The sequence below is a fragment of the Stegostoma tigrinum genome, chromosome 29 (assembly GCF_030684315.1).
Source record: "Stegostoma tigrinum isolate sSteTig4 chromosome 29, sSteTig4.hap1, whole genome shotgun sequence".
NCBI classification, from domain to species: Eukaryota; Metazoa; Chordata; class Chondrichthyes; order Orectolobiformes; family Stegostomatidae; genus Stegostoma; species Stegostoma tigrinum.
Genome location: NC_081382.1, coordinates 21,969,066 through 22,113,244, shown reverse-complemented (window position 1 = coordinate 22,113,244; position 144,179 = coordinate 21,969,066). Strand labels below are relative to the sequence as shown.

The window sequence follows — 144,179 nt, the reverse complement described above, 5'->3', positions numbered from 1 at the left end:
CATCATTCTTGAGCCACGAAATCTAATCCAAATTCAGAGTCGTCCAATGGGAACAACAAAGCAAGTTTGACTATTCACCACAGAGCTTTCAAAACAAAGATTACAAAAATTTGAAATGTGAAACTTAAAGGTCACGACAAACAAGGCAGATAGCCTATAACATGACTTAATTATCTGAAACTGTGAGAACATGATCTTATAAACATGAACACAACATAAAATAACTATCAAAAAGAGTGAAGAAATTTAGTATGTGTACCGATATGTACTACACATGTATCATATATCTAGAATACATCAGGAAAATGGGATTAGGATTTCAATAGGAGCAGACACAATGGGCAGAGTGGCTTCTTTCTGGGCTGTAATCTTTTCTGCATTCTCGAATGTTCTAAATATTCAAAGAGGAAGAATGAGCAGGTTTGTGGGAAATGACAGGGGAGGTGCAGTACATGAATTGCTCCTTAGGGAGCTAGCGCTGACATATCAGGCTAAATGGTGCCTTCTGTGCTACAACGAATCTGTGATTCCATTCTATGTAAATTCTCAAACCTGAAAGTTAGATATGAATATTTCATTCGACATAAGCGCAACCAATTTGACTGGGGATTAGACAGATGGAGAGACCTAGCTTCATAAACTATGAATGTGATGTTTGATCCTCTGGATCCAGGGACCACAGGTTGTTTGCAAGATTCTTGATAAACATACAGCTATGAAGTTGAAAGCACTAAGATACATTATCACTATTTGTTTGAACTCCTTCCTTTTGGAAAGTAGATGGCTGCTAATCATTCCTTTGTAATTTTGTAGTTTAAACATTGAAGATTTGTTGAAAAGATTTTCTAATGAGAAGGAGAGACTCCACTTGCACAAAGGCAGTAAGGGATGGCCAATAAATGGCATCTTTGGCAGTAACACCCGCATCCCAAAGAACAAATTATAGAAGCTAGTTTGATAACGCAAACAACATTTTCTTTCAGATATTGCTTTTCTGTTCCACCATAGTTTTATAATCAAAAAGCATCCCCCAGTTTCCATTTCACTCACTAACCCTGGCTGTGCATTCCTTGCAGTTGTGCTAAAACACATAAACATTAATGCTACTGGCTATGATAATTTCTTGTTTAAAGATAAAGACTTTGTTGGACAGTTCTAATTGCCAATCTCGTTTTAATTCAGTTCAGAGCAGAAATGAATAAATGTTATTCATTTTGACGTTACTTCTAAGGAATTTCATGTTTTGTTACACCGTTGAATATCTACTGTATGTTGAGATGTTTGTAACATACTGTAAACTTTAGAATCAAAAATATAGAGAAAATAACTTTTCAAATCCCATGAACGTTTGATATAGTATATGAATTATGCTCTTTCATCCAACCTCAGAAAACTCTATCCTTCCCAAACTCTCTCCTGAATAAAGAGTTGCCTGAAAGACGCTAATATTTTCATTGGATAGCATGGTGGCTCAGTGGCTAGCATTGGTGGCAGGGACCCAGGTTTGATTCCAGCCTTGGGGGTTTGTTGTGGAGTTTGCATATTTGCCCTATTTCTGCTGGGTGCTCTAGTTTCCTTCTACAAACCAAATATGTGCAGGTTGGGTGGACTGGATGTGCTAAATTGCCAATGATGTGCAGCCTAAGTAGGTTAGCCGTGGAAATTGTGGGCTTATGGGGATAGGGTGGATGCTCCTCAGAAAGTTGATGCAGACCTAATGGGCCAAATGACCTCGTTTTACACTGTAGAGACTCTGCGATTTAGGGATTGCTGTACACTGCAGTCATTTATCATGTGACCTTCATACACGGTATTGTGAAGAAAGGGTAGCTTGGTCCACGTAAAAACATTTCTACAGGACATATTCTGTCCCTTCAGAAGTTACATAAAATTGGCAGGATTAAAATTTGACTTGCTAACATTTTACTAAATTGATAAGATATTTTTGAATACAGTTTTTGAACTGTAACCATTCTTCATTTCATATATAAAGCTGGTATTTCTATGTTACTGTGCATATGGGGGAGCGTAATTCATGCAGGAGACTCTGTATACTTTTGAAGAAGACCTAGACTTCCTCAGTCTTATCAGATATTTGGGATTTGAAATGTTGCTGTTCCTTCATTGTTCAGTTTCATTAAGCAAAATCTGGAGTATGTGTGATGCTGAAATCACTGAATTGTGTTTACAAGTTAAAACAGACCCAATAGGGTAGATACAGAGAAACTATTCCTCTTGGTTGGGAGAATCAAGAATGAGGGGGCATAAAATTCAAACTGGGCCATTTGGGAGGAGAAGAAGGAAGCACGCTTTCATTCAAAGGGTAACATATCCAGACAACTATGGATTCTGAGGCAATCAAAGAAATCAGGACTGAGATGGAGAGATCGCTAGGCAATGGTATTAAGTAATTTTGCAACAACTGAGGTTGAGCAATTGATCGGCTATGAATCCAGTTGAATGGTGGTGCAGGCTATGGGATCTGCTGCAATGATCCTTCATTTATAGTTGGAGAAAATGATAATTATGGAGGTATGTTTGGTCACCAATCAAAATAATTTAAACAGGAATTGCAAGTGTAAAAATTGGTCATCTGTGTTTCAATTTTTCCTATCACTTCAACACTACGGTTATATTTACTACTCTGTAAAGTCGAACAGCTAGCTGTGTGACTCTAGTGTTATTTATTGATTTATTTTCAATGTCTATACTTTCCCCCCTTTTTCATTTAATTTTACAGATGTATTATCACCACAAGTGATGCCTTTGAGAGAAGATCTGGAAACAATGGTGGTGCAAAATGGTGACTGTTTCCTCACTATTTACAAGATGGTTTGCTGCGGATCTTTATCAGAAGCCCCTCGCTTAGGTTCCAGTTATGTGTGATCTGACCTTACTGATGATGCATTCTCACTATTAGAATTACAGTTATTAACTGCTTATACCACATCAGAAACCTGTCAACTTGCATCATCCTCCCTAGCAGTGGGCCTCTGAATGAAACAGAATCCTGCCCTTTCTCGGACAAGTCATTATCCATACAAGTTGGTCAAATTGTCAGAGGCCTTGAATCATTGCAGTGAAATAGTGAGCAACTTACTGGAAGATATCGGAAGTGTAACAATAAATGTGCTGGACTCTGGCATAATTGCACTATTAATGGAACCGTCTCTAGATATGGTTCTCATTGGAAGCGAGAGTGCTTTTAGGACAGTGGCACTGTTCCTGCCTATGGAACAGGAAGCCTGGGTTCATGTCATCTGCTCCAGAGGTGTGTAATAACATCTCCAAACAGACTGATGGAAGATACCTTCTCACTGGAAATACTGTGCATGTGAATAGTTCCATGGTTGCCAATGCTGTTACTGACCCTTTGCTATTGGAGTACTGCAACCTCAGTTTACACAAATCACTTGTTATCATAATGATAATGTAGAACTTCCCAAATCCTTCAAAATACATGACCATACCATCCCGATAACAAGTATGTTCAGGCAATGTGGTCTCTTTCACCTCCAAAACAACTGAAGCAACTGCCAGCTAAACCACTTAATCTAATCTGAAAGCACCCAGACAGTGCAGCAATGTTTGGGGGGGTGGGGGGAGAAAAGACCTCAAAAACTATTCAGTAAGCAGTAATTTGCACACAGGATGCCATCAGGGTGTGCTGCAGATGAACACAACTTTATAACCCAAACAGGTACCTCCTACTGGACAGTAACTTAAAATCAGAAACTTTCGATATAGCCTACTTTGTCATAAACATTGTTCTAGTCCTTTAAACATGAAGAGTAAATCCAGATCTGAAACCAGCTGATATCAGATGGAGGTGTTCAGATGTATTAAATTAAAATTTCCCATAAGAACAGGTTTAGAAGTCTCTTTGAATATTCTGAGCACAATACCCAGCAATTGTGTTCAATTACATTCCCAGGACCAAGGCATCTTTGGTTTACAAAGGTTTTATCCAAGACATTGCTGGTTTGTGAATCATTTCAATATCAGCTGATGGGAAGCAAGTCCGAGGAGTAGCACCGCAATCAGAGCTCTTTAACAACATCTGGTCATGTACTCATCAGATACCCCTTCTTAAAGCCGCCCCGTCCCCATATCTAATTAATGTGCAGCAATCTGAATATTGTGACTGTTATTCTGCCCATGATTCATACAGAAAACAATAATAAATTTCAAAACATTGTTAATACCATTCATGGAAAATAATCTCATTATCAATTAGCATGCGTTAAAGGTTTTGATTTCTCTCCTTTAACCACTTTTCAAGTGTGAAATTTACACACAAATTTCAGCTGTTTCATTCATGAATTAGGTATTTTTTTTGAGGCCGGTGAAGACTTGATTCCCCACAGAATATGTTAGTTCACGTTTCACAAATTTAAGCTGCCCTGCAGCCTAATCAGCTTGCTAGATTTCGACGTTCAAGCATAAGAATTATGTGAAAGTAAGGAATAAAATGCGTTTGAGATTTCTCTTGTCTGGTTGGTCAGGCTGACCAAAGGAATGGTTTAGTGAAGGTGGATTTCAGATGTGTTCATAACCTCATTATCGTAGATAGCACAGAATTCATTCAGGTACAGAAGTCACATATCAGTACAACAAATGATATATGACATTTTAACTCCATGCCAGGTTATTTTGTAATATGTAATGTAGTTAGTTAGAATACTACTATAATGCTTTGAGGTCAAAATGTGCTGAGACAGGTCTGCAGCTGGCAAGAGCTAAGTTATACCATCAGTTCTTCACCCTGTGGGCAGGATGGAAGGAAGGAGTGTATGTTTATATATTTGTGTTTGTCATCACATACCTGGTTAAACCTCTATGTTAATGAGGAGATGATTGGTCTGGAAACATTTTGTTCATCTCTCTCCTTCACATCAGGTGACTTTCCCTTTCAGGTTGCTCTGCACAGCTTGAGTGAGGGCAGATCCCAAATTGCTTCTCATTGCTCTAACCTGTAGAATGAATGAATTCTTAACTCTAATTTCAGAATATTATGTAAGGCACTGCAGATAGTTACTGTATACACCAGCCAGATACAGCAGTAATGTTCAGAGAGTTCCACTGTCCTCCTAATGTGATTGACAGACAATCAGTCCCATTCCGTTTTACTTCTATGATACCTATGGTACAGATATCAGGCCTGTACAGTAATTGTGACCACTTAGATCTCACTACTGTAGTCCAGTGACTAAAGCAATCAGAGCAAAGTGAAAAAAACTGACATTTTTTGATATCTGAAATTGAGAACAGGCTTGTGAACTATCACAGAATATTTTTAAAAGGGTCATTTAAATGTTATACATTCCCTGTATTCTAATAAACGTGGAAAACTTCAAAAGAAGCCTTTACATATGCTAATACTTAGAAATAGAGCTCTAATCTAAATGGCAGATACTGATTTTATCAACCACATGGGGACCTGAGCTGAAGGAGGTTATGCTGTTCTCCTTTTCTGTATTGTTTGGGGGAAAGTGTTGAGAGAGTGGGGGCTGGGGGGAAGGAGAAGGGAAGCTTTTTTGTGATACTGCTGAGATGTTTCTAAGGGAAACTGGGTTAGCTGGACTGCTCTGAGCTTATCTTAGGTTCATGACGGTCCTCATCTTATCCTCTACTGATCTTTAGGGGACACAACGATACAACAGGAGGACAGAATGGACAACCAAAAACTGCTGAATTGCCCTTTCTTTCCAGGCACCTTCTTTGGAAGATCTTAATCACTCCATTCATGGAATTTAATCAACTGAGGATCATCCTGGAAACAAAATCCAGTCAAACCTGTGAATTATGCTGATCTGGCTTTCATTGTACACTTCAAAACTCCAGCATGGCCTGTCTGCTTATCTACAAGTAGTACTGATTTTTCAGTGACATTTCCCCCTAGGGTCAGCCCCTGTTAGTTAAGCTAAGCATTTCATTGTACAACGAGATGAGAATTTCTTGTTGTGTTTTTTCAAAGACTATTTCAAATCAGAAAAGCATTCATCACAGAACATTACTTTATCATTTTGATATTTAAATGCTGTTCACAAGAGCCAATGCTCAAGATTGATTAGATGTTTATGTCGAGATACTTGCAGAGTATGGAATAATTTTCCATACCAATGTGCCAATTGGATGACCATTCCCACTACAATTATATTGTAAAAGTCACGGCTGCCCATTTTAACCAGGCTGTGTCCCAGACAATGATGGGACAGGGATTTAGTTGACAGCACTGAATGCCCTACCTGTGCACCACCACCCCCCCACCCCCCCCCCCCCCCAAGTCCTGGTTTCCCAATGACGTTATGCCGCCCTCATTTTAACAAACACGCTTTGGCCACTTTGTGACGTCCTCACACATGCTGGTGATGGCCTTATTAAAGTTCGAAGGCGAACACTTAATGACCACCAACCCCCAACCCCCTTCCTCCCCCAGGTCAGATAGAACATCAGCAACTTGAAACATTCCTGTGTACCAAGGGTCTACACACAGCTTCATGCAACAGTGCAAAACAAGAGACATTCCCAATCCTCACCAGCTCAAAAATCAAAGTTGCTGGAAAAGCTCAGCAGGTCTGGCAGCATCGGCGAAGAAAAAAAAATCAGTTACTGAAATGTTAACTCTGATTTTTTTCTTCACAGATGCTGCCAGACCTGTTGAGCTTTTCCAGCAACTTCGGTTTTTGTTCCTGATTTACAGCATCTGCAGTTCTTTCAGTTTTCTTTACCAGATCAACTCTTCTTGGACAACTGAAGTACGGTGAGTCCTATGAGTCAGCATCCTTGCATGAGCCTTGATGTTTAATTATTCATTTTGACTGAAATCAATTCACTTGTAAACAAAAAGCTAAATTCTGAAATGTGCTTCTATCATCAAGTATAATGACATCCTGCTTGAGCAACTGTGGTTCCCAGTCCTTTCTGACCTCTCAATCACCTTCAACCCTATTGACCCTTCCACCCTCACCCGTAACAGTATTTTGTGTCCATCTTCTGAGGAAATGGTTCTTTCCTCTATCTGCCTTAATGCAGAAACAACGTTGCTTCCCATCCTCTGTTCACATTCTCACCCCTGGTTAACCTCCATGTCCCTTCCTGTCTCACTTCATTGCGGTATTGATCAGATGTTCTATAGTGACCTTATTTGGTAGTATGGAGGCAGCATCTAGCTCACGGTTTCCTTTATCAGCCCAGAGGTCACTGCTGCATTCTGAACTAACCAAACCTTTCCAATCTGATTTGATAAGCTGAAAGAGCCGAGTCTTCCTGCAAGTAAATGTCAGTTGAGTTAAATGGGCAACATTTATGCACTTCAGGTTTTAATTATATTCCAAGTAGACTATTGCTATCTTAGCATGAGTTAACTCTTGGTCATTGGCCCTAAAGGAAATCAAGGGGTGTGGGGATCAGGTGGAGAATTTGAGTTGAAAAACCGATCATTAAATGGCAAAAGACATTAAAAAAGATGATTTAGCTGAAGCCAATTTCTTGGGAATGTTGTGTTCTCGCTTTCACCAAGGTGCTTTCCCTATCCCCCTGTGCCTGCTGACCTACCTCGGCTCCAATCAATGTCTTGATTTTAAAGCTCCCACCTTGTATGCAAATCCCTTGACAGCCTAAAAGTAAACAAAGAACTGCTGATGCTAGAGATCTGAAACAAACTAAACCAGAAATTGCTGGAGGGGCGTAGCAGCTATGGAGAGAAAGTGGAGTTAACGCTTCAAGTGCAGCGACCCTTCTTCAGAACATTCTGACCCATGCTGGAAGAGGGTTACTGGACCCAAAACATTAGCTCTGTTTCTTTCCCCACAGCTGCTGCCAGACTTGCAGAGATTCTCCAGCAACTCCTGTTTGCTTCCTTCATAGCGTCCCCTATTGTAGCCTCAAAGCACACAACCCTTGAAGAAATCTGTGCTCCACTAACTTCGATCTCTTTCACATTTGTGATCTTAATCGCTCCACCATTGGAAATCTTTACTAAATGGTAAAAAAATTTATATGATCTGAGGAGAAACTAGTTAAGAGGCTGTGCCATCAATTGCCTTGACACAAGCTCAGGAATTCCCTTCACCTCCTGCCACACACACACACACACACACACACACACACACACACACACACACACGTACGTGCACACCTTGTTAGGCCCTCTGCAAAACCTACCTTTTTGCCCAAGCTTTCAGTCCTTTGATTTAGTGTGTCTTTTTGTGGCTGAGTTCGTTGGGACAGTTTGTTACATTAAAGTTAATATAGAAATATAAGTTGTTGCTCGTGATTACAGTATTGCACACTTTAATTCAGCTGTCTTCTCCTGCTGTTTAAAACCCTCCTTCCATCTCAATCCTTCATGAGCCTCACATATGCCAAAGCACCAAAATCTGAGCAACAGCAGCAGTAAGTGCCTGCTGCTTCTATGAGTAGGAATCTCCAAACTGACACGATATTTAAACTTCTCAAGACACCCTCACATTGTCTACTGCGTGATATCCTCTCACCTTAAGAACTTAGATGCGCCATTCACTCTGTGACTACTGGAATCTTTATTGCCTTTTACTGATCCTTTCGCTGCACTACGGACAGCCAGTCGTTCAGTTACTGGGCTGCTTCCCTCCTGCAGTTTTCTGCCCAGTTCCCTTTATATTACCATCAACCCCTGATTTAGGAAACAGTGTATCTGTGTCTAAACCTCTGTTCTTTACTCTTTCTCCATGGTGTTCCTTTTCATTGTAAAATGCTCTCAGGGGTCACCCTTCACCTAGGGGAACACTATAGGTCCAAGTTGCTACGGAGGCCATCAATGATGTAATTTTTCTTAGCTCCCACGAGTCTCAATGTGACTTCCTTCATCAGAATTAAGCTAGTTTGAGTTTGAATATTTCTCCTAACCTGGATATCTGAAATGGAACTGAATAGCCATATTTGAACCTTTAGCAGAACACCAAACGGTGTCTGTCTCCCTCTCATGACACTTCATAATATTACAACCTGATAAACGAAAACAAGGAATAAACTTGATCGTTGTTTTTTTTAAGTGTTGCCTTTTGGCCTTTTCCAAAAATAACCACATCTTATATTATTCACACCTGAAGGTACTAAACAGTTAGGAACCCAGCCTGTCACCCCCTGCCCTGACTTATGCTCATGTTGTAAAGATTAATTCTGAGACACATGCTGTGTTATTAATTTGGCTGATATAGACTTTATAGAGATCATAGTAGTTGTTGTAATTCAGAAAGAATATGTACCCAAGAAACGTACTGAAGGTGACCTACACAAAATTATAAATGAACAAAGATATCACAGGTAGCCTGAGAATTTTATCTCTTAAGGAGAGAAGGGGCAGACAGAAATCAGGTCAGTTTTACTTTCACGTATAATGTAAGCATCATTATCAGGGCCATGTGTACTGCCTCTTAGCTGGTGCTCTGAAATGGTCATGGTAATTAGTCTCTTAAATGATGATAGTAAATGTGCTCCACTCATGATGGTATGAGTCGGGATATTTCTGGATTATGATCCAGTGATGATAAAAGGATTATGCTATATGACCAAGTCAGGTTGCTTATCTGAGGAATAATAAGGAGTACAGGGAGTGTAGGAGTACACTGAAGAGGGAAATCAGGAGGGCAGAAAGGGGACATATGATGGCTTTTGCTGATAGCATAAAAGAGTATTGAAAGAGATTCTACAAGGATATTAAGGCAAAAGAGTAACTAAGGAGAGAATAGGGGCCCTTAAAGATTAATGACTATATGTGGAAGCACAGAAGATGGGTAAGATCCTAAACAAATATTCTGAATCAGTACGCACTGTGGAGAAAGACATGGAAGATAAGGAACTCAGGGAAATAAATGGCAATGACTTGAAAAGAGACCACATTTACAGAAGAGGAGGAGCTGGAGATCTTAAACTGCACAAAGATAGATAAAACCCCAGGGCCTGAGTAGGTGTTTCCCAGAAGTTTGTGGGAAGCTAGGGAAGAGATTGTTGGACCCCTTCCTGGGAGATTAGTATTGCCAATTGTCATGGGTGAGGTGCTGGTAGAATGGAGGTTGGTTAATGTGGTGGCACTATTTAAGAGATGCTGAAAGTAAAACCCTGGGAATTGTAGACTGGTGAATCTTACGTCAATGGTAGATAAGTTGTTGGCAGGATTCTGAGGGACAGGATTCACATGCATTTGGAAAGGCAAGGACTGTTTAGGAATAGTCAGCATAACTTTGTGTGTGAGAAATCATGTCTTTCAAATTTGATTGGGTTTCTTGAAGAGGTGGTCAAGGAGATTGAAGCAGGTAGAATGATAGACGCTGTCCACATAGATTTTAGCAAGGCCTTTGATGAGGGAGCTGCCAGTGCAAGTGGTAGGGGCGGGTACAATTACAACATTTAAAAGACATTTGGACAGGTACATGTACAGGAAAGGTTTAAAGGGATATGAGCCAAATGTAAGGAAATGAGATTAGTTCAGTTTAGGAAATCTGGTCGGCATGTACGAGTTGGGCCGAAGGGCCTGTTTCCATGCTATCTGACTTTATAACATCCTGAGATATTGATTCTCTTGTTCTTCTTTGGGGTGGGCATTGAGAGGCAGGCAGCTATTGTTATAGGTTCGATGGATAGATGCTACAGTAGATCCAGTAAGTTAACAAATTCTACAGCTACAGTAAACTGCTGGTGAATGGGTAACTATTTAGAGGTGCTCTGACCACCAACCCCCCACCCCCCCCTCACCCCCCCACCCCGCCCCACACCAAGGCTATTTAGGGACTGGCAACAAATCTTGGCCTCACCAGCACTGGGATGAATGGATTTTCAAAAAAGTACATTTGCAGACAGTGGAAGCATTAAGGGACCAGGGGTGAGCTACTCATCCCAGAGCTTCCAGCCCCTGATCCGCCTTAATGTCAGTATAAGTACTCCATTTACATTTCTTGACTCTCATGACATTCACTGTGAATGATGGTCGTATACTTGGAGATCCAGGGATCTTAATCGGTCTTTCATCCCTGGTGATGGTGATTGCTTGTCGCTTGTGTATGTAGCACAAAATAAGGACTATCTGCAACTCCTCAACTGAGACAGAATAATCTTCCAGGTCCTATTGTAGACTTGAACACGCTACTTCATTGTCAGAGTTGTTGTGAATGAAGCCAAACACTGCAGAATCATCAGGAACAGATGTCAGCATTGCAGATGTCTGGGCGCTGCTGGGGTGGGGTGGATTTTTTGTTGCCTTTCCCTGTGGAGACAGGTACAACCAGTCTCATCAGAAACCCATCTCATGAACACTTGGAGCTCTCTAGCTGATATGTACAGATCTGAATTAATGCCCATAAATACAGGAGATTATGGAATTCTTATCTGTCGTTTGGGACTGTGATTCTGACAGTTTCTAGTTCTAGAGAAAGGTACAACAAATGACTTTGATTGCAATGCATCTTTTAATAGAACCAAGGGAAACATACTTGATAAGGAAGCTTATAATAGTGAAGTGACCATGATAGAATCAACTTGGTGATGATTTCTAATGGGAAGGCACATTTTAAGAACACATTTTAAAAATAACATCGAAAGAGTCTGGTGAAAACTTGCAAAGAATGTTTACATTGCTCTGCTTATCCAATAACGTATTCCACAGAGGGTGAAATAATCCTTGTATTTGCACAAACTCTAATAACGCTCAAATTCCTGTGGTCTGTAGACAGGATAACAGGACTGTCTGTGAACTTCTGTTAACTTGTGTACTGATCGCCTGTTCTGCAGGTCTTTACCTTCAAAGTGCTTGATTGCTTGGCCTGATAAAGTTGCTGTCTTCACTTCTTTGTCTGTAACCACTTCCTACAATTCATTGACCCATTATCTTCTGTGGGATACCGAGCACTGAAAACAAGAAGAAATTCAACAGGTGTCAAAGGTATGTATTATTTCAGAATTCACAAAAATCCTTTTAGTCAAGGCTGGGGCACAGGAACCAGTATTGCTACAAAAAAGCATAGTTGTGATAATAATCATGCTTAACTTTTTAATTCCTCAGTCTGTATAAATTGGAGATATCCAACAATGATAACTCGGCTATTGTAACTCTATCTGTTCTCAGATGGTTCATGCTGGTGGTGGGCCATACATAGTTCACAGGGCAAATACGGACAGTGAAAACATACTGCTCAACCAAACTTATCTGCACCAGAACCACCCACCCATCACACTACCTAGCTTTTTCTTAAGCCAGTGATCAGCATTTGTCTCGATGACCAATTGAAGTATCACCTGAAACAATGCTTCCCCAACTTATTCCCATAGGGATTACATTTTAATGCCTTCAAACACTCCATGGCCCTAGAATGAGATTCCTAGATATAAAGAGCCTAAATAGATTAAATGGGGGAAGCCTACTAACATTGGTGGAATAGTCAAGAACTAGGACACATGCATTTATAAGAATTGGTAGAAGGATTAGAAGGAGAGATGGACCTGAAATGCGTTGTCTGAAAGATTGTAGGAGGCAGAAATTCTCACTGTATTTCAAAAATATTTGGGTGTGTCCTTGAAGAGCTGAAATCTGCAGGACTATTCAGAGAGATGGGGTTACACTGGCTAGCTCTCTGTTTACCAGTATGGATATCATGGGTTGAATGGCATCCTTCTGTGCTGTATATTTTTGTAAGTCAATCAATTCATCAAATAGTGAAGCCCTAACCACAGACAAACTGGGCCATTGAGGGTAGAATCAATGAAGGAAAGTCACATATCACTCTGGTAAACTTTATGTTTTCTTCTTAGAATAACCAGTCTTCGATAGCTAAAAATCTGAGGACCTTTATTAAGAAGCAGTGACAGTTACATTCTGGTTGCCAAAAATAAGCGTGTAACTGCACTGATTTTAAGTTCAGCTTACATTTTTAAGCATTAAGATGCTGATAGCTTTATCTAATTACATTGCATTTTCAAGCCTTAGCAACGCAATAAGTCAATTACAACATGGCATGCCATCAGTAAACCATAACCCTATTAGCAGCAGAAACAAATTTAACTGTTGTACAATATTAATTCAATCAGATAAGCTGTTCAACACTGTTTGTCACATAACCCTATCAACAACAGAAACAAATTTAAATGTTATAAGACATTGGCTCTATCACACTGTTTTCTTATATCCCCACAACCACAAGTAGTAGATTTTGTGGAGGCCTGTGAATAATCCATCTCCCACCCTCTTAGAATCAGAAATGGCATGTGGCATAAAGTAAACTAATAAAACAAAAGATACCTTTTCACCTCCACCATCTTTTCTTTTCTTCCCCTGTCCCAAGCTGAATTTCTCCACAACTGCTGGATCTTATGGTGGCTTGAGTTTTCCACCATCTTTTTGGCCTGTAACTGATTCTGAACAGTTCCCCGAGTGTCTCTTGATCATCCTCCACTATTTCTGCCATCTCCAAAATGAAGTTGCCACCAAACACATCTTTGCTGTCTTCTATTGCTAGCATTCCTCAGGGAGCGTTCATTCTTTGACACTCTAGTCTGGTCTTCCCTCACTCCTAACACTTCCTTGCTACCCCCTGCACCCATGCAATCACAGAAGGTGTACTACTGCCCTGTTCGGTCCTCACTGCCCAAAGCACTTACGGACCTCCAAGGTGAAGCAACTTTCATATGAATCAATAGCATCTGCTGATCACAAAATAGTCTCCTTTACATTGGTAAGATCAAACCCACACTGGGCAAATACTTTGTGCAACACTCCACTCTCTTCCTAAGGTTGACTCTGGTCTTCCAGTTATTTGCCATTTCAATGCACCATCTTACACTCATGCTAACATTTCTGTCCTAGGCATGCTATTCCAGAAAGCCCAATGTAAGCTGGAGCAACAGGGTCTTATTTTCTATCGAGGCACTTTATAACCTTCAGGGCTCATGTTGCCTGTGAAATATTCAATACAGACATTCGACCGGTTTGTTACTTATGAGACAGACACAGGAATGCAGGTCAAACTTGGTTATATTAGAACACTTGTAAGTCAAAGAAACAACTCTTACACAAATTAAGTTAACATTTCCCCAAACTAGGCTGCCTGCCTGAAAAACACATTTACTACCCACTCTGGTGAACTTGATTGGGCTGCTGGATCCAATTCACCAAATTCCATCTACACGGCACTTAGGGTCTTCATGGTGTGAAGGTAGGTCTGTCATGGAATCTTCATCAACTGAGTCTTTGCTAAGGGAATGGCCACCGGATGTCCCTTCTCACTCCCCCCCCCCCCCCCCTTTCTGAGCCATCTCTTAACTTCAACCAATGGGATCACCGGGCAAGGATTACAGTGTGAATGACATTTGGTCAGGTCATTCCTTGGCATACCCATTTCCTTTCCAAGACACAGTTGCTCCATAGTTCCAAGGGTTTTGGCTGAAACTGGGGATTACACAAACATAAATCTTCTCTCCATTGTTCTGGTTGAGTACTTCTTAGCAAGCTTTGGACCATAATGACCCTCCCACTGTTCAGTATACAATACAGGTGTGGGCTGGTCCTTGTTTGCTTTGACCTGTGGTAACCTTGGCCTCTTTGCATTCCACCATGCCTTGTTTGCAGAAACTGTTCAGCCAATTTTAGGTTGAGCCTAGTTGCTTAGTTCAACAAATTCAGATCATGAACACTGTCCTCCATTTTGGTTACAGTCTTTTTTCACCTCAACCCCCACCATGTCTCATTTGCATGGGTTTGTTCTCAGCAGACTTGAGTTATTTTCTACTATCTACAATCATCATTAACACCAGTAGCAATTGTAACAATATCAACCAGGTGGACCTCATAGAATACGAGTTCCCTAATTGGGGCTGTTAATCTGGTCCAATCAGGGAGCCCTGACTGACAGGTAAACAAAGACAGGAGTTATGGTAATAACGTTATTTGCACACCTGATGTTTTTTACTGTGTTTCACACCACACGTACAACAAGGGGGCTGGGGAAGATAAGCATTACTGCTGTACGGCGGTAGCGTAGGGTTTTTAAAAAGTAAAAAAAAAAGAAAAGAATATATAAACAGGGTGTTTAGAATCTCCTTGGTTGAGGGGGCCGTCTTCGAGCTGGCTGGCCACAGCCAGTGTTCCTGGAGGAGGAAAAAGTTGGTTTGCTTCATAAAGTAAGATCAGGAATGTCAGGCATCCTGTCACTCTGAGAGTTGGCTCTGAGGGAGCTGGATCAGTGTCAAGGACTTTCCACACCTAAATAAAGGGCGAGTGGGGGACAGGATACCAGTGTCTGTGGGGTTATGACAAGAGTAAAGCACGTTCTTGAAGAAATTCACTCTCAACTGTTGTCTTTGAGTTGGGGTAAGCACTTACGGTATCACACAATTATTTGGGAATCATTTGATCCTGCCATCAAAGACTGGGCCCAGTACATAGAATGATTCTCTGAGCAAATGACATTGAGACAGATGAAAAGAAACAACTTGTGGGCCTATAGCTTTTTTGACAGCTTGTGGGACTGTAGCTTTTATGGTTATTAGGAGCCTAATTTCCATGAGGCTGCAGATACTAAAACCTTTCAAGAGTTGATGGGTGAACTTCAGAAACATTTCAACAGACACTATCTGTTTTAACTGACAATTTGGGAACCAGGGGAATCTGTATAAAGATTTTTGACTAGGTTAAGGTGACTTGCAGAGGAATGTGACTTTGGTTTAACCCTTAATGAGATGCTGAGAGTACTTTTGGGATGTGGGATTAATGGTGTAACCAACCAAAAATGTCTAATAACTGAAGCCCAATTGGAGTTCAAACAGGCACTACAACTGGCTTTGTCACTGGAAAATACAGCAAATGTATCATATGATTTGAGGGCTTTCCAATGGAAGTAGACACTCTCACCAGTCTGTCTGAGCTCGGGGAACACTGCATGAGTGAAGGTAATTGCATAGCCTCGATCAGGATGTATCCTGAACAGAGGGACTCTATATCAGCCCACAGCAAAACCCCAAAACAAAGCCAAGCCTCAGCCAAACAGTTAACATTTTCTTCAGTATCCAGGACATTGGAGTTGCTGCTATGCAGACTCAGGATAGCAAAAGACTCCCACGAGACCTAAACTGAGTAAACAAACTCATTGGCTGATACCCAGGAGTGTGCACACCCTGGGGAAGTAGTCCATTTATACCTGGTTTGGAACTGCCTAGTTCGAATTTGTTTAGCAACATTTAAATCAGAACCAATCAAAATAAACATCTTGTTAAATGGTCACCTGATCCTAATGGAGATTGATACTGTTACGGCCATTTCAGTGATTGCAGAGCCAGTCTTTAACAAAATTCTCTCAGGACACGAATCCTTAATTTTGTGCAAGACCTTGGCTAGACAGAGAACCTATACAAGGGAGCCTTTACAGATTAAGGGCACAACTACTATGAGAAGCAGCTGGTTCGGTTGCTATTGATAGTAATTAAGGGCTCAAACCCAAGCTTGATGGGGTGAAATTGGTCGTTGGAGATTCACCTAGATTGGCTCAACATTTTTCCGTTAGAAAAGGGCTGCCCGAGGTGAAGTCCCAATTAAATACACAGAAGTCTTTCAGGAAGGTCTAGGGACTATTAAGAGTGCCAAGACCACCTTGCACGTTGACCAGGAAGCAATTCCACAATTCTGCCAGGCTTGTCCGGTGCCATTTCCCTCACAGGCAAAAGTAAAGGCAGAAATCAGGAAGCTGGAAAGCGAAGAACCATCAAAGCAGTCCAGTTTGCGGAATGGGCAGCACCGGTCGTACTGATTGTGAAACCCGATGGGTCGGATCGCCTTTGTGGGGATTTTAAGTAAATGGGTAAACTGCTTTTCCTGGCTGGATAATGACCCGATCCCTCACGTAGAGGATTAATATGCAAAGCTGGTGGTTGGCGAGACGGAGGCAGGATGTTGTCCTTCACAAAGCTTAAAAAAGGGTCAGCTTTGGAAATGGTCACACAGCCAAGCCATAGCTTTCAGGGAAGTGAAGAACAATTATCATCCTCTTAAGATATTGGCACACAGTGATCCCAAGCAAGATCTGATATTAACATGCAATGCCTCCCTGTACGGCAACAGGGTAGTATTAGCTTAAAGGTGGCCCACTGCAGAGGAATGCTCAATAGTGTATGCCTCCAGGACTTTGGCTAATGCAGACCATAGATGGAGAAGAAAGGTTTGGTCAGATGCATTGAGCCACCTCCTGCTGGCAGATACACCATCCATGGTATCACCACCGCAATAGTCCATAATGACTTTCAATTTTCAGGACACATTTTTAGTCACAAAATTTGCTTTTCCTACCCCTTTGTCAACAGCATAAAAACTATCATTTTCCAGCGCCAGAGATAGTAGGAGCTGCAGATGCTGGAGAATCTGAGATAACAAGTTGTAGAGCTAAATGAACACATGCTTGGCCTGCTGTGTTCATCCAGCACTACACCTTGTTATCTCATTTTCCAGCCCCCTTCACTTCTGAAGAAGAGTCATTGTACTCAGAATGTTAACTATATTTCTATGTTAATGGATATTGCCAGACCTGGTGAGTTTCTTTCACTTTATTTCACGTTTATTTCAGACCTCCAGCATATAGACTTCAGTAAAGCCTAGGCTATTGGAGACAATATGGAGGCATGGGATTGAGGGAGATTTAGCAGTTTGGATGAGAAACTGGCTTTCTGTAAGAAGGCAATGAGTGGTGGTTGATGGAAAATATTCAGCCTGGAGTCAGGTCACTAGTGGTGTGCCTCAAGGATCTGTTTTGGGACCGCTGCTGTTTGTCATTTTTATTAATGACTTGAATGCAGGCATAGGTAGATGGGTTAGTAAGTTTGCAGATGACACTAAAGTCGGTGGAGTGGGGGACAGTGTGGAAGAATGTTGCAGGTCGCAGAGAGACTTGGAAAAATGGCAGAATTGGGCTGAAAGGTGGCAAATGGAGTTCAATGCAGATAAATGTGAGGTGATTCACTTTGGGAAGAATAATAGGAAGGCAGAATGCCGGGTCAATGGAAAGATTCTTGGTAGTGTGGATGTGCAGAGGGATCTTGGTATCCATGTGCATAGGTCCCTGAAAGTTGCCACCCAGGTTGATAGTGCTGTTAAGAAAGCATACGGTGTGTTAGATTTTATTGGTAGAGGCAGTGAGTTCCGGAGCCGTGATGTCATGCTGCAACTGTACAAAACGCTAGTGCGGTCTCATTTGGAATATTGCGTACAGTTCTGGTCGCCCCGTTACAGGAAGAATGTGGAAGCATTGGAAAAGGTGCAGAGGAGATTTACCAGGATGTTGCCTGGTCTGGAGCGAAGGCCTTATGAAGAAAGGCTAAGGGACTTGGGTCTGTTCTCATTGAGAGAAGGAGGCTAAGAGGGGATTTAATAGAGACTTAGAAGATGATCAGAGGATTAGAGAGGGTGGACAGTGAGAGTCTTTTTCCGAGGATGATGACGTCAGGTTGTAAGAGGGGGCATAGCTACAAATTGAGGGGTGATAGATTTAAGTCAGATGTCAGAGGCAGGTTCTTTACTGAGAGAGTGTTAAGGGCGTGGAACGCCCTGCCTCCCAATGTAGTTAACTCAGCCACATTAGGGCCATTTAAGCAGTCCTTGGATAAGCAAATGGATGATGATGGGATAGTGTCGGGGTAGGGGCTTAGATTAGTTAACAGGTCGGCGCAACATCAAGGGCCGAAGGGACTGTTCTGCGCCATATTGTTCTACATTCTATGTTCTCTATATGCAGTTTCTTGGCTTTTATTTGGTTTGCGGAACTGCCTGCAATTTTCCTGGGCTCCTCGTGATGGCGCCAAAGTGTTAGTTAAACCACAAAAATGGACGGCTACAATTTGAGGTTGAAATGGAGAATGCTGGAATGAACAACAAACAAAAACGCATTTTAAAAAAGCAGCAAAACTTGGAAATGATTGTACTGGTTGCACTGGACCTCCATGTTGAGTATACAAGGTGTATCGCATTTCTCAGATGAAAGTGGAATACTGTAAATGCAACAAACAGAGAGTGCTGGAGAAACTCAGCACGAGTGGCAGCCCCTTTGGAGAGAGAAACAAAGTTAATATTTCAAGTCTGGTAAGACTCTTCTGCAGAACTGAAGTTTCTCCAGCATTCTCAGAGTTTCATAGAATCATAGAATTGCAAAATACAGAAGACACCCTTTGATCCATCAAGCCTGTACTGCCACTCTTCTGAACACAGAAGAAGAGCCAGGATCCTGTCTGGAATGTAACAGTCCACTTTGAGGCTCAAGAGATATGACTCAATGATTATTCATGTACAAGAAAAGTATCAAGCAACAGCAGATACATTGTTGAGGGTACCACTGAATGGAAGCAAACAAATAGATTTGGACTTCATTGACAATATTGAAGCCTACATATCAGAAGTCACAAAGTATTCACAAACTATGGACAGGAAGTGGCAAGTGACTTGAAAAGCACAAGAACAAAATGAAAAATGTATCCAAATCTGGTAAGATGACCCAGACTATATACCTAGCAATCAAATACTGTGCAGGTACTTTGGACACTACAGCCACCTCACTTATTTTCATTCATTTACAGGATGAGGTTGTCTCTGGCGAGGCAGCATTTATTGCCCATCCCAAATTGCCCAGAAGGCAGTTATGAGTCAACCACATTGCTGTGGGTCTGGAGTCACATGTAGGCCAGGCCAGGTGATGATGGCAGTTTCCTTTCCTAAAGGACATTAATGTACCAGATGGGTTTTTTTTCCTGACAATCGCCAATGGATTCACATTCGACTCTTAATTCCAGATAATTTATTGAATTCAAATTCCACCATCTGCTGTGATGGGATTCAAACCCAGCACCCCAGAACATTATCTGGATCTCTGGTTTAACAGTCCAGTGATCATACCACTGGCCATTGCCTCCCCATCTCTGTCCCCATCACTGTCATTGATGGCTTGCTAGTCTTCAATGACGGAGATTAGTAATACCATCATGAGATCTTCAATTCATCATTCTTCAGAAAAATCATCAGGATCATTGAACCATGACATTATGTTGCGCACAAAGATAACAGTCTGTGCGGTGGCCTAGGATTTCACATTCAAAGTGGAAATGATTGATACTTGTATTTTGTGTACAGTGAACAGCCAAGAGAGGATGTGTAGGTTAGATGGATTGGCCATGCTAAGTTGCCCTGTGGTGTCCAAGGATATGCAGATTAAGTGGGTTAGCCATGAGAAATGCAGGATCATGGGAATAAGGTAGGATGCTCTTTGGAGGGTTGGTACAGACTTCATGGGACTAATGGCCTGTCTCTGCATTGTAGGGATCCTATAATTCTAAGAAAATGAAATCACAATGAACATCATCTTTTCTATCAAGGCCGTGGGATTGCATGGGAATGGATTTATTTCAAAGGCAAGTTCTTCATCACCATTATCACAGACTCAAGATGGACTGAAGTATCTTGTATACACTGTCTCGTGGCAGAGGTAGAATCCATGCAACACATGACATTCTGGGCATTATAATCTCAAACAATAATTTCATTCATGATACAAATTCACCCATGATTCTCAAGTGAATGGAAAAGCTGAAAGAGGAGATAAAGCAGTTCAAAGATTAATGAAGATAACCAAAGATTTAAATCTCACACTGTTAAATTATGACCCTCACCACTACAGAACAAGTTATCACCATCTGAGTTATTAATGGGCAGAATTTAGAGAACACAGTCTCTGGTTCTGTCCCAGGAATTACAGCCTAACATCACCCAGTGTAACCACAACAGAGGGAAATGGTGCACAGAGGAGCAAAGTGTCTACTAGGCTCGAAATCTTAACAAAAGGAACAGCATGCAAGAATTATGTGAGCTGTAGCCTGAAGCAGGGATAAGGTCACAGCAGCTGAGGTCATATTGGGATGAAGGAGTTAATGGAATAAAAAGGATAAATTGAAATGCATTAACATCATTTGCACAAAAATGGAAAATTGCAACTATTTCTGAGATGAAGGGGAAGAAGAAAGCTCCAAATTTACTGTGAAAAGGAAAATTTACAATGACAGAGCATTCTGACTTCAGAATGAAACCAGAACTAGGCCAGGGAAATGGACCCAGGAACTAAGGCAGTGGAACCTAGATTTTGTGGGGAGATGCTCATAGAGTGTATATAAGAGGGATAACACTGGCGGTGGTGGGACAGCAGATGTACAGTAATAGGATTAAAATCAGAAGCAAATGTCGCGATGATGTAATGGTGATGTCAGAGTCACGTGATGAACTAGAGTGAGCTGGAAAGGTGCAGAAGCTTGAATCTCATCTGTCGAGAATGCATGTATGGAGCAAGCTGTAACTGTAATGTTCTTGCAAAAATATCCGTGGCATCAAACAAGATTACTTTTGGAGACTAAACAGAGTTTGATTCCAAACACACAATAAACCATTTCAACTAAAACAGAGCATTGATTCCACATTTCAGAATGGGTGCAAACTGAATGACCTCTGTTCCTCAATGTAAGTCTTGAAGGTCTACAGAGGAATGAAAACATGCAGGAGTTGTTTGAACTTGTTACAAAGTGGAATCTGCCATTGCAATGTAGATTGATATCACAACAGATCTACTGAATCCCGAGGGCAAGGCCAAAAATCAACACAAGCTTTGTTAATTTACGTACGATTCTGGAGATGTTTTAAGGCCCAGTTGAACACCCAAGATGTTCATTTCTTAATGAACTGCAATAAATTGCTACTGATATGCAACGCAAGCAAGATCTTCTGAAACTTGCCTTTTAACCTTGATTTGATAAAAGTGAGAGATAGCAGAGCCAAACATTTTCATCTTCCCTCTGACAGCTAAAGATAACATCAGATTTTCTTGGCCCAAGTAGAATACAGCCCAAAGCTAAAGCTTCTGCTGCTCTGGCTCAAGGTCAGAAAAGAAAACCCTCCTTTGACTTCATGTAACCTTTTGGCAATGCAGCTTCACTCCAAATTAGTGGCAATTTTGGGTTTTGGCCAAATCTCTCATTACTAGAATGATATTTTGTTTTTCCTACTTTGAAGACTTATATTCTAATCAGTCCATACTTCATTTTAACATTGATACATGAGACCAGTAAATGTTGTCTTAAACCACTGTGTCAGTCTTTCTTTTTAACAGCAATATTGGCGTGAGAACGTTTAAAAAGTAGGCTGACATTTTAAAAAATATTAATGGCAAGATTGAATATTGGAATCTTCTTCTTAAAACTGGAAAGGCAACAGGAGAGTAAGTTATAGTGCGATCTTCCTGCAGAGGACTCGAATCTTTTTTCAAAGCGGCCAATAAGTGGACAAAACCACATTCCCATATCACAATAATTTGGCACAAACTGGCATTCTCACTCAAAATGGAAATATCCCATCGAGGTGCTTCGTGGCCTGAGCTGAGACATATGTTTGGATCCTTGCTTTGCACCAAACAATGATCGCCATCATTGTTGGGAAGGCATGAAGTTTCAGTGGTTGGTGTTTCAGGGAGAGCCCAATTCCAAAACAACATCAGCTGCGTCATCAATAATCTTTTCCCTCCATCAAAAGGTTGGAAGTTTGTATTGACAATTGCATGATGTTCAGCACCATTTCCAATTCCTTGGAGACTAAAGTAGTCCATGTCTAGAAATGGTAAGACTTGAGCAACTTCCAGACTTGGGTTGAAGTCAATCAGTAACTTTATTGCCAAACAAAGCGTGACCACCTCAAACAAGAGAGCATTAATACTTCTCACCTTGACACTCAATGGCCTGATCATTACTGATTCCCGTATCAATATACTGGTAAGTGCCATTGACCGAAGGCTGTGCTGGACCAGTCATATAAATAATGTCATGATTAGAGCAGCCCAGAGGCTGGGAATTCTGCAATGACTGACTCACTTCCCATATCCCAAATGGTGGCCCACTGTGAGTCACAAGCGATGAATGTGATGGAATATCTTATCTGAAGGAGTACAACTCTAATATCATGAAGCTTGACAGAATCCAGGGCAAAGTAGCACAGTGGATTGGTTCCCAAGCAAGCTGGAGTGGCATGGCGGCTCAGTGGTTGGCACTGCTGCCTCTTAGTGCCAGAGATTCAGATTCAATTCCACCCCTCGGGAGACTGTTTGTGTGGAGTTTGCACATTCTCCCCATGTCTGTGCGGGTTTCTGCTGGGTGCTCTGGTTTCCTCTCACAGTCCAGAGATATGCAGGCTAGGTGGATTGGCTATGCTAAATAGCCAGTAGTGTAGATTAGCTGGGTTATAGGGGGATAGGTCTGGGTGGGATGCTCTGAGGATTGGTGTGGACTTGTTGGGCCAAAAGGCCTGTTTCCACATTGTAGGGACTCTATAATGATTTATTCCCTTCACCACCAATGAGTTGTAGCAGTGGTGTGTGATATCCACAAGAGGCGCTGCAACAACTCACTCAGCTTCCTTAACAATGACTTTCAAACCAGTGACTACTTTTATTCAGAAGGACAAGGACAGCAGGTACATGGGAACACCACCAGCTGCAAGATCCCTATCCAAACCACTTACCATTCCTTCACCATCACTGGTTCAAAACCCTGAAACCCCCTCCCTAACAGCACTGGGGACTGTAATGGTTCAAGAATGCAGCTCACCACCATCTTCTCAAGGGGTGTCAGTGATAACCAATAAATGCTGGTCCAACCAGTACGGCCCACTTTCCACAAACACAGAGAACACTGGAGAAGCTCAGCAAGTCTGAGTGGGGAGAGAAACAGAGTTAAAGATGACGCAAGCCCAGTAAAATGCTACTTCAGACGGCCAAAGGAAAAATCAGATTTGGTTTAAAATAGTGACACATATTTGTGTGATCCTGGAAATTAAAAAGTCAAAATGCAGGAATTCTGATGACATTCACTACTTATGAGTTAATATTGCCATCTCACATAATTTCACCCACTTTCTTTTGCTTCATTGTGAGAATTCAAATTTTAATGGGTTGAAAATAATTGACAAATAGAAAGCAGGCCAGTGAATACAAGAAAAATTAATCCCAGTGCAATGTGGTAATGAGTATGGGAATAGAAAGACAAAGCAGACAAATGCATCACTGGAGAGATGTTGTAGGAGTAGGGCTACAGATTGCCCAGGCATTCAGACCATTTCCGGAGGAGCTGAGCCGTGTGCAGTTGGGAAGGTTACATTTGAATGGAATGGGGCTAACATTTTCATTCAGGAGTTTTCTAGATTGGCAGAGGGCTGGCAGCCAGTTAGTTCAGTTGGCTGGATGGCAGGTTTGCAATGCAGAGGATGCCAACGGCATGAGTTTAATTCCTATCTCAGCTGAGGCTGTCATAAAGGACTCTTCTTCTCAAGTTCTACCCCTGCCTGAGACAGTAGCCCTATGATCTGGTAGGGCTATGGGAGTTTGCTTTACCTAATATATTAAATCACTGACCGTGCATTTATTATAATTAGCTTGAAAAGAGCATTTTCAATGTGCAATTAAATAATTTTTTCGTACATCCTTCGCTAAGACCTGTAGCAGGAGGAATATTATTAACAGTTTAATCAGAATTGACACAACTGCAGATTAAGCGGCGGAAAGGGATATAAGATGATATTGCACCCAGTACTGGGGAACGGCGAAATCAGAGACATTTATTAAGGATACCATGAACTCTGACATGGAGAAACATCGGTCAGTGAATGCTGTCCCATGTAGAAGATGTTGCTAATTTATTCCAACTGGGTAAGGAGAATAGACTTAGCACCCCTTTTCGAAGCACCCACCCCAATTTGGTTGGCTTCAACAAAGACTTTTAAACATGGTTAGACACATCCATATCACATTTCAATTAAAACACAATCACTGAAGATTAAGGAGATGTGCAAGGTTTTCCTGGGTGAACCAAAAGGAATTTTACTACAAGCCCCACGAGAAATAGATAAATACGATATCCAACAAACACTCAAGCATACACATGAAGGTAACAAAAAGGATAAGATCGCATACACTAGAAAGATGAAGAAAATGCAGTTTAAAGAAGTTCTTCAAGCCATCGCCTGTTTGGAGTTGGAGCTGGAACAATGCTGTTTAGTTGATATGTTGTATCCACAGCAGTAGCGAGTTTCTCAGAATCCTTTATTCTCAATGAACGGATGTTTCTCTTATCTGTTTTGTTTCTGGTGCTGGCTTCCAAAATGATGATAAGGAAATGGGGAGAGACAGTCTTCTAGTTCTTGTTGTTACCAATCCATTTTCTTTGTCTCTGTCTGCAGTTCTGCCAAGTAGTTATTGAAATGTGGTCAATACACTGTGGAGCTGGAGGAACACAGCAGGTCAGGCAGCATCAAAGGAGCAGGAAAGTTGACGCTTTGGGCCTAGACCAGTCCTAATGAAGGGTCTAGGCCCAAGATGTCAACTTTCCTGCTCCTTTGATGGTGCCTGGCCTGCCGTGTTCCTCCAGCCCCACAGTGTATTGACTCTGACTCCAGCATCAGCAGTTCTTGCTATCTCCAAGCCACTCAAATTTGCTTCATTTGTGTATTCTTGAGTTATTGTATTTCCAAGCTGAATAGTTGCAAGCAACCTTTCACATCCAACACATACAACTTGTCATAAAAGTATAAATTAAAACAGGAAATGTGGCTTTTTGAATGCTTGGCTCAGTTGATTCATTTCAATGTCATTATATAAAACGTTAATTTCAATTCAGCTGAGTTCATCAATCCTACATTGCTTTCCTGAATTTACCTTAATTTGTGATTACTGCAACTATTTTTGGTCTGCATTTCTTCTTCCTTAAAACAATATTTATCTCTGGACATCTCAGATGGTGGAATATGGACATTGGTAGGCCATGTTTTAATACATGAGAAAATGTTATTTCAAAATTCAAATAAAATATCAAGTAACAGAAATCGGAACCAGATAGGAGTCAGAGGATAATGGTAAATAGATGCTTCTGTTACTGAAAAGAATGCATTTGCGTCGTCTAGCATCAGTACTAGGACCATAGTTTTTCTTGTGATGTATCAATGACATAGACGTCAGGTACAATTTTCAAGTTTGTTGACCATATTTGATAACTTAGTAAAAAATCAACAGGATTATAGCAGATTTCAAAAGAGCATTAATAGAACTACAAAATGGTCAGAAATATGGTAGATGTAATGAGAATATGTGTGAACACACTACTTTTATGATAATGCATCATAACATCTAGACAAATCAAACTTTTAAATACAACAATAAAAAAACCCTTGTGTGGCTTACACTGAGTCCTGAGAGGCAGCATGGAATGTTACAACTGAAGAATGTCAACAAAACCTCAAACAACAACACTTCAAAGTGAGAAAACCTATTTTAAAAATCAAAGCAACTCCTACTGATGTACAGAAGATGAGAGGCTGAATACTGTTCTCAGTAAGAAACTATTTCCTGTGGTTTGTTTCTCAGGCTATGGACATGATCTGACTTCTAAACAACCTGTTCTGGACAAAATATATGTTTATGCTATACCCTTTCAGAAAGACACAGGAAAGAGAGTTAAAAAAAAGTGCATTCCAAGATCTCATGTATTCTAGATTACTGGTCTTCTTGATTTCTGGTGTGGTAGAGGGCTAGCCTGAGGTTTGAATTCCATTATTCTAAAGGATGATGTGAAGAGACGCAGCAGAGAATTTCTACGAGACATCCAGTGTGTACAGTTAAAAAGAAATGAAGTCTCTTGCTCTGATTGTTAAGGACACGTTTGCAGTTGCTGTCAGAGGAAACTGGACAAACTCCTATCAGCTAGTAGGAGAACTGCTTAAACTGTCAAAGCTAGCAGGAGAACAGAATTAATACCTACAGAATTTTGCAATCTATTTGACACATAGGAATAAAAGACTGATTAATACATTTTTTTTCATTTTTCATGATGGGTCATCTCTCATTTCTAATCTAGTGGCATAGTTTATTATCTCTTTTTATATTTTAATAATATATTCATTCTTTCTTTAACTCAACAAAGCCTGGTAGAATTAGCTCCTGCTAATGAATAAAAATACATCCACAAGGGAGGGGATCCTATATAAATTAACCTTGTTGTGATCAACCAATCGAGAGGTTGAATGAAGAATGGGGGTCAGTTTGTCAGTCCTTACCAAGGAGCTTAATCATTTGCAGGTATTCCATGCAGAATGGCAATGAAATGGGAATTATGTTTGGATACCTGACATAACACTGCTTACAATACTTTAAATCGTACTATTTTAAGGGATTCCAAGAGCAGAGGGATGTGGGGCATTTTTACCCAAAAATTTCTAAAGGTATCCAGCAAGCTATTAAAACAGGTAAGGCAGTAGATGGAATAATTGGAGTTGTAAATTTTGCTACGTAGAAAGAGTGGGAGGATAAAGGATCAACAAAGGTTACATATTTAACCAGAGTGACAACAGGATATTAGTACTTACTTCATTGTTCTCTGCTGGGAGGAAAGTGTAAAAGCCTTGTTCAAACATGTAGATGTGGTGCTCAGTCAAGTTCTGTTGCATCTATAATGTGCAGGATAGTGAAAGAATAAAAGGAGCATTGAGTCAGATTCTGTAGGAACTGCCAAACAGTATTTGCATATTTATTTAAGTGTGCTATTTTATACAGTTACAGAGACAAACCTGGGCTGGTGAACTAAGTTGGGCAGTTCTTTGAAATCATTGGTTCAGTCATGATTGGCAAAATGACCCCTTTCTGTACAAGAAGGGTTTCTGTGGCTGGGGAGAATGGCTTCTTGTGGGGCAGATGGTTTCTGACAAGGGAAAGAGTGGAAAGAAGCACTATTGCTCTTCCTCACTCCAAAGTGTACGCAATTGACCTTCTGCTCAAAGCTGTCCCAGGAGTCCTGATAGCCACCAGAAAACCTGATAGCCAACCTGCTCCTTGGAAAAGGGTTGGCTGGTATTTTGTTTTGATCGGTCTTCATTAAGTCTCAAAGAAGGATGCACTGGGGACATGTTTGAGTTTTAAAGAACAAAATTACCCTCTGATCTGACTACAGGCATCCATTTCTGGATATTTAAAACCAAATTAAGATTGTAACCACACCCTCGTAATCATAGACTCAGAGAAGAGAATGGTGCTCAGCCCCCACAACTGAGACTCGTCCTGTTTTGCTTCCACCTCAATAAACAAGATAATGGCCTATTTATAATATTTTATGAAGTGATTCTTGAGCAAAAGACCTTACCCAATTCTTAGAGCGTCATTGGGTCCTGTCTTACATTTTCGATGCAACAGAAAGAGCAGCTTCTATTCTAAATGCTTTCAGATAACTGAAGACAGGTGGTCAAGTGCCTAATCATAAGAATGATGCAAAATTTTATTAGGTTTCTCCCAAAGTGAAAACATTTTATCTGGTCATAGTGTGCTAGCAACATCATGTACATAATGAGGAGATCCTGTGTGTTCATTTTCATCTTTGAAACTAATATAAAGAATGACTTGATGACATGTTAATGATTTTGGTTTATTGTATTTTCTACTGCATAACAATCTGGCAAATTCTTCATTAGAATTGATCACCTTTTAGGTCACAATTTTCTCTAACTCCAACTTTTAGCAGGGACCCTGCTTATTATATGTTTCGTAGAGATTTGGGAATCGTAAGAATGGTGCTAAAGTGTGAATATAAATTATCTTCATGTATTTGTGCATCCAACTAGGGTGAAATCAATTAAAACCAAAGTTCAAATGGACTTATTTTGCTAGGTTTACTGTGTCAGCTTCAATGACAGAATGTAGGTGATGTCCCACATTATCTGAATTAAATTGTGAGATTACCATGGATGGCTCAGCAGAAAGAGAAATTGCAGACAAAAATGTTAGAATTTCTGCAGTAAGTGATGGACAAAATTGAAGAGTTGCCCTCTTGAATACTATGAGCAACTATGTTTCTCCAACTCTGGCCCGTTGCACATCCTTTACTCTAAATATTCTATTGCCAGTTGTACTTCAGATGGCTAGGCCCTGAGTTCTGGAATTCCCCCTGTAAATTCATCAACCACTTCTCCCCTTTAAGATGCGCCTTAAAATATTTACAGAGATAGTAGGAACGATTGATGCTGGAGAATCCTAGATAACAAGGTGTAGAGCTGGATGAACACAGCAGGCCAAGCAGAATCAGAGGAGCAGGAAGGCTGATGTTTGGGTAAGACCCGAAACGTCAGCTTTCCTGCTCCTCTGATGCTGCTTGGTCTGCTGTGTTCATCCAGCTCTACACCTTGTTATCTCCTTTAAAATATGTTTCTTTTGAACAGGCTATTGGCCATCTGAACTGACAGTTTGTGTCTTGGTGACCTAATCTGTTTGATAATGCTCCTATAACTTGCCTGGAATGGTTTTGTATTTTACAGGTACTATATACAGGTAGGAGTAACCGGAAGGCAAAGTACTGGGCTAATCGTAAGATTCTTAGTAGGGTAGATGAGCAGAGCGATCTCGGTGTCCGTGTACACAGATCCTTGAAAGTTGCCACCCAGGTTGACAGGGCTGTTAAGAAGGCATACAGTGTTTTAGTTTTTATTAATAGAGGGATCGAGTTCCGGAACCAAGAGGTTATGCTACAGCTGTACAAAACTCTGGTGCGGCCGCACTGAGAGTATTGCGTACAGTTCTGGTCACTGCATTATAAGAAGGATTTGGAAGCTTTGGAAAGGGTGCAGAGGAGATTTACTAGGATGTTGCCTGGTATGGAGGGAAGGTCTTACGAAGAAAGGCTGAGGGACTTGAGGCTGTTTTCCTTAGAGAGAAGAAGGTTGAGAGGTGGCTTAATTGAAACATATAAAATAATCAGAGGGTGGACAGGGAGAGCCTTTTTCCTAGGATGGTGACGGCGAGCACGAGGGGACGTACCTTTAAATTGAGGGGTGAAAGATATAGGACAGATGTCAGAGGTAGTTTCTTTACTCAGAGAGTAGTAAGGGAATGGAACGCTTTGCCTGCAATGGTAGTAGATTCGCCAACTTTAGGTACATTTAAGTCATCATTGGATAAGCATATGGACGTACATGGAATAGTGTAGGTTAGATGGGCTTCAGATTGGTATGACAGGTCGGCACAACATCGAGGGCCGAAGGGCCTGTACTGTGCTGTAATGTTCTATGTTCTACATAAAAGCTGATGTGGCAGTACACAGATAATTGTAACGGGGGCTCCTTTGTTTTGGAATGCTTCAACATGAAAGTTACACTCCGATACTCCCAGTTAGGGTTGAGAATTAGCACCAGTACTCTGATGCAGCTAATTCATGAGGAACATGCTAAAACCTATTTTAATTCAGCTGCATGAGCTATAACATGCTGCCATTGCTTTGCTGAGCCCTGCGTCGTTGTAGAATTTGATCACTTAATGAAAGGATCCAATTTAGCCAATGTAGAGCAGGAGGAACACAGCAGGCCAGGCAGCATCTGATGAGCAGGAAAGCTGATTTTTCAGGTCAGGACCCTTCTCCCAAAACATCAGCTTTCCTGCTGTTCTGATGCTGCCTGGCGTACTGTGTTCCTCCAGCTCCACATTGTTATCTCAGACTCCAGCATTGGCAGTTCTTACTATCTCCAATTTAGTCAGCTGGTTTAATTTAAGATTACCTATTCAGTGCAAGAAGCAGGTTAAATTGAATTCAGTAATGACACAGCAAGGCTATATTTTGAGAAGATGATGTTATATTTTTCACTTTTAAACTAAAATGTTTTGCAATTGTAATATCAACCATTTTGGAGCAAAGAAACTCGGAACTTCTTTATCACTAGTACAGAACAAAATGCTATAAGCACATAACATGTCAGAGCTAAATGGTTACTCTTTTAAAAGTCAGATGAAGAATCAATGAAACAAGCACCAATCCCAAAAAGAACAACACTGACAGCTGGCAACCATGGCAATAGTGACTTCTCTCAGAGAGATCACACAGGTTGACATGACAGTGAATGATGAGATAGGAGTACTAAAGTCCTGAAAGGGCTTGACCAAATAACTTAATCAAACTCAAACTGGATAAAACTATTGGCTATTTAGTCCCTTGAGCCTTTTCCAACGTTCATGGCTGACTTGTAGTCTGTCTCAATATGCTTACCTTTGATCCATATTCCTTATATCTTTGTTTAAAAAGATGATCTATCTCAGATTTAAAATTTGCAACTAATTTGCTGCCACTTGAGGACGAAAATTCCAAACATGTACCACCTTCAGTGTGTGGAAGTGCTTCCTAACATCTCTCCTAAATGATCTGGCCCTAATTCTCAGACTATGCTTTAATTACATCCGCATATTTTAAAAGAATTGAAGGAAGAGTTGGCAAAGGCTTTATTGCAAATATTTAATGATTTATTTCTAAATACGCAGTATTAGAAGTTTGACAAATAGCTTGCGTGATTGCTATTATTGAGAGGGTGGACAGACATGTCCAGACAATTATAGACCAGTCAGTTTATGGATTCATAGATTCTTTCAGCGCAGAAAAGGCCAAACTGACCATCGAGTCTGCACTGACGTAACTACCACTAAAGGTGCGCTAATCCCAATTTCCTGCATTTGTCCCATATTCTTGAATGTTATGATATGATGAAGTGCTCATCCAAATATCTTTTAAAGCTTGTAAGTTTTCCGACCTCGACAACCATCCCGTGCAGTGCATTCTAGATTCCCACCACCCACTGAGCGAGAAGGTTTTATTCCCATATCCCCTCTGAACCTGCTGTCCCTTACCCTAAAACAATGTCCTCTTGTGAGTAACCATTTAACCAAGGGAAACAGCTGCTCTCTATTCACCCTGTCCATACCCTTCAAGATTATTGTCACGGTGCTTTGTTCACATGTCTTTTCTATCTCCTGATTTGTTTTCTTACCCACATTCTGACTAGTGCTAGAAGGCCTGTACACAACACCCAACAGGGTCTTTTTCCCTTTTACATTTCCTCAACTGTACCCATACAGACTCAACAACTTTCAACTCTACATCACTTCTTGCTATTGATTTAATTTCATTTCTTACCAATGAGGCAACTCTGCCTCTTCTGCTCATCTGCCTGTCCTTTTGACAGGATACGAATCCTTGGATGTTTGGTTCCAAGTCTTGATCCTCTTGCAGCCATGTCTCTGTGATACACACAGTATCACATCTGCCAATTTCAATCTGCACTGCAAGCTCATTTACATTGTTTCGTATATTGCATGCATTTAAATACAACACCATCACTCCTGCATTGACTGTCCCCCATCTCGTAGTTGTCTCCCACTTCCGCTGTGCCTGAAGGTAGATTCCTGACCCTGTTCATACTCTCTGTCTGTCTCTTACTTATGCTGGAAACTTCAATAACCTCTGCTGAACCCTACCTCCCTCTTTAACTCTTGCCATAAATTTCAATGCAACTGAACCCACTATTTAACTTAAAGCCCTATCCACAGCCCAGAGAACCACCAGGACTCTGGTCCCAGCATGATTCAGGTAGAGCCCGTCGCATTGGAACAGCTCCCTCCTTCCCCAGTTCTGGTGCTAATGTCCCATGAATCTGGACCCATTTCTCCCACACCAATCTTTGAGCCACGTGTCTGCTTCTTTAACCTTGTTGACCCTGTGCCACTGTGCTTGTGGATCAGATAGTAACTCAGATTATTATCTTTATGGTTCTGCTCTTTACTTTAGCCCTAGCTGCTCACATTCCCTCAACAGAGCCCACTTCCTTTTTCTATCTGTATCATTGGTATCTACATGGGCCACGACAACTGGATCTTTCCACTCCCACTCCAAGTTCCTCCACAATCCAGATGAGATATCCTAAACCGGGGCTTCAGGCAGGCAACACAACCTTCAGGATTCTCGATCCTGGCCACAGAAACAATGTCTATTCTCCTGACTGAACTGTCCATGATTACAGCTGCATTTCACTTTTCTCCCCACTCTTGAATGGCTCCCTATACCACAGTGCTGTGGTCAGTTTACTCATCCTCTCTACAGCCCCCACTCTCATTCACACAGGGAGTAATAATCTCAAACCTGTTAGACAGGCTCAAGGGCTGAGGCTCCTTCAGCACTACTTGTGGGATCCCTCTACCTGCCTTGCTCGTAGGCACATTCTTCCTGTCCTTGACTATTGACAGAATTTGAGGTAGTTACCCTAGGAGATGTGGCTGCATTCTCAAACACGGCATCCAGGTAAATCTCCCTCTTCCTGATGTGCCTCATCAGTAGTAGGAAAAATATTAAACTTAAGTAGGCTAAACAAATATGAGAGGGAGGCAGATGAAGGGTTAAGATGGCAGATTTACAAGGGGAAAGATAGGAGGAGGCTCAAGTAGAACACAAAATGTAGCATAGAGTGGTCAGGCCAAATGCCTATTTCTGTATGTATGTCCACTGTAATTAAGTCACAGTAGATGGACTGTTCAGACTTGTTACCACCACATTTTGTTCATATCTCAATGAAAAGATAGTTAGTTGGCTTTGGCAAATGAATGCTTTGAATTCATCAGCAGCTGCCTGAGGGCTAAATCATAGAAGATAGAATTACTGATTCACACAACTGTTATAGGGTAGAAAAGTCATTTAGCTGGGTCTCTAAAGAACATTATGACTGAGTACCATTTGTCTTTCCACTGTGTATTTTTTCTCTTCAAATAATCATCCAATGTTCTCTTGAATGCCTCAGTTGGCTGTGCCTCCTCTACATTGGTAAAACAGTGCATTTCAGATCCAAGTCAGTCATTGTGTGAGAAGGATCTTTCTCACATCACATTTGCTACATTTGTAAGTCACTCTAAATCTGTGCCATCTCAAGCTCAATTCTTTTACAAGTGGGACAAGTTTCTCCCGATCTGTACTATCCAGGTCTCTCATGATTTTGAAAACTTAGAGTCTTAGAGTCTTAGAACAAACAACAGGCCCTTCATGTCTATGCTGACCAACAAACATCACGAGTCCCATTTACCTGCTCTTGGTCCATAGCTGCTATGCCCTGGCATTTTAAGTGCTCATCCAGATGCTTCTTAAATGTTGCAAGAGTACCCAACCCCACCACCCTTTTGGGCAGTTCGTTCCATATTGCTACCACCCTCTGGGTGAAAAAAATGTTTCTCCAATTTCCTCTAAACCACTTTAATTAAACTTGTGCCATTTGATCTGAGGCACAGCTACCATTGGGAAAAGATTCTCACAATCTACTCTTCTATAATTTTGTGTATCTGATACCCCACCCCCACCCCCCCCCCCCGCCCATCCCAGCCTCCTCTGCTCCAGGGAAAACAAACTGAGTTTATCCAGTCTCTCCTCAAAACTGAGATTTTTCATCTCAGGCCATTTCCTGGTGAATCTTTTCTGCACCATTCCCATTGTAATCACATCTTTCTGATAATGTGACAACTAGAACTGCACATGGTATTCCACCTGAGGCTGCACCAATGTGTTTTACTCCTTGATCTGCCGAAGATATTTTGTAGCCTCTCTCTGTCCTCCTAATTTCATTGATAGGCAACTACATGCACTCTCTTACAATGTGAACATAGCTATCGAGGCAAGTATTTATTGTCCATCTCTAATTGACTTTGCAATTGGGTGGCTTGGATTTCAGTGAGGTTTTCGAGAAGGTCCGTCAAGGTAGGCACATCCAGAAGATTAAGATGCAAGGGATCTACGATGACTTGGCTGCATGGATTCAGAATTGGCTTGCCGATAGAAGGCAGAGGGTAGTGATGAAATGTTGCTTTTCAGGATGGAGGTCTATAGCTAATGGTGTTCCGCAAGGATCCAGACTGTGACCTCTACTGTTTGTGAGATATATAAATGACTTAGATGAAAATATAGATGTGTGGGCTGGCATGTTTGCAGAAAAATAAAGATCGGTGGAGTTGTAGATAGTGTAGAAGGCTGTCAAAGGATACAGAGGGATATAGATCAGTTGCAGATAGGGATAGAGAAATGGCAGATGTTGTTTAATCCGGATAAGTGTGAAATGCTGAATTTTGGGAGATCAAGTGTTAAAGAAAAGTATACAGTTAATAGCAGGTCCCTGAACAGCACTGACTTACAAAGGGATCTTGGGGCTCAAGTCAATAGTTCCCTGAAAGTGGCCATGCAAGTAGATAGGGCGGTAAAGAAAGCACATAGCATACTTGCCTTTACTGTTTGGGGAATTCAATAGAAGAGTTAGGATGTCATGTTGTGGATTTGGTTGGGCCACACTAAGTGTATTGTGTTCAATTCTGGTCGCCACATTACAGGAAGGATTTGGAAGCTTTGGAGAGAATGCAGAAGAGGTTTACCAGGATGCTACCTGGATTAGAGGATGTGAAGTATAAGTAGAGAATACAAAAGCTTGGGCTGTTTTCACTGCAACAGTGGAGATTAAGGGGAGACTTGACAGAAGTCTATAAAATTATGAGATCATAGATAGGGTTGATGGTCAGAATCTCTTTCCCAGAATTTACATGTCTAATATTAGGTGGAATGCACTTAAGGTCAGGGAGAAAAGTTCAAAGGAAATGTGGCAGCACACCTTCTGCTTGGGGGTAGTAGGAGTGTGGAATATGCTGCCAGAGGAGGTGGTGGATGCAGATATGATAAGGGTATTTAAGACACTTTTGGATAAGCACATGAATATGTAAGGAATGGAGGAATATGGACCAAGGCCAGACAGACGGGATCAGTTTCATTTAGCGACATGTTCAGCACAACATTGTGGGCCAAAGGGCCCATTCCTGTGCTGAAAAATTCTGTGTTCTATGTTATCAAGGATAGCCAGGAATGTGTATTAAGATTATAATCAGATCAGCTCATAGGTTAGTAAGTGGTGGAGCAGACTTGAGGGGCCAAATGGCCTACTGTTATTGTAATTCATATGCGCCCATGTTTGTGCGACGAACAATATAATTTGTTCCTGTGTCACCGCAATGTGGTATCAGCTAATTTGTTAATGCTATTCCCAGTTTTTTGTTTAATAGAGTGATTGCTCCATTTTCCAGAAGTGCGGGTTCTGGCACAAACACCATTCAGAGAGCTGTTGAGTTACAGAGGGCTGCCTGGAAAGGAAGGAGGAGCATGGTAACAGCAGCTTCCTCAGTTAGAATGTTGCAGTTCCAGGTAAATTTGTCAGCTCTATTACAAACGTAAGAACTGTGGATGCTGGAAATCTGAAGTCAAAAGCAGAAATTGTTGGAAAATCTCAGTTCTGAAGAAGGGTCACTGGACCTGAAATATTAACTCTGATTTCTCTCCACAGATGCTGCCAGACCTGCTGAGATTTTCCAGAAATTCCTGTTCTATTACGATGTCAGGGATCATCCAGCTAAACGTGTTGAAATCATCCCAAATCTCTCACTCATGTGCATCACTCCTTCACAACGTGCTTCGTAGCTACTCAGCTTCTCCAACTATGTTGCATAGCAAAGAGTTCACATAAATTGGGAATGGGACCTAAATGAGCCTTGTGAATAAAAGCCAAAAGAACTGTAGATGCCGAAAATCAGGAACAAAAACAAAGTTGTTGGAAAAGCTCAGCAGGTCTGGTAACATCTGTGAAGAAGAAAAGAGAGTTAACATTTCGGGTTCAGTGACCCTTCCTCAGAACTGATGGTGGCTGGGAAAATGTAAGTTTATTTGCAGAAAATAGGGAGGTGGGTCGGGTAGGGAGTAAACGATAGGATAGAGCCCAAAGAAAGTGAAAGACAGTTGGACAGACAAAAGAGTTGCTAACGATCAGGCTGGGAGGGTGAGTAGTTGTTAAGGGGGACTGTTAGTGACTAACAACAGGGGGTGTGTAGTGGCAGGGTATGTGGTAACAAGGACTGGTGTGTGGGGTGGGGGACTGGGGCACGGGAGAGTTTAGACCCTAAAATGATTAAACTCAATCTTGAGTTTGGAGGGCTGTCGGGTCCCCAAGTGGAAAATGAGGGTTATTTTTGAGCCTTGTGAATATTTGTTCCACAGGTTCTGCACATTGATAATAGAACTGGGCACAAAGAGGCTTCAGACAATTGTGGATTATGTGGTGGAATCTGAGTATCTGATGAGCCCTTTATGCTTTTGGCAACCAAGGAACCTATTATTGGCCATATTCACCTCGGATTTTGTAGTGATTGGAATCATGGCCAGGTGGACCTTAATGACTATGAGATCCCTGATTAGTGTTGTTAACCTGAGCCAATCAGGAGCCCTGGCTGACAGATGTAAGCAAGAGATTCAGAAGGTCTCCTCAGTCTAGAGATTGGCTTTGAGCTGGCTGGTCAGCGCACGTAAATAAAGGTTGACTTGGTGATGGGATACCAGCCTCAATGCAATTATTTCATGTTCAAAAGGCAAACTATTTTAATCTAATCCTCATTCTAGAGTGACAGGGTCATTTTAATGGATTACCATTGACAAATCAAGCTGGCACACATTCTCAACTGAAGCTACTGTGCTCTGGAAAATTATGTTGAAGCTTGTGCAGCTAATTTTTTTTTCAAATTTAAATCTTGAAAACCTGGATAACTTATTTCTAACTTATGATTCCAATGAACTGAGAATGCTCAAAAATGCACTTGCGAAACTGTCCCTATGGGGATAGTTGGGGACACATAACATTAGATTAGATTCCCTACAGTGTGGTGGAAGCAGGCCCTTTGGCCCAACAAGTCCACTCCACCCCTTAAGCATCCCACCCAGGCCCATCCCCCTATAACCCACACATCCCTGAACACTACGGGCAATTTAGCATAGCCAATCCACTTGACCTGCACATCTTTGGACTGTGGGAGGAAACCGGAGCACCTGGAGGAAACCCACACAGACACGAGGAGAATGTGCAAACTCCACACAGACACTCGCCCGAGGCGGGAATTGAACTCAGGTCCCTGGTGATGTGAGGCTGCAGTGCTAACCACTGAGCCACTGTGCCACCCGAGAAGCCCAAGAGGCTCTTGTTTCCAGTAAATGTACTCAACTACTGCTCTCATTTGAAATCTACCAATGCTCCAAACCACCCTGTTTCAGACCTAGACCCTCCTTCAGAAATCATTCTTCAGAAATGTGTTAGATTTTGTTTACCTATTAAATAGGTCACTTCTGTCAACTCAAGTGCTTGAGCCCCTCTGGTGCGGTGGTTTGTCCCTTCCTTTAAGTGAGATGCCCTTGTTCAAATGCCACCTGTTCCAGGGGTGAGCAATAAAACCTGTGAACTGGCTAGTTGGGAAACACTTTGCAAACAGAGAGTATGTATTGAGACTCGGCTCGGCATCAGTCCCCGCCCAACTAGAATTACGGTGATACACTGAAGGCTGTGTTCAACTCTTATGTTCATGTTGTAAGGCTCCAACAACCACAACTGAAGGGGTTACTTCGGCTGCAGTTTACTAGTTCATTTCTGGCAGCAGTTTCCACATCTTCCTGTAACAGACTGGAGCAACTTTTCTCAGACGAGTTTATCATTCGACAAATATAACTTCCTCAGAATTTGAAGTTGATTGGTATCCCAGCAGTTCCTGTTCAACTTTGAAGCAGAGGACTAGCCTTGAGTAATGGAAGGTAAAGGGAATGGTATCTTGTTTGTCATTCCCATCCACCCCTTTGTTTTACGCATTCAGAAGAAATCTATTTTAATTCTGAATAGCTTATTTAGCATATCTGTACTTTTCAACCCGCAGCTGCCAGGATGATCTTCCTTTTCGTCCCGCTTTGTTTCCTGAAGGTGACAGACTCTACAACCAGTAAGTTTATCAGTCCGTGTCCGCCTCTTGGTTCGCCAAATAAACAGACATCTGTTTAAGCTCGGACGTTCTTGTGTTGGCTGCAGTATTGTGGTCTTGTGTGCATGTGTGTGCTTTCTTCTGTGAAAACTTTTGTATCATAGCCTGAGAACCGAAGTTATACAGAACTAAACAGCATGGCTAAACCATTAGCTGAAATAAACCACACGGTGGCGTGAGATGAAGAGAAGTTGTGGAAGTTGGGGGGAAATTGCAAGAACAGAGATACACCAGTGGGCGTTGCATGTTTTTCGCTCTAAGTAAACATTGTGGAATTGTTTCAATTAGTTAAGATTTACGATGTGTAGGTTTCTGTTTTCTGAATTATGTCGTTAGCACCAACTGTTTTGAGTGCTTGTGACGTCCCCCTAACTCCCACTGATCAGAGGACACCTTCGGCAAGAGCTCCCATTGGAGATCAGGCACGTTGTTACCATCAGAGATAATGGGAACTGCAGATGCTGGAGAATCCAGTCCAGGATAACAAAGTGTGAAGCTGAATGAACACAGCAGGCCAAGTAGCATCTCAGGAGCACAACAGCTGATGTTTCGGGCCTAGACCCTTCATCAGAGAGGGGGATGGGGTGAGGGTTCTGGAATAAATAGGGAGAGAGGCGGAGGCAGACCAAAGATGGAGAGAAAAGAAGATAGGTGGAGAGGAGAGTATAGGTGGGGAGGTAGGGAGGGGATAGGTCAGTCCAGGGAAGACGGACAGGTCAAGGAGGTGGAATGAGGTTAGTAGGTAGGAGATGGAGGTGCGGCTTGGGGTGGGAGGAAGGGATGGGTGAGAGGAAGAACAGGTATGCAGAGACAGGTTGGACTGGTTTTGGGATGCAGTGGGTGGAGGGGATGAACTGGCTGGTTTTGTGATGCATTGAGGGGAGGGGATGAGCTGGGCTGGTTGTGTGATGCCATGGGGGGAGGGGACGAACTGGGCTGGTTTTGGGATGCAGTGGGGGAAGGGGAGATTTTGAAGCTGGTGAAATCCACATTGATACCATTGGGCTGCAGGGTTCCCAAGTGGAATATGAGTTGCTGTTCTTGCAACCTTCGGGTGGCATCATTGTGGCACTGCAGGAGGCCCATGATGGACATGTCGTCAGAGGAATGGGAGGGGGAGTTGAAATGGTTCGCGACTGGGAGGTGCCGTTGTTTGTTGTGAACCGAGTGGAGGTGTTCTGCAAAGCAGTCCCCAAGCCTCCACTTGGTTTCCCCAATGTAGAGGAAGCCACACCGGGTACAATGGATACAGTATGCCACATTGGCAGATGTGCAGGTGAACATCTGCTTAATATGGAAAGTCATCTTGGGGCCTGGGATGGGGGTGAGGGAGGTGGTGTCGGGGAAGGTGTAGCACTTCCTGCGGTTGTAGGGGAAGGTGCTGGGTGTGGTGGGGTTGGAGGGCAGTGTGGAGCGAACAAGGGAGTCACGGAGAGAGTGGTCTCTCCGGAAGGCAGACAGGGGTGGGGATGGAAAAATGTTTTGGGTGGTGGGGTCGGATTGTAGATGGTGGAAGTGTCGGAGGATGATGCATTGTATCCGGAGGTTGGTGGGGTGGTATGTGTCAGTCCTAAGCAAGGAGCTCATGTTTGTCCCCCTCCACCCACACATCAACGAATACCAGTCACGTTTGGACATCGAGCAGTTTTTCTGCTGCCTTCACCTCCATGCTTACCTCTTTAATCGGGAACCTAACCCTCCCTCCACTGACCCCTTCACCCACCTCCAACACAAGTCCTCTTCCTGGACACCACCCCCAGGCCTCCAAACCTCCCTCGACCATTTCATCTCCAACTGCCGTTGAGGCATTAACCGCCTCAACCTCTCCACCCCTCTCACCCACTCCAACCTCTCCCCTGCAGAACGGGCAGTCCTCCGCTCCAACCCCAACCTCACCATCAAACCCGCAGACAAGGGAGGCGCAGTGGTAGCATGGCGCACTGACCTCTACATCGCCGAGGCCAAACGCCAACTCTCCAACACTTCCTCCTACCGCCCCCCCCTTGATCATGACCCCACCCCCCGAGCACCAAACCATCATCTCCAATACCATCCATGACCTCATCACCTCAGGGGACATCCCACCCACAGCCTCCAACCTTATTGTTCCCCAACCCCGCACGGCCCATTTCTATCTCGTTCCCAAAATCCACAAACCTGCCTGCCCTGGTCGACCCATTGTCTCAGCCTGTTCCTGCCCCACTGAACTCAAATCCACCTATCTGGACTCCATTTTCTCCCCTTTGGTCCAGGAACTCCCTACCTACGTCCGTGACACCACCCACGCCCTCCACCTCCTCCAGGACTTCCAATTCCCTGGCCCCCAACACCGCATTTTCACCATGGACGTCCAGTCCCTATACCCTATATTCCTCATGCAGATGGCCTCAAGGCCCTCCGCTTCTTCCTGTCCCGCAGGCCCGACCAGTCCCCCTCCACTGACACCCTCATCCGCCTCGTCGAACTCGTCCTCACCCTCAACAACTTCTCTTTCGATTCCTCCCACTTCCTTCAGACTAAGGGGGTGGCCATGGGCACCCGCATGGGCCCCAGCTACGCCTGCCTCTTTGTAGGTTACGTGGAACAGTCCCTCTTCCGCACCTACACAGGCCCCAAACCCCACCTCTTCCTCCGGTACATTGATGACTGTATCGGCGCCGCCTCTTGCTCCCCAGAGGATCTCGAACAGTTCATCCACTTCACCAACACCTTCCACCCCAACCTTCAGTTCACCTTGGCCATCTCCAACACATCCCTCACCTACTTGGACCTTTCGGTCTCCATCTCAGGTAACCAGTTAGAAACTGAAGTCCATTTCAAGCCCACTGACTCCCACAGCTACCTAGAATACATCTCCTCCCACCCACCCTCCTACAAAAATTCCATCCCCTATTCCCAATTCCTCTGATGACATGTCCATCATGGGCCTCCTGCAGTGCCACAATGATGCCACCCGAAGGTTGCAGGAACAGCAACTCATATCCTGCAGCCCAATGGTTTCAATGTGGACTTCACAAGCTTCAAAATCTCCCCTCCCCCCACTGCATCACAAAACCAGCCCAGCCTGTCTCCGCCTCCCTAACCTGTTCTTCCTCTCACCCATCCCTTCCTCCCACCTCAAACCACACCTCCATTTCCTACCTACTAACCTCATCCCACTTCCTTGACCTGTCCGTCTTCCCTGGACTGACCTATCCCTCCCTACCTCCCCACCTATACTCTCCTCTCCACCTATCTTCTTTTCTCTCCATCTTCGGTCCGCCTCCCCCTCTCTCCCTACTTATTCCAGAACCCTCTCCCCATCCCCCTCTCTGATGAAGGGTCTAGGTCCGAAACATCAGCTTTTGTGCTTCTGAGATGCTGCTTGACCTGCTGTGTTCATCCAGCTTCACACTTTGTTACGTTGTTACTATCATACGGGATCCTGGTTAAGTAGCACCTGCATTTTACAATTGTCATCCTCATCCCTCCCCTCCTCCTCTTGCACTGCAGCCTGGCCAGGTATCTGCCCTCCTCTGGCCCATTGAGAATTCTGAGTTTAATTGCTCTGGGTCCTAAACCTCCAGAATTCTCTCCGCAAACCTACCTGCCTCCCTACATCTCTGATCCTGAAGATAATCCTTTCGAGTAAATTCTATCAGCCATCTGACCTACTATCTTCTAATGCCGTTCCGTGACAAATGTTTTAATAATGCTCTTGTCAAATGCTTTGGGAATATTTCCACCTTTAAGGAGCTGCACAAATACAATTTGTTAGTATACATTCAAATAAAAGCAAAACTTTTAAGTTTTTGAGAAGATTTATAGCTCAGGTTCTGGATGAAGTTGTAGACCTGCACGCCGAGCTGGTCGATTTGTTTGCAAATGTTTTGTCACCCTGCTAGGTAAGACCATCAGTGAAACTCTGGTGAAGAGTTGGTATTCTGACATGTGTGTTATTTATATACCTCGGTTTGCTGGAGTGATTGGCATCACTTCCAGTTCTATTTTTCAGTGGTTTAACTATCAAGTCCAGTTCATAATGGTAGAACGTAAGATCAATGGCGAACTCCAGACTAGCGTATACAGAGAGACCACACATACGGACCAGATACTTAATTACTCCAGCAACCACCCCAACACCCATAAATGGAGCTGCATCAAGACATTATTCAAACAGGCCACAACACACTGCAGCGACCCAGAATTGCGCAAAGCTGAACAGGAGCATTTATACAAAGTTTTTAAAAGGAATGGATACCCAAAAAACACAATCTGCCATTTCCTCTGCGACAAACCAAAACAAGAAGACACAACATGGCCAGACACACTAGTCACCCTACTGTATGCCAGGGACATGTCAGAGATGATCGCGAAACTACTCAGACACCTAGGTATCAGGGTAGCCCACAAATCAACATCCATCCTGTGACAGCTACTGACAAATGTAAAGGATCGCATACCCAAAACCAATAAAACTAACGTAATATACAAAATACCCTGCAAGGACTGTGAAAAATATTACATAGGCCAAATTAGAAGAAAACTGATAATAAGGATACCCAAATACCAACTAGCCACTGAGAGACATGACCAATTCTGACCAGTCTCAATACACATGCACAAGGAAAGACGCAAATTTATCTGGGACGACACATCCATAATAGCAAGAGCCAAACAGAAATATGCCAGGGAATTCCTGGGGGCCTGGCATTTTAACTGGAACTCCATCAACAAACATGTTAAACTGAACCCGATATACAAATCACTGAGAAACAGAACTGGAAGTAAAACCAACCACCCCAGCAGACCGAGGCATATAAATAACGAGCGGGACAGAACACTGGTACTTCGCTGGAGGTGCACTGATGATGTTACCGAGCAGGGTGACGAAACATCTACAACCAAACACAACAGCTCAGTGAGCATGGCTACAACATCAAAGCAAAACTCTGATGGAAATCTGAAATAAAGACAAATGTACTGGAGAAAATCAGCAGATCTGGCAGCATCTGTGGAGAGAGAAACAGAGTTAATGTTTCAAGTGCAATATGAAGTATCATCGTAGAAGCCCAACAGTGCAGAAAGAACTCATTCAGCCCATCAAATCTGCACCAACCCTCTGAAGAGTGTCCCACCCAGACCCATCCCCAAAAGATCCCAGTAACCATTCAAGAGGTTTTTTCTATGGTCAATCCACCTAACCTGCAAATCTTTAGACTGTCGGAAGAAACTGGAGCACCTAAAGGAAATCCGCACAGAGGCAGGGAGAATGTGCAAACTTCATACAGACAGTTACCCAAGGCTGGAAACAACGCAGGTCCCTTACACTGTGAAGCACAGTGCTAACCATTATATCACCATGAATTTTTCAGATATGGGTAAGAATCAAACTGAGCTCTGTTAACTGTTTCTCTCTGTACAGCTGTTGCCAGGCCAGCTAACTTTCACTGGGACTATTTGTTTTTGTGGCTATTGTTATTACTGTGCTCATAAATTTCTGTGATCTGGGAGCTGTAACACATTACACCTAGTTTCAATTGATTGAAGACATTGAGCCAAGTGTTACAATGATACCAAACTTGAAATTTTCTGCATACTTCTCATCTATTCTTATCGTAAAAGTGCCTTTATTGGGGAAGTTGGATCTCCCTCCCACTGCAACACTCTCTATATTTGGGAAGTACCCTTTTGAAATCTGTAGTGCATCCTCCTGTCAGTTCCCCATGCCCAATATCACCGGAAATCAAGTTGGGAAGTTCAAACAAAATGCAATCTTCAGTAGAAAAGGAATTAGGGGCTGGGTGACTTGGTAGACTAGCACTGTTCAGTACCCACCTTAGAGTTAGAGTTTTCTGTTTGTATCTTTTGATTGATTTCCTTTAAAAATTATGAATCTGTCACTGTTATTATGCCCTCAATTATAATTTCCAATGAAACATTGATTTAAAAAGTTATATTTTCCTGAAGGAAAACACAGGAGTATATCTTAACTTGGTACATTTACTATCATTTGGATTGAAGTAGTCTTGAAATGATTTGCCACCTCACTTACATTGGTCCCCTGGCTATCATTGGCCTCAAAAGAACTTTTTGTTCTATATCCTGTTATCAGGTAGTTGCTGACATGTGTAAATCAAGATCTGATCAAAAATATTGAGCCTACATTGCACAGTTAAATTCAAATATCTGATATCACTTCATGAGTTCCACTGTTCTATCATTAATTCTTGATCCTTTTTCTCGAGGTTCACTGCCGATTAATCTTTTCTTTTAAATTAAGGCAACAGAACAGCAACGGACGAAAACTAAAGATAAATCTAATAGACTCAAAAATGTTAGGAATTTATTTATCTGTAACCTAATAAACATCTGTTTCTGGGTGTGAATTCATGCTTGGCTTATCTCATTCCCATTTCACCCTCCGTCAGTCCATCTGAGAGGTGACTGAGACCTTGTAAATTAGGAGGGACAATTTTATATTTTCTCTTTAACTATAGAGATACAGCACGAGCAGGAACATGACTTTTGCAAAGTGGCAGGATTTCCAGTGATGTTGTGAACCATCGACTGCATGCAATTATCTTTGCAGAGCTCACACTTGGTGAGATAAAAACATAAGAAATAGCAGCAGGAGTAAGCCATCTGGCCCTTAGAGCCTGCTCTGCCACTCAGTAAGATCATGGCTGATCTTTTCATGGACTCAGCTCCACACGGCCGCCCACTCGCCATAACCCTTAACTTCATTACTTTTCAGAAATCTATCTATCTTTGCCTTAAAAACATTCAACAAGATAGCCACAACTGCTTCACTGGGCAGGGAATTCCACAGGAATTTCACAGCCCTAGGTAAGGAAGTTCCTCCTCAACTCAGTCCTAAATCTGCTCCCCCTTATTTTGAGGCTATGCCCCCTAACCAGGAAACAATCTCCTGCTTCTATCTTATCTGTGCCCTTATACTTCCGTGTTTCTGTAAGATCCACCCACATTCTTCTAAATTCCAATGAATATCATCCCATTCTATTCAAGCTGTCCTCAAAAGCCAACCCTCTCAACCCTGCAATCGACCTAGCAAACCTCCTTGGTACCTCCTTCAGTGTAGAAGCCACAAAGGATTCTGTCTCATTGACGTGAAGTTGGTGTTTGACACTGACAAATCATTACACTGGTAAATGTCAGCTGTCTTGGCAAACAACACCCTCATCCTAAGGTGGTCTACTACATCCACCCCACCGCATACCACCTCAGGAACCACTGCTTGGAGAGAAGGAATTTTGTGATGTGTGTGAAAAGCAAGGTACCTGAAGTCATATGACATGAAGCTCGTTCTTCATGGCAGAGATCAGGATGATGATAAGACCATAACACCATAAGACATAGGAGTGGAAGTAAGGCCATTAGGCCCATTGAGTCCACTCCGCCATTTAATCATGGCTGATGGGCATTTCAACTCCACTTCCCTGCGCTGTCCATGTAGTCCTTGAATCCTTGTGAGATCAAGAATTTAGCAATCTCTGCCTTGAAGACATTTAACGTCCCGGCCTCCACTGCGCTCCGTGGCAATGAATTCCACAGGTCCATCACTCTCTGGCTGAATAAATGTCTCCTCATTTCCATTTTAAATTTACCCCCTCTAATTCTAAGGCTGTGCCCACAGGTCCTAGTCTCCCTGCCTAACGGAAACAACTTCCCAGCGTCCACCCCTTCTCAGCCATACATTATCTTGTAAGTTTCTATTAGGTCTCCCCTCAACCTTCTATACTCTAATGAGTACAATCCCAAGATCCTTAGCCGTTCATCGTATGTAAAACCTACCATTCTAGGGATCATCCGTGTGAACCTGCTGGACATGCTCCAGGGCTAGTATGTCCTTCCTGAGGTGTGGGGCCCAAAATTGGACACGGTATTCTGAATGGGGCCTAACTAGAGCTTTATAAAGTCTCAGGAGCACATCAATGCTTTTATATTCCAACCCTCTTGAGATAAACAACAACATTACATTTGCTTTCTTAATCACGGACTCGACCTGCAAGTTGACCTTTAAAGAATCCTGGACCAACACTCCCAGATCCCTTTGTACTTCTGCTTTATAAATTTTCTCACCATTTAGAAAATAATCCATGCCTGTATTTTTTTTCCAAAGTGCAAAGCCTCGCATTTGCTCACTTTGAATTTCATCAGCCATTTCCTGGACCACTGTCCTAAACTGTCTAAATCTTTCTGCAGCCTCTCCACCTCCTCAGTACTACCTGCCTGTCCACCTATCTTCGTATCATCGGCAAACTTCGCCAGAATGCCCCCAGTCCCTTCATCCAAATCATTAATATATAAAGTGAACAGCTGCGGCCCCAACACTGAACCCTGCGGGGCACCACTTGTCACTTGTTGCCATTCCAAAAAAAGAGCCTTTTATCCCAACTCTCTGCCTTCTGTCAGACAGCCAATCCTCAATCCAAGCCAGTAGCTCACCTCGAACACTAAGGCCCCTCACCTTACTCAGCAACCTGCTGTGAGGCACCTTATCAAAGGCCTTTTGGAAGTTAGATAGATAACATCCACTGGGTTTCCCCGGTCTAACCTACTTGTTACCTCTTCAAAGAATTCTAACAGGTTTGTCAGGCATGATCCCCCCTTACTAAATCCATGCCGACTTGGTCTAACCCGACCTTGCACTTCCAAGAATTTAGAAATCTCATCCTTAACAATAGATTCCAGAATTTTACCAAGAACCGAGGTTAGGCTAATCAGTCTATAGTTTTCCATCTTTTGTCTTGATCCTTTCTTAACAAGGGGGTTACAACAGCAATTTTCCAATCATCTGGGACTTTCCCATACTCCAGTGACTTTTGAAAGATCTCAACCAAAGCCTCTGCTATTTCCTCAGCCACCTCCCTCAGAACTCTAGGATGTAGACCATCGGGGCCAGGAGATTTATCAAATTTTCGACCTTTTAACTTTTCTCGCACTTTCTCTTTTATAATGCCTACCATACTCAACTCTGCCCCCTGACTCTCCCTAATTGTTGACATACTACTCATGTCTTCCACTGTGAAGACTGACGCAAAGTACTTATTAAGTTCTTCAGCTATTTCCTTATCTCCCATCACTAGCGGCCCAATATCTACTTTTGCCTCTCGTTTGTTTCTTCTGTATTGAAAGAAGCTTTTACTATCATTTCTAATATTACTAGCTAGCCTACCTTCATATCTGATCCTCTCCTTCCTTATTACTCTCTTTGTTATCCTCTGTTTTTGTAGCTTTACAAATCTTCTGATTTCCCAGTGCTCTTGGCCACTTTATAGGCTGTCTCTTTTTCTTTGACACATTTCCTGACTTTCTTTGTCAGCCATGGCTGTCTAATCCGCCCCCAGATAATCTTTCTTTTCTTTGGGATAATATTTGAGATGTGCCTTAAAGCCTTAAAGGACTAAATTTAACAGGAGCTCAGCATAGTTTTCTCCAGTGAATTTAAGAAATGCAGGCTATTTGCACTCTTCTTTGGTTCTGTTCGATTTCCTGTGGTTATGGGTCCCTTTATTCTCCAAGAGAGAGGCAAGAATATCAGCCAGTGTGTTAAATTGTGAATTTGTATTGTCCCTGCAATGGCTGAGAAGGAGGAGTTTAGTCACTTATGCAGTTGGGCCCTCTGTTCAATATGTGCAACATTGTGTACATGCAGTCATAGAGTCATAAAGTCATAGAGATGTACAGCATGGAAACAGACCCTTTGGTCCAGCCTGTCCCTGCCGACTAGATAGCCTAAATAAATGTCGTCCCATTTGTCAGCATTTGACCCTTATCCCTCCAAGCCCTTCCTATTCTGTATACCTATCCAGATGCCTTTTAAATGTTGTAATTGTACGTTTCCACTCTGACCTTAAACCTGTGCCCTCTTGTTTTGGATTCCCCACACAAGGGAAAAGACCTTGTCTATTTACTCTATCCATGCTCTCATCAGCCACTGACACTACAGGGAAAAAGCCCCAAGCTATTCAACCTCTCCTCATAGCTCAAACCCTCCAATCCTGGCAACATCCTTGTAAATTTCTGAACCCTTTCAAGTTTCACAATGTCCTTCTTATAGCAGGGTGACCAGAACTGAACATAGTATTCCAATAGCGGCCTAACCAATGTCCTGTACAGCCCAAATATGACCTCCCAACTCCTATACTCAAATCACTGACCAATAAAGGCAAGCATGTCAAACACTTTCTTCACCGTCCTATCTACCTGGGACTCCACTTTCAAGGAACTAAGAACCTGTACTCCTAGGTCTCTTTTTTCATCAACACTCCCCAGTAACTTACTATTAAATGTTAAGTCCTGCCCTGATTTGCCTTTCCAAAATGCAGCATCTCACATTTATCTAAATTAATCTCCATCTGCCACTCTTCGGCCCATTGGCCCATCTGATCAAAATCCCATTGTACTTTGAGGTAACCTTCTTCACTGTCCACGGCATCTCCAATTTTGGTGTCATCTGCAAACTTACTAACCATTCCCCGTATGTTTACATCTAAATTGTTTATATAAATGACAAAAAGCAGTGGACCCAGCATCAATCCTTGTGGCACACCACTGGTCACAGGCCTCCAGTCTGGAAAGCAACCCTCCACCACCACCCTCTGTCTTCTATCCTCAAGCCAGTTCTGTATCCAGATGGCTAGATCCACTCATTCCATGTGATCTAATTTTGCTAACCAGTCTACCATGAGGTATTTTCTTACTTTAGATTTTCTGATTTTGCAATTAAATCTGTGCAGTTTTGTTCTCTATCCTACTACAAGTGGGAACAATTTCTCCCTATGTACTCTGCCCATACTCCTCATGATTTTGAAAACTTCAATCAAATATCCTCAACCACTCCCTCTAAAAGGGAAACAGTCCCAGCTTCCCCAATTCATCTCCATTCTGAAGTTTAACATCCCAGGAACAATTTTTGTTAACCTGCTTCCACGATGTAGGGATTCTACGATCTATTTGATGATGATTCAACCCACTTTATCTTTGTAACCCTGCATTTCCCACAGCTAATTCACTTACCCTGCATATCCCTGAACACTGTGGAGGAAGCCCACGCAGACACTGGGAGAAGGTGCAAACTCCACACACATTCCGAGGGTGGTATTGAACCTAAGTCCCTGGTGCTGTGAGGCAGCAGTGCAAACCACTGTGCCCCCATGTTGCCCCAAGTGTGGTTGCACGATATAGAAATGCTAATTTGCTCGAATCATGTCCGTATCGAATTAGAGCTTATTTGATAAAACATCAGCTGGAATCAAAATATCCTCATCAATCCTATCCTTCAAAAAAAGCTCCCATGAGTTAGTTGAACATAATTTTCCCTCAAGAGATCCATGCTGACTCTCATTTAATCCACATCTGCCCACGTGACTATTAATTCTAACATAATTATTATTTCCAAAAGTTTCCCCACTCCGAAGTTAAACTGACACGTCTGCACTTGCTGGGCTTATTCTTAAACTCTTTTCCAAATAAGAGTGTAAGTTTGCAATTCTCCAGTCTCTGGTAACACCCCTGAATGAAGGAAGACTGAAAAATTATGGCCACTGTCCTTTCAATTTCGACCCTCACTTCCTTCAGCATCTTTGGATGAATGTCATTACATGTCACTACCTTGTTGAGTCTTACTGCAGTCAGTGTACCAAATGCCTCCTCAGCAATTTTGAACCAATCCTCTTCTGGGTCCTTGACCTGGGTAATGTCTGCTTCCATGGGAGGGAAAATATTAATTTAACGCCTCAGCCATGCTTCCTGCTCCCATATGTAAATCTCCTGTTTGGTTCTTCAGTGACGCTCCTCTTTTTACATACTTTGATCCAGCTTATCAACAGGCCATTGTGCGCAAAGGTTGCTGCACCTTTTGGCTCACTAGAATGAAAAACTGAAAATAATTGCTTGATCAAAACTGTTTATACTTGTTTCCTGACTCAATCAGCTTGTTGGCCACCTGAAAATACTGATATGATTGTCAGACTTAAAATTATAAAACATTCACTTGGTTGGTTTGGTCAATGTCTTCTTGTTTAACTTAAAAGTGGTGGTCCTACGTATTCTGTCTCTTGCCCTTTCAGAACGAGCCATGAACATTTCCGTCAGCTATTTGCTTGTTCTTGTCATTGTATCAGCTTTTATTTGTCTTTAAATTACTCCTTAGTGGATTGTAGGAATCAGTGGTAAGGCCAATGTATGTTACCCACCCTTAAGTGACCTTGAACCATGTGATTTTCAATGATAATTGGGGAAGCAATAAAGGATCAACTACATTCTGTGGTCACATGTAAGCCAATCAAGTAATCCCCAAAGGACATTAGTGGGCTAGCGGTGTTATTACAACAATTGATGATAGTTTTGTGGTGACTATTACTGAGTCCGCACTTCCAAATGTAGTCATTGAACTTTAATTCCAACAAATGCCATGTTGAGATTTGAAATTTGTTCCCAGAATATTAGCCTTGGGCCATAGGAATATTTATCAAGTGACATTGCCACTATGCCACCATTTTACCTATTAATGAAATATGACTGTGGCTTCATTCTACCTGAAGTAACCATGTCTTCTTTGTCTAAGATAACAACGTGTGGGGCTGGATGAACACAGCAGGCCAAGCAGCATCTTAGGAGCACAAAAGCTAACGTTTCGGGCCTAGACCCTTCATCAGAAAAGGGTCTAGGCCCAAAACATCAGCTCTTGTGCTCCTAAGATGCTGCTTGGCCTGCTGTGTTCATCCAGCCCCACACTTTGTTATCTAGGACTCTCTAGCATCTGCAGTTATCTCTGGTGTCTTCTTTGTCTGTTTAGTTTTCTTAATGGTTTCCCAACTGTTTTCATGAACCCTGTTTATGCAACTTATTTGGTCCATCATTAAAAGCAGAGTATAACTTATCAGCTTCATGTATATTTTTGTATTTAGAATTTTAAGAAGGGGACACATAGTTGTTTTACATTTTAAAATGTTCTTGCGGGTTTGGTTAAGAAGAGTCTGCGTTTTAGTGAAGTTTGGTTTGAATAGCTGGGGTTTAACAGTTCAGTGCTTTACAATAGGCAGAGGGGAAAAAAACTGGCTGGTACCCAATGACAGGGGTTGAGATACAATGACGTTGATCTGTGTTTTGTTCTATCAGTCTGCATTTGGACAGAATAGAGTGGAGACTGGAGTTTTACTCAGATTTCTGGTAAGAAAACTGCTGGAGACTGAGTTTAGAGAACTGATGTATTTACTCTGAAATTAAATATTAGCCAGTTTAGTTTGCAAAATGTTTTAAGTGCCTTTGCGGAGAGTTATCAGCCATCTAGTGAGTGCACAGAAATCTGCTGAAATGCACTGATTCAGCTGTGTCAGCTTAACTGTGGACATAGTAAGGTTTACATGTCTGTGAGCATATTTCTGGGATTTAAAAACAAAACCACTGTGAATTTACATTGTTGCAGGTGGTTAAATTGAGGTCCAGTATAAGATAAAGTGTGGAGCTGGATGAACACAGCAGGCCAAGCAGCGTCTTAGGACCACAAAAGCTGGTGTTTCAGACCTAGACCCTTTGTCAGCCTTTGTGCTCCTGAGATGCTGCTTGGCCTGCTGTGTTCATCCAGCTCAACACTTTGTTATCTCGGATTCTCCAGCATCTGCAGTTCCCATTATCTCTCTCCAGTATAAGATAGTTCAGTTTATTCCCTTGTTTCATAAATGTTTAATTTTATGTGTTAAAGGTAGACTGGCAGCCTCTGTGGGTTTGTTCAATAACTGACCTCCACTGTGGGGAAAAAAGAAGGTTAGGATCTAACAAACCAGATTTTGCTTTGAGATTTCTTTCGCCCAGAATTAACATCAGGTAGAATCATAACAAAATACGGTTTCATCCAGAATCAAAATACTTTGAATTTATATGGGAGTTGGGGATCAATAAAAAAAATGAAAAGAGATACTGGAATAGGAACAGGTGAATTGTTGTGAAATACATTACTTGTGTTGGAATTTTCTTCTGTTACTTTGGCATTTTAAAGTGGCTTTGGCCGTTGCTAAGACTTTTCTGGGAATAGAACGTTTAACAGTGGTTTCAACAAACAAATCTTTGACTAAGGCTAAACCGAGAGAGCAAGTGAGCCAACTGAAGTCAGAAAAAAGACAGGATCTTGTAAGTATGATACGTTGAAATGAATACCCATCATTCAGAGATGAAAGAAAAAAAGCCTGAAAGTGATGTATCAGATATAGAATTAGCTAAGGTTCATTTACAAGTGAAAACTCTTGAATTGGAGAAAAAGAGATGAAGGAAAAGTCAAAAGAGAGGAGAATGTTTTTTTAAAAAAAAGAGTGGATTTGACAATAAAAGAAGAAGACAAAGAAAGAGCAATGAAAAAGAAAATAGTACGAAAACAACTTTAGATTGGGAGAGAGAGATAAAGGGAATGATAGAACCCAGAAACCGTGACTTGGCTGGAGAAAAGCTTACAGTAAAGGGAGAAAGAAGACATACTAGTTCAGGGGATTATTCTGATTCCTCTGATGAACTCACCTCAACTAAAAATCTTCACTTTTTGCTGAAATTTACAGAGGATGGAATTGAAGGCTATTTCAGCTCTTGTGTAAAGATAGCTATGAAATTGACGTCACTAAAAGATGCCCGAACCATAACATTACAGTGGACTGAATTTTACCAAAAGTCAGCCAAGTGTGTGCTCAGGGAGCTTCCTTTGGTGTGATCCAGTGGGTCTTCTCAACTGGATCACATATATACCTCCAAAGCACTGTGCTCATACTGTCTTGTACTCACTACTGACAGAAGTACTTGCCACTAACAGAATCTTTCAGGATTTCTGGTGCCAGCACCACATTCAATTCCCAGCTGTGGATTAAATGAGGAACATTGTTTCAAAGTGCACTTAGTAGAGGGGAAAGGAGAAAGGAAAGTTTCAGAGGACACACGGGTGACACTTCATTGGAAATACAAGCTCGCATTCTTAAAAGTACTGCTATTTCACATCATCACCCACTGATTATTACCTTGTAACTGCAGCTCCACAGATCACCCATCCCTACTTCATACCAGCATAGAACCCTCTCTGGAGGACTGCCACTCTTTCCTGAACACCCAGCATTACTTTTTGTGCTTGTCCAGTGTTAGAAAGCCTTCATATAGTTGAAAATATGTATTTTTATTGAACAAGGAAAATGAAGCCAAAAACAAAAAAAGCTACATTTGCATTGGGGAACTATTTCATTCAAGGAGTAGCAAATATACAGTCAATGGATGATGACTGCACCCAGCTGTCATCTACTGGAACTGGATGCTGATTAAGTTCAATCTGGCTTGTTGGGCCTGACACTAAAGTGCTTTGTCATGTGGAATTATACAATCATTGAATCCCTACAGTGTGGAAATAGGCCCTTCAGCCCAACAAGTCCACACCGACCCTCACCCAGACCCATTCCCCCATAACCCACCAATGCATTCCGCCCAGACCCATTCCCCCTATAACCCACCTAATCTACACATACCTGAACACTACAGGCAATTTGTTAGTGATATCCTCAAAAGACTCGTTCCATTCTCACAACTCTTCGGGGTCCATCACTTCCTTCTTCTCCTGCTCCAAGTCTAGAGTATACAACAAGTTTAGAGTGTGCAGCACACTCTGTCTGGAAGATACTGCAAGGCCCTCCCCAGGCCAATCAAAGCATCAAAACCTCATCCCTTCTGAAAGCCCATAGAGTTCTCAACAAAGGCCCTGGAGGATGAATGGTCTGCATGATAACTACACTCAATCAGGGGTTATGTAATGGAGACAAGACTGCAGAGAGAAGCCTTTTTCTCACAGTAATCAACCTTGTAAGGTGCCTGATCCTTGATAGGTGCTAGGAACAAAGAAGTTCTCAAGGATATAGGCAACATGATAGCTCGCAGTCTACCTGGTGCGGACCTCTAAAATACAGTACCAATGCTCATGGATGTCTAGTACACTGATGGATTTGAATCCTGCTGTATTGATGAAGCCTGCTACATTATGATTTGCCAACATCTACATAATGCAAATTCAGTCTAAAGCAGCATCACCTTGGGAAATCAGGCTATCTCAGCAAAGCCTGCTGCCCAAGCTGCAGCACTGACCTTGTCCTGGGGATACAGATGAAGCGGGGTGACCAGGTACAAATGGTTTCAGTGAATTCAGGATTGTGAGATCCCACCAATTCCCACCAAACTCTTTCACTTGTGTCTTCATTTTGAAGCATGATCCCTTGAGCCCCAAGCCTTCAGCTTTGCCATAGAAACCACTATAGTGCACTGTATTCCCTCCCCCAGCCACTCTGTGAAAGCCAGCGTGTTAGCAATCATTGTTGACAGCCCTCTCCACCCCACCTCATGTTGCAGTGCCCTTGTCCTCCAATGCAATATTGTCTCTCCCATAATATGTTGAACCACCTTCCTTCACAATTATTGTCCTCTCTGCATGCTGCCTCCAACCCCACAATTTTCTCTCAACTTCCCTCCTACAGTGGTGGCTCCTAGTGTTCAGACCCCAGCCGTGATTGTTGCCCATCCCCCAACCTACTCCAAAGCACAGCCCTATCTGATAAGTGCAAAAATGAGGATGGAAATGATATTAGTTTTAGGAAAGAGAAAAGAAGAATACCAAAAATAATAAAAGTTATGAAGAGGAAATAAAATGCTTCCATTGGTAACAAGGCTAGATACACTCATTGGAAATTAAATGGGAGATCTTTCGCAGTGATACCCTTTGCTTAGAGGGAAGTAAATCTATTCATTAGTACAGAGGACTGTCAATGCTGGATCATTAAGTGTGCTCAAGTGTTTTTTTAATCAATAAGGGGGTTAAGGAATATGTGGATCAGGTAGGAAAGTGAAGTTGAAAATGATTAGGTCAACCATGATGTCATTGAATGGCTGAGCATACTCAATGCGCCAAATGACCTCCTTCTGTTCCTAAATCTCATGGTCTATAAAATGATAGTTGACAAATCTTAAGAAAAGTTTGTATTAAGAAAGTAAATTAGCATTTAGCAGCAGTACAGGTGAAACATATTCTCACAGAATCTACTAGAAAGAGGGAGATGGCTCAGTATTGCCAAGAATTCTTGCTGGATTATTGCTAAAGAGAACAAGAGTACTGAAGGTTCTGGACTTTTTTTAAACTTTGAGAGAGATGTATTTGCTTAATTTTCTAACAGAGTATATAAAGCAGTAATGGAAAGGTTTAAATATTTTGTTTACAGAGAAGAGGTATTCCCTTACCTCATCCAAATAAAGAGGCAAATCGTTAAAGACAGGACTCTGGAGTTAGTCAGTGACTGTTGCTGACTGAGGATGCGTTTGACTTTACTGACTGGATAATGGCAATTATAAACCAGTTCCATTGTATTGGCTTAGATTAAAGAGTGACTTTGGAAGTACACAAGTTATAGTTGCAATTTGCATCAAATTCCTATGGAAGGAATTGATTTTTTCTTGGGGAATAACCTAACTGATTCAAAAATATTAGCCTCATTGACGGTGTTGGAACAACTATGAAAGAAATTAGGATGCTACAGGAGGAATATCCTGGATTACGTTTTGATTCTGTTGTCACTCAATCTCAGATCCATAGAATTAGACAGGGAGAATATAGAAAGGGGATCTGACCTAAGCAGTACAAACATCAGCTGGTATAACAATTATTATGCTGCTGATGCAAACTTTTTGTCTCAAATATTTTGACAGATTTTCGTTGTTGTCTGTGGTCCAGTTCTGGGCATTGTGTTCTTAATAGCATTTCCATTTCAAATTTGACAATGATTCACACTCTAAGGTCACTTTAACTGTTCTTTGTTCTCGCAAATCTTGCCTCCTGCATGTTTATTAGAATGTTAGCTTTTTGGTTCAAAATTATATATGCATAGATTACTTTTAAAAATTGCTTATAAATCTTTCCATTCATTTTGAAAGCTAAGCTTGAGCGTCGTAATTATGCAGCTGTCATTTAAGTGCAGATTATGCTTGTTTAAAATGTTTTTAGGTATTAAATCAGCAAAAATTCAAAGATTGGTCAACCCATGCCTTTGAGATTTATGAGCAAAAGCAGTCCAGCCTTCGAAGTAATCTCTGTCTACCGTCTGTAAACAATCCACGTGTGATATGTTTTGGCTTTCTCAAACTGGTTAATGGGAGTTGTAGTTCAAATCTGTTTCTATATTGATAATGATTCGGAACCAAAGCTTTTAATGGAGGCCTTTTCTCATATCAAACATTGTCATATCCAAAACGATTTCTTGGAAATGCAATTCACAATTTTGCCCCTTCCAAAATGGCAGGAGATTGTCATAAACAGTGAAAATTCAGCAAACGTTCTTATCAATGGAATATTTCTGAACATTAACTGTAAATTTGTCTGTTTCTATTTGCAGTAAATCCCTGCTGTTATTACCCATGCCAGAATAAAGGAATATGCATTAATGTCGGGAAGGACGGGTATGAATGTGATTGCACCCGAACTGGTTACTATGGTGTTAACTGTACTTTGCGTAAGTTATTTCAATCTCAGTTTTCAGTCACATTTTATTGGAAGTGCAGTCATTGATCATAATGACTAGGTAGTCACTGAAAGTTCATTTTAAGTGCATTGTTATTACTGGTATCCAACTGGTTTCCAGAAAATGAAGTATTTACTTTGAAGCAATCTAATAATCCCCTAATTGCTGAACCTAAACAGACTGTGTTAGTACATTGAACAAATTCAAGTTGTAATTTTGAACAGATAACTCGTTCTGAGAAGGGTTTGTTCAATTATTGTTTAGATTCAACTATTCTAATGTGCATGCTGTGGAACGATGTACTTAAATGGAATGTTAATTACCAAGATGTACTAATATCATCAGGAAGTGATCTGTTCCCTGACTTAGTCCAACCCCTTAAAGATTTTATGGTGAACATTGTTAAACCATAGGAGCGCATATTGGTGCAGCGCAGAAGGAAGTCATTTAGCCTGAGGTGTCCATGCTGTCAGGACAAATCAGCTGGTCCCACACCCCTGCTTTTCCTCATAGTCTAGGAAAAACATTCTCTTCTGATATTATCCAATTTCCTCTTCAAAGTTGCAATTGAACTTTATCACACTTTTCAGACAGTACGTTCCAGGTCCTAACCACTCTGGGTTAAAAATAGTCATCTTCATGTTATCAGTAATATTTCTACCGATCAGTATTCTCTGATTCTCAACACTTCGGCAAATGGGAACAGTTTGTTGCTATTTACTCTGTCCAAGCTACTCATGATTGGAACCCCTCTGCAAATCATCCTCAACCTTCTCCAAGGAGAACAGCCCCAACTTCTCCAATCTATCCACATAAGTGAAGTGATGTTGAACAATTAATGTTTCTTATTGTTTTTGAGATGAAAGCACCATTGGTAGTATTTACTGTCCCTCTCATGTAGGCATTAAGAATCAACTGGTTGATTTTAACTGGAGTCATATATAGGTCAAGCAGGTTCAATAGGTAGGTGACGTTTCCTCAAGGTCATGAGTAAGCAATAAGGGTGTTTATGATTAATAAAGCTGGAAAACAATTTTCTGGTAACAGCCCATAAGTTGCAAATTGAATTTTGCTTTGGATTGGATGTTAATCTGTGTCTCAATTGAACAGCTCAGGGAATGGGAAAGATGTCATGGCTCTATTTTGAAGAAGAACAGGGGAATTATCTCCGATCAGTGAAACTTCAATTTAAATGCATCATTATCCGTGAAAACCAGTTGCTTTCGAGGATTTTTTTTATTTCAAAGCATTCCAACAATCTGGTAATTCATGAACACAATCGGACTGCTTTAGCATGTTGGCCAAATTCAAGTTGCAATATTGAACATATGTACCATTCTGAAAAATGTTTACTCCATTAATGAACATTGTTTTAAAATTATCCCTCCAATATTTATCCCTCAATTAACATCCCAAAATCAGATGGGGTGGTCTTTATCAAATTGTTGCTCGTGAGAGCTTGCTGTGTGCAATTTGGCTGCTGCATTTCTAAATTACAAAGGTGCATACTCAGTGTCTGTAAAGTGCTTTGAGACATCCAGCAATCATAAAAAAATACAAATGTATGTACTTTTGCACAGTTAACCATTGTGATATTGAAAGCACATTTTTTACACAATCACTGCTTTGTTGCCATCTCTACCAGAAGTATAATGTTTCCATCATAGGTATTTTGAAAACATATTTGCAAACTGGATTATTGCTTGCAGTAAACTGCAGTGATGCAAACACTCAAAAACTGATCAACGTTGAGCATTTTTTTGCAATTCTTGTATTTTTTTTAGCATGGACATTTGCAAAACCCAATGAAGAGGGTGTCAGTTTTCCACTGCCTATAGAAGAAAGCATATCTTATTACCTGTAAAAGAAACCAGTCTGCTTAGGGTAATCAGAAAATGTCAAAAAAAAATTAACTCCAAATAGGGTTCCTGAAGTGTGGGTGTATCTAATTGGGTGTGGCTGCTGTGTAAATAAATAAAACATTCAAAAATGAAAGGTAGAATTTTATGAATACCGTTTGCTATGGTTGATTTGAACTAAATGACATATTTTTAATTGCAGCTTATTTTTGGTCGAGAATTCATAAACTTCTGAAGCCAAGCGCTAGTTTTATGCATCATTTACTGACACATTACGAATGGTTTTGGAATATTCTAGATGGCATTTCATTTATCAGAGACTCACTAATGCGATATGTTTTAACAGGTATGTCATGCTTATTAAATTGTGCACCTAAACATTGGTAGTTTCAAAACAATATTGACTTTGACTGATTTACCTATGCAGAACAACAATACACATGAGCCACAAGATTGGAATAAGCACATAATCCTTTGAAATTTGCATCACATGTAAGTAGGGTGTTTAAGAAGGCATTTAGTATATTTGCATTCATTGCTCAACTTTTGTGTATAGGAGTCAGAGCGAGATGTTGAAGTTATACAGGATGTTGGTAAGGCATCTTCTGGAGTAATGTGTGCAGTTATGGGAAGGATATTATTGAATTGAAGCAGGTTCAGAAAAGATTTACAAGGATATTGCTGGGAATGGAAGGTATGAGAAATGAAAATAGGCTGGAAATGCTAGGACAGTTTTCACTGACGTGTAGGAGGTTGAGGGGTGACCTTATAGAAGTTTGTAAAATCATGAGGGGCATAGATAAGGTGAATGATAAGGATATTTTTCCTTTGGATGGGGGAGTTTAAAACTGGGGAGCATGTTTTTAAGGTGAGAGGAGAAGATTTAAAAGGACATGAAGGACAACATTTTTACTCGGAGACCGGATCACGTGTGGAATGAGCTGCCAGAGGAAGTGGTGGATGCAGGCACAGCTATAACATGTAAAAGACATTTAGATAAGTGCATGAATAGGAAAGGTTTGAAGGGATGTGGGGCAAACGGAAGCTGGTGGGACTGGTTTAATTCGTGAACATGGTCGTCATGGACTAGTTGGAGCGAAGGGTCTGTTTCCATGCTGTATGACTTTGACTCTACAAATAATTGGATCAAGTCACACAGATACAATTTGGTCCTCATTTTAAATTAATACATTCAATCCAGATTGGTGTCGGATGATAATGGTAATGTGATGGGGTAGTAATCCAGAGGCCTAGGTTGGGGACATGAGATCAATTCCCACAAAACAATCAGTGGAATTTAAATTATGTGGCATATAAAGCTGATCTCAGTCATGGTGACCATGGCAATAATTATCAATTTTCATAAACCTATTTGGTCATAAGTGTCCTTCAGGGAAGGAAATCCACCATCCTTTCATGGTCTGGCCTACATATGATTCCAGACACACAACAATGTTTTCATCTTTTAAATGGACAAGCAAGCTACACAGTTTCAAAGGTACTTATGGATGGGCAGTAAAGCTTGTGTCGCCATAAATTTATTAATGTAAAAGTGAAGGGGAATACTTAGACTTTTCTTTTTAGCTAATATAGATGACAAAATCTACACTGTGAGAAACAAAATTAGTCAGAGATTTAGAGATTCCTTGTAGCATATGCCGAAAAAATTAAACATGCAGAACTGAGGTAGATCCAACATTGCCATCAATGGGAGTGTGTAATTATGGTATGTTAAATATATATCGTCCATTTCCATTGTAAATATTATCAGAGAACTTTACAAATAATTAGAACCTACATCATAGAAGCAGGCTATCAAGTACAGCTGATGCATGACAATGTTTTCACTCCACTTGGGCCTTCTCCCACTCTAGTTCCCTCTTGCAATCCTGCCTCATATTCATTTTGTACCTCACTCATGCGCACAGGATGCCTCCTTCTCAGTATATACATGTGATCTGTTGCAACCATTCTATATAGTAGCATTTTCACATTCCCATCAGTTTTCATACAAAGATGTTCCAGTAAAGGTGCGAAGACCAACTAGGAAGGAACAAAGGTGAAAAGGAGAACATAATCTTTGAAATCCAGCACGCATGACTAGAATAGTTGCGCAAAAGACAGAAAAATAATTTACACCATCAGCAGTATTAATATGGTAGCACAGTTGACTTCAGGATATAATGGGCAAATTTAAAAGTTTAGAGCAAGGGCCCAACAGAAGATTTTTATAGGATCAGTACACCCCAGATTTAAACTGTAATCGCCATAGGTAGATTTGTTAAGGCCTCAGCCACAGAGTTTTAGCTTAAAAGTTCTGCAAGGAGATGTGCTTCATTGTATAATGTCTTAAAAGGTGAGAAAGCATCCATTTTACCTGGGATGAAGATTAAGAAATCTCATCTTTTTGGTAGAAAGTGGAACCACTGTTTTGGTAAGTGATAAGCCTTAGAAAATCACAGTAAGCGGTAGAGATACAGAGTTGCTGTTTTGCAGAGGTTGAAAGTATGAAAGAAGTAACACAATGTAGTGTTGTTAGTTAACAGGATTTAATTTTATTAGAATACCATGCTGTATTTCTGTAGAACCAAATTTAAAGGTTTGAATCTAAAACGTAAAATTCTGAGGAAATCTTTAAAACAAATTTAAAACAGCGTCAATTTAATGTAAGAACAAAACATGAAGACAGCAGATCACTGGCAGTGATAATGGGAACTGCAGATGCTGGAGATTCCAAGATAATAAAATGTGAGGCTGGATGAACACAGCAGGCCAAGCAGCATCTCAGGAGCACAAAAGTTTGTGATGCTACAGATTAAACAGATTTGAAATAATAACAACAAATAAACACATTGGGCTAATTCTTACCGTACTATTGGCTAAGTGCCAGTTACAACTTTTTTAAAAGAGTGTATTTTGCCACAAGGCCTATTGAGATTTTATTGCCATATCTTACCAACTAGCCTAGTTAATTAGCCATCTACCTCCATGGCACCCTTCATTTCCAATTCTGCTTCCACATTACCACGTATCTTTGCTAGAACATCTTGACACTTAGAGGATATTCTCCAGGAGCTCATCACCCCTGCAGCTTCACCATTGGTAAGAGGCTGTGGTGCACCCAGATGAGTACTGGCTTTCTGAATTTACCCTGCTTGGTGACAGGCATACAAATGAAAATGTCAGAGGATGGTAAAGTGAATTCTCCAAAACAGACCTGGATGTTCTGCTAGATGGAGTGGCGCACAGGAGGACTGGCAGAGGATAGAGGCCACAACACCAGACCCTGGCAGCTTGGTCTGAGGTTGCCGCCTAGTCAGTGCCCTCATTGTGGTACAGAGGAAGGGCCTGCAGCACTTTTTTGAGGGTCATTGACCTTTTCCATCATACCAGAGAAAGTGCAACACTCATCTGTCTGCTACTTCACACTGATTCTATCGCTGTGACACTCTCCTGAAGGCCTGCCACAATCACAGCCTTTTGGCCCACCCTCCCAAGCCACACACTCTGCATGCCCTCTGCATCCTCATCCCTTGGGATGCCTCAACACCTTTTGACCACCATCAGCATTAACAGCTGTGCCATGCACTTTCACCCACACTCAATCCTTCCCTTTTTCTCATTCCAGCAGAAGCCAGCCTACAAAAGGGCTCAAAGGGAGGGGGTGCCTGATGTCAGAATCCTCTCCCCCTATCAATGTGTGTACTGAGAGACTGATGCTGCCGCACTTGGGAGCAAGATGCACAAGGCATACAGAGGGCTATGCTGACACCATTGCTCCTCAGGCTAAATTATTTTCCCCCTGGATTCTGTATCCAGAGAGTGTTGGCGGGGACAAAGTCAACACTGTGTGGGGCAGGGAAGTGATGCTCCGAGGTTCGGTGTGGACTTGCTGGGCTGAAGGGCCTGTTTCCACACTGTAGGGATTCTATTCTATTCTATTCTATATGGGGGCAATGCCTAAGGAGCGTTAGGTCTCACACAGGTCTGTCTCCTGTACAGTGCATGGCTCCATGAGTAATGTTGCTTCCTTTTAAATGCCTCATATCAATGGGTCCTGCAGTTCCCTCCCTCACAGATCAAGGCACTTACCCTGTCCACTCCAAGTGTGCTCATGGCCATTTTCTTTCCCCTTGTACACTTTTGATTTCTAGCACAATGGAAGGTAATGGTGAGCGTCCCAGCACCAGCAGTTTGCAGCCTATACCTCTGTGTGCCAGTGAGGTCCCAAACATCCAGGCCTCCTTCCTGATAATGCTTCCTGTCAGCCCCATTGTCTTTACACCACCCCAAGTTGCCAACCAATCTGCCCACCTTTGCTTCCTAACCTGTGGCATTTGAGGTGACCATGGCCCTTTTGGTCATACCCTCTCCCTCCCATATTACCCTGTACCCTTCTTGTTCTGCCATATAGCACCCCCCTCACAAATACAGTTGCCCCCCCCACCCCAAGCCTCTCCTTCACAGTTGTCAGTCAGCTTTCAGGAGGCATGACTGAGATCACCCTGACCAGATGTCTGATCATAGCCAATCCCCTGGACACGTACTGGAAATTGCTTTTGATTTACTGTGCCAAGACCTCATAACTGATTGTTTCCTCCATGAACTTCAGTGAGGATTACTCCCCTAAGAGTGGAATGTACAGCTGCTTGCTTGCTGCACATGCAGTGTGGTTGCTGGGTGAGCTGCTGGTATATGGTGGAGCTGTGAAATTGATAAAGCATATAACCATACAGCAAAATGTAGATCCCCTTAATCTGAAGACTGCTGAGAGCAAGGCAAGCTGCCTGTGGGTGTGACTGAGCTAATGATCACAGCAAGGCAAGGTGGGAATGTTGTAAGCATCTAGTTAGGCACTAGATGAGCAAGTATTGAGAGAGCAACCCAATAGCTTTGAGATGCAACCTGGTCCAGACAGTGAGCTGAGTGTCTTCTGTGTGCTCAAAGTAACCTTACAGAACCCCTCAATGCTAGTTGTTGTTATGCTCTGCAATGCAGGTTTGTGCTTTCCAAGTATCCTGCAAGTTGATTGGAATGGTGCCATGTGAGGAGTTGGCAAATGCTAGCATGCCAATGTCCATTGACAAGAGGTGAATGCAGCTGGTGCCTGTGAATTGTGCAAATGTTGTTGGTGCTGAATAACATGGAAGGTCACAGCCAGTAGCGAACTACTGTCATAAAGTACCTGCTCTGATATTCATGTTGAGATTATTTGATGTTTGTCGTTTGGCTCATTTACTAAAATAGGAAGCTGAATATTAATGAGGTGAGTTGTGCCATTAAGAATCTGTTTAACATGGTATTATCCCCCTTAATTAGTAACTTAACACCACCTAGTTAGAAACATAACTTGCCACTCGGCAGACGTATGAAAGATACAGCGAATTGCTCCAATGTCAAGATAGGTCTAGTTGGACTTCTCATGTGATTCTGCCACAAATCTCATCATTGCTAACTTTGTTCAAGTTCCTATAATATTCTACCTGTTAGAAAAAAATGAAGGGAGAGCTTAAACTTCCAAAAGGATTTGATAAAAGAGAGAGGTCGAACAGATCACTGGATCGGATATCTTGGAGAAAACAATTTTTTAAGACTCAGAATTGTTTCAATATTAAAGGCGAAGTCTGAAGCTGAGATCATTAATACCTTCTTGCATTCTCTTTGTCTTGTGGTGGATGATGTTAGAAACTGCCAAAGTATCAAAAAAGACTCAAGTGCTTTGACAAATTTTTAAAAGCATTTGATAATCACTTCAAGCTGAGAACAAATAAAATTCTTGAAAAGGCACGTTTCAACAGAAGAGTTCAGCTTCCAGGGGAATCCATAACTAATTTCATTAAGAACCTCGACAGATTAGTTGAAAACCGCGATATCAAAGTTTGTAAGAGTCAGAACTGTTGTTAGAATGATTGATAAATCTTTGTTAGGTTTTGTATAGTCCTAAAAAGATATAACTTTGGAGGAAACTATTCAACTTGTGTGGAAACAGTGATGCAAAAGATGCACAAATACGTTTTCAGGGCAGAAGAATAATCCTACCTTGGGAGAGTAATAGAATCCATTCAGTTTATGTGATACAGATACTTTGAAGAAGCATGCGTTATAAGCTGAGAGTAAGCCAAATGCCATATATTAAGAGTCAATGCTTGTGAAAAAGCTTCATTGACATACAGAGCCCAGACATGACAAATGAGTACTATGTTTGCAAAACTGAATGCCACTTCCAGGAAATATGCATAGGGGATACAGTTTTAGAATAGCAAAATGTCAAAAGCTTAAGTTTACTAAGAGGTTAATGTAGCCAGACTACCCCCATCAGAAAGCGGTACCAACATTATATGACATACTTCCACAAAAAATGATAAAAGAGGCATTCCCAAGGAAATGACTTAAACAAAATTAATGATTCAACTGACTCAACTTTAACAGAACTTAGTTATGCCAATGGACATCGTGTTAATTTTAGGAACAAAAACAGAAGAAGCTCAGCAATGTCAATGGTATGCTACAAAAAACACTGCAACATGATAGTGTACAAGATTTGAAAGTGTCGATGTGGTTCACAATCAACACTCCTCACTTTGGAGTGTGCTGCATATCTTGACTTCAATATCCTTGAGGTTGCAGAATAAATTCAACTAGAGTCATGAGAACAGCTTGCTCAGAACCAAACTATTGTCAACCAACCAGTCAAGAAGCAACCAACAAAAGATTTAATTTGGCTTCTTAGCTCATGGCAGAACCCATAAAGAAGAAGGAATCTAATGAGATTTATGTGGGCATAAGAGAATTGTTTTATATCTCACAGGGAGGAAGTTGCAGATTTTACAGAACTGGTAGAAATGTTTCCCATGCCTATCATCACTGAAGAACATAGATTCTGTTATCTCTCAAAAATAGAGCTGTCAACAGCAATGACAAAGCTAGTGTTGAGTAAGCAGCAATCTTCCAGTGATAAAAATGAGAATATGAAAATGCCTAGTTCATCAGAAAGACATTCACAGAGGGTGAATGAAGATGCCCAACCTAAACAACAAATTGAAGTATGGAGATTACATACTTCAACTCAGATACATCAGATTGAGAGTAAAGATTTTCCTGAACAAAATGGAGGTGAGCTGCATGTGACTCCAGAAAAGACAAACCAATGTCTACAGATTCAACTCATAGTCAGAAAGAATAAATTACCAGGACTTAACATCCAGAATACTGAAAAGAAGGAGAATACCTGTTCAAAATGAAATAACTTCTTCATCCAGAAATCCACTATGCTAAATGGAAGAATACACTTATTTCAGCAGAGCAGACATCTTCCAGGAAGGATACTTGTGAAATGAAAGTTCCCCAGATGATGTTAAGGGTCAACTATATGAGCTTAATCAACCACCACATCAGGTAATGGACCAAGAACCTGGTTTACTAGGAACAACATCTGCTGCAAAGGACAATCAAAAATAAAAAAGATTCTCCAATGGAGGAATTGTCTACAGAAGTTCAGAATCGAGATCAACAATTCTCATTTCAAAGACTTACCAATCTTCCAAGTCAAAAGGCATTTGTTCTGCTCCAAAACCACTGCCAGCAGTGAAGTCAGAGACTTAGGATGATGCAACAATGGTACAAGTAGTTTGTTATTATCAGTATAAAGTTAACTTTCGGGAAGAACGTTTGAGGAGAGGCATTACACAAGATAATGGTTCTGAAAGGGTTAACTCTAAAGTTGAATTAGCTACACTCAACTTAATGATGCCACCTGGTCTTTGGGTAAAACAGTTAGTCTTGCATAAAGTCCCAGTGGAGACAAACATGATACACCTGACTCCTGATAGTTATAGCTTTGTCTAAACAATTGATATTAACTGTACCTGTTGCTATTATGTAATAAACTACAACTTGTTATGTACATCAGTGCCTCTTCTTGTAAAACTCAAGTAGTCTATTTTCTATCACTGATAATCAGACAAGCCCTTAGACTCAACACAGTAAGGAACATTGTTGGCAATAACCTGCCCCAACCACAAGCTTCCAGCCATTGCTATCCAGAACCCAACGGCCTCATCCACAAGTAGAAAAAATTTCTTTACACACAGTTCAGTGTGTTTTCTTTGCACAGCCAGTAACTGTTTTGCATGTTTGAAATTTTTAAAGGATGTAGCAAACTGTCTTGGAAACAATTATAAAACATTATAAAATTGTTTCTGTTCTCAGAGAAAAGGATCATTAAGTAATAAAAGGAAACCACTGCAAATAATGTAAAGATTAGAGGCAAATAGAAAATTGTGCAAATACATAGCAGATCCAATGGCGAGTATTTCAAATAGATTCTTCCAAAAGACCATAGACATCTCATTGAATTGTGCACAATTATGCTGCTAACCAACTACTTGCCCAGTTTCTCGAAGTAACACTGAGTGTTTGAAGCATAGATCAGGTTTACACGTCATGCTTGACTTTGGTATGAAGCAGCAATGGAAAATTCTATGTAGGGTTGCCAACTCTCCAGGACTATGTGTAGTCTTCGGGATTCAATGATGAATTAACGGAAGACTGCAAACAAAGCTGGGGAAGACTGGCATTAAAGTAAAATGGTGATCTTTTAAAAATGTATTTTGTTAGAATGGTTTTCCTCATTAGGAACAAACCTAGTGGAGCTGGGGTGAAATAAATTGTTTGATTGATGGTCAAGACTTGTGAAACTAGGTAATGAAGAGCCTGTATGTTTTCTGACTGGTAGGAAGGCAGTACCTCATAAGGATGCATGAGATGGGGGCCATTGGTTGGAGGATAGGAACGGAAAAGTGAGGCATTAAAGCTGGAGGTCATACAATGGAACTTCCTGGAATATGTGCACCAGAGTTGGCAACCCTGATTCCCACGAGGTTTAAAATTAAACATAAGCGTATTGCTAATCCAGTTTGGAGTCCAAATAAAATTAGAAATTCCCAGGGGTGTTCTGGCCGTATCTATGACATTCAAAAGAAAATTTATGCCTCAGATCTAAACTCTATTGTCAACACTGGTCTTGAATGGAGAATGAAATTGGGTTTACAAAATGTTCTGGTTTTGACTAACCCTAACTGTGATGTACTCACCAAACATTAACATTTTAACCTGTCTCCAGAGCAGCAGAATTGGATCTCTAAGAATGAAAGTATCAAGGTGCAAGCCAGTTTGGCACCACACTTTAGCAACCAGTTTGACATCTGTAACTGCTCATTGCATGGTCTGAAGTATTACTTGAAATAACTGTAGTGTGCAGAATTTCCTGGGAAAAAAATTGGATTGAAACTATTTCCCAGATGTAACTCTTACTGGTTTTGTGGCGCAGGCTGTTTGTTATTCAATCTTTCGAGTATTGAACCAGGAGGCAGGATCTCTTATGCGGAATAAATATCTCATTTAACAGCACTGTCAACATTTTTTACTGTAAATCTCTAATGAGACCTGTAGTGATCCAAGGATTTGAAAGAGAACTACTACAAAACAAATGTAGCTCATTAACATGTAACAATCTGTTGCCAATAGCAATGATATGGCAAACAAAAAAAGCACATCAGACATAACTTCCAGTTACATAACATTCTACTTTCAGACATTCAACAAACTGAACAGATAGGAAATTACCGATTTGTAACACTGTTTTGAATAAAATCTGAAGTTAACTCTAACATTTTAATGCTAATAGATGGAAAATATATTTGTTTAAGTGCATGCAGGCTAGGAGCGGTGAATGAATTGCATGTCACTTTTGGGCAATAGTAAACTTATAAATCAGCAGCATTTTTCACACACGAGATGGGCAAAACTAAAGCATTTTCCACTAGCTGCCTTTCTGTATATGGTGCTTATTCAGAGCTGCTAGATTCAATCAGAAAAGTTAAATGAGGGACTTTACTGAAAGCAAATTCATTGAGGCTAATGAGCTTTGAAAGCGTAGTTAGGTAGTCTGTACATTGTACTCCCTGTGGATATAAATCCTGACCCGCCCCATTTCATGAATAGCTCATGCCATGAGATGTCTGAAATTACTTAAAGAATGGCAGAGTGAAATTTGCGTGGTCAAGCATAACAGATAGATTGACAAAATTCAGTGATCTTGCTTCAGCAATTGTTGGGGAGAGTTAAGGGGCCATTTCATGGCAATTTGTTTTTCCTAAGATCAGATTCCACATTTGCTCAAATGTCGTGCAGACACTATTACCAGGCTGAACTTTTTCACTACATCCAGCAAAGCATGTTGCAATGCTCTTCTAACACCCATTTAGTACCTTACCCACTCACCAAATGTTGTTCAGATCCATTGTTTACCAGTGGACATTATTTCTTACCTCCATTTTTTTTGTACTATCCACTTTTCCTTCTGCCAGCTACCTGAAGATACAGTGGGGTGGGTTGAGTTGCTGTAGATCTCAGCCCTGATCTTATTTAATGGCACAGGAGGCTCCCTGGTCATGTTTGGCCCTAAACTGTTAAGTTCTTCTGTACACAACCTTCACAAATAGCAATCCTAGATGGTATGGAATTGTCTGTAAATTAAACCAGGCTCAAGAAAGCAACAGTCTATTGTAAAAGTTCAAAGTGCTCCAAATCCAGCAGTGGATAGAGCGAGATTCAGAGCAAAAGTGCCTGAAGCTAAAACATCAATTCTGGAGTTCTTTGAAGCATTGCCCATCTAATCCTGTCTGATAAATTGTTTTTACTGCAGCATTCGAACTTATTTTATTTGTTCAGTCAACTAAACTTGCATTACTTACCAAGAATGTCAAGAACTGATAAGTTATTAACCTTCTAATGTCTGAACAAACATTGCATGGTTGTCTGCAAGTTTCCTCAGAATTGCCTAAGTTTGTTTCCTCATTTTATGTTTCAAAATGGGTGGCATAATACTCTGCTGTGCAGGAAAGTTGAACCTGAATTTGACAATTTCCAAAGAGCTGTCTGTTAAATGTGCCTCTTCCTAATAGCCCAGATCGTAGGGGTGTACAGAATTATGACCCTGTATTTGGTCCCTATTGGTGATGCTGATGTGAAAGCGCAGGAATTTCAGGGTCTGTGTAGTTGCGCTCAACAGCCAGTGTTAGGAAGAGGAATGTCTGCGAGGACTCCTGCATTTAATCTCTTTCTTGTGACTTTTGCAGGCCATGAACATGTTATGACCAGGCTGAACTGTGACGCTATCCACATTTGAATAGCTTGGTTGTATTTCATTCCTTGGTGAAGAACAGGAGACCATTTGTCACCAGTTTGTGGGTTCATATGCCAACATTTGTCAATATCATGTGACAAAAGGAAGTGCATTAGACAGGTTACAGAGATATGTCTGTGTCAATCCTTTTGGGCAAATTATGTCATAGCTATATTTGCATTCAGTATTGACTTTTTGGTAATAGTGTCTGAAACTGATTCCATCCATTTAAAACAAAAATAGAAATTGCTGTAAAAGTTCAACAGGACCGGCAGCATCTGTGGAGAGAAATCAAAGTTAATGTTTTGGTATGGTTACCCTGCTTCAGAACTCAAGAAGGCTCTGTTTTGAAGAAGGGTCACTGGACCTGAAATGTTAACTCTGCTTTCTCTCCAAAGATACTGCTGAGTTTTTCCAGCAATTTCTGTTTTTGTTCTGATTTCCATCCTCCACAGTTCTTTGAGCATTTCTTATTTCCCATCCATTTAAACTTAACCTTTTACACAAACCTTTCATACCTCTGTAAAAGTCCACAGTGTAAAATGGCAATCTTCCACTTGCTGGATGCATGGGTTAGGTTAAAAAGAATACCTTATGTTTTGGAAAATCACAGAACAATGTTTAGTAGTGGCATACAATCAAGGATGAAGTGAAGAATGTTAACCTGCATGCCACGTTTCTTTCTCAGCTCCCAGCTAGTGCAGAATCAGGAACCGGATCCTTAGGCATTACACTTCAATGCTACTCCATCAGTTGGCTTGCAACTCGGAGGCACACAGACGTCAAATGTGTTTATCATCAAATTACTTGTAACTTTGCACTGGATTGAAAGAGTTTGAGGGCGTCAACATTGCTCAACTCAGTCAAACCTAAGATAGTGAAATTTGTTTTGAGAAAGTCCAGCATTTGCTGTGTTTTACACTTGTTTGCAACAATATAAAAGTAACCTGTGATTGAATAAATAAGAAATCCAGCCTTCAACTATTAAATTCACAAAAGATCCTCAGATAGCACCTTCCAAACTCTCGAACACTGCCTTGAGCAGCTAAGCCACAAAGGTCAGAAAGGGCCTTGAGACACGATTGTTCTGTTTTGGCTTTGCTAATCTTGACCAGGTTTGTTATAGTTGCAAATCTTCTGATTATTGTCTATTTAACTGCACTGATGACAGGATAAGGATTGTTTTGACTAAAGATCGAAAAATATGTACAACAGAAGCAGAGCCACTTAAAGGGAACCGAAAGAACTGTGGATACTGTAAATCAGAAACTAAAACAGAAATCACTGGAAAAGCTCAGCAGGCCTGGCAGCATCTATGAACAGAAATCAGCATTAATGTTTCAGGTCCGGTGACCCTGCCACAGAACAGTCCTGAGGAAAGGTCACACGACCTCAAACATTGCCGTTGATTTCTGTTCACAAATGGTGCCGTATCCTCTTAAGGGGAGATAACACAGTGTGGAGCTGGAGGAACACAGCAGGCCAGGCAGCATCAGAGGAGCAGGAAATCTGACGTTTTGGGACAGGACCCTTCTTCAGAAATGGGGGAGGGGGAGGAGAGCTCAGAAATAAATAGAGAGCGGAGCGTTGGGGCTGGGGAAAGTAGGTGGGATGGCGAAAGGTAAATGCAGGTGGGGAGTGGTGGGGATTGGCTAGTGAGGTGGGAGGAGCGCATAGTGGGAGAGAAGATGGACAGACTGTATCAGGTCAAGGGGGAGGGGATGAGAGGGAGAGTTAGTCATGGGATGAGGCTGGGGCTGGGGAGATTTTGAAGCTGGTAAAGGTCACATTTAGGTCATTGGCTCTCAAGGTGAATTATGAAGTGCTGCTCCTCCAGTTTCCGGATGGCGTCACTGTGACACTGGAGGAGGCCCAAGATGGACATGTCACCCAGGGAATGGGGTGGGGGGAGGGACGGTGTTGAAATAGTTTGCGACTGGAAGGTGTTGTTATTTGTGCAGGTGCTCTGCAAAGCATTCTCCTAGCCTCTGCTTGGTCTCACTGATATAGAGGAGGTCACATTGAGAACAGCGGATGCAATAGACCACATTGACAGATGTGCAGGTGAACATCTGTCTGATATGGAAGGTTTTTTTGCGTCCTTGGATGAACCCCATAGCTTGGCCCCATGTGGGTTCCCTTTGCCACGCCCTTAGTCTACAGGAAGTAAGAGGATTTGAAGGAGAAACTGTTCAGGGTAAGAAGGAGTTTGGTTAAGCGGATGAGTGTGTTGGTGGAGGGGGAGTGGTTGGGCCTGTGGGAGAGGAAGAAGCAGAGGGCATTTAGGCCTTCTGCATGGGGAATGCATTGTTACAGGCATTGGATATCAGACTTAAGGGAAGACTATCTTACCATGGAATTTATTCTTTTCACACCCCAATGTGTCAATTATTCATATTCTTCCATCCAGAGCATATTGTGCTCATTTAATAAGGCCATTTATATTGCTGTGACATTCAATTTTAATGCAAAGATTATGTAGAACTTTTCTTGTGCAATGTAGCTGAGCTTTCACAATAGAAAATGAAGTGGAAGTGCATATTGACTATACCTGGATCTTTGATGGTACATTGTTAGTCATAATAACTTACGATACAAGTATGTATTGTGCTGAATTTTCCATTGTGAGATTTAAACTGTGCATCAGTATTAATGTAACTTTGCGTCAAGCACAGGAGATCTGCTAATTGGTGCAACCGTACAAAAATCTAGTGTGGCCTCACTTGGAATATTGCTTACAGTTCTGGTCGCCCCATTACAGGAAGGATGTGGAAGCATTGGAAAAGGTGCAGATTTACCAGGATGTTGCCTGGTCTGGAGCGCAGGCCCTATGAAGAAAGGCTGAGGGACTTGGGTCTGTTCTCTTTGGAGAGAAGGAGGCTAGGAGAGGATTTAATAGAGACGTACAAGATGATCAGAGGATTAGATAGGGTGGACAGTGAAAGTCTTTTTCCGAGGATGATGACTTCAGCTTGTACGAGGGGGCATAGCTACAAATTGAGGGGTGATAGATTTAAGACAGATGTCAGAGGCAGGTTCTTTACTCAGAGAGTGGCAAGGGCGTGGAACGCCCTGCCTGCCAATGTAGTTAACTCAGCCACATTAGGGGCATTTAAACAGTCCTTGATAAGCATATGGATGATGATAGGATAGTGTAGAGGCAGGGCTTAGATTAGTTCACAGGTCGGCGCAACATTGAGGGCCGAAGGGCCTGTTCTGCGCTGTATTGTTCTATGTTCTATGTTCTATGTTTAAATAAACAATACAGGTCAACAAAGCTTGATACTTTGGGTGCTAATTACATATATACCTAAAAAGAGGAAAGGTAGGGCATGCAAAGCTAGAGCTGTCTCAATAAGAATGGAAATAGAAACTAAAATAAATCAAGAGCCCAGAGAGGAGAAATGAATAAAAAGTTAAGAGCAAAGAGAAAACAGACAAGGAAAAATTGATCAGAAGATAAATGGGTCACATAAAAAAATTCAAACCTTTATGACAATGCACGTAAAAGTTAAAAGACACCTCAAGTAATGGTGGAACAGATTCAAATCAAAGAAGGAAATCTTTCCATTGAGGCAGACTGTGTTGCTAGGATACTGAATAAATACATTTCATCTTCTTTCTGAAAAGAAAGGGATGTTGTTATGTAATAGTGCAGGAGGGAGGAGTAAGCATGTTGGATAGAATGGCAATAAATAAAAAGGAGATCCTAAACAGGTTGGCGTCACACACAGTGAATAAGTCACCTATTACGGTGGTGTGCCTGAGGCTGCTGACAAAGTGAGAGGGAAGATGGCAGTAGATCAGTGCACAACCTTTTAGTCGTCCTTGGATATGGGAATGGCTCCAGAGGATTTTAAACGTTTCTCTCCTTCAAAAGGTGAAATGGTTAAATCTGGGAAGTGAATTTTATGATCCTTCACAGGTAGACTTAAAGGCGTAGTGTGAAGGGGGAACACAAAATCCAGTGGATGTTGTACTCACATCTACCCACCAACCCTGCCCACTCCACATTCTTACCATCACCATCAGTGGCACTGAGCAGCCTAAATTGTAAAAGTTCTACTGAGCCCTATGCGTGGACAATTAACACAAGCTTTGTGTCATCTGCATATTTTAAAATTGTGCTCTGTACATAAACTGTAGATGATTAGTATAGATTTTTAAAAAAACAGAAGTTCTAACATTGACTTCTGTGCAACCCCACTATGTAGCTTCCCCCAAAGTGGAAAATGACCATTCATTATCACCCATTGTTCCCCATCACTCCATCAACTTTGTATCCATTCTGCGCTGTCCTTTTTGTTCCACATACTTTAACTTTGCTGGCAAGCCTGTTCTGTGGTGTTATATAAAATGGTTTTTGGAAGTCCAAAAAACCCACATGATACTCATCAAACCCATCTGCTACCTCATCAAAAATTTGAAGCAGTTAGTTAAAACAATTTTCCCTCAACAGATCATTGCTGGCCTTCCTTAATTAATCCACGTTTATCTGAAATGACTGTTAATTTTGGCCTGAATTTGTAGTTTGTTACTTAGCTACTCATGGGTTCTTATGTTGCAGTGGTAGTACTCCTACCTCTGGGCCAGAAGATTCAGTAGTCCCATCAGTCCCATTTGTGTGTCAAAGCACATTCAAACATGTTAATTAGGAACATGCAGTGGGACTGCCCATATCTTTGGTGCGGGATACCTACATTCAAGCCCCACCCACTTCAGAGGAGTGTAATAGCATCCCTGAGCAAGTCGATTAGCACTTACCTATCTGTTCTAGCTTGATATTTTTGATACCTTTGATCTGGTCAATTGAATAGTTTAACAGCTTTTATGATGTAGCATTTAGGAAGCTTGAGCCTTGACCAACTGTCAGCTAATAGACATAGGCTTCAGGGCCCACATTTTGAGTGGCTCACATTTTTCAGAAGGGTCCATGTTACAGATACACTAGGGATAAACTGGGTGTAACTATATAGTTCAGTAAGATTGAAAACATAGGTCCCTTATGTTAATCAGTCAGCTGCTAGAGCTGTTACTCTTTCTGTGTTCCATTCCCAAAAGAAAGATGAACAAGTTATTGCCTGAAGTATTTATTCTACTTTTATATTCTTCCTTTAGGCACCTAAACTTAGCGGAGTTTATCACATATTAAAACAGGAAGAAGAAAGCAAGCAACACAAACCCTTAAAGCGAACATTAAATACCGACTAATGATAGATCGAGGACTAAGTATACAATACTTACGTAGTAATAACAATATTTTCCATGATTGGCAGTAATTAATGAAGAAAATAATCGAGAATAACAATTTTCACATTCTTATGAGAAAGCAAATGACCAAAAGACGTGGCTGTGAGACATTTCTAGGCAAGAGACTTGAATAAGTACACGGGCAGCGGACATCTCTAGTGCTCAAGTCTTCCACTTCCTTCCTGCGGGGAAATCAAGAATTCATGCATCCACATATAATTTCTTTCTGGCTCCATGATACTGTTAACTTTTCACCTGCACATAGGATCTAGAAGTAAGCATTTGCAAAGTAATTATTTATAAAATAATTTTTTATAAAATAGCCCACAACTGAGATGACGGTTGCTACGTGGCATCTTCATTTCCCACAAACTGTTATTGGTCTTTTTGTTTTGGTTAAATTTGAAACTAATTTTGGATCCCGGGGTTCAACTTCCATGATTTTCAGTATGTAAGGTTACATTTAATTCTGTTTTAATTTTGAGAATTGTAAGTGAAGGCATGAGGACATGTGGTACTCCAAAATATTGAACTGTTGCATCTGTGCATCTTGTAAATTCGTTAGCTGAAGTGAGCTAAGTTTCGGAAGTAAATCACATGAATGTTTTTCACAGATACTGCAAGGAATATTGGAAGATCTTTATGCTTTGTGTGATGTTTTGAAAACTCATTGTGGATTTAACATAAGGTCAATGCTTCTTGAGTGGATGGCTATTTTTCATTTTAAATTTGAATTTAAAATTTTGGCAGCAATGCAGTAATCTGGTAACCTGAAAGGCTGTCTTCTCAGTCAATGGTAAATGATGTGGGAAGCATTAAAAAAGTACGAAAGCAACCTACTTATTTTTTAAAAATATAGGACAGGCATTGCTTACTTCCATCCTGCTGTCACAGTTTTGTTTCATTCTGCAACCACTGTTTGCCATTTTGAGTTGTGGGACAACATTACTCATTTGATTTGACTGTTATCTGCTGTGACTTATTGGTGTATTGAGTTTCTCATTTCTCCTTTCCGGTGATATGATCTGATGAAGTGCCTTTACCAATGACTTCAGAAACCCTAATTACACCCTTTATCTTATTCCTAATGCCACCAATGCAAATACAGGGAGGGAGTCTCATCCCTGGTCTGCAGTCATGCATCTTTGTTAATATGATCGCTACAAAAATAGTCAGACAACTCTTTTGATTACACTCATAGCATATAAGGTGTTCAGCACAGAAAAAGAACCTCCAGCCCATTGAATCTGCACTGGCTAATAGCATGCACCTACCTAATCTAGTCCCATTTCCAGCAATTGGCTTGTAGCCTGTATGTCTTGGCATTATAAGTGCAAGATTTCTTTAGGTGTGATGAGGGTTTCTGTCTTTACCATCCTCACAAGCAGTGAGTTCCGTATTTCGATCGACCTCAAGGTGAAAAAGGTTTTGCCTCATATCCCTTTTAAACCTCTGCCACTTACCTTAGATGTATGCCCTCAGTCATTGATCCTTCCACCAAGAAGAGAAGTTTCTACCTGTCTCCCCTATATATGCCCCTTATAATTTTATATATTTCAATCATGAACCCCCTCTGTCTCCTCCGCTCCAAGGAAAACAATTCCAGTTTGTCCAATCTCTCCTCAAAACAAAAACTTTCCAGTCCAAGCAGCATCCTAGTAAATCTCCTCTGTACCTGGTCCAGGACAATATTCCTCCCGTGGTCCAAAGATATGTAGTTTAGATAGATTGGTCATGCTAAATTGCCTGTAGCATCTGGGGATATGCAGACTAGGTGGATTAGCCATGGTAAGCGTGTGGTTAAGGGGCCGGGTAGGCAGCTGAGATGCACTTCAGAGGGTCAGTGCAGACGTGAAGGGCCAATTGGCCTTTTTCTGCGCTACAGGGATTCTATGATATAGATTCTAGAACTGCACACAGTACTCACCCAATGATCAAACTGACCTTTCATATAGTTCCAATATCACCTTCCTATTCTTAAATTCTATTCTCCTTACCCACTTTAGTTACCTGTCTAGCTACCTTAAGATTCTGATGGGCATGCACACCAAGGTTGCTCCGATTCTCAGTGCTTCTAAGGTCCTACAGATAGTCCTGTTTGTCTGCCCAAGTGCATCATCCCACACTTCTCTAGATTGAATTCCGTTTTCCACTGCTCAGCCCATGTCACCAACTCATTGGAATTTTCAAATCGTAGAAGTCCTAGAGTTTGGAAACAGGCCGATTGACCCAGCAAGTCCACACTGATCCTCTGAAAAGCACCCCACCCATACCCATCCCCATCCCTCTACCCTTTCCCTGTAACCCTGCATTTCCCCATGGCTAACACATCTAATCCACAAAGCCCTGAACACTATGGACAATTTAGTATGGCCAATCCACCAGCCTGCACATCTTTGGGCTGTGGGAGGAAACCGGAGCACCTGGAGGAAACCCACGCAGACACTGGGACAATGTGCAGACTTCACACAGACAGTCGTCTGAGGGTGGAATCAAACCCGGTTCCTTGGCGCTGTGAGGCAGCAGTGCTAACCACTGAGCTACCATGCTGCCAATTTTCATACCATCTACAAGCCTACTGATCAACCCCCTACATTTGAGTCTAAAGCATTGATATATCTCATAAACAGCAAAAGCCCAACACTGATTCTTGTGGAATCCTACCGATCACAGGCAGGGTCCTGGTCACAAAACATGTCAGGAACATTAGGCTCTGCCCTCTGCCATTCAGCCAATTTTGGATCCAATTAGTCAAATTTCATTAGATTCCAAGGGCTCTTACCTTTGCTACTGGTCTCCCATGTGGGACCTTATCAAAAGCCTTTAATTTGAAATCTTTGAATAAAATGTATTTTTTGCTCCAGGAGGATCTTATAGGTATACGTGGCTTGTTAGCCTTATTTTCTCATGTGGTATATCTTAAAGGAAGAGTTTGGTCTTCAATAAATATAACATCATAACCTACTTTAACAATTACATACTTTACAACCTCAGCTGCCATTCTGTACAAAGGTACTGAAGCAAGCAATGTTCCTCCTACCAATGGTACATCACAAAATGCCCTGAATTCTGAACACTGCCTAGCTGAGCTGCTGGCTTTGTTACATTGTACGATGCTTCGAGGAGAGCCCTTTTTTTCAGCCCTTTCAGCAATATTCTTCAGTACGGAGAGATTAATTTTTATACAGAGTGAGGAGAAACATAATTAAAACTGAGATGTGAGGAATTTATTTTCCCAGAGAGTAGTTAATGCTTGGCATTCTCTAACACAGACAATTGTGGAGGCTAGATCACTGAAAGCATTTGTTAGATTTTTGGATAGATTGGATAGATTTTTGAAATATTGGGAAGTTGAGAATGATGTAGTGTTGGCACGAAAGAGGACTTTGAGGATGAGACAGATCAACCATATCTTATAGAATGGCAGGGCAAGCTTGAGGGATTGAATGACCTTCTCTTGATCCTATTTATTATGTTTTTATTTCTTAATTTTTGGCTTATTTTGGATAGTGAAATGATAATCTCACAGACCAAGGAAATGGATACTTGCAAAAAAACAGAATTTGTGCTGGTAAGATGGTAACATTAGGTAGCAGAAGAAGATCTCAATTCAGTAACGCACCACACCTTCCAAATCTTTGCGAAAGCTGGTGAATCAGCAGTTGGTGTGGCAAGCTCCTCCCTTCATTATTCAGCACTATATTCCAATGAGCTTTCGCTGTCCAAAGCATCCTGTTATAAAGCCACTGGCTTCCTGTCTTATATTACACAATTATTAAGCCTATTCTGAAGTAGCTTTGTAATTTTCTCAGTTTGATTGATAGGACCTCAGTTAATATATGCAAATGAGTTTCTTTGTAGTTGTGCTGTCAAAAGCAAATTTTAATCTATTAGTTTTGGCCAACCCCCTCATTGTGGTCATGATTAACTCATAATGTTCTGCCCATAAAACCTTCCTGTTGCACTGTGCAAAGCTCCTGTACCATACAGTTATCTCAGGTTACAGGATTGAATTGTTCTGATCCATGACAGGCAGAGAACAAACCAAGACTTCAAAGACACCCACATCAGACTCCTGCTCATTGACTACAGCTCCACCCTCAACACCACGAGCCCCTCCAGACTGATCTCAAAACTCTGTGCCCTTTGTCCCTGCTCCCCATTCTGCAGCTGGGTCCTCAGCTTTCTGACCCACAGACCACAATTAGTGAGGATAGATAACTGCACCTCCTCCACAATTACACTCAACACAGGAGCCCCCCAAGGATCCATCTTCAGTCCCAGACTACACTCCCTTTACGCCTATGACTATGTTGCAAAATTCCAAATGAACAGCATCTCAAAGTTTGCTGACAACACCACCGTAGTGGGACACATATCTAATAATGAAGAGGCAAACTACAGAAGGCAGATAGAGGGCTTGGTGAAGTGGTGCAATGAAAACAAACTGTCTGTCAACATCGGCAAAATGAAAGAACTAATCAATGACTTCAGAAGGAAAAGAGGTGAACATTCTCCCACCTACATCAAAGGAACTGTGGTTGAGAGGGTGAAGAACATCAAGGTCCTTGGAGTGACGATAACCGATGACCTGTCCTGGACTTCCCGTGACAACCAAGAAGGCGGCTCAGGAAATTTGGCATGTCCTTAAGGCCTTTCACTAACTTCTACCGATGCACCATTGAAAGCATACTGACCAGGTGCATAACTGCCTGGTACGGCAACTGCCCTGCCCAGGACTGTAAGAAACTGCAGAAGGTTGTGTGCACAGTTCAGACCATCATGAAAGCCAAGCTTCCATCTACAGACTCCATTTACATGGCTCACTGCTGTGGAAAGACAGCTGACATCATCAAAGTCCCGTTGCACCCCAGTGATGATCTACTACAACCTCTTCCATCAGGCAGAAGATACAGAAGCCTGAACACACGCACAAGCAGGTTCAGGAACAGCTTCTTCCTGGCCATATCAGACTGATGAATGAACTCTGTAGCCACAAATAGTGCTGATCTTGCTATTGTTGATCTCGCCGAGCGCATGCCCTGTGCAATGTAACCTGTATGCCTCTGCCTAAGTCTTTCGATCTGTACATCATTTGCATACCATGATCTGCCTGTACCACTCATAAACAAAACTTTTCATTGAATTTTGGTACACATGACAATAACGAAAATCAATCAATCAGCAGCACCATGCAGAGGGGCTCCTCCATCATTTTTGTATTTGTTCAAAGGGTATGGGTGTTTCTGGCTTTGCAGCATTTATTGCTCATTCCTAATTTACCAGAGGGCAGTTAAGATTCAACAACATTGCTGGGGGTCTGGAAGTCACATATAGGCCAGGCCAAGTAAGGATAGCTGCTTCCTTCCCTAACAGGCATTAGTGAACTGTTTGGGATCCCCCACCCCCCCAACAATTGACAATTGATTCATGGCCATCATTAGACTTTTAATTCCAGATTTCTCTTTTTAATTCAAATACCTTTAATCCATTGTAGTGAGATTTGAACCCACATGCATGGAACATTATGTGCGTCTCTGGAGTAACAGTCCAACGATGATACCACCAGGGCATCATCTTCCCGTAGCCATCTATATAGAGATTGGTTAAAAGATATAATCATTTTAAGATGAGGTTAGTCATTATTGACTGTGCTTAAAGTAGAATAATATCTGTCTCTCTAGTGTTAATATTTGACTGATGTTGCTCATCCTTAATGCAATTCTATAAATCTGCACCCACTACAAAAACTTGTCATTTTTCCTGAGGTATGATGCCCAGAACTGAACATGATTGTTCAGATTAAATTCTGCCTGATAAAGTGGAGTTGGTTCGCTCAGTTTTCTGGGCAGACTGATGTCAGCAATGGGTCCAATTTTTGCACTGGCTGAGGTTACCGTGCAGGGTTTTCCTTCTCAACTTCTCTCCCCTCTACTGAGGTTTCTCTCTAGGAGTTTCTCTGTAACGAGAGAGCAGCTGTATGGTCTGGCAAGACTATAGCGATTTTACTTTTATACAAAATAATGAGAATTTAGACATGGACCTTTAAATTGGCCTCTGATCCTCCTTGACTCATACTCAAATGACTTGCCAAGAAAAAACATTTAACCTACTTTAAATAAATATTATTCCTTAAGCATTTTGCAAACAAATTGGTTGCTTCACAAACTGGAAAAATCTGTAACTAACTTTATACGGTGTCTCTGTTGCAATTTAAAATTGTAAAACTGCCAACCATTTTAAGTAATTCTTCAATTCTTATGTATTTGTGAAATCATATTTTACTTTTCAGGCATGAATTCAATACGTCTGTCTATTTGACCTAGCCCTGGATCCTCCTGTTGCCACCTGCCCCACCTTTTCTCATGTTTCTGAATATTGCCTGATGTGCAACAGAGTCACATACTTAACTCCGATGTTCATACTTTGGGGACCTCCTATACATTTTCATTACTTCAGCAATTTTTAACTCACCCAGGTTATCTTGCATAGGACTTGCAGATCTGTATTGTGTCTTCAGTGTGTGTTGTACTCCTGCTGCTGGTTTAGCTCAGTTGGATAGACAGTTGGTTTATGAAGCTGTGTGATGCATGGGTTCAGCTCCCACAACAGGCTGAGGTTACCATGACTCTCCTTCTCAGCCTCTCCCCTCACCTGAAGTATGGTGGCCCTCAGGTTAAATCACCAGCAGTAGCCTCTCTCTCTAATGAGAGAGCGGCCCTACAGTCTGGAATGAGCAATTTATTGCCACATATATCTCAGGAGACAGAGTGAAAAGTGTCCTGACATTACAATATGGTGCCATTTGGAGGTACAAAAGAGTGAAACGAAAGTGCTTAAAATCGAGTTTATCTTCATTGCCTGGTGTTCCAAATATGGCTCTAGGACTTTTGCAGGCTCCACGCTCTGGGTCTACCACCGCCAGGAGCCCCTGTTCCTTCACCACTTCAGCCAACACCATGCTGCCAATTCCAGAAGTCCACAGATTGGGTCTCCGAAGCCAGGAGTCCCCACTCCAGTCACCGCCATTCCAGCCTCCCTGTGAAGCCAGGAAGCTGAAGAAAAGAAGAAGAAAAGCAGAAAGGCGAAAAGGAGAGACAAAAAAAAGGATGCGACAGGCCTTGAGCAGACAGGCCTATTGTGGTAGTGCCACCATCTTTAATCAGCAACTTGAATCCTTACAAAACAAAAGCAGATGTTACAGGTGGTAATTCCAATTTTCCCCAAGTCCACGGTGAGTGGAGTCAGTGGGAAGGAGAGAGTGCAATTAAAATTTCAGCACTCCCAACTCCTGTTTCTCATAGAGGCGGTTTTGGCGAGGAGGAAAAGCCTCCAACCAGCTGTCCAGAAGCTGACTCCTAATCTAAATATTTCTATTTTGTTCCATGCTGTAAATTTCTGGAGGCTTTTAGATTTTAAATTTTCAGGTCACATTTCTCTATACTTGGGAAACCATGTAACTGGATTGCACTGAGAAGGATAGGTTTCAAAAGCTACATTTCTTTCCAGCACTGCTTATGGGTCAGGAGAATACCTGACTGCTCTCTCTTGGCCCCTTTACATAACCTTCATTTGCCACACTCCAAAATGCACATGAGTGATGTCACAGCCCCTTCCCGCTTCTTCAGCTCCAGATCTACCTCTCTTGTTGCCAATTGATGTCTCAGGATCTCCCTGTCTGACATAGCACCTCTCTCTTATCCTCCTGTCCTGTCCTTCCTCGGCATACCTCCCTGACAGCCTCTTAATCTAGCTTGTTAACTGCAGGTTAAGAAATCATACATGGTGCTGGCTTTAAATATGATACATTTTCAATCTTTCCGGACCCTACATACATACTCTGACGCAGTCTCTCACTATTCAGGCATAAAGCAGTCTAAATTTCATTTCAGTTCAATCCGACAAGATTTTACCCCCTTTAAAAACTGACTTTTTTTTGTAAGAAGGAATCTCCTTTCCTAATTTTCAAATGTATTATTGTGACATTTTATTTATTTTATGAAATGTCCCACTTTGACAGTCCACTGCAGATGCTGGAAGTTACTGGAAGTCCTCTGGGTGTCCTGCTGCCTGGATGTCCCTATAGCACAGGAATCAGGAAACTGCAGGCTCACTTTTCTCAGAACTGACTGTATCGCCACTTTTGGGATATGGGTTTCCTGTCAGGTTCTGGTCCTTTTACTGTATGGAACTGGATAGAGTTGACCTTGAGCAATGGCACTTGATGACAAATAGCTTGTGGCTTTAAGAACAGGACTAAATATAACTGATGTTGCCTATCATGCATGCCACACCTCCTCCCCTCCGACAACTGAGACTGATACAGTAACTCTGGGCAATGGGTGTCACTTCATCTAGATGCTATATATACCAGCTGTGGCTTAGTGGTAACTGTCTTGCAAGTTCAAGCCCTGCTTCAGGACTTGAGTGTAAAAATCAACACTGATGTTCTGGTGCAGAGCTGAGAGAGTGCATCAGCATCAGAGTGTGAGCTGAATTAGATTGTCCTTTTAGGAAAGACAGCACAGAAGTGGCAGGCCAAATGGCATCCTTCTGCACCGGAACATTCAATATCGCATCCTGAGAAGGCTGTCTCAATTCAGCAGATCTGGAACCAATAACTCTGCTTTCTCTCCACAGGTGCTGCATTTCTCCAGCATTTTCTGTTTCTGTTTCAGGTTCCCAGCATCCATAGTTCTTTTATTTATTTATCATGCTCTCTCAGTTATTATTCTTGCATTGAGCAAACAGACCAAGTCTTTTCTATTCTCAATGTGCTCTTATACTGTTTCAGAAGCGAAAAAAGCCAAATTGAATCAGTGAAGCACAATGTCAATCACTCCCATCACTTTCTAGAAGGGAAGGGTAGAGGAGCCAAAAGTCTTACCCAGTTTGGGGCTGGATGAACACACCAAGCCAGACAGCATCTGCAGGAGCAGGAAACCTGATGTTTTGGGTCAGGACCCTCCTTTTTTTTCTGAAGGAAAAACTTCCTGCTCCCCTGATGTTGCCTGTCCTGGTGTGTTCCTTTAGGTCCACACTGTGATATCTCTGACTCCAGCATCTGCAGTTCTTACTATCTCTGAGGAGCCAATAGTGTTCTGTTTTTATGCTTCACACCATCTGATGGCCAGTCCTAGGACAAAAGGAGGAGAGGTTTTAAGATCCTATTTTTGGAGAAAGCTTGCTCTGCACACTGTGAAACATTGACACCATTTATAAAGAGCATTTATGAAATGCACCCACTCAACCACCACCGATGCTCTGGAGTAGTGGTGTGTATTACCTACAAGATGCACTGTGGAAATTCACCAAAGATGCTCAGACAGCACCATCAAAAGTCATGACCACCTCCATCTAGAAGGGCAAGGGTGACAGATATGTGGGAAGACAACCACCTCAAGTTCCCCTCCAAGCCACTCACCATCCTGACTTGGAAGTGTATCACTATTCCTTCACTGTCGCTGGATCAAAATCCTGAAATTCCCTCCTTAATGGCATATTGGTTTGGTGGGTGGAAGGGTCCATTTAAATTTAAAATGCCTCCAAAGACTTTGCAAACCAGAATGACCAGCTGGTTTGGTAATGCGGCTTTTCATAAAAAGTAAACTATGTGGGTACTGGTGAATGGGCATAGAGGCCATGCTCACACCCAACTTTGACAGGCCTTTCAGGACCATTGTTTGTTCTTCGGTCACCCTTAGTGGATTATCCAATATGGTACTTCTATAATGAACTGTCTGTAAAATATGTTTTTATCATTTTGGGGATTTGGGTCATATATGAATATGGGCCAGTTCTGCTGAGTTTTTTTGTAAATCAAAAAGGTTAGCAAGTCATTCCGAAAGAGTGACCTAGATGTACCAGTTCCAAGACGACATGTGAGCATCATCACTGATCTGGAAGTACCCCTGAAGTGTTAATGGAATAAAATGTTTGTACTTGTAATTTTATGATGCGCAGAACAAACACATTTAAGTCACTGGTGTTGTTTTCAGTTCAGTTCAAAAACCACTCAAGCTTTAATTATGAAGAATTAAGTGTTCTGGTCAGAAGCAGTTTTGTAGTATCTCTCTGATCAGAGTTCAGTTCAGAGGAAACAAGTCATGGCAACAGAAGTTTTTTTTTCTTAGTTTGTGAAGCTTCCAGGCTAGGAGAGTTTGGCATAGACATCTTGAGGATGTCAGAATCGAAAATCTTTAGGCTATCAAAATGTGAAAGTTTCATCCCATCAAACAAGGTGAGGAAACATAACATTGCCCTGAAGTTCCAGAGTAGAGAAATGGAAGAAGTTATTTATAAACTTGTAGTTGAGGTAGCAGGTTAATTTCTCTGGACTTGAGTCTTGGTAATGACTAATGTAGGGAGACATGTTGATTTGGTACTTATGTCATGATTTTTCAACTGTGATATGTAACTTTATTTCATTGTATTCTTTCTTTTGTATAACAAGCTAATGTTCTGCTGTTAAAGAATATCTGCAGGTTCATGTGAATATATTTTAGTGACTAACAATCAAGTTAACTGAGCAATCAAAATTATTAATCATAGGATGCCTGACTTTCTGATGACCCGACAGTCATTTTTGAAGAAAAGGTTGGAGTTGTGTTTTGGGACCCGGTAAAATCCACAGTGTAGATTGCGCCAAGTAAGTTGCCTGGGAAATTGAAGATTGTTCTGGATAATTCTCTTACGCCTCAGAGGTCTGGTAGCATTTGTGGAGAGAAAGCAGAGTTACATGTTTTACGTTCAATGACCCTTCTTGAAAACTATAGTAGCTAGGAAAAGGTTGATAAATGAGCTGAAGACAAGGGTGAAGAGCAGTGAGCAGATTAATGGAGATGGAGCCCAGAGTGAGGGAATGAAAGTTAGGTTGGTTGATAGTAAGTCAGAGAGGGAGAAAAGCTGGTAATGGGGACAATGAATAGTCTGTGCTGAGCACAGTTCATGCCAGGACAGAGTCTGAAGTGTGGGAGTTGATAAAAGAGAAGGGGTTCAGACTCTAAAATAGTTGATCTTGATGTTGAGTCACGAAAGCTACAGGATCCCCAGTGGAAAATGAAATGTTGTTTGCCCAGCTTGCATTGGGCTTTGTTGGAACACAGCATCAGGCCCAGGACATTAATGTTGGCCAGGGAGCAAGGTGATGTGTTGAACCGGCAGACATCCAGAAGTTCAGGGTCATTTTTACAGATGGAGTTCTCTGATGGTAACAGCAGTTGTAACCACCCCCCCCCCCACTCCTGCTACCCACAGAAAAAAGTCATACCATTAAAGCTCCATGACTCCCTTGTCAGCTGTACACTCCCCATAAGCTCCTCCACCACACCCGGTACCTTTCCCTGCAACTGCAGGAGGTGCCACATTTGCACCCCCCCCCCCCCCCCCCCCCCGCCTCCATCCAAGCTCCAAACAATCCTTCCAAATCCGGCAGAGAGTCACCTGCACTTCATCCAACCTCATCTACTGTATCCATTGCTCCTGATGTGTTCTCCTCTATATCGGGCAGACCACACAAAGACTCAGGGATTGGTTTGTGGAGCATCTCCGCTCTGCATGCACCAACCAGCCTGACCTTCCAGTTGCCATACACTTTAACTTCCTCTCCAACCCGCCTGGTGACATATCCATCCTTGGCCTCCCCCACTGTCAGAGTGAGGCAAACTGGACAAACAACACCTCATATTTTGCCTTGACAGCTTGCAGCCCAAAATTGACTCCACCAGCTTTAAGATTGCTCCTTCCCCTATCTGTCCATCTTCTGACTCACCTATCCATTCCACCTTTTCCACTGACCAGCCATAATGACACCCTACCTGCATCCACCTATCTCCATCTCACTTACCCTCCCCCTAGCTCCAGCTTCTCCCTATATTTATTTCTGGGCTTCCCTCCCCTTCTCCAATCCTGAAGAAGGGCTTCAACCTGAAATGTTAACTTACCTGCTCCTTAGGTGCTGTCTGACCTGCTTTACTTTTCCAGATCCACATTTTTTGACTCTAGCTTCTAGCATCTGCAGTCCTTCCTGTCTTCAATAAAACATTGTGTCAGGACAGAATTGCAAGGATACCAAATCTCCCCAATGATTGCAAATAGAAAGAATGCATCTACACATTTGTCTTTTACAACTGGAAAAAAAAACCTGACGATAGCTGTTCAGAGATAGTAAATGATGTAGGTGCTGGAGTCAGAGATAACACAGTGTGGAGGTGGAGGAACACAGCAGCCAGGCAGCATCAGACGAGCAGGAAGTTGCCGTTTCGAGTCAGGACCCTTTTTTTCTGAAGAAGGTACTTGACCCGCAATGCCAATTTTCCCACTCCTCTGATGCTGCCTGGTCTGCTCTGTTCCTCCAGCTACACACTGACAATAGCCATTCCCTGGTGTATTCCCCATAACAATGCCTTGACCAATCAAAGTCAACTTGTAGTGTCTGAAATGAAACAAAACCTTGGAAATTAACTCCTCCCTGGTTCATTCTCCATGACAGCTCCTCTATCAATCAGCGTGTACTTAGCAGTCAATCATCACCCTCTTCTCATGCAGTATAAATTGTTGCTCCTTTTGACATTTAGAATTCTTGTGATTCTGTCCTGATGTATTACTAAGTGACTATTTGACAATTGTAATTAGCCAAAGAGATTGTGAGAAAAGAGATAAGTCTGATGCTGGTACAGTTGAGAAGAGGAGCAAATCAAATAGTCAAGGTAAGCAAGAGCAAGGCAGGGAACGGGGCAGGTCTGATAAATTGAACTGCATTTATCACAATGCAAGAAGACTCTCAAGTAAGGCAGTAAACTCAGGGCTTGGCTGGGAACATAGGGCTTGGATATCATAGGTATTATGGAAATGTAGCTCAGGGAAGGACAGCACTGGCAGTTCAGTGTTCCAGGGTATAGATGCTATAGGAAGGATACAAAAGGAGGTAAGTGAGTATGGAGAATGGCAATTTTGGTTAAGGAGAACATTACAGCTCACCTTACATAGGATATTCCTGGGAATATGTCGGAGAAGTTTTTTGGGTGGAACTAAGAAACAAGCAATGGACGGTCACCTTATTGGATTGTACTGTAGGCCCCCAATAGTCAGCGGGAAATTACAAAGCAAAATTCTAATCAGATCCTAGATATTATAAGAATGATAGGGTTGTAATGGTAGATGATGTTAATTTTCCAAATGGTGGCTCAGTGGTTAGCACTGCTGCCTCACAGTGCCAGGCACCTGGGTTCACTTCCACCCTCGGGCAGCTGTGTGTGTGTGGAGCTTGCATGTTCTCCCCGTGTCTGTGTGGGTTTCCTCCAGGTGCTCTGGTTTCTTCACACGGTCCAAAAATATGCAGGTTAGGTGGATTGGCCGTGCTAAATTGCCTGTAGTGTTCAGGGATGTGTAGATTAGGTGAGTTATGGGGGGGCAGGTCTGGATAGGATGCTCTGTGGGTTGGTGTGGACTTGTTGGGCTGAAGGGCCTGTTTCTACATTGTAGCATTTCTATGAATAGATTGGGATTGCTGTAGTTTTAAGGGCTTGGATGGGCAAAAATTTGTTAAGTGTGTATAAGAAATTTTTCTTATTCAGTACATGGATGAAACTACTAGAAGAGGAGCAAAACTTGACCTACTGTTGGGAAATAAGGCAGGGCATTAGGGGAAGCACTTTGGATCAGTGATCATAGTTCTATTAGTTTTAAAATAGCAACGTAAAAGGATAGAACTTGTCTAAAAGTTAAAGTTTGAAAGTGGAATTTTGATGGTATTAGGCAAGAACTTTCAAAAGTTGATTGGAAGAGGCTGTTCATAGGTAAAGGGATGGTTGGAAAGTGGGAAGTCTTCAAAAATGAGATACCAAGAGTCCAGAGACAGTATGTTCCTGTCAGGGTGAAGGGCAAAGCTGGCAGTTGTAAGGAATGCTGGATGACTAGAGAAATTGAGGCTTTGGTCAAGAATAAGAAGGAGGCACATGACAGGTCTAGCCAACAGAGATGGAGTAAATCTCTCAGAGCGTAAGGGCAGTAGGAGAGTAGGTAAGAGGGTGATCGGGAAGGCAGAATGGGGTCATGAGATAGCTTTGGCAAATAGGGTTAAGGAGAACCCCAAGAAATTCTACAAATACATTAAGACAAAAAAGTAACTAGGGAGAGAATAGAGCCCCTTAAGGATTACAAGGCCATCTCTGTGTGGAATTGCAAGAAATGGGTGAGATATTAAATGAGTATTTCACATCAGTATTTACTATGGAGAAGGATATGGAAGCGAGAGAACTTGGAGAAATAAATAGTGATACCCTCAAAAGTGTCCATATTGCAGAGAAGGAGGTGCTAGATGTCTTGAAAAGCATAAAGGTGGATAAATCCCTGAGATTTGACCAGGTGTATCTCAGACATTCTTGAGAAGCTAGGGAAATGATTGCGGAGCCCTTCGCTGTGATACCATATTTGTACCATCAATAGCCACAGGTGAGGTCCCAGAAGACTGGATGGTGGCTAATGTGGTGCCATTATTTAAGAAAGGTGGTAAGGAAAAGCCAAGGAACTATAGGCCAGTGAGCCTGATGTCACTGGTGGGTAAGTTATTGGAGGGGATTTTCAGGATTAACATGTATTTGGAAATGCAAGGACTGATTAGGGGTAGTTAATCTGGCTTTGTGTGTGGGAAATCATGTCTCACTAACTTGATTGAGTTTTGTGAAGAAGTGACAAAGATGATTGATGAAGGCAGAGCTGTGGACATTGTCTCGATGGACTTTAGCAAAGTGTTTGACAAGGTTCTGCAAGATAGACTGATTATCAAGGTTAGATCACATGGAATCCAGGGAGAACTAGTTATTTGGATACAAAACTGGCACGAAGGTCAGAAACAGAGGGCAGTGGTGGAAAGTTGCTTTTTGGACTGAAGGCCTACGACCAGTGCTGTACTGGAAGGGTTGGTGCTGGTCCACTGTTTTTTTCATTTATATAAAAGATTTGGATGTGTATGTAGGAGTATTGGTTAGTAAGTTTGCAGATGACACCAAAATTGGTGGTATAGTGGACAGTGAAAAAGGTTATCTCAGGGTACAATGGAACCAATGGGCCGAGAAGTGGCAGATAGAGTTTAATTTAGAAAAATGTGAGGTGATTTGGTTAGGTAAATCAGGGCTTATTCACTTACTGGAAGGGTCCTTGGAAGTGTTGCCGAACAAAGAAACCTTGGGTGCAGGTCTACAGTTTATAGAAAGTGGAGTTGTAAGTAGATAGGGTGGTGAAGAAGGTGATTGGTACGCTTGCCTTCATTGGGCAGTGCATTGTATATAGGACTTGGGAGGTCATGTTGTAGCTATACAGGACACTGGTTAGGCCACTTTTGGAATACTGCATGCAGTTCTGGTCACCCTGCTATAGGAAGGATGTGATGAACCTTGAAATGGTTCAGAAAGATTTACAAGGATTTACAACAGTTTATAAAGACATGAGGGGCAAGGATAGTTGAATAGCCAAGATCTTTTTCCCAGGATAGGGGAGTCCAAATCTAGAGGGCACAGATTTAAGGTGAGAGTGATTAAAAAGGGACCTAAGAGGCAACATTTTCACGCAGAGGGTGGTGCATGTATGGAACGAGCTGCCAGAGGAAGTGTTGGAGGCTGGTACATTTACAACATTCAAAAGGAATCGTATGGGTAAATGAATGGATTTAGAGGGATATGAGTCAAATGCTGATAAATGGGTCTAGATTCATTTATGATATCTGGTTGCTATGGATGAGGTAGACCGAAGTGCCTGTTTCTGTGCTATACAATTCTGTAACTCTATAACCTAAGGCTTTTTGATATGGGTCAAATTTGTTAATGTGTTTTCATTTACGTGACCAGTTTTGCTGTGCTTGTCTGTTCCTCTGCTGTGACTCATTGTAAAGTGGTGTTGATATCTGTGCTGATATTATATTGGGCTGTACTCAAATTACATACTTATCCTCATTATTTCCTTCAACCTTTACCTTATTTTACCACTTACAAAATTATGCAGATAGCTTGGTTCTGTCAAAGGAATCTGATGAGTAGCTATTCTGAGAAATAGCTCCTCCTTTGCAGTCATTAACACTATGTCTTTGCTGCTGAACATTATACTCTCCTTGCCGCAGCTGGTAATTGACAGGCTGCCTTCCAAATGGCAACAGTGAGATCAGTTTCTCTAAAGAAAATCTTGTTCTTTGGTCCTCTCAAACTAAGCTTTTCAAAGCCAAAAGAGACAACCTGTTCCTGTCTGAAATGCAGGAGCCTCTTGAGCCTGTGTAGAATGAGCACAGGCTGCTCTCAAATTGCCAAGTCGTCCTGTAATGATGGACAGATGTTGGAATAAAGGCAAATTATTGCAGATACTGGGAATCTGAAAAAAATACTGAAAATGCTGGAGAAACCCAGCAGATGTGGCATCATCTTTGGAGAGAGAAAGAGAGTTAACATTTTGAGTGGACTATGACTCTTCTTCAGACAAGTGCGTGAAGACACATTGTGGACTAAGGAGACAGCCAAAGCTAGCCAGAATCAAAAGAGACAGAAACCTTAGAGAGGGAGGCTCAGTAGGTGACAATTGAAACATCCCAGATGCAAAGTTAGAAATTGGGAAAGGGGAGAGAAAATTACAAAAACATTGCAAAGACCAGGTAGGGAAAGAATGGGAGTGAAAGGAGTTCTCACCTCCCAAAGCAGATTGCCACCACAAGCAGATTGTATGAAGCACAGTTGAAAGGGACAGAGCAAGTGCCTGAAAAAAATAAGTTATGACAGGACTGCGATATTAAAAAGGCCACAAACGTTTTTAAGACAGAAAAACCAGAATTTTAAATTAATTGGAAGGAAGAGTCTAACAAAAGAAGAAGCTTAAAAGAAACATAAGACTTTACTAAGATCAGGGTACCCATAACTCAAGTGTGATTTTGGTGCAAAGATCATAAGGCCACAGTCACAGTTAATTTAAAAAATTGTGTAAGAGGATGTGTTGGTTGCGAAAAGCGGATAAGGGCCTTTTTGGCTGCAGATGGTGTCAAAACCATGTGAAGTGTAGGAAGACACTGTCTTTCCTTATAAATATCGATTAAAGCCCCGGTTAAGAAGTACAGAGATAGAGTTGTTGTGAATCAGAATTTTAAAACTTGAAATCAACAAAGCACTACAGATTAGCTATTTACATAATGTAAAGCCTTAATAGAAGAACTTTACACAGTATTGTTGCAGTACAAAATTTAAAAGTTTACGAGAAAATATTACAACATTGTTATATCATTGAAGTTTTCAAACTTTAAGACAACAGAATTTAAGTAGTGTTAATTTAGTGGAAGAATACAAACTTACTGATAACAGATGAGAAACAACAGTAAAGTGCAACAGACTTAAAGCACCTTTGAAATAATGAGAATAAATAAACATATTAAGAAAAAACAGAAAGATAAATAATACTTCCCAGCAGATTCAAGGTTAGAAGTGTCAAACAGGAGACATGTAGACAAAAAGAAATTCTTAAGAAACAGAATTGCTTCAGATTAAACCCTAAATCAAAGTTGAATAGGCTGATATGCTATAGTATTCAATGGGTCTTGCAGGTGAGATTATAAATCGCAAGAATATTTTAAAAACCACAGATACTTCTGATAAGGTTTTGAAAGTTTTTGAAAATTGGTTCAATTTGAGTACCAAAAAAATTCTTGAATGAGCAACATTTGTCAGAAATGTTAAGCTTCCATGGGAATCCGTGGACAATTGCATCAATTAACTCTTTAGATTAGTGGAAAGCTGTCACTTTGGAGCTTTGGAATCAATTTCCTTACAGTCCCAGAACTTTGGTGAAAGCTATTCAAATTGTTCTGGAAAGAAACAGAAATCAGAAAGATTTACAGAAAGATCCTGAAAGTAGATGAGCAACATTACCTCAGGTAGCAATGGAGTCTAATAAGTTTACTAAGATGGGATGGATGCTCTTTCAGCAGTAACCAAACTCATAGCCAAATCCAGTCACTATGGTACAGTACAATTTAGATGCATGAATTTGAAAATCTATAGCTTTACTGTATAGAATTGATTTGTCAATTCAAAAGCTGAAATTAAATCAGCTACATATATGTTGCTGAGTCGAAGACGATGATCCTGTAAATGAAACATGCTAATGGATGAAGTTGAACTAAATTTGTGCAATAGAGTGCATTTTCTGAATTAGTAAAAACACAGCCATGAGCAATGCTGAATCAGTTGAAATAAACCCCAGTTAGAGATGGAATGATATGATTCAGTTCACACAGGAAGTGCAAGTTGCTGTGACCACAAACATTTTTTTAAGCACGTTGAAGTCTGGTGCTGTGGACTGTGATGGTGGAGATGCCAACATTTTTTCCACCACAGGAATCTATCTCCCTCTGTCACGTTTTCTTAAGTGCACAGGCCACTTGGATTGGCCATGCTAAATTGCCCCATAGCACCTAGGGTTGTGTTTGCGAGGTGGATTAACCATGGGAAATATGGGGAGAAGGCGGGCTTTTGGGTCTAGGTGGGATGCTCATTGGAGGAGCGATATAGATTCGATCGGTCAAATCATCTGCTTGTACACTGTTGGGATTCTAAATGCCATTGTGGTGTTTCAGAAGGATTTGCAGATTGATAGTCAATCCATTTGTCATCATTGATACTGATCAGAGAGCACTGATTTTAAAATGAGATAGACTGAATCAGATTAAGTCTGATGAGTAATCAACCACTGCTGATGATACACAGCATGAAGAACTGCTGAGCTCAATAATAGAAATGAGATATGAGGAATTGGGTAGTTCAGGCTTTTAGTCATTGGGATTTCACATAAGGATAGAAGACTCACAATACGGTCGCAATTTTCACAACCACTGGATTTCTCCAAGAGATTTACAGCCAGTTGGGTATTTTGTTAGAATCACTGTTAGAATGCACAAAAATCAGCAGCCAATATTGTTCACAAATAGAAGTGCAGTAATTGCCAAACAATCTATTTTGGCGATGTTGATTGAGGAATAAATGTTAGCTTAAAGATGGGCAGTAACCCCGCCCTTACCATCACGGTCTTCTTTGAAATTTTGCCAAGGTACCTTTAACAACTAACAGTGCAGGTGGATACAGACTTGGTTTGATACTTCATCTGGAAGGTGGCATCTCCCACAGTGCTGTACACCCTCAGTACTGCACTAGAGTGCCAGTCCTGATTATTGTGCTTAAAACGTATGCACCAAGAACCTTGCAACTCTGAGGTGAAACATAGTCGATGCACAATTTAATAACTTGAGGATTAGTGAAAAATGTACAATGACTTATGCTGATAACTAATAGTGGGGCAGCAATGGCTGAGTGGTATTATCGCTGGACTGTTAATCCAGAGACCCAGATAACTTTCTGGGGATTGGGGTTTGAATCTCACCATGGCAGATGATGGAATTTGAATTCAACAAGTATCTGGAATTAAGAATCTACCAATGACCATGAATCCATTGTCAATTGTCAGAAAGACTAATCTCATTTACCAATGCCCTTTAGGGAAGGAAACTGTCATCCTTACATGTGACTCCAGACCCACAGTAATGTGGTTGACTCTTAACTGTCCTCTGGGCAATAAATGCTGCCTAGCTAGTGACATCCTCATCCCATGAATGAATTTTAGAAATTGGGCTTACAGTCCAGTTCATTTGTATGTTCTGAAAGCAACATTTTTAATACACAGAGCCATGTTCTTTGCAGACAGAAAGAACATGTGCACATGTGATGCTTGTTTCAACACAACAACAAAGTTGCCAGCTGATTATAGGTTCATTTCTCAGGGCAATGCCCTGATCAATCAGAGTCAACTTGTGATTTTCCGAAGATGGGTCCAGGCCCGAAACGTCAGCTTTCCTGTTCCTCTGATGCTGATTGGCCGGCTACGTTCATCCAGCTCTACACCTTGCTATATCAGAGTCAACTTGTGGTTTGAAATCTAGACAAGTCTACAATTAACAGCCAATCGTCATTAACTATTGTATTACATAGAACATAGAACATTACAGCACAGTACAGGCCCTTCGGCCCTCGATGTTGTGCTGTCCTGTCATACTGATCTCAAGCCCATCTAACCTACACTATTCTATGTACGTCCATATGCTTGTCCAATGATGACTTAAAGGTACTTAAAGTTGGCGAATCTACTACCGTTGCAGGCAAAATGTTCCATTCCCTTACTACTTTCTGAGTAAAGAAACTACCTCTGACATCTGTCCTATATCTATCACCCCTCAATTTAAAGCTATGCCCCCTCGTGCTCGCTGTCACCATCCTAGGAAAAAGGCTCTCCCTATCCACCCTATCTAACCGTCTGATTATTTTATATGTCTCAATTAAGTCGCCTCTCAACCTTCTTCTCCCTAACGAAAACAGCCTCAAGTCCCTTAGCCTTTCCTCGTATTGACCATGACAACCACGCTCCTCTCATTGAGTATTAGTTTTCCTCTTGTTAGTTATCCTTATGAGTGCAAGGTTAAAAGCTCTGCTTTTTATGTAGTTCTCAAGTTCCGCATTAACAAATGACTATTTAATGATTTATGATTAGGGAATCAGTTATGAATTCAGCCCAAATTGATAAAAGCTCTGGATGTTGCTCATTTATTTCTCCACAATCAATTCCCAATCCATCATTGAACTCTGCTGCTCTAGTATTGGGGCAGATCAATTGAAAAAAATCATGGGCTACACAATAAGGCATGTTTCCAGCACTGTATGTAACAATCGCACAAGTATGGAACTTACTTCAAGACCACAATGAATTGCAGAAATGCATTAAATAAACATTGTCGAAGGATGACTCTTATAAAATGAGCCTGTAGTGTCAAAACTAATATAAAGTTCAGTTTCCATCTCCTTCAGATGATGAAAGAATGTTATATTTAAGTGTAAGAAAAACACAGATCCAATCAGGCAGTCCATCTCAAAACAAATATTCAAAGTTACTAATCAGAAATAATTAATTTCCATTAACTGTCCCTGTTGTCAATGGTCTGATGACCACTTGGGGGTTGCAACATTATGGCAACTGTTAGACAATTGCTGGAAACTATTGTATGAAGACAACAATGAGAATTAATTTCCTAAAGAACTGCTAATGCGATTGCTGTAATGACTATTCTACTGCAGTCTGCAATGCTGTAGGAAAACATCCAAAATAAATTTCAGAATTGGGTTTGTCAATTTAGGTAGCCCTACCTTAGAAAAAAGACAACGCATTCATATTGCGCTTTTTATATCCTCAGGATGTCCAATAGTGCTCTACATCCTATGAGCAATTGGTGAATTGCAAGTGAGGTTAGCAAGTTAACTTGAGCACAGTGGCCAATGTGCAAGTAGCAGTGAGAGAAGTTACTACATGATCTGCTTTCACTAGTTCTGTCCCAATAAAAGTTATCTTGGGGACATCTCTTTCTCAAGATTTTCTTCAAAAAGCATGAACAGACCCACCCAAAGCAGGTATGTGGGCACTTGAGTAAAAGTCCCAGTTAAAAGTCAGTGAGTTGGACCCGAAGGTTGGTGCATTTTAAAAATTAGGGACCTGATACTTATCTCTGGTGCTTCTGTAATATTCTTCAGTTCTCAAAATGATGGCAGTGGGAGGGAACAGAGAATCAGCTCAACACTAGTTAGCAGTTCATTCAGCTCATAGACTGCTCAGGGAGATAATTTTCAAAATGAGTTCCAGTAAATCTAAACATTCTGGGACATGTTTTAAGCTGGTTGGTGGAAAGTATAGAGGGGATGTCAGAGGCAGGTTCTTTACGCAGAGAGTTGTGAGAGCATGGAATGCGTTGCCAGCAGCAGTTGTGGAAGCAAGGTCATTGGGGTCATTTAAGAGACTGCTGGACATGCATATGGTCACAGAAATTTGAGGGTGCATCCATGAGGATCAATGGTCGGCACAACATTGTGGGCTGAAGGGCCTGTTCTGTGCTGTACTGTTCTATGTTCTATGTTCTATGTTAGTCCACAGCTATTAAGTTTGATGCAGGGAGCTATGAAGGTTTGTTTTTTTGTGTCAGAACATTTCTTTACATCAGGGTCATTGAGCTGCGTCTAGCACATGACCTTTGTTTTGGGCACGGGAGCTCTTTCCTTTGAGCTAACATGATGAACTCTCCAAAGAGCTGCCTGTCTTCCTTGGCAAGGCAGCAGCAGGCCCCATCATGGCTGCCACTGGCCTTTGCTTCGGGCACCACATGATGTAAAGCAGCTCAGGCATCATGGAGGTTGTCTGTACTACTAAAAGGGCATTGAACCATGCCTTGCTTGACTAGCTCTTCTAACTTTCAAAAATGGCATTTTTGTGGCTCTGGGGTGGCACATGGAAATATCAGCAACAAGTTCACATTCCCACCTGAAAAAGCCAACCCATTTCTCTAACAATTTTGCATTCCCTCAGCATTGCAATGAAGTATCAGCCTAGGCTATGTACTTAAGTCAGCAGTTTGAATTCATGACTATAGGATGATTAAAGCACAGAAAGTATCAGAGATAATGGGAACTGCAGATGCTGGAGAATCCAAGACAACAAAATGTGAGGCTGGATGAACACAGCAGGCCAAGCAGCATCTCAGGAGCACATTGTGAGCACATCCTGAGATGCTGCTTGGCCTGCTGTGTTCATCCAGCCTCACATTTTGTTGTCAAAGCACAGAAAGTGGCTATTTAGCCCAAAATGCCCATTCCAACCCTCCTTAAGAGCAACTCAGCTCATCCTACACCCTGATATTAGCCTGAAGCAGATTAATGTTATCACACACTCTGAAATTGAAAAAGACACTGAATTTTTTTTGACATAGAAACAAGAGCAAATTCGTTCATCCGAACACATAATTTTATATAGCCCGGGAGAACTCCACGCACAAGCCCCTTCTGATGTGTGAAAATCAGAGGGAACAAATCCAGAAAACAGTAACTGGAGGAACCTCTTATTGTCTTGGGGTATGGTTATAAGTGAAGGGTGATACCAGCCTGGGTAAGGTATGGGAAACTTGCTGAGATTCAGGGAGGCTTAGTAACTCCAGCTTTCAGAAGATAGTATTCAAATGAGCAACATCTAACAAAGGAACATACAAATCTACAAACAGTAGAAGGCCATTCAGCCCTTCAAGCCTGTTCTGCCATTCAGTGAGATCATGGATGTTCTGTGGCCTAACTTCATATACCTGCCTTTTGGCCCATATCCCTTAATACATTGGCTTAACAAAAAATTATCTGTCTCAGATTTAAAATTAACAACTTATGTAGCAGCAATTGTCATCGATAGAAGAGAGTCCCTAACTTATACCATCCTTTTTGTGTAGAAGTGCTTCCTAACATCTCTCCTGAGCAGCCTGGCCCTAATGATTTGACTGTCTGCTAGTTCTAGTATCCCCAACCAGTCTAAATAGCTCATCTTTGCCTACCCTGACTTTTCCTGTTAATGTCTTGGAGACTACAATCTGATCACCCTTTGACCTTCTAAATTCTAGAGAAAACAGCCCTCAAAACTAACTCGAAAATCCAGGTCTCATACTTGTAAATCTACATAGTACTCCTCAAAGGCCAATACATCCTTCCTAAGGTATGTTGCTCCGATTTGCTCATAGTATTCCAAGTGGGATCTAACCAAGATTTTGTAAAAATAGAGCATAACATCTGTATCCTTGTACTCTAGCCCTCTAGATATAAAGGCCAACATTCCTTTAGTTTTCTTGATTATTTTCTGCACCTTTTCATGGAATTTTAAAAATCTACACACCTGAAGACGCAAGTCTGTTTGGACAAGTGGTTTAGAAACAGATAGCTGATATTATGCAGGAATTTTAGACCCTCCCACCATCCACTCCCCTCATCCTCTCAACACAATACTGGAGACCAAGCAACCAAACTGGAGCAGGGGTTTATTCCACTTGCTTCTGGTCAACTGCAAGTTAAAATTGCAATTAGCAAACCTTCCCTCAAGTTGTTGGCAGGGTCCTTCTTTCAAGCCATAGTCTTAGCTCTGATAAGTGCTGAGAAGAATTAGCCACAGTTCCTCATGTCTCTCATACACAACAAGCTGTTGTTATAGAAGTTGATAGATTCTTTTGCACTAGTTTTTAAAACTACTTTTAATGGGATGTGGACATTGCTGGCTTGGTTGGCATTTATTGCCAATCTCTAATTGCCCTTTGCGAAGGTGGTGATGAGCCACTTTATTGAACTGCTGCCATCCATTTGGTGTAGGTACACCGACTGTGCTGTTTGGAAAGGACTTCCAGGATTTAGATCCAGTGTCAGTGAAGGAACAGTTGTATAAAACCATAAGTTGGAGGAGCAGAAGTAGTTAATTCAGCCCATTGAGTCTGCTCCATCGTTTAGTGGGATCATGGTTAAACTGATAATCCTTAACCCCACTTTCCTACCTTTCCTTTATAATCCTTGATTCTCTTTCTGAATAAAAGTTTGCCTCTGTCAGTTTTGAATATGCTTAATGCCTCATGCTTGATAGACCTCCGTAGTGAAGAATTTTACAGATTTACTATGCTCTGAGAGAAGAAATTCTTTCTCATCTCTGTCTTAAATATGTGACACCTTATTCTGAGATTATGCCATCTGGTTCTAGACTGCCCTACAAGGGGAAACAAGCTTTCAACATCTACCCCACATGTTTCAATAAATCCAACTCTGATTCTCCTAAATTCCAATGAGTGCAGGTACAACCTACTCAACTTCTCCTCATAAGAATAGGATTCTGGATAGTCCAAGATGGAGGATGGGAAAAAATCCCAGCGAAAGGAGGTGTTCCGTTTTTGAGGCATTTTCAGTGTTGGAACTGATTTCCTCGAATTGTAAGAGCAGTTTATAAGTTGTTGCATTGTTTTGGAACTTTGCAAAAAAAAATCAAAGCAATTGCACTTTAGAAAGGACAATGACAGACAAAGGTACTGACCACATGGGAAGTCATTCAAATGGAGAAAAAAACCTAACACTGCTGGCCAACACAGCAACAACCTGCACAGCTGCTACCTTCACTGTTTAGTTTCAAATATCTCTGAACATGGGAGTTTGTTTTAAGAAAAATACACAAACAGCAAAATTCACAGCTGACCTTGGGGAAACTTGTGTATGGGAGTTCACAGCAAAGGAGCAGCTAAGTGGCTTTTTAATGTGCAGCCTTATTGTTTTTCTTTTGTAAATCCAAATTAGCGAGTAGAGTGAGTTCCTTTTTGATAATATCTTTTTATTGAGATCTGTCTCTTGATTAAACTTGAAAAATATAAAATAACAAAGTTAATAAGATAGCCTGGAGCTTAGTACTGTTTTTAGAGCAGTAAGACTGTGCTATTTTCTGGGTCTGTAGATTGTTAAAGTGCAAAGATGGCTTTGAGTTTTCCTATTGGATGTGGGAGATTATGGAGAGTTTCCACATTATTGATGGTTACGTCTGCAGGAAGTGTGTTTGTTTGCGAATCCTATTGGATTGCATGGATTGGTTGGAGCGGCAGTTGGGGGCAATGAGGAATTTATAGGAGCTAGGGGATGTGACGGATGGCAGTTGCAGGGAAGGAGATAAACTGAAGATATAGTCAGGTGGATGGGTGACCTCTAGGAAAGAGAGGAGAGGGAGGCAAGTGGTGCAGGAGTCTCCTGTGGCTATCTCCATCTCAAACAAGTATGCTGTTTTGGAAAATGTAGGGGGTGATACACTCTCCGGGGAATGTTGCACTGACAGCCAGGTTTCTGATACTGACACTGCCTTTAATTTAACGAGGGGTATGTCAGGTTCCAAGCAATTGATTGTGACAGGGGACTCTGCAGTCAGAGGCACAGACAGACAATTCTGCGGCTGACAGCAAGACAATAGAATGGTGTGTTTCCTCCCTTGAACCAGGATCGAGAATATCCCAAAGAAGGTGCACAATGTTCTCAAAGGGGAGAGAGACCAGCAGGAAATCATTTTACACATTGGAACTAGTGATATAGGAAGAGATAAGGACAAGAATCTGAGGACAGAGTATAGGAAGTTAAGCAAGAATTTTAAAAGTAGGTCCTCAAGAGTAGTAATATCTGGATTACCCTTGGTACCATGGGCTACTGAGGATGGGAATAGGAGGATAGAGCAGATGAATGCATAGCTGAGGAGCTGGTGCAGGGGAGAAAGATTCACATTTTTGGATCATTGGAATCTCTTCTGGGGGAGAAGTGATCTGTATAAGAAGGATAGATTGCACCTGAATTGGAAGGAGACTAATGTACTGGCGGGGAGATTAGCTAGATCTGCTCAAGAGGATTTAAACTAATAAGTGGGGGGTGGTGGGTGGGTTGGGAGGGTTACCCAAGGAGATAGAGAGGAAAGAGTTCAGTCTGAGACTGGTACAGTTCGGAAAAGGACTAAGTAAAACAGTCAGGGCAGGCAGGAATCAAGTAGAGAATGATAAATTAACATGCATTTATTTCAATGCAAAAAGCCTAACAGGTAATGCAGATGAACTCTGGGCATGGCTGGGAACATAGGACTGGGGTATCATAGCAATTGCAGAGATGTGGCTCAGGGATGGACAGGAATGGCAGCTTAATGCTCCAGGGTATAGTCGCTATGGGAATGATCAAAAGGAGGGCAAGAAAGAAGAGGGAGAGTCATTTTTGATTAAGGATAAGATTATCACTGTAGTTAGGGAAAATATTTCTGGGAATATGTACAGGGAAGTTATTTGTCTGGAACTGAGAAATAAGAAAGGAATGATCACCTCATTGTGATTGTATGGTAGACCCCCAAATAGTCAGCGGGAAATTGAGAAATAAATTTCTAAAGACATATCAGTTATCTGTAAGAATAATAGGGTAGTTATGGTAGGGGATTTTAACTTCCCAAACACAGACTGGGAGTGCAAGATATCAAAGTGTGAAGCTGGATGAACACAGCAGGCCAACCAGCCTTCACGCTTTGTTATCTTGGAGCAGCATCTGCAGTTCCCATTATCACAGACTGCCAGTGCCATGGTGTTAAGGGCTTGGATGGAGAGGACTTTGTTAAGCATGTACATATAAATTTTCTGATTCAGAATATGGATGCCACTATTAGAGAAGATGCAAAACTTAACCTACTTTTAGGAAATGAGCCAGGACAGGTGACTGAGGTGTTAGTGGGGAAGCACCTTAGGGTCAGTGACCACAATTCTAATAGTTTTAAAATAGTCATAGAAAAGGATAGACCAGATATAAAAGTTAAAGTTCTTAATTGGAGGAAGGCCAATTTTGATTGCAGTGGGCAAGAACTTTCAAAATTTGATTGGGGATGGATGTTCCCAGATAAAGGGATAGCTGGAAAATGGGAAGCCTTCAAAAATGAGATAACAAGCGCCCTGAGACAGTATGTTCCTGTTAGTGTGAAGGGCAAAGCTGTTATGTATAGGGAGTGTTAAATGACTAGAAATATTGTTGTTTTGGTCAAGAATAATAAGAAAACAGATGTCAGGTATAGACAGCAGATATTGATTGATTCCCTGGAACAGTATAAAGACAGTAGGAATATACTTAAGAGGAAAATCAGGAGGGCAGAAATGGGACATAAGATAGTTTTGGCAAATAGGTTTAATGAGAATACAAAGGAATTCCACAAATACATTAAGGATAAAATGGTAACTAGGGAGAGAATAGGGCACCTTAAAGACAGGCAAGGCCACCAATTTGTAGAACTGTAGGAAATGGGGGAGATACTAAATGAGTATTTAGATTCAGTGTTTACTACAGAGAAGGATATGAAAGATGTAGAACATGGGAAAATATATAGTGACGTCGTGAAAAACATCCATATTATAGGGGAGGAGGTGCTGGATGTTTTAAAACACATAAAGGTGGATAAATCCCCAGGACCTGATCAGGTGTACCCTAGAACTCTGTGGGAAGCTAGGGAAGTGATTGCTGGGCCCCTCGCTGAAATATTTGTGTCATCAATAGCCACAGGTGAGGTGCTGGAAGAGTGGAGGTTGGCTAATGTAGTGCCATTAATTAAGAAAGATGGTAAGGAAAAGGCAGGGAATTATAGACTGGTGGGCCTGACATCAGTGCTGGGCAGGTTTTTGGAAGGAATCTTGAGGGACAGGATTTGCATGTATTTGGACACACAAGGAGTGATTAGGGATACTCAGCATGGCTTTGTGCATGGGAAATTGTGTCTCACTGACTTGATTGAGTTTTTTGAAGAAGTAACAAAGAGGATTGATGAGGGTAGAGTGGTGGACATGATCTATATGGGCTTTGACAACGTTCCTCATGATAGACTGGTTAGCAAGGTTATATCATGTGGAATCGAGGGAGAATGAGCCATTTGGATACAGAAGTAGCTCGAAGGTAGAAGACAGAGGGTGGTGGTGGAGGGCTGCTTTACAGACTGGAGGCCTGTGACCAGTGTGCCACAAGGATTGGTTCCCGGTTCACCACTTTTCATCATTTATGGAAATGATTTGTATATGAACATAGAAGGTATGGTTAGTAAGTTTGCAGATGACACCAAAATTGGAGGTGGAGTGGACAGCAAAGTAGGTTACCTCAGAGTTCAATGGGATCTTGATCAGATGGGCCAATGGGCCAAGGAGTGGCAGATGGAGTTTAGTTTAGATAAATGTGAGGTGCTGCATTTTGGAAAGACAAATCAGAGCAGGACTTAATGGTAAGGTCGTGGATAGTGTTGCTGAACAAAGATTCCTGGGAGTGCAGGTTCACAGTTCCTTGAAAGTGGAGTCGCAGGAAGACAGGATACTGAAGACAGTGTTTGGTGTTCTTGTCTTTATTGGTCAGTGCATTGAGTATAGGTTTTGGGAGGTCATGTTGTGGCGGTACAGAACATTTGTTAGGCCACAATTGGAATACTGTGCAGCTCTAGTCTCTTTTCTATAAGAAGGAAGTTGTGAAACTTGAAATGGTTCAGGAAAGGTTTCCAAGGACATTGCTGAGTTTGGAGGGTTTGAGCTACAGGGAGAGGCTGAATAGGCTGGAACTATTTTCTCTGGAGCATCAGAGACTGAGGGGTGACCTTCTACAGGTTTATAAATCATGAGGGGCAACAATAGGATGAATAGTCATGTCTTTTTTCCCAGGGTAGGGGAGTCCAAAACTAGAGGGCATAAATTTAAGGTGAGAGGGATTTAAAAGGGGCCCAAGGGACCACCTTTTCAGAGAGGGTGGAGCTTGTATGGAATGAGCTGCCAGAGGAAGTGGTGGGGGCTGATACAATTACAACATTTAAAAGGCATCTGGATGGCCATATGAATAGGAAGGGTTTGGATGGATATGGACCAAATGCTGGCAAATGGAACTGGATTTATTTAGGATATCTGTTCGTCATGGACAGGTTAGAGTGATGCATATCTCTGTGACTCCAAGGCAATCCCTCATACCTGGAATCAAACTCTGGATTACCTCCAATGCCAGCATATTCTTTTCTTAGATATGCTAACCAAAGCAGCTCACAGATCTCCAGGTGTGATCTGACTAGTGCCTTCTTTAGTTTTAGCAAAACTCTCTATTTTTACACTCCATTCCCTTCAAAATTAAGGCCAATGTTCCATTTGCCTTCCTTGTTATCCACTGAACTTGGATGCTAATTTTTTGTGAATCAAGCAGGAGGACCCCCAGTCTCTTGGTGTTGCAGCATTCTGCAGCCTTTCCCAGTGAATATCAAAGCTCTGATGTATTGAATAAGTCTGATGTATGGATTGGCAGCTTTTCAATGCAAATGTAGTCAGTGGTTATGAAAGTATTTGGAGAGTTCATTTGTAGCTCAAATCCACTGTAATAATTATTTAAAGTGTGTTAGCTGTTTGCACATTGTGTTTGGAATTGCTGTTGACTTCTTATACTGGACTATTTTCTCATTCACTTATATATTTACATACCATCTGCAACTGAGCTTAGTTTTCAAAACAAATATGAATGATAACTTACTGAAAATGAAAACAATCAGGAAATGAATAATTTGCAAAAGTCATTACATTGTTCAGAACGTTGTAATACAGGGAAGTTCAATGAAGCTTAAATCTCTCATCCCTGGTAGGATTTCCAATGGCAATGTGATTGGATGGAAATTTTGGGCAAGCCCAGCTGTTTGTGTCCTCCATCTCCCTTTTCTTTTATGCAGCCAATTTATACAAGAGGAGAAGCTAAGTAACCATTACATTTGTCCCAGTCCAAAAGAGACACTATCAACCATGCAGTCTGAACAGTTCTCCTTCAGGTTAGAATGCCCACAGCGTGGAAACAGGCCATTTGGCCCAACAAGTCCACACTGAGTCTCCCATAGCTAACACACCTAGCCTGCACATCTCCAGGCACCACGGAGTAAATTAGAATGGCAAAACCACCTATCCTGCACATCTTTGCACTGTGGGAGGAAACCGGAGCACCCAGAGGAAACCCACACAGACGTGGAGAGAATGTGCAAAGTCCACACAGACAGTCGCCCAAGGGTGGAATTGAACCCAGATCCCTGGTGCAGTGAAGTTGCAGCGCTAACCACTGAGCCACTGTGCTGCACCAAGTGTGGCTACACAATGTAGAAATGCTAATTTGCCAGGACCATGCTCATTTAGAATAAGAGCCCACAAGTGTTCCAAAGTGAAAGTGACTTCTGCTCTTCTGCCCTGTTTGTGGTATGGCACCAGGCTGCAATACAATTCCTACCATCTGTGAAGGCAGGCACCCCAGCAACATGGCAAATGTCACCCCATGACCTCCTCAGCAAGTGACCCCGACACTGGGATTTCGAATGGAGGCAGGCACACAGCAGACTTATGCTCGGAAGCCCTACTCTACCACATTTCCAGGAGGAGAGCAAGTCTGGGGGAAGCTTTGGTCCAATCCAAATAAAGTTGGCTTTTGCTGAGACTCTTCACTCAAATGGAAAAAAAGGGATAGTTGTTATTTTTTAAGAGGTTAGTGATGGAAATGTGACCATAATGGAGTAAAAGAAGAAGAGGAAGGTCTAAGACTGGATGGAAAGATATGGTGATGAGAAATTTAAGCACAACAGGATTGGAAGCTAAATGGGTGAGTTTTGGGAGGAGATGGGGAAGGGTGATCAGCCAGTATGTGATGACCCTAAATAAAATTTTAAAAACCTAAAAAAAATTAATATTTGGGTAGAAACAAAATGGTAATGTTAAGGAAATTATATAAGTAATAACTAAATTAGTGCATTTGGACAACGGATTCTTCATTACAACTAAATACAAAATGATCAATTTCCTTTGCTAGCACCTAAACCAACAGATAAAATAAACTAGTTTCAGAGATAGTGGGAACTGCCGATGCTGGAGATAGCAGGGTGTAGAGCTGGATGAACACGGCCGGCCAAGCAGCATCAGGGGAGCAGGAAGGCTGACTCTTCGGGCCTAGACCCTTCTTCAGAAATGGGGGAGGGGAAGGGGGTTCTGAAATAAATAGGGAGAGAGTGGGAGACAGCTAGAAGATGGATAGAGGAGAAGATAGTGGAGAGGACCTGACCTGCCTGCCTCCTCTTCACCTATCTTCTCCTCTATCCATCTTCTATTCGCCTCACACCCCCCTCCCTATTTATTTCAGAACCCCCTTCCCCTCCTCCTTTTCTGAAGAAGGGTCCTGACCTGAAACGTCAGCTTTCCTGCTCCCCTGATGCTGCTGGGCCCACTGCGTTCATCCAGCTCCACACCTTGTTATCTCAGATGGAATAAACTTAATGTGATAACTTTCCCTTAACAAAATGTATCAAAAAATGTACCTTCTTCCCGCAGCACGTTCAAATTTGATCCCCAGCCCTCCAACCTACAACTCTGACTATGATTACCTTTCCTGGGAAGGTTATGCGAATGTAACATACTTTACTCGTTTACTTCCACCTGTACCAAAGGACTGCCCAACCCCAACCGGAACTGAAGGTAAGAACAATGATGAAAACTATTTCAGTTATTTAATCTTCAATCTGTTAAGGAAACATGGAACCATTTGCCGAGAATAAATGGCTTGTGTCATTGAACCAATGAAATTAATTTGACCTGTTACCAGAAGACAAGGAGATCCTCAACATTTCTTCTGAGAAGTAGAGGAAATGAAAAAAATGGGAAAGGATTTTGCAATCCTAACGCATGGCTTTTGCATATCAGTAAAAGGAAGGCAATGAAAGCTCTCATTTCGCTGGGAGAAATTCTAGGCAGAGGTTTTGCAATTTTTCTGTGGAGGGTGTGGGAAAGCTAGAAGAACAGGCTTTCTTTATGGACCACCTAGTAGCAGACTGAAGAACTACATTATGGGAGGCTTAGACAGTGATCTCTGTTGCATCTTTATAGTATGGTGTGAGCTGCACTTTCACAATCAGCTTATGAATTCCACAATGCAGCTGTGACTTGCTGAAGATAATGCAATTCCAACATGAAACAAGCAAAGCCATATGGATAGCTACTGTGGAAAACATTGCTGATTGCAAGGTGACAGATTAACAGAAGGGAGTTACAACGAGGCGCAGAATAGTTTAATCACACTAAAACATTATTATCATTTTCTCTACTGTTCCACACGTGCCTTGCTGTGCTGGTAATGCTTTGGTTTTGCTTGTTTATGTCTTGCTAACAATGCTTGTACGTTTCATGTTTTTGATTTGTGTTGTCATCGAAGGGTTAATAGTTTTGATGTTGCTACAGAAAGCTTACCATGAAAAGCTTGTAGCTGACTACAACAAGATTCTATGCAAGTGTGTATTATAGAAGAGTAATGGATGGTTTGTTATATCTATATGAATAATTAACTTTAAAACTTTACAGGTTACAAGGAATTACCTGATGTAAAACTCTTGGCCGAGGAGTTTCTGTTGAGGAGAAAGTTCATTCCAGACCCTCGGGGCACAAACTTGATGTTTGCTTTCTTTGCTCAGCACTTTACTCACCAGTTCCTTAGGACAGATTTCAATAAGGGTCCAGGGTTTACAAAAGCTCTCGGCCATGGGGTAAGTAGAGATATTGATAAGGTATTAATGTATTTAAGGCCCAGTTTATATAGGGAACAACCATTTCAAGCACTTTTACAGGTTATTTTTACTTACTAGTGCCCATATAGTTAAAAATAAAGTTTCTCCCATTTAAGACTGGAATGAGGAGAATTTCGTTTTCTTTCACGTTGTCATAAGTCTATGGAATTCTCAGTGGCAGGGTCATGGAAAACTTTTAAGGTAGAATTCAATAGATTCTTGATTAACAAGGAAGTCAAAAGAGATAGAGGGTGACCAGGGAAATGGAGTTCAGGCCACATTCTTACCAATCATGATCTCATTAAATGATGGAGCAGACCTGAAGAGCTCAGATGTCTCACCCCATTATTAGTTTGTACATTTGTATTTTTATTGCTTTTCCAATCTGCAACATACTATAGGTCAATATTGTTCACGAAAGCCAATTAACATAAAACATCCTGCTTGGGGCCAGGATTTCTGCAAAAACAGACAAGATCCCCTGTCCTGGCTGAAATGATAACAAAAGGATGAATCCAGACTTGCTGCTCTGATCCTGGTCCCCGCCCTTTTCACAAGAGGAGAACAGGGCCAAATTGTATTTTGAATAGTCAAACACAATTTTTGTTAGTGGGAAATCCAAAGCATAATGCATGCTCATTAGATCTATCAGGAAAAGCTCCACACCGAAGTTCTTCAGCAAGACAAGATATAATTTTGGATAGGTGAGTAGAGTACCTTTAGTAGAGGTCAGATACCCTTTAGGAAAGGCCTTTTGGGATTATTAACAATATACACGAATGTGCATGAAACGTGAATGAGCTCATTGAAACTGACGTGTGAGTTTTCAAGGGTACTGACAAGGAAGCTGTTGAGAGAACTGTTGGTGGATGTGACAAGGGATCTACATCAGAACATGACAAACGGGGAATACAGCCTCTCATTCCTACTCCCTCATTTCATACAATCAGGGCTGATCTCATCTCGGCCTCAACTCCACTTTCCTGCCAATTCCTCATAACCTTTAACCCATTACTAAATAAAAGTCGATCTCCTCCTTAAATGTATTCAGTATCCTGATGACCACTGCACTTGGGTGTAGTGAATTCCACAGATTCACAACCCTTTGAGAGAAGTAATTCCTCCGCACCTGTGTTTGATATCTGCCATTCCTTGGGCTAAGACTATGACCTCCCATTCTAGATTGTCCCTGTAAGAATTCTCAAGGAACCACTGAGAACACTTCCAAAATTTCAAGTCATTTAACTTATTCAGTTTACATATTTATAAAACTTGTCAGGAGTGTTAAGAAAGATCAGTGGCTACAGTTTTAACCCTGTGTGTTAACATAAGCCTGAAGGTAATCTCTATAGAATTAAACAACCTTTCATTGTTCTAATGGGTGCCTTCAGTTTACAGTTTGATGAACAGCACCAAGTGCTTTTAAAATCTTTGAAGTGTGACAATGAGTACAAACGCTTGTTCTGTAAGTGATTGGAGAATGGTAATATAATGAATCAATTTTTAATAATGACATTTTTAAAAATGTGAAGCCAAAGAAAACACTTATGAATTTTATGTAATGTCAGCAAGGTATCCCCATGTTAGATACTCAATGAGTTAGCATGGATGGTGAAGAGATAAAGGTTGGTATGGTATGATCATGGGATGACATGAGATAACGCTAAATTGGAATGCCCAGAGGTTAAAGAGTCAAGAAGTGGGTAGAGGGATATAAGATGGTATGGGAGATACAGGAGCCAAAGAGAATGGATAGAAGGGCATAGACCGGCATGGGGATTTCAGGAGCAATAGGCATTGGGTAGAGATGCGTGTGATGGCATGGATTGGCATGGGAGTATGTAGGAGGATGAGGGCTGCAGGCCTGCTTTTTGTTCTTTTCTATTTTAACAACAGGCATACTAACATGGACTTTTACACAGCTCACCTCTACAACCGACACCCCATGTGACTACATCTGAATGTTTTGTGGGAAAATATGGGGCAACTCACAATAACACCTCCCGTATGCACCATCCCCACACCAGCACCCCCAAGTTTGAGATGAAAATTGCAATACCCAAAGGAAGTTTTTCACAAATTGGGCATGTAGCGCCAAAATGTCTCCTGGCTCTGTGTTCCTGATGCAGGGACACAAAATCTGGCATACTGTAATTACAAAGTACGGTTGATAGCTTGAGAAAGATTCAAAATTGAATGAGAGACTACAAGGCATCTTCAATATGTACTTCAGACCAAACGACTATCGCTATCCATCAGTCACCTGAGTCCTACAAAACGCAATCCAGCATCCCAATACAGAAAATGCCTCTTAGGACTTTTCTTTTCTCTTTACCAAGAACCTCTTACTGTTTTGACAATGTACCACTTAACTGGCACCTAAAACACAACCTCAATAACCTGACCAATTTAAAAACTGGAGCACCTCACCTGTGTGTCATGAACAACTGAACTCCAGAAACATTTTGATTTATAGTTAGAAGTTTGCTCTTTCTGAAATATTTCAGGCCCAGCTTTGATTCCAGCAGAAGATAGGGGACTTCCCAAACCCCACTTCTCACTTGACGGGAGCAGCCAGGGAAAAATTTACTTGGTATAGTTAGACTCTTACTGGTCTTCACCAGAATCCTGACATTACGTCAATTCCTTATTTGACCTTACAACCTAGATGAGTGTTATGACCATGATTAGATACCTCTTTTATTCTTTTTTTTCAAATTAACCATTCAGTGATGCAATTATGTTCTGCTGGGACTTGAACCCATACTTCCTGGACCAGAGATAGGGATACTATCACTGCACCACTAGCTCCATAGTACTGTTTTGAATATTTTCAATTCAACCTGCTCAGACATATTAGTATACACATGAGGAGCTGATTGAGTTGATCCCACAACTTCTGGCCCAGAGGTTGGGACGCTACCACTGTGTCACAAGAGTTTTCTTAATCTTTTTTGTATATATTTGGAAGTTTATCACACACAACTGATGGCTTTTCTCCCACCACTAAATCACGTGCTACTTTTCATCCATTATCATTTATTATATTCTCTCTATTGCCAATAACCACCTATGTTTCCAATTAACTGAATTAAGTGCAAAACCTAGTGAAAGCAACTGATTCCTCTTTTATTACTTTACATCCAGAAGTGCTGTCACACACAACTGAACTTTTCTTCTCACCATCGCCAAATCACCCCTGGTATTTTTTTTCACCTATTAACCACCACCACTAAGTCAGTTGGATGTTTCAGTTATTTAATTGACTATTAAGGGCAGTGCAAACCGTCCAAGGTGATGGCAGAGGCAAGGAGAGGGGGAGGGAAGTGGGTTAAATTAAAATGAATTTTAATCTCATCTCATAAATGGAATGGGAAGACAAATCAGTCTACCCCATGCAAGCCCACCTCCATTTCAGGCAACAGGATTACTTGTGGACTTTGTATGCATCCTTTTCGAGGACATCCGGGCATGCTAATTTTGTTTTTTATATATCTGGAAGTGCTCTTATACACAACTGAAGTGTTTACTTCCTGTCACAAAATCACTTTTCTTTGTGGATGGATTCCAGAATTGGTGGAACAGTGCACAGTGAAGATGGTCAGAGAGGAGTACAACCCGATCTTAACCACCTAGGCCATTGGGCTGAGGAATGGCAGAGGGACTTTAATGCAGATAAATGTGAGGTATTGCATTTTGTTAAGACAAACCAGGGCAGGACTTACACAGTTAATGGTAGGGCCCTGGGGAGTGTTATTCGAACAGAGAGACCAAGGGGTTCAGGTGTATAGTACCTTGGAAGTGACGTAACAGGTAGGCAGAGTGGTGAAGAAAGCATTCAGCACACTTACCTTTGTCAGTCAGTGCATTGGGTGCAGGGGGTGGGATGTCATGTTACGGCTCTACACGACGTCGGGAAGGCCACATTTGGAGTACTGCGCATAATTTTTTTTATTCATTCACGGGATGAGGGAGCCACTGGCTAGGCAGCATTTATTGTCGATCCCCAATTGCCCAGAGGGCAGTTAAGAATCTGTGTGTCTGGAGTCACATGTAGGCCAGACTAGGTAAGGATGGCAGCTTTCTTCCCTAAAGAACATTACTGAACCAGATGGGATTTTATGACAATTGACAATGGATTCAAGGTCATCATTAGATGATTATTTCCAAATGTTTAATGAATTCAAATTCCACAATCTGCCGTGGCAGGATTTGAACCCAGGTCCCCAGAATGTTATCTGGATTAACAGTCCGGCAATAATACAACTAGGCCCTTGGCTCCCCTAAATTCTGGTCATCCTGCTATAGGAAGGATGTTATTATACAGGAAAGGGAGCGAAAAACATTTACAAGGATGTTAATGAGACAGGATGGTTTGAGTTATAAGGAGAGATTAGCTAGGCTGGGACTTCTTTCCCCCGAAGGCTGAGGGGTGTCTCTATAGAGGTTTATAAAATCATGAGGGGTATAGAAAAGATGAATAGCCAAGGTCTTTCTCCTGGAGTATGGGAGTCCAAAACTAGAGGGCATAGATATAAGACAAGAGGGGAAAGATTTAAAAGGGACCCGAGTGGCAACTTTTTTCACACAGAGGTTGGTATATGTATGGAACAAGTTGCCAGAGAAAGTAGTAGAGGTGAGTACAATTACAAATTTAAAAGAATTTGATCAGATACAAGGATAGGAAAGGTTGAGAGTGATATGGGCCAAATGTAGGAAAATGGGACTAGATTAGTTTAGGAAAGCTGTTCGACATGGACGAGGTGGGCTGAATGGTCTGCTTCCGTGCTGTATGACTTAATGACTTTGAGTAAATTATCCTTGTGCCCAATTGAATATTCACGTGCAAAGCCCATTATGGGCTGATAATGTTAGGTTCGTATTTCAGAGACCCTCACGGACTTGATGCAAGAGCAAGACACTGACTTGGTTACAAAAACACAATCCTTTATTATTAAGAAAGTACAAACTGCAGAGGATCACTGTACGCAATCCGACACAGAGTGCTGAGTATCGTGAGTGATTCTCCCTGAACAGGGGACAGTCCCCACTTTTATACCCTTGGAATTGGCAGATACATAAAACAATTACTACACCTGACAACAGAATACAGCTTGGATCGTCACGAAGTGTATGACAATGACAGGATGCGATTTCCTGTGGTGATAACTGCCTGGCTTGATCAAAGGTCACTGACCTAGCCATTTCAGCAGTAACAGGGGTAGGCAGCAGTGTGGGGGTAGAGCCATAAGAATTACAGAGGTTAGTGCTTTTTGTGTTCATGGATATTCCACACCCCTACATATGTTTCACATCCAATCCTATTCGGGCAGGAAGTTGAGACAGTGTTCAGATACCCCTGTATGAGGAGAGAAGGAGAGTAAAAATTCATGGGATGTTAACCCATTAACATCTCACTACCACTTTTACTTTTATCCAGAAGTGCTATCTCACACAACTGAAAGGCTTTCCTGCCACCAAATCATCGTGACATTTTTGTTTGTTTTTAACTGTCAACCACCACCAGAAATTGCCTGTGCAGCCAATTAGGAGTTTACATGCAACCGATTTTTTTATATCAACAGGCTTTACTACAAACAATCCCAATATAACCAAGATAACAAAGTGTGGAGCTGGATGAACACAGCAGGCCAAGCAGCATCTCAGGAGCACAAAAGCTGACGTTTCAGGCCTAGACCCTTCATCAGAGAGGGGGATGGGGTGAGGGTTCTGAAATAAATAGGGAGAGAGGGGGAGGCGGACACGACAAGAGAGTTGCAGTGGGAGAGCGATCAGCCTCCCCCTCTCTCCCTATTTATTTCAGAACCCTCTCTCCATCCACCTCTCTGATGAAGGTTCTAGGCCCGAAACGTCAGCTTTTGTGCTCTGAAGATGCTGCTTGGCCTGCTGTGTTCATCCAGCCCCACATTGTGTTATCTTGGATTCTCCAGCATCTACAGTTCCCATTATCTCTCTCCAATATAACCAAGACTGGAATTGACAACATGGAAGTTTATCAAGCAAGACTTGAGAGAAATCTGGAGTCCTCCCGAAGGTTATTCACTGCCATGCTCCGAGGATATTTTTCATGATATAGATAGAATCCCTGTGGACTGCTTTGTTACTTAAAAGGCTTGTTGAGCCCATTTTTTGCAACCTAATCAGCTGCACCATTTCAGCAAATAGCTTTGAAAGCACACACAATAGCTAGCAGCACTTAAAATCGACGCAGGCCAAAAATAAAACCCTGAAATTTCTTGCCATATGTGCAGTGTTCCACATTGGTACTAAATCACTTCCTTTAGCCATTCAGGGATTCCATGGACGTGGAAAATTCCAAAGAATATTTGTACCTTGTTACGCAAACATTCTGCCCTTATCCAGTTTGGTTAATTCATTTAACATGCGCCTCTGTTATCCTTGAAACACTTGCAAGTCCCTTTTGGCACTGCACTTGGCAAATTAAATAACATGCAACTTGAAACATGCATTTAGAAATTGTGTATTGTTGCACTGCTAAAGGCAACAATATGCAAATCTACCTTGTCTAATTGCTGTGTATTCACAAATTCTTTCAGAGACTAATCGTTCTCAGATTCTTTAGATGATCTTTGGGTTCATTTGAGGTCAGAAGAAACCAACAGGAAATATCTGGTTTTCTTTATTTCTATATTTACTTTTGAAATAAAAATGTGTACAACTGAAATTGTAACATCTAAAACGATACAAAGTGCAAGGGTTAATACTGAATTCAAAACTTGGCTATAACCTTCACAAGGTATATAATTTCCAATCATTATTCACTAACTTGATTAAGGAGAAGAATATAATGAGGATTTCAGGTGGCTGCAAGTCATGTAAATACTAAGAGATAACCATGGTTAGATGAATACCTCATTATATTGGAGTGCTGTTTATGCTGTGAGGCGGATTGAGACACAATGACATCAACAAAACATATGCAACTCTATCAAATCCTTTGCAACACAATTGTTTGTATGTTCATACCACAGGAATTTGACAACCAAACCTGATTCTCACCGTGGCTTAAAGGGTAATGGCAGCAGATAGTTCCAAGTTGGAGATAACAACAACTGCAGATGTTGGAGTCAAAGACAGTACAGTGTAGAGCTGGAGGAACGCAGCAGGCCAGGCAGCATCAGAGGAGCAGGAGTGCTGATGTTTCAGGGCGGGATCCTTCTTCCAAAACACAACTGTATTGCTCCTCTGATGTTGCCTGGCCTGCTGTGCTCTTCCAGCTCCATACTGCGTTACCTCTAGTTCTAAGTTGGTATTTGTTCTAGTCCCTTTATTATAGCCATGCTAAGGTGCATTTTAATACTTTCTAAAATCAGCTAACTCAGCAGAAACTGGAGTTTTGATTTTACAAAGAAATGTATGAATTGGAAGCAAGGGTAGGTTATTCTGCCCCTCAGGCCTGCTCTGCCATTCAGTAAGATTATGGCTAATCTGATTGTATCCTCCATTCCTACCCTAGTAACTGTTGACTCTCTTGTTAGTCAAAGATCTATATACCTCAGCTTTAGAATTATTCGGTAACCCTGACTCCACTGCAGTCTGGAGAAAAGAGTTCTTCACACCCTCAACCCTCTGGAAGAAAAGAATATTCCTCCTCTCAATCTTAAATGGGAGACCATTGATTTTTGAAACCATGTTCCCTAGACTGGTCTGTTCCATAAGTTAAAAATATCATTTCAGCATCCTATCCTGTCAAGTCTTCTCAGGATCTATATGGCTCAATCAGGTCACCCCTTCTTCTTCAGACACCTCACTAGAAAGAGTCCCAGGCTGTCCAACATTTCCTAATCAGGTAATCACTGAAACTCCAGCCCCCACAATCTCAGGTATCATTGAAGAGAACCTTCTCTGAAATGCTGCTAACACATTTACATTTCTTCTTAAGTAAACAGATCAAAACAGCAGTCAGCACTCCAGATGTGTCCACACCAATCTTCTGTACAACTGTAGCAAAACACCCTTACTATCACATTCCACTTCCATAAACAGCAACATTCCCATTTTCCCATTTGTTGTACCTACATGCTAATGTTTTGTGATTCATGTCGCAGAATACCCAGATCTCCTTATTCTTCAGAATCCTGCACCCTCCCTTGATTATTTAAATAACTTGTTTTCTTTTCTTCCTGCTAAAGTGGCCAAGTTTACAGCTTTTCACGTTTATAACTCCATTGTAAATTTTTTGCCCACTCCCTTATCCCCTTGTAGACTCTTTATGTTGCAACCTATTTTCCTGTTCATCTTTGTGTCATCATCCAACTATGTGTTTGGTCCCTTCATCTAAGTCATTGATATAAATTGCAGATAATTGAGGCACCAATATTGATCCCTGTGGCACACTTCTGCCAATACAAATGTGATCCATTTATAGCTACTCCCTGCAGATAACTAATCCTCTGTCTATACTAATATGTTACTTCCTACACCCTGAACTTGGTTTTTACAAAATAACCTTTGATATGGCACTTTATTAAATGACTTCTTGAATTTAACAACAGTACGTTCACCAGCTCCCCTTTATCTATGTTGTACTCTGCCTGTACTGTATTGTAAATTTCTTTGAAGACCTGTTTGCAAGCATGAAACCTCCTTTCCTCACTGAATCTTTCCTTATCTTTCTTCTGCAAATTATTTTAGCTAAGAATGCACAGTGCAGCACATGCATGGTTTTCCTTAGCAAAATTATCCTCAGGAACAGAGTCTGTCCCTCTTGCACAGAAGGGAAGGGAGGATAGGAAGAGAGTGATAATCATTGGGGACTCAATAGCTAATTGTGGATAAGCTATAACCATTTGCTGCAATTCAGAACAATAATTTGTGGTAAGTTTGCATTGAATGTTTGGGAGTAAAACATGTTTTAACATGAAAACGCTTGCTCATATAACTGAGCCTTTTGGGCATGTTTGAATGATAATGGCTGAAAAACATTTGCCTAAAGTTAAATTGCTTTAACATTTCCCAGGTGGATTTGAGCCATATTTATGGAGACACTCTGGAACGTCAACATCAACTGAGGTTTTTCAAAGATGGGAAACTCAAATATCAGGTAACTTAACAGGAACCTTTTCTGAGACCATATAAAAATTCTGATCTTGGGGAGTTCTTATTACAGATTTTAAAAACAAATTAGTACACTTTGGGTAACTTAATCTATTGGAGCACCAATTTGGGAGTTGTAGCATAGGCTAAATGCGGCTTAAATCTCTTGTGCCACTGGGTTTCTGATTTTGAAAAAAGTTAACTGGAGGGATTGGAACATCATTATTCTTCAGGGTGTTTCTGCATGTAAGTGATGGTTACTTGATGGGAATTTGATAATTCAGAAGCAAATGCATCTGAATTGATGAATTACAGACCTAAGAGTGATACTCTATAAGTTTGACATCCAACACATTTCTAGTGTTGAAATGTTTTTGGAGCTGATTATTAAAGAAAAAAAACGTATCCCACCCCATCCCTGCTAACCTACATTTCTCATAGCTAATCCACCTAAACAGCATATCTTTGGTCTTGGGAGGAAACCAGACCACCTGGAGGAAACCTACGCAGACACGGGGAGAATGTGCAAACTCCACACGGACAGTTTCCTGAAGGTGAATTCAAACCCAGGCCACTAGCACTGTGAGGCAGCGGTGCTAACCATTAACCCACCATGCTGCGCTATTTTGAAGAATTTTGGAGGAGATTATGAAGATAGGGAGGACTGAGGGCAGGAAAAGAAGTGCAAACAAGGAAACCAGCTTTTGACTAGAGGCCAATCTAGGCCAGAAAACCAAAAGGTTGATAGGTCGGCAGGACAATGCAAGTTAGGATGCAGACAACATGAAAACCTGATGTTCACAGAGAACAGAATATTGCTGAAAAAAGACACTATTGTTGAAGCTTTTTGTATATTGTACTCATAGTGGAAGAACTGCCTCCTGAACTTAAACAGCAACAATCTCTGCATAGGTTAAAGCACCAGTAGTTAAACTGACAGTTGACCTCCATATTGGAGACAAAGGGCTAGCTAACTGAAGTACTAAATTGGTACTTTGCATCTCTTTTCAGCAAAGGAGAAGATGCTGCCAAGGCCAAAGTGAAATAGGTATAGGTAATTTACTGAATTAACTGAAAATTAAGGAAGAGGAACTTTTAGAAAGGCTAGATAAGCTGAAAGTTACCAGGATCAGATGGAATGCATCTGAAGATGCTGACCAAATTGCAGAGGTTTTACCCATTTTCTTTTCAGACCTCCTTAGATATGGGATTGGTGCTAGTTGACTGAGGAATCGTTATTGTTACATTTTCATTCAAAAATGAGGTAAAGATAAATCCAGCAATTACATGCTAGTCAGTTTAACCAAAATGATAGGAAAGCTTTGGAAATAATAGGCAGTGATATTATTAATTGCCAAATGGACAAGTGAAAATTAAATATGGAGAGCCAGCACAAATCTGCTAAAGACAATAAAAACAGAAATTACTGGAAAAGTCCAGCACATCTGGCAGCATCTATGGAGAGAAAGCAGAGTTAACGAGTCGAGTGACCTTTCGTCAGAACTGATAGTAGAAAGGAAAGGTTGGTTTCAATGCAGAAGATAGGTTGGAGGTAGGGAGTAAATGATAGGTGGAGATAGAGCCCAAAGAAAGAGAAAAACAATTGGACAGACAAAGTAATAGATAACGGTCAGCCTTGGAGAATGAGAGCTGCTAATGGGAAATATTATTGACTGACAATGGGTTGTATAAACCTCTTCCGGTAAATCTCTTCTAAACCCTCTCTAGCTTAGTAATATCCTTCCTATAACAGGATGACCAGAGCTGGACATGGTACCCCAGAAGAGACCTGCCAAGATGCTGTAGAACCACAGCCTAATACCCCAACTCCTATACTCAAAGGTCTGAGCAATGAAGGCCAGTGTAATAAATGTCTTGTTAACCTCCCTCTCTTTGTGCAATGCAAACTTCAAGAATTATGTACCTGAACCCTTAAGTCTTTCTGTTCTACAATACTACCAAAGCCCTGCTTTTATTTGTAAGTCCTCCCCTTGTTTGTTTCACCAAAATGCAATATCTCGCATTTACTCAAATCAGATTCCATCTGCCAGCCTTCCCATGGACCTGATCGATCTATTGATCAATTGATTAATTTTAGATTACCTTCTTCACTGTCCATTTTACCACCTATCTTGGTGTCGTCCAAAAACTTACTAACCATGCCTTCTATATTCCCATCTAAGCCATTTATATAAATGGCAAACAAGAGTGGATCCAGCACCAATCTCTGTGGAACACCAATTGTCACAGGCATGCAGTCGAGTCTGGAGACAGAGGGTGATGGTAGACAGTTGTTTTTCATCCTGGAGGCCTTGTGGGCCAGTGCCACAGAGATCAATGCTGGGTCCACTGCTTTTCATCATTTCTATAAATGATTTGGATGTCAGTATAGGAGGAATAGTTAGAGATAATGGGAACTGCAGATGCTGGAGAATTCCAAGATGATAAAATGTGAGGCTGGATGAACACAGCAGGCCAAGCAGCATCTCAGGAGCACAAAAGCTGACGTTTCGGGCCTAGACCCTTCATCAGAGAGGGGGATGGGGAGAGGGAACTGGAATAAATAGGGAGAGAGGGGGAGGCGGACCGAAGATGGAGAGAAAAGAAGATAGGTGGAGAGAGTATAGGTGGGGGAATAGTAGGAGGAATAGTTAGTAGGTTAGCAGATGACACCAAAATTTGGTGGTGTAGTGGATAGTGAAGAAGTTTATCTCAGAATACAATGGGACCTTGATCAGATGGGCCAATGGGCTGAGGAGCGACAGCTGGAATTTAACTTTGATAAATGTGAGGTGTTGCATTTTGGTAAGGCAAACCAGGGCAGGACATATACAGTTAGTGGTTTGGCCCTGGGGAGTGTTGGCAGACACAGGCCTAGTGGTGCAGGTGCATATTTCCTTCAAAGTAGAGTTACGGATAGACCGGGTGGGGAAGAAGGCATTTGGCACACTTGCCTTCATTGGTCAGAACATTAAGTATAGGAGTTGGGATGTCATGTTGGGGCTGTACAGGACATTGGTGAGGCCACTTTTAGTGTACTGTGTACAATTCTGGCCCCTCTGCTATAGGAACAATGTTGTTAAACTTGAGAGGGTGCAGAAAAGATTTGTAAGGACATTGCCAGCCTTAGAGGGTTTGAGTTATAGAGGGAGGCTGAATAGGCTGGAACTGTTTTCCCTGGGGTGTCAGAGGCTGCGGGGTGACCTCATTAGAGGTTTATAAAATCATGAGGGGCATGGATAGGGTGAATAACCAATGTCTTTTTCCGAGGATAGAGGAATCCAAAAGTAGAGGGCATAGGTTTAGGGTGAGAGGCCAAAGATTTAAAAAGGACCTGAGGGGTAACTGTTTCATGCAGAGGGTGGTGCATGTATGGAACGCATTGCCAAAGGAGGTGGTGGAGATGGGTACAATTACAACATATAAAATTTGTTAATGAACATTTGCTAATGTTAATGCATGGGAAGGGTTTAGAGAAATATGTGCCAAACGCTGGCAAGTGGAACTAGGTCAGATTGGGATGCCTGTTCGGCACAGATGAGTTGGACCAAAGGATCTGTGTCCATGCTGTATGACTTTATGACTCTATAAGTCATATGAACTAAAGGCCACGCAAATTAACCTAAATTAATCCAGTAATTCTGTAGTGGGTGCAGAAACAGAGGGGCCTGTAGATGTACGCATATAAGTAATTGAAGATGGTAGATATGTTGAAAAACGTTTGAAAATGTAGAATCTAGACTTTATGGTAGAGGTATGATTAAAAATGGAGGGGTTTATGATGGACCTTTATAAAGCACCATCTCATCTGGAGCATTGCAAACAATTCTGAGCATTGCACCTTAGGAAGGAGGATATGAGTCTTCAAAATATTTAGTAGACTGCTTCCAGGGAAGAGAAACTTCAGTCATGTGGCTAAATTGGAGAAGCTTGGGTGTTTTCTTAGATAATACTGAGAGGAGATTTGAAAGCAGTGTTCAAAATCATGAGAGATCTTGGCAGAGAGAAACAGTTCACATTGACAGAAGCGTCAAGAACCCAAGGATGCTGATGAAAAGTGATTGACAAGAATAATCAAAAACCATGAAATGGTGATCGAAATCATTAGCAGGCAGTAATTGATGAGCATTTCATGGAATACATCACCTGAGAGTATAATGGTCATGGATTACATTACAGTCTCTAAAAAGGGAATCAGATAAGACCCAGAAGGGCAGAAATTGGAGGAAAGAGTGGGACTAACTAACGTACTCTTACAGAGAGTCAAAACAGATGTATGAGTCAATGACCTCCTTTTATGCTGTGACCATTCTATGATTCCACAAGCAGACCAAAATGAAGCTGTAGAGTTTGAATTGAGACATGTGAACAGATTCTTATATGTTATTGAAACTTCCAACTGTTTGCCATGTCAGTTCTGGTCTCCATAGTTAAAGTCAGCTTGAAAATCAGATAAGGTAAGCAACCAACATTAAGTTAGCAGTCAATTCTTTTGGCACTATTTTATAGTCAACAGTTGGCCATCTTTCCTCATGAAACTTACTTTGAACAGTTTGCAAAGCCGGTGTTAAAGATTCACATGAAACTGATTCACACTAACCAACTGAACCCACGACTGAGTTACCTAGTCTGTATTTAGTTTCCTTAGTTCCATGCCTCAGGGATGTTCCAACTCCCAAAGGAAGCAACAGTATTCAGCGTGTATCACTTCAATAAATAATGTCAATGCAATTGAGGTGGACTAACAAAAGCGTTAGGATTGTCCTGCTAGGTAACTATAGTAACCTTCTGTTGCTGTTTAATGCCAAAAAGTTTGCTTCCTATCTGGACAATAATATTAACCACTATGAATAACATACGGACAGACATGCCAGATTTTTTTTAATGTATGAGTATTGTGGAATCAACTTTCTCCTTTGTTTTCCTCGAAGAAACTGCTGGTCAGATCATAAGAATGTTTGGCATTTTGCCGTAGGATTTCTGAGAATGCAGCTTTATCAGCAGCAACAAGAAATTCAACACCTGCTGCATCAGTGTGCAGTGTGCAGAAAATAAGCCAATTTTCGTCACAAGCCAAACAACATTGCTTCTGACCGTTTGACTGTGGTGTAATTATGCAATTATGAAATTATGGCCTTTATGGCATATCCTAATCAGCCTATTGATGGGACATTTCTGTGTCCCTTCAGACCTTATTGATCTAAGTTGTAGGCTTCAATCACTGCTTAAGCCTGACTGTTGTGATGCACAGCTTCTCCAACAAGCTCAAGTGAATGAGTCTGTCACAGTGCCCTATGAAAGGAGGAACACATGGCACCTAATGCTCTGGGGTAGAGTTGAGGATTACCAGCCATGGTCTCATTGAATGGCAGGGCTAACCCAATGGGCTGAGTGGTTTATCTCTGCTCCCACAGTTTATAGTCACTCTTTCCTCTATCTTCTCCACTGCAGTAACTATTACCAGTAACTGTGGACTCCTTTCACTGCTTTTGTGATAGTTCGAAACCATTTCCTCCATTAAGCTTTCTAAAATTAGTGCATGTTGCTGAAATAGTATTGTCAATAGCTACCACATATAGTTAGCGATTTCTATTGAATAGTGTGTGTGTGCATGGCTGTAAGAGAGCAGATAAAACTTTATTGAATACACGTACTTAACTAGCTGATCAAAGCAATGTTAAAAACACAGATAATTTCTGTATTTGGTTCCCTTTATTTATAACACACATTAGCATAGCACAGATCACTGCTTAAATGGATGATAGTATCGTGGATCACTAGCTAGGAAGATGGATAGCTGCTTTTAAGGCAGAATGGATACAATAGGTTGAATTGTCACATTCTGTTCTGTGAATTGTTCCATTTTTTTCCATCATTTTGCTTGAGAACTGTATCCCATAAGAAAACCCATCAGGTTTTGGACTATACAAAATACAGAACATTTTATTTTGTTCTGTTTGAATTTTTGATATCATTTTAAACATTGAATCAACCCTTGATATTAACTCCTCAGTCTACAACTGAACAAGTGACCACGGAATATAATTGGCACCCATTCACCACCTTAAATCCTCACTGTCTCCATCACTGACAGCGACTGGTACCAGCGACTACCAGCCACTGGTAGCGATGTGTACCATCTATAAGATACAGGGCTGCAATTCACCCAGGATCATCAGACAGCTTCTTCTATACCCGTGACTTCTACCACCCAGACAGGCAAGAGCAACAGATGCATGGGAATACCATCACCAGTTCCCTTCCAAGCCACACAACATCCTGAGGGACGTAGGGTCATAGAGATGCACCCGTGCCCGTATCCTAAATAAATCTAGTCCCATTTTCCAGCATTTGGCCCAAGTCCATCCAAACCCTTTCTTTTCATATACCTATCCAGGTGCCTTTTAAATGTTGTAATCATACCAGCCTCCACAACTTCCTCTGGCAGCACATTCTATATGTGCACCACCCTCTGTGTGAAAATGTTGTCCTTTGGGTCCCTTTTAAATATTCCCCCTCTCACCTTAAATATATGCTCTCTAGTTTGGACTCCCCTACCCTGGGGAAAAGACCCTGTCATCATAGAACATGAGTTCCCTGATTGGGGCTGTTAATTTAGTCCTATCATGGAGCCCTGGCTGACACATAAAAAGGGTAACTGTCAGAAATACCTGACTCTGAATGAGGCAATGCTAAAGTGAAGTATGGTTCATGTGTAAATAAAGAGTGACTTGTTGACAGGATGCCAGCTTTTGTGGAGTTATTTTACTTACAACATGTACGATCCAGAGAAAAATTTTACAGTTTTTCAAAACTGAAACATATGACTCTCAGACTGGTATTGCACTGCATTATTATAAATATCAGGCAGCAATTGAACCTGGCAACACCATTTTTATCTTGTGGATTCTGTTACAGATGTTGCACTGTATCAAATAGTGCCCATAAATATAGGAAAATATGACTGGAAACTCTTATTCCTGAAGAAGTATCAAATATGTCTTCAAGGTAGCATAATATACTTAAACTCATGCTCCAAAGTATGCATCCAACAATATCATTGTCACACTCATTGCCTTCAGAATCCATCATGAAATATGTATTATGTACTTTAAAAATTGTATTTTTCTTTCCTTCTTATTCAATAGTGCATATAGCTGTGTAAATGCAGCTAAAGTAATTTAACTAAAGGAATAAAAAGAGAAATGGTTAATTATTTGATTTGCATTAAGGTAGTGAATGGGGAGGTCTTACCTCCATCCACAAAGGATGTACCCATCAGGATGAAATATCCTCATAATTTATCAGCGGAGAAATGCTTTGCCATTGGTAATGATTTATTTGGCTTGGTACCTGGACTAATGATGTATGCCACCATCTGGCTTCGAGAACACAACCGAGTCTGTGATATCCTGAAAGAGGAGCATCCAACTTGGAATGATGAGCAGCTTTTCCAAACAGCCAGACTCATACTTACAGGTAGGACCGTCACCTTTTTTAAAGGCTTCCTTTCTTTCTTTTGACAAGTGTAACCTTGACCATTTTCTCTCACTAGCTTTAGCCAATCACTTAATCATTATTAGGTTGCAGGAAGTGAAATGGCACAGTGGGCTAATTGTACTTCTCATTGTTTGGTAGTACAAAATTTGAATATTGCTGGAAAAAATGATAAATTTTGTTGAAATTTTTCATCTGGTGCTCACATGAACATGGGAACATACAAAATTCGTGTAGTAATAGATCATTTGGCTCTGTGAAGTGCTCTTCCATTCAATATGATCATGGTTGGCCTCTTTGAGTTTCAAATTGCATATTACCATCTATTGCTGATATTTTTGATTCCTTTGCTAAACAAGAATCCACACACCTCGGTTTTAAAAACAGTCAGTGACCTCCATTTTCACCACTGTCTGAGACAGAGGTCAAAAGTCATACAATGCCCTGAGAGAAAAAATATTCTCCTCATCTCCATCTGATGGGGTGACCCCTAATATTAAACAGAGTGCCCCCTAGTTCTGGACTGACTTACAGAATGGATCATCATTTCCACATTCACTTTATCAAGACCATTCAGGATCTTATACATTTCAATCAAGATTATTCACAAGAGTGAAAGGAAAACACCATTTTTAGAGGAGAGTATTGTGACTGGTAGTTACACAGACCAAACTGAAAGAACATGTGCACAGGTGTACCTGTTGCAACTCAGCATAATAGGTAACAGCCATAATGTGGTTCATTCTGTGTTTTGACCAATCAGTGTCAACCTACATGTTTAAAATTTAAACAAAGCTTGATAATTATCTGTCAATTAGCATTAACTGGAGCTTTCCCATCACAACACCTCTACAAATCAGAGTCCACTTGCCACTTTTTCTTGTACAGAATAAACATTGTTTTCCCTTTAGTATCTTGTGAATTCAAGTAGCTTTGACAAAATGTATCTTTTTCTTTCAAACATGTTGTGCTGTAACAAATGTAAGCTTCTTCCAAGAGCCATACTTAAAAGTTTCAATTCAGCATAGATCATTGTCTTGTTATCTTTTGATAGAAAAAAATCAAAACATGCTGTGGATGCTTTGGAGAGGGCACAGAAAAGGTTTACCAGGATGTTGCCTGGTATGAGGGATTTTAGCTATGAAGAAATGTTGGATAGACTGGGTTTGTTTCCATTGGAACACAGGAGGTTTTGGGGCAACCTCATAGGAGTTTATAAGATGGTAAATGGCATGGATAGAGTGGAAAGTATGAGGTTTTTTTCCCAGGTTTGAGGTGTCTATTACTAGGGGACATGTTCAAGGTGCAGGGGGAATGCTTAAAGAGATTTGCACGGTGAATCTTTCACACTAAGAACATGCTGCCTGAGGAGTTGGTGGAAGCAGAGACAATAGCATTATTCAAGAAGCACCTGAACGAATACATGGATAGGAAGGGTATAGAGATATATGGATCCCTGTAAGTGAAGACAGTTTTAGTATGGAAGGACAAATGTGTCAGCACAGACTTGGAAGGCCAAGGGCCTGTTCCTATGCTGTATTGTTCTTTGAGTGAAGACAAATGAGTAATAAGTGTTTGGAATAAATGAAATGAGTATGGCAATAGAAATAAACATTGTTGCAACAGTAATAACAACTTGTATTTACATGGCACCTTCAACATAGGAAAACATCAAAGACTGAGCATGAAACTAAATAAAGTAACTTTAGGAGAAATGGCCTCAACAGATAAGGGAGAGGAAGAGTTGCTGAATGGAGGATGGTAATGTTAACAGAGGGATAGGAACAGAGAATATGGGGGAAGTTTCAAGGCTGGAGAAAACTACAGAGGTACAAAATATCACAGTCATCAAAAGGACAATGAGAATTTCCCTGATCTTGCTAAAATTCTCACAGGCAGCTAGTGCTCTAACTTACTTATTTTGTTTTCTATCCATTTACACCAATTTCATTTGACACCAAAAGTGAAATGCAAAAGTATTTGCATGTCAAATTAGAAAAACAGTTGAGCTCAAGGCTATGAAATTGTATTTAATTATTAACAACAATGAGATTTAACAATGTGAAGTACCTGGAACATGACCAATTAAAAGTATGATTTTGAGATTTTGCAATCATTTGTTTCTCTTCTTCATAGGGGAAACTATTAAAATAGTTATTGAGGACTATGTGCAACACCTGAGTGGTTATTATTTCAAGATGACATTCAACCCAGAACTTCTGTTCAGCGAGCATTTTCAATACAGAAACCGGATTGCAGTTGAGTTCAACCATCTCTACCACTGGCATCCACTAATGCCTGACAGCTTCATTGTAAAAGGCCAAGAGTTTACCTATGACAACTTTATTTTCAATACCGATATCCTGTTGAACTTTGGAGTGGAAGCTTTAGTAGAATCATTTGCAAAACAGAGAGCAGGACGGGTAAAAAATGTCTTTTATTATAAGTGATTAAACAATAAGACACTTAGCATGTGGTTTACTGAACTGGATATAAACTTTGATTCATTATGCAGATGAGTCAACTTATTTAGCACTGAGGTTGACACATTACTAATCATATTGTCCATAATTGTCCATTTAGTGGCCAAAGATGGAATGCATTATACAGACGGAACTCAGCATATCTCCTCCAATACTATTTCTATATTGTTCATGGTTGTGGGCAAATAAAGAAAAATTAAACATTAAAAGAGTCATCTTGGCAGGGCTAGATGGATACAAATAAATACCATTAAAATAGTGCAGCAGCTCATTCCCAAGATTTGTGAACAGATTTGTTATAAAACTACACAGTTCTAAACAAATCTCTGAAGGTCTAGCCCCGAAACGTCAGCTTTTGTGCTCCTGAGATGCTGCAGGGCCTGCTGTGTTCATCCAGCCTCACATTTTATTATCTTGGATTCTCCAGCATCTGCAGTTCCCATTATCTCTGACACAATACTCAATGTTTCTGTCTGGAGCAAACATTCGAAAGGACATGCTGCTGTTGGATGCTGTGTCAAAATTAGGTTAGGTTTTATACTTAATATGGAGCAAGTGGAGAACTGTCAGCAATTTATTCCTAAAGCGTTTGACAGAACCATCATCTACATGCTCCAATAAAGCTGTTGACTTGTCAGTACCTGCAATGTGTTTGTTTGCACTTAGAATGTAGGCTCACCGATTCCAAAGAACATCTAGTGTGTCTAGCTTCAAATATACACGCACCTTCTTCCATTTGTTCATCTCATCCACATTGCAGTTGCAACTGAAATATGTCTCTTTGTTTACCTAACAACATGCTTTCATTTGGAGACTTGGCGGACCATTTGTACAGATGGCTTATTCCAAGTTTCAATTTCTTCCTTCCTGATTGGACCGTGTCTGTGCTTTTTTGAGCAAAATAAAATTTTACAAAATAGATGATGAAATAGAGAATAATTACTTATCAAAGTAGAAATTGTTTCCAGCCAATAATAAGATCTAAACACTAATGGAAATTCACCATCAGTTCTCTAACACATTAACTGAACAATCTAAATATACACACAACAACTGAATGCCTTTTTGGAATGTCCTTGTATCATGTGCTTTCTGAAAGCACCAGAGCTGAAAGGGCTGAATGGCCTCCTGCTCTTATTTCTCACATTCTTATGCTTGTTACAAAATTGTCAATTTACAAATGTTCTGTTTTACATAAAAAGCAATCTAAATAATATCAAAAACAAGTGTGGATCTATTACAAATGGGTAATGTTGTTATTGTTACAGATTGGTGGAGGGAAAAATATCAACAAAAATATCCTACATGTGGCAATTAGTGTCATTGAACATGGAAGACAGCTAAGACTTCAACCATTTAATCAGTATCGGAAGTGGTTTGGTCTGACTCCCTATAAATCTTTTGAGGAGCTAACCGGTAAGGATCTAAAGAATGGTTTGCTGAATTCAAAATGATTTTTCCCAGTAGTATGAATGTGGGGCTGAAGTGTTGGGGGCGTAAGATAATAGATCTATGTTGGGCTAGCTGTCTGCTCAGTAGGAGCAGGCAACCAATCTCCAATTCCAATGAAGATCCTCCTTAGGAATGTTTGAGGCCCCAGAGTGGTCCCTACGCACTGTGCAAAGGCTGCTATCTCAATCACGGTAACCACCAGCAACAAACCATGCCTCAATTCCAGGCAACATGCGTGAAAGACTGTAATGACATTCAGCAATAACATGTGGAGGGTCTTCCTTACACCCTGATGGCACAACCTGTTTTGGGTCGTCTTTGTTGGTTTGGTTTCTACGTAGGCAACAAAGAATATCTCCATACCAACATAACCTCAAGATCTCCGGCCTACCTCAGCAGCATATAACCTCTTCAGCCTGATATGGATGCTGGCCTTTCAGTTGGGCTTCCAGCCTCATCAGCCAGACTGCAGCCATGGAGACGGTCAGTTACGACTCTCAGGGATCTGTCCTCAGAAAATCTAGCCCGTAATTTTCAGTTGTGTTGGGGAAATGTAGCTAAGAAACAAAAGTAATGTTATCGTCCAAAGGTTGGTGAGTTTGGATCAGGGTCAAAGTTATATTATTTCACATCAGCTGCTAACCCAACCAGGTGTAGGTTCAATGGAGATGAATCAGTGTTGGGGTTTGGGTGATGGCTTAGATGAATCACTTACAGGCAGTGGGATAGGAACTGAAATGTATTAAGAAGGCCGCGTGGCTCCATTTTAACAGTCTCTCTTTTTATCCAAAACCAATCAAGGTTCCCAGTGCCCTGGAGGCAAGAAGGGCAACCACACTGCCCTTAGGCCATGAGAAACAGAAGTGTTTACTCCCAACAAACTAACCACTGAACCCACCATGAGACCCCCCAATTCCCATCCCATACCCCAACAACAACCTCCACAACTTATTGTTATCCCATACACCCCATGATCACCCTATGATCTCTTCTACACACCCCTTCCCTGCTTCCCAACACCAATCTCCAATTCCATAGCATCTCAAACAATCCCCTCTAATCTGAAATCTAGCTGCATTTCAGCCATAGAGTCATAGAGATACGCAGCATGGAAACAGACCTTTCGGTCCAACCAGATATCATTAATTGTTGTCCATGCCAACCAGATATCATAAATTAGTCCCATTTGCCAGCATTTGGCCCATATCCCTCAAAACGCTTCCTATTCAAATACCCCATCTAGATGCCTTTTGAATGTTGTAATTGTACCAGCCTGCAGCACTTCTCCTGGCAGCTCATTCCATGAAAAAGTTGCCCCTTTGATCCTTTTTAAATCTTTTCCCACTCACCTTAGACCTATGCCCTCTAGTTTTGTACTCCCCCACTCTGGGGAAAGGACCTTGTCTATTTACCCTATATACGCCCCTCATGATTTTAGAAACCTCTGTAAAGTCACCCCTTAGCCTCCGACTCTCCAGAGAAAATAGCCTTAACCTAATCAGCCTCTCCCTATAGCTCAAACCCTCTGACCCTGGCATCATCCTTGTAAATCTTTTCCGGAGCCTTTCATGTCTCACAACATCTGTTCTGTAGCAGGGAGACCAGAACTGCACACAGTATTCCAGAAGTGGCCTAACCAATGTCCTGTACAGCTGCAACATGACTTCCCAGCTCCTATAATCAATTCACTCACCAATAACAGCAAGCATATCAAATGCCTTCTTCACTACCTTTTCAACCTGTGACTCCACTTTCAAGGAACTATGAACCTGTACTTCAAGGTCTCTTTGTTCTACTCTCCATTGAAAAAATTTTAAATGCTGGTTAAATCCTGCAGACCTTTATCCAAACTTTTACTTACTAGTTTCCCACAATTAAACACTTCTAACCCTTGGAAAATGTCAGGATTAATCTCATTTTTAACCCTTAAACAGCATTTTCTCATTGTACCCCAACTTTCCTTGTTAAATGGTGTTTAGACTTCAGTCTTTAGAATGAGAAGCTATTGCAGTCTGCTGCTTTCTTCATTGTATATCTGTTTTTGAGCCGTAATTGGAAGAAAACTTCAGTAACTATCTTTGGAACTTCTACTTTTTTTTAAACTCAGAAATTTTGCTGACTGGATGTTTCAGTGTTTTTAACTTCATCTTTTGTCACCCACCATTTTGGAATACTTCAGTGACCTATGATACTTCTGTGGCAGCGCTGCTACAGTATCCTCCTAAGTTAATGCTGTGAACCAATAAACATAGAATAAGTTGTGCTGAGACTCCTTGAAAGGTCTCCAACTTGAAAGCTTTCTCTCTCCACATCTCTCTTTGGTAAACTCCTGAGCTGCGATCTAGAACTTAGTATGCAGGCTGTCATGAGGCGGTTTGCTAGACCCCACTACACACCGAGCCAGTATCGACTCTCACTTAAATAGAAACAGAAAGTGCTAAAGGGAAGCCTACTGGACTCAAAACTTTAACTGTTTCTCTCTTCATAACCAAATTTGCAGACCACATTAAAATAGATGGAAAGGCAGGCTGCAAGAGGAATCCAAACAGTTTGGTAAGTTAACTAAGCAGTCAAAAGATTTGTAAACAGAGTATAATGTGGAAAAATGTGAAGTTCTTCCTTGTCCAAACCTTTTCCTGCACCGGCCACACCTCTTGGCCTTCCCTCAGTCCGCCTCCCAGAAGGCCTGCAAGACTCCCGTTCCCTTTGCTGTTACCAGCCAGCCTGCCTCCAAGCTTCCTGTCCTGCAGCATGGTGACTGGAATGGAAAAAAAGTGGAACTTCTTCTCTCAGTGTCATAGTATTAGGAACTCCTTGCCCCAGAGAGCTGTGGCAGCAGAATCCTTGGATATATTTAAGACTGAGATAGACAGTTTCTTAATCAGTAGAGGAATAAAGGATTACAGGGAAAGCACAGGAAAATGGGAATGAGGAACGTCGGATCTGCCATGTTCCTATTGACTGGCAGAGCAGGCTCCAGGGGCCACATGGCTAACTCCTATTCCTATTTATTATGGCCTTCTGGTCTTACACTGCCAAACCTGATGAGTTTCCCCAGCACTCTCTATTTTTATTTCAGATCTTCAGCATCCTTATATTTTGCTTTGTCTACCCTAACATAGTTATTTCTCCAAAAAAAACTTCAAAACTTGCCACTGACTAGCTGTAACTACACAGTTACTCGAGACAACATCAAGTTGCTGTTAGGAAATTACTAGAGTTGTAATTAAGAATAGATTTTTTACAAATCGGAGAGAGCCAGCATGAATTCGCAAATGCCAGTCATACCGGACACAACTTCTTTTGGTTGTGAAACAATTAAATTGATGGACTGCAAAATATCTGAGAGTAGTTTTTCAAATTAACGTGTTCATAGATAAAGTTCCTGTTCGCTAACATTGAAACTCATGAAATTGAGGGCAACCTATTGACCTTGTTAAATTTGAGGCTGGAGAGTGCACAGTTTCCTTTTGTAGTCCCACTTCACTGCTCATCATAGCATATTTCAAATGGAACCAGGTTGCTGATGCAGCCAATTAGAGGTTTCTTTCCTCAATAATAGATAACAAGCTTTTTGCCAAAATTAAGCTGACTCATTCCAAAAAGATGTGAAAATGATTTTGGGAAACTAGTGTAGAAGCTGGGCATCTGAAATAAAATCATAAAACGATAGATCCCCTACAGTGTGGAGAGAAGAAATTCAATCTAGTCCACACCAACTTTCCAAAAAACATCTGACCAAGATCCCTACCTCTATTCTCATATTTATCATGGCCAATCCACCTAACCTGCTCATCTTTGGACTGTGGGAGAAAACCAGACCACCTTGTGAAACCCACCCAGATGTGGGGAGAATGTGCAAACTCCCCACAGTCAGTCACCCAAGGCTGGAATTGAACTCAGGTCCCTAACACAGTGAAGCAGCAGTACTAATCACCAAGCCATCACACCACCCTTTATGCCTATTAGTCTATACAAAAAGCTGGAGAAACTCACCAGGTCTGGCAGCATACGTTGAAATAGAAATAGTAAATGTTTCGAGTCCATTGATTCTTCTTCAGAACAGAACGAGACAGGAATTCCTTCTGTGGATGAAGTAGAAAGGGTACTGAGTGGAACAGATGATGAGTGTGTCTAAAGCAAACGATAAAGGAATGAAAATGGCAGTAAAGGTGATTTTGAGATGCAAAATAGCTGTTCATGATAGATGTTAGAAAACAAATCAGCTCAGCTGACAACAAACTCATTCAACCAAGACAGGTGTCGGTAGGTGTGGGGGAGGGTCCAGTGGGAAGGGGTTGTAATCAAAATGCGGACACAGTTCATGCTCTGAAGTTGTATTCAGTGTTGAGTCATGAAGATTCTAAAGCACATACATGGAAAAACAGTGTTGTTTCTCCTGTTGCACTGAGCTTCACTGGAACAGTGCAGCCGGCCCAGGACAGAAATGTCAGGTTGAAAACAAGAGGTTGTATTGAAATAGTAAGCAAGTGGAAGGTCAGTGTCATTTCTACAGAGAGAGTGCCAGTCTGCATTTGTAGATAGTCAGAACTGCAGATGCTGGAGTCAGAGACGACACAGTGTGGAACTGGAGGAGCACAGCAGGTGACCAGAGGAGCAGGAAAGTTGATTTTCGGAGTGGGACCCTTCTTCAGAAAAGAAGGGTCCCGACCCAAAATGTCAACAGTCTCCATTTGTTCTGTGTTGTAAAGGAGACCACATTGTGAGCAGTGAATGTGGCTGACTTGGTTGAAAGAAATACAAGTAAACCAATGCTCTACCCATAAGGTGTTTTTAGGAGTTTGGACAGTGAGGAGGAAGGAGGTGAATGGGAGATTGGAATGGAATCCTTTTAGGAAACAGGAGTGAAGAATTGTAGTCAAAGGAACTGTGGGATTTGGTGGGTTTGTAACAGATATTGGTGGACAGTCTAACCTCAGAAAGGGAAACAGTGAAGTCATGGAAAAGGAGGGAGGGGTCAGAGATGGGCCCGGTGTAGCTGGGAGAAGGATGGAAGTTGGAAGCAAAACTACTTCATTTTTCCAATGCCGAACAAGAGCAGAAAGCAGCACCGATAACATAATTGATGTGCTGGAGAAAATGTTGTGAGAGTGGGCCAGAGTAAGACTGGAATAAGGATGTTCCAAGTACCACACAAAGAGACAGGCACAACTGGGACTGATGCGGATAACCAAAGCCACACTCTCGACCTGGAGCAAGTGTGCTAATTTAAGGAGAAATTGTTCAAAATGAGAACAAGTTCAGCAAGGTGAATAGGCTGGTGGTGGGTGGAGACTGTTCACGCCTCCCTTTGAGATAGATGTGGAGAGGCATCAGGCCATTCTGATGGGGAATATTTGGTGTAGAGGGATTGCATACCTGTGTTTGAGGAGGAGGCAGCTGGGGCCAGGAAACTGGAAATTGTAAAACAAACAAAAAGCATCAGAAGAATCACAAACAAAAGTGGGAAGGTATTGAACAAGGGGAGAAAAAAGAGTCAACATAGGAAGAGATGCATTCAGGAACAGCTGGGACAATGCATCTGCCAGGGTGGCCTTGCTTATGGATTTTGATGCAGAGACTATTGAGAAACGGTTTAGTTTATGCAAATATTATTAATCAATTCTTTAAAAAATCCTAACACTCACACAAACACACAAGTCTGAGCGAGGAACAAAAGAAAATGAAAACTGCAATGTGTTAACTTTAAAATACTTTTGGTCAAATAATAGTTAAATTCATGAAAAAATGCAAAAAGTCACAGGGTGCCCAAGTGGTGTTCTGATTTCAAATACATCCTGCACACGCAATCTGCTGGCCCTGGGCAGTCTTCTGAAGCAGTTATAATCGACTGGCTTTCCCTTTGCTCCAGACCATGGGAAAAAATCCAAGAGAATCCTCTTCAGGAATTCCCCGTGGGGTGAAAAAATAACTTCAGTGAGTTTTCAGCTCATACAGTTGGTGAGGTGATTTTCAAAGTAAAGAGAGAGGGACCAATTGGTCATTGCTCTCAGGCAGGTCAAATTTTCTCTCACTGAATTCAATAATCCCTTTCACAAACTGAGCCATGTAACCATTTTCTGAAATTTCTCCAGACTCTATGGCCCTATTTGAGCTCCCCACTGCATGCAGGTACAAGATTGTTGCTGTTGTAACCAGTGCCATTCCTTAGCAGAATGTTATTCGTTTAAACGTTCAAAGTATAGTTATGGATGTGTCCTCATACTCTTTTAAAGAGTAATATTTGAATTACATCTCTATGTTAAAACCTGTTTAAGAATTTGTCCAAGTGTGCAGGAAACAGAGATTAGGAATAATGGGCAGATTGTGACTCGTGGTTTCATGCAAGGATCAGATTGCGATCTCACTGATTCATGACATGTGTTAACGACTTCTGTGTTGCCTCTCCACCTATCTTCTCCTCCAGCCATCTTCTATCCGCCTCTCCCTCTCCCTATTTATTTCAGAACCTCCTTCCCCTCCCCCATTTCTGAAAAAGGGTGTAGGCCCGAAACTTCAGCCTTCCTGCTCCTCTGATGCTGCTGGGCCTGCTGTGTTCATCCAGCTCCACACCCTGTTATCTTGGATTGCACATTGTGTTTGCAAGTGGTAGCTTGGAGAAGACAAACACACAGTGGGAAACCATTGTTAAATGAAACTGATGGGATATGCAAAGTACAACCAGTGAAACGAGCAAGCCTAAGATCAGACACAATGAAAGGTAATCTTTGCCAGGAGCAGTTCCATCAGCCAAAATTCACTGGACTCTTTGTGAAATATACTGTGAAAGTGCCATGGATTCCTCTGAGATTCATTCATCTCACCTCATTACCAGCAAGACTTCTCTGACTTGGATTTACATGTTCAGAGGTCCACTGAGCCTCTGAACAAGGTGTTTATCATCTTCCAGCTTAACTAGTCAGGCTGACTATGAGCATACCCTCAGCCCTGTTTTCTCTGCCGCTCCCTGGAGTTGGCATCTGCAGGTTTAGGAATGTCCAGTGAATTGATAGCTGACATTAGAGGGTAGAATCTTAAGGAGGATGCCTAACAGGAATGGAAGCAAGTGAGCAATAACATGCATTTGAGTATTGTCTGTTAAAAAAGAGTTGAAGAGGAGGGTAGAGAATATGTGTGTCAGTCTGTGGAGTGCTGGATTGGGCATGAGGGTGGTGGTGGTGAGAAAGTGATGACTGCCAGTTTAGAGTTCTAGGAAACTCACTGCATAGATATCAGGTTCTGAGACCCTTAGACAGAGAAGGAATAGACATAATACCAGTACAAACTGATGAATATTTATGAACTATTCACACCATATACAGGGACATGGCTGAACAGGACCTCAGCAGAACGTGTTCTCACTCCAGTTCCAGTCCATGTGATCTGATATCACCGATATTGGACTCTGGCTATTAGCATATAGCTATTACCCCATGTTTAACACTCAACATACAATACCTCATGAATTCATTAACCTTTTTAGGTACTGGGTCCTATTCCTTCTCACCAGCCCAAAGATGTGCCAGTTAGGTGGTTTGACCATGCTAAATTGCCCACAGTGGCCAGGGATGTGCAGGCTAATTGGGTTAGCATGAAAAATGCAGGCTTATAGGGATAGGGTAGGGGTGGTGGATCAGGCTGGATGCTTTTCAGAGGCTTGGTGTGGACTCAATGGGCCAAATGAGCTGCTTCCATACAGTAGGGTTTCTGTGTTTCTGTTGTTCATTGTCTCAGCAACTTGAAGCCACATGTGCCTAGTGACTAAGCTCCCCATGCTGTTCTTGATGGAGGCTCAAATATGATCTCCACGGAGGAGACTGTGACATGGGGCAGATTTTCCCCATCTGGCATCATCGCTTCAGCCATTTCCTGACTCACAGCACCTTTAACCCCCCCTGGAGCCACTTCCATTGTGAGTTCAAGGGGTGCCCATCAAATAGAGATCTTTCATTGCTACATGCAGTGTGCCAACCTCTCCAACATTCCTGACTGGGTGGGGAACCGGGCTGTAGGCTGCAGATTGGATTATTTCGGGGGGTGCATGTAACACGTTACCCTCCCTGGGGATTTGAGATCCTGGCTAAAACATGGTATGTGCACTATAGTCGTCAGATTTTGCTCATAATACCAGTGTTGTAGCCAGTAATCTGTAATATAGTAAATAAATTCGGTGGTTAGTTGCTTTCCATGTGAGATAACAAGGTATAGAGCTGGATGAACACAGCAGGCCAAGCAGCATGAGAGGAGCAGGAAAGCCGACGTTTTGGGTCTGGACCCTTCTTCAGAAATCATCAGGGTCCAGACCCGAAACCTCAGCTTTCCTGCTCCTCTGATGCTGCTTGGCCTGCTGTGTTCATCCAGCTCCACACCTTGTTATCTCAGATTCTCCAGCATTGGCAGTTCCCATTATCTCTGATTCAGTGTGAGATTATTTTCTTTTATAAAAGCAAAGGCACACTTAGGTGGGTGTTGAAATCAATATTGGTATATCAAATCCCAGACCTCTGAAACAACTTGTAGAGTCTTGAATAACTCCTATTTGGAAGGTTGACAGGATTTTATTGACAGGAAAGTTGGCTTCAATATACAAAACCACTTTTGTTGTGACAGAATTTACAGGAAGAACAACAAGACAAGTAAAATCATTCACGTAATGTCGGCACTTATTCAGCTTGATTTATTTCCCACTGTTAGTTCACAATATTTCTTCAGCTGCTTGTTGTTGCTCCTAGAAATGAAGCATCAAAATTCACAAAAACACTTCTGAAGGTGGGTCACCGGACCCAAAACGTTGACTCTGATTTTTTATTTACAGATACTGCCAAACCTGCTGAGCTTTTCCAGCAACCTCTGGTTTTGTTTCTGTTTTCCTGCTCTGCAGTCCTTTTGGTTTTTTTTTAACCAAAATTCACACTAGCCTACGGAAGACTTTGAGTAGCCAGAGGTGCATTTCACAATTTATTCTTAGAATGAGCAGGTGCAATTCCGAGTTATGCTCCTTGAAGCCAAAGATCACTTCAATTGGGATTAAAATTGTTGCCACAGTTACAAAATTTTCATTTCAGAACTTAAAATATAAATTATATGAAGTGGTGTTTTTATTCAGAATGTGGTAACTGGTCACATTCTAAACGCTACAAGCATGTTTTGATTACATATCATTTAGCTTAAACGGTTGCTCATTGTCTCCCTGCTATGTGCTGCATAACACAGCTACTTCCTTTTAAACATAAACCTGAAAATGACTGAAGTAACAGAAAGGCAAACATTTAAACCTTATAGGAATGTAGATAGACTTGGAACATCTATAACCAGTTTCAATCGACATTTCATAATGAGTTTATTCAGAACCAATCAGCATTGGGTTAAATGCAATGCTAATCTTAATTCATACAAAGACAGCTGGCAGGTACAGTGTCCAAGCATGTACATGTTTTAGTTTCAGAGAGCACTTTCATAAGAATTTTCTGGCAACCACAGCTAATTTGTCTTCAATCTTTAGTTCATTCATTAGACAGTTGTAACTGTAGCGATTGTAACAAGGTCAGTCAAGTTGAGGTAGCAGTCTCTTGACCTGGCATGGCCTAAGTGTGGACTTCTGGTCTGAAGGTGATACCAGAGTGATCGCCTGGTTTTGTGACACCTAAGACAAGTCCAGGCACATGGGTCATTGTGGACTGGAGGCTAGGTGCCAACATGGACTGGGTCTGAAAACCGTTTCTCTGTAAATATTTTCTTCTTCATTTCATAATTCCTTCTGAAATCTACAATGTTGGACTTTTTTACTTCTCTGTTTTTCCAAAAACTGTAACTGAAAATGCTGTACGTAGGGACCTTTGTACCTAAGATGGTGCTGTAAGCGGTGGCTTACACATTTCTTACTGATGAAGGGTCTAGGCCCGAAACGTCAGCTTTTGTGCTCCTGAGATGCTGCTTGGCCTGCTGTGTTCATCCAGCCTCACATTTTATTATCCCACATTTCTTACTGTACTCATTTGAGTGCTGGTGACAATAAAGCTACTTCTGTCACTTAAGGTCAACCTCATAGAAAATGAGTTCTCTGACTGGGGCTGTAAATCTGGTCCAATCAAGGAAATCTGACTGATAGATATGAACAGGAGTGCTAGGCATCCTGTCAAACTGAGAGCTGGCTGTGAAGGAGTTGGATCACTGTCAAGAGCTCTCCACATGTAAATAAAGGGTGATTTGATGACAGGATATTGGCCTCTGTGGAGTTATTTTAGTAATAATTGAGCTGGGTTTCAAGGTTTGTATCATTTTTATGCCCTTTAAATGTATTCAAGATTTATTTGCACCCACATAAAGTCACTAGAAAGGCAGAAATTTGGTTTTATCTATTCTCTGGAAATTGTTGGTTAATTTTTTTCTATGTCTTTCCAATTAACAACCTCTGTCAGCAAGTATTTTCATGCTGCACCCAGTCTATCCTCTTCAGCTCATATTTATTTTTGTTCCTGACACCGTGATGTGAGCCACATTGTGAACTTCTTTCCATCAGAGAGACGCTCAATAAATGGAAAACAGTTCTTATTTAACTTGATGATCAACATGCAAAGACCTGTTTTCCATTCACAGTGTGACATGGGTTTCTTGCTGAATACTCATTTGATTACGTTCTTTCGTTGTAGGTGAAACAGAAGTAGCAGCTAAACTGGAGAAACTGTATGGGCACATTGATGCAATGGAATTTTTTCCTGCACTACTGCTAGAAGAACCCTATGAAAATGCCATTTTTGGGCAAAGTATGGTGGAAATGGGTGCTCCCTTTTCACTCAAAGGACTAATGGGAAACCCAATCTGCTCTCCAGATTATTGGAAACCAAGTACATTTGGAGGGAAAGTAGGCTTTAATATAGTCAACACAGCAACGCTCGAAAAACTGGTTTGCCTCAATACGAAAAAGTGTCCTTATGTGGCTTTCCATGTCCCACACAACATAGATAATGAAAGTGGGAGGGGAAAGAAAGAACCCTCTACTGAGCTGTAATCTGCTACGAAGAAAATTTGGACAGGACAATAGAGGTATTTGGGACATAAGAAAGGGCTGTATGAAATTATGATCTGAATAATTTTAAACCACTTCAGCTAGCTTTAAGGGGCATATTGATCATGTGACAATAGTGTAGTAAGTAACCATTTTGTATTGGATTCGGCAATAGGTGTTAAGACGATGACAACCTTCAGCAGTAGAAAGCATAACATGAGAGCTTGATACAAACAACATCTAACATTTCACCCAAAATCAGAACACTTTTTTTTATTTTCCAGATAGCTTGTTTGATGTACAATCGTTTTTAATTTTGTGATGTTTTAATGAGAGTAGAAATTAGTTATATGTCACTGTGAGCTGATCTGTGTTAATTCTGCACTAGAATTTTCACACTGCTAAACATGAGAGCGCAAATGTTTTAGGCGTGCTGGCATAACCTAAAACAGACATTAGGTCCCTTAAATATGTGAATGAGGGACATAGTGGCTGTTAAGGAACCCACTGAGAAAATCATGCCCAATGAGTAGGTTAAGCATTAGGCCTATCCTCCCTCAAAGTTCTTCAAAGGACCCTGCCATGGCCATTCAATGATTTTTTAATTTTGTTCTTTAAGGAAAACAGACGCTGTCCTGTGGAGCTGGGAAGCAGCATTGGTGCAGTCCTAATTCTGCAGGAATCACATTCCATCCTTCCCTTATACAGACCCTTATTTTGAAATCAAACTGCTATTGTTGGTGTGCCTACCAATGTTTTGATGTCTGATGATGTTTTAAAGGTTAGGAGATGTTGTTGACAAGAAAATGCAAAAATATATTATCCAATTGTTTCTATACTGAGAATAAAAGCCAGGGGCCATAAGCATTATTTCTTCAATAAATTAGGTGTTCAGGTAATGCCATTCTTGACCAAATTTAGATCGGAGAGGTGTTAAATCCAGTGAGCTAGTGAAACTATGTTTATGGGGGTTTAGTTGTGTTTTAAATGTTAAAAGAAAGGTGTTATTTTTAATCTAAACTCAGACCTCACCCAGTTTTACTCATAACTGAGAGCAATGGGTGCTAAAATTAGGCAAAATATGAATTGGGACAGTTAGATTTAACTCATGACCAATTCTGCTTCTTTTAGTTAATTGCTGTTAAGTAAAAAGTGTAGTGCTTATAATGAAGTTAGCCAGGTGGACCTCATAGAATATGAGTTCCCTCGTTGGGGTTGTTAATCTGGTCCAATCAGGGAGCCCTGGCTGACAAGATAAGATCGGCAGTATCAGAAATCCTGTTCACTCTGACAGCTGGCTCTGAGGGAGCTGGATCAATGTAGAGGACTCTCTACGTGTAAATAAAGGGTAACTTGTTGACAGGATACTGGCCTCTGTAGAGTTATTTTTTAAAAATGGAGAAGTTTGCAATCCTCTTGTTTCTATGTTTGATGAAGCTAAAGGATTTAGAATTGAAAAGGTCTTGTTTCTGTCTGCTGTCTTTTTCTCTCTCAATTTTTGAGAGCCTTTCCTTTCATTGGGAAAGCTGGTTTTAAATGTAGTTTCTTGCAGAGAATGTATACCAGTTGTTCAACTTCTACCGTGACAGACATGGACACCATAGAAACAAAAGATGCTGAGAGCGTGCAGAAAGTCAGACAGCATAGAACTATACAGCACTGGAATGTTCCATTTGGCCCGGAATATTGTGCCAAACCTGACACCAAGTTAAACTAATCCCTACTGCCTGCCTTTGGTCCATATCCCTCCATTCCTTGCATATTCATGTGTTTAACTAAAATTCCCTATACACCCCTTTCATTGCATTAACTGTTGCACTTCAGTGTAATTCACTGTATGTGAAACACCTTTGTATAGTAATGGGCCAATATATCAATGCAAATTGATCTTCCTTCTCACCTGATCTCAGCAGCGGCAACATTGAGTTGTAGCTGGATGTGGAACAAACCCCCTCCACTGCTCCCAATTTCAGGCAAGCACTCTTGATCCTACTGTTGAGCCCTTAATTGTGTAATGCTGCCAATTTGCAAGCCACTTCATAGTGTGGTTTAAGGTCCACTTACAATTGCTCTAACAGAAGCTGAAAGAATAGCCCTAGAGCACAGAGGCCTACAGCACAGAAAAAGGCTGTTTGGCCCAACTAGCCTGTGTTGGCCATAAACAACCACCTAACTAGTCTAAGGGATAGTAGGAACTGCAGGTGCTGGAGAATCTGAGATAACAAGGTGTGGAGCTGGATGAACACAGCAGGCCAAGCAGCACCAGAGGAGCAGGAAGGCTGACTTTTCGGGCCTAGAGGGTCTAGGCCCGAAATGTCAGCTTTCCTGCTCCTCTGATGCTGCTTGGCCTGCTGTGTTCATCCAGCTCTACACCTTGTTACCTAACTAGTCTAATCTCATTTTCAACCACTTGGCTCATTGCCATGTATACATTGGCATCACAACTGCATATCTAAAATCTTAAATGTTATGAGGGTTTCTGCCTCTAATACCCTTACAGGCAGAGAGTTCCAGAAGTTCTACCATCCTCTGGGTAAAGGGATTCTGAAACATTAACCTGTCCATTGTCTTCACAGACTGACCGTTGTCTTTATAGACTGATTTACTGTGTGTGGGCATTTGCAGGTTTTTTTTCTCTTTTTGATTCAGACTGCAATTTATCATCTCCCTGACAAGCAAGTTCCTGGTATCTTCATACCCCTTCACATAATCCACATCTGTCAGTGGTGCAAATGTCTCTTTTATAAGCACAGTGGATGACGTTTGTGTCAACTGTACATTACTTCAACATTTAGATTCAGCCTGAACCAATTGTGAGATTGAGCTGATTATAAAACTACATTTCCAGAATGCCCTGCTTGCCTATTTTTCTAAATCTAGTTTTTAAAAAAAAAAATAGATCCTGGTGGTTGACTTAATGCCCCTTTCTTTATTGGGATCTTTCTTTGGAAAAGAATTCAGGACTTCAAAATGATTTGTTCTTATTTATTCAAGCAATGTCAATTCCAGCACATAAAGACTCAGCTTTCCCAGAGTGCCTGTGCCAGCGCTCCTTTAAAACTGAATTGTTTGCCCTGAATCCCATTTCCCTAACTTTTTGCTCTTTATTTTCTTATTTTCTTTTTGAATTATTAACCATTTCAGCCTTAAATTTGTGCATGACGTAACCTCAAAAGTCAATTGTGTTGGTGCACACATGCGAAAAGAAAATGAACCAATCTCCTGATATTAATTTTATTATTGATTCACTGCCTAGAAACCTATTTATTTCTTCCTAGGTTCAGTGAATTAGCCTCTTATCATTTATCCTGAGACCTGGCCTCCCGTTCTAGACCCCTGGGCCAGGGAAAACATCATTCCTACATCCAGTGTGTCCAGCACAGTCAGAATTTTATATGATTGAGTGAGATCACTCTCAATCTTCTATTATAGGCCCAGTTGACCCAACTTCTCCTCATTGACAAGTTCTGCCATCTCAGGAATCGGTCAGCTGACTCTTCACTGCATTCCCTCAATGGTAATTTTACCTTTTCTTAGGTAAGGAAACCAAAACTCCATACAATATTCCATGTCCTGTTGCACTTCAACCTTTCCCTGTCTATCACCATTTAAGTCATATTCTGCAATTCTGTTTTTCCTACTGAAGTGGACAAATTCACACTTCTTCACATTATAATGCATCTTCCATGTATTTGCTTACTCACTCAACTTGGCTACATCATCTAGCGGCTGTGCTATATTGTAGAATCATAGAGTTATACAACACAGAAACAAACACTCCAATCCAACTCGTCCACGCCCACCAGATACCCTAAACTGATCTTGTCCCATTTGCCAGCATTTAGCCCAATTCCCTTTAAACACTTCCTATTCATGTACCATCCAGAAGCCTTTTAAATGTTGTAATTGCCACAGCCTCCATCACCTCCTCTGATAACTCATTCCATACATGCACCATCCTCTGTGTGAAAAGGTTGCCCCTTAGGCCCCTTTTTAATCTTTCCCCTCTCAACTTAAATCTGTGCCTCCTGGTTTTGGACTTCCCTATCCTATGAAAAAAGATCTTGGCTACTTATCCTATCCATGCCCCTCATGATTTTATAAACCTCTTACTTCTCAGCCTCTGACACCCTAGCGA

At 41.3% G+C, this 144,179-nt stretch overlaps 1 protein-coding gene across 1 annotated transcript; it reads left to right on the top strand.

Annotated features, from left to right (window-relative positions):
* The first annotated feature begins 38,263 nt into the window (after positions 1 to 38,263).
* LOC125465592 (prostaglandin G/H synthase 1-like) lies at positions 38,264 to 142,266 on the top strand. Its single transcript, XM_048559287.2, has 11 exons — positions 38,264 to 38,511; positions 38,631 to 38,693; positions 57,131 to 57,247; positions 59,318 to 59,461; positions 107,301 to 107,444; positions 108,324 to 108,505; positions 117,528 to 117,611; positions 124,837 to 125,083; positions 127,238 to 127,524; positions 128,853 to 129,000; positions 139,686 to 142,266. Exons 1-11 carry the CDS (start codon positions 38,505 to 38,507, stop codon positions 140,042 to 140,044), a joined length of 1,782 nt encoding a protein of 593 aa, XP_048415244.2. The 5' UTR covers positions 38,264 to 38,504; the 3' UTR covers positions 140,045 to 142,266.
* The last annotated feature ends 1,913 nt before the right edge of the window (positions 142,267 to 144,179 follow it).

Excerpts from the sequence above, each read along its gene's own strand:
- LOC125465592 (XM_048559287.2), top strand. Across the intron at positions 59,462-107,300 it reads AATGCGATATGTTTTAACAG|CACGTTCAAATTTGATCCCC; the intron begins GTATGTCATGCT and ends TTCTTCCCGCAG. Across the intron at positions 108,506-117,527 it reads CAAAAGCTCTCGGCCATGGG|GTGGATTTGAGCCATATTTA; the intron begins GTAAGTAGAGAT and ends AACATTTCCCAG.